Here is a 127315-nt window from a genome sequence, read left to right as displayed (position 1 = left end):
ATCATACCAATTCCAGGTGAACAACTACAAAGTAACACTGCATAAGCGTGCTGTGATTTGTGCAAGTAGTGAAAATGGAAATTGGTAGCAAACTGTAGAGAGAGCATTGTGGACAACCACATTGTAACACGTAAGCTGGTGGTGATCTGGGTTGGGTACGGGATGCTGGCGCTTGGGATCCCGGCGGTACAAAATCCTGACACTGGCATCCCGCCAGTGTTAGGATACCGACACATGCCGGTAGGCATCCTAACACTCCCCCTCTCCCAACCCTTCCCTTCCCATTTCCAGAGCCTAACCTCCCCCTTAGTGCCTAAACCTAATCATCACCCTAACCATGCTGCTTACCTTCAGGATGCCGGCATCAGTTTCTAAGTGCCAGCATCCCCTCTGCTGAGATCTTGATCGGATCCAGTTGATGTGTGGGGTAGGAGATGAGGTACATCTCCATTTGTGGTGTGTTTGAAAAATACTTTTCTTCTTCATTGTCCATAGGGCTCCACAAGCAGACTTTGGGGTGTAGGTGGGACCTAGAGGACCGTACACCAACAGCAAAGCTTTTCAATCCCAGTATGCTCCGGTCCTTCCCCCTATACCCCGCCCACAGCTGGCACTTCAGTTTCGTTGGTGTCCGGCAAGGAGCTGGACCACCATAGCTTTTATTTTAATTACATTTTTATTTCTACCAGAAGGGTGAGCAGCAACAGACTGTCCTCCGGACATCTGTGCTGCTACCCCATCACCCCTCTGCGGCACCGTGACTCCAAGCCTTTGCCTGGTTCCCCCGGCGGGGCTCCGAGGGGAACTAGCTAGCTCCCCAGACTGCAGCCCAGAATCCAGGGGACAGGTAAGGCGGAACCCATTCTTTGGATGTGGTCTGTGCTCTAAAGATCTATGTGGACTGTACTAGTTCCATCAGAAAATCGGACTCCCTCTATGTTCTATATGGATTCCACAAGAAGGGATGGCCAGCTAACAAACAGACTCTGGCCAGTTGGATTCGCATGACTATCTCACAGGCTTGCACGCAGACGGGCCTTCTCGTGCTGACTACAGTTTCTGCTCATTCTCCTTGCTCTGTGCATCCCTCGTGGGCAGCCCAGCGTGGTGCCTCAGCTGAACAGTTATGCAAGGCGACCACCTGGTCTTCTGTCCACACCTTTCTTAGGTTTTATGCCTTTGATTCATTTGACTCTAAGGATGCTTCCTTCGGGTGTAGGGTTTTCCTATCAGCGCAGGAGCGTTCCCGCCCTGGAACATCTGCTTTGGGACATCCCCAATGTCTCCCTGTGGAGCCCTATGGTCCCTGAACAAGAAAAGGAGAGTTATGGTAAAACTTACCTTTGTTAACTCTCTTTTTTCGAAGTCCATAGGGTACAAAGGGCACCTGCCCTGACGCACCTGGCTTCTATGGGTTTCTTCTGTTGGTCACTAGTCTCCTTCTCTGTGTGATATTGTGATTCTTCAGTGTACCAGTCTTCCTTCTCTCCTATACTGCTCCTGCCTTGGGCATGGTAACAAAACTGAGTTGCCCTCAGGCTGTGGGCGGGGTATAGGGGGAAGGACCGGAACATCCTCGGATTGAAAAGCTTTGCTGCTGGTGTCCGTTCCTCCAGGTCCCACCTACACCCCAATGTCTCCCTGTGGACCCTATGGACTTCGGAGAGAGTTAGCAAAGGTAAGTTTTACCATAACTCTCATTTTCTGGTACTGATGCTGAATTGGCTGAACACGTGTTTGTGAAGTGCACATACTCCGTAACTGGGTATGCAAGGATAGGCAATGCATCTAAACTTACTACCGGAGGGGAGTAAATGGGCTGTAATGGCGCTATCGCATTGCAAAATTCTGTGAATGTGCACCGACCCATCTGCTGGACATGCAGAGTTTGATATAATCTTAAGTATGTCTGTTTCCAGGCACATCTTTTGCACCTTGCATAGAGGGTAGGTGCACTTGTACGCTTACGATAACTTGGTATCAAAGAAAGTGCAGAGATAAGGGACGGAGAATGTGCATGCAATACGGGAACAGCTTTGGCAATTTCCGTCCAAATCTGTATCAAGTCCTTTTATCTGCAGGAGACCTGTGAATCTGTAGGATTTAGTTGTAATAAAGTCACTTTATTCTAGGAGAAGATGCTAAAGCGGAGGGAGACAAATCTATCCACGACAGAGATGTTGAGTGGCTTCAGCAGGCAGATGTTGTAGTAGCAGAAGTGACACAACCATCCTTGGGTGTGGGTTATGAAATCGGCAGGGCTATTGCAATGAACAAGAAGATCTTGTGCCTGTTCAGACCATCTTGTGGACGAGGTGAGCTATATTAGATGACATGAAATACGTGATACATACGTCTCTGCTCAGAGTATCCTTTCCATGAAGCCGCAGCTGGTATTGTGCACTTACCATGGCATGGCGGGGGTATGCATTGAAGTTGTATTCCCTGAATATATTTACCGTGTATAGCAGGAAACAAGTGTCTCCTCATAGACCTAGCCTCATTTGCACCATGTGGCGCAAGACGCCTGCCACTCTGTTTGTGAAGCTTAGTGATATCTGCCCCCAACTCCTTTAGAAAAAAAAAAAGTGTAAAAAAAAATAAGTTTGAGGTAGACTTTAGTCTTCCACAAGTTTACCCGCCAACACTGACGTCATAAACACAGTAGACCAGGTCTGACCAACTTGTGACTCTCAGGCTGTTGTGAAACTACAAGTCTCAGCGCATAGCCTCCCATCTATCATCCGGTAAAGCATGCTGGAACTTGTAGATTCACAACAGCTGGAGAGTCAAAGGTTCACCAGGCCTGCACTAGACTGTAGACTGAATATATCTTACCAGAGCGCCAGGATCACCAATATCCTACGTTACCACCACTGGACTGCGAACCACGCTGCTTTCTGTGCTTCAAACACCCACACATGCGTTTCATAAAAACCCAACACAGGTTTATTAATCAACAAAGCGGCTTAGAAGCTCAGGTACAGGGGTTCTCCGGAGCCAAATCACTCTCCTTAGTGTACTTTGTCAGGCCTCTGGCTTTCAGCATTTCATCAATCGGCATTCTTGCATGCTTCCACCTGATGACCTAACATAGCCGGTCTTCCATACGAGCGCTTGGGCCTAGTTTAGAGTCCTTTCAAACATGACGACCAGTATTCCACTTTACAGTTGAGCAAATCCGGATGTGAACACCTCAGATTTATTTAACCTTTTGGAGCAGTCCACCACTAACTCAGGCCTCACATCAGTCCAGCCTGAGGGACTGCACTGGCTTCTAATCTTCATTTTGGCCCGCCTTCCTTCTGGCCCTCCTGCTTAAAGCAGGCTGATGCCAGGCAACCCAGCGACTGAGCATCTGTAGTTTTTATTATTAATCATAGCCATTGACAGATAACATTCTAAGATGTGGGCCTCAAAATGGCATCTTTTGCTGGGCTGCTCTAATTTGAGCAGGCAAGTGGTAATTAATCCTGATCCCTAACCTACTTCCAAACGATGGTGAAAGCTTGCAGAAAGTTAACATGCATAAAATTAGAATCAGAGATTCATTAGATAGAATGGACCAGAAACTTAAGATGAAATGTATACTTGCATCATCACTAGCATCCTCGTCAAGCCCATTTGCTAATCATTCTAAATTAACATCACCAGCTACAGTTTTTTTTTGTTCATCAAGGCAGAGGTTCCCAGTTAGTTAAACCCCAACATTCATGTGACACCAAATAATCTCTCTCTAAATGTTAATGGCTAAAATTAGGCAAAATAAATACTTTGGTTCTGGAAACCTACAAGAGGAAAACTGCAGACATGATAGTCTACACCACAGGTTCTCAAACTCTGTCATAAAGACCCCAAACAGTGCATGTTTTCCAGGTCTCCTCACAGAATCACAAGTGAAATAAATAGCTCCATTTATGGATGTTTTAAAATGTCAGTGAGTAATGAATACACCTGTGTACCTGCTGGGTGACCTGGAAAATGTGACCTGTGTGAAGTCCTGAAGACAGAGTTTGTGAAACACTGGTCTACACCTTCAGAGCAAACTGTTTACACCAGAGGTTCCCAAAGTCCGCCATTACAGTCCACGTTTTAGGGATATCCATGCTTGAGCACAGGTGACTTAATTAGTACCTCAATCCATTTGATTTAACCATCTGGACTCAAGCTTGGATATCCCTAAAATATGGACTGTAATGGCGGACTTTGGGAACCTCTGGTTTACAGATATGTGTCTATAATCTGCAAGAAAAGAAGTGTTTTAGTAAAATCCATTTCGGACCCAGACCATTGATAATTCCTCTAAACAATCACCCTTTGTCCATTACCCCGGTTGTTGTCTAAGCCAGAGGTTCCCAAAGTCCGCCATTACAGTCCACATTTTAGGGCTATCCATGCTTGAGCACAGGTGACTTAATTAGTACCTCAATTCATTTGATTTAACAATCTGGACTCAATCTTGGATATCCCTAAAGCGTGGACTGTAATGGCGGACTTTGGGAACCTCTGGTCTAAGCAGCCAAACAAGAGCAGGCTTTTTTTTTTTTTTGCTATAGTATTCAAGCACGTGAGCAATTGCACCTCATTATTAAATTATAATCATTCAATTCCATCTGGTCATAAACCCTAAACTAGACAAGTCACATAAAGCCCAGCCCAAGGCAGAGGATGTATTTCTGAAAGACTTGCTTGTACTTGTCCATCTCAGATGAATTAAAATGATGATGCCTGGTGACAAAAAAAAACAAAACTCTACAGTTCGAGCGTATGGACACTTCAGTGCCTCGCCAGATATAATTGCCAGTGCATGTTAGTTTTCCAATCTATGGCATTGTATGCGCTCATGTTGACAAGAATATTTGCAGACAATGCACCACGCTGTTGACCCCGTTGAACTGAGTATTAAAGCATTTTAACACGGTTAGCAGTATAACTGTAAACATGCTGCTTTCACAGCTTGCTCGCAGTTATACGGACGACAGCAGTAAAATGCTTTAATTGCATCAAAATGTAGTTACTGCCAATGCAGATATCAGAACAAGAAATTTAATGGGGTCGATTCAATCAACTGCCATGCAAGCAATGACCCTTTTCAGAGTGGCGCCCTGTAGAAGTGTGTAGGAAAGCTGGGCATCGTAGTGATACTCGCCGGCACCTTACCCGTAGTCAAATTGGTCTCTTGAAACCATAGACTATCAGCACCAGATCCAAGGTGGTCTCAGGGCACATAATTGTGAAACATTTTCAGCATTACTCGAACCACATTTAACCAGATGAATTACATTTTGGGTTTCCATTTTCCCCAGCCTGGCAAATACTTCCTCTTCCCACTAGGGGCTGTATTAAATTAGAGGCGAAAAGCCGTAAATCTGCTAAAAAGTTTCACGTATTGCCGCTTCTCGCCCGCTCGGAACTTATCTCCAAATTAAATTCCAGCTGTTTTCGCGGAAGCTCAAAACAGTGTAATAGGCGAAAAAGAGTAGTCTATGAATAGCAGGTGAAAAGTTTAAAATGCTAATATGCGCTCTGCCCTTATGGAGGCTCCCCGCTGATCACAGGCTGATGCTGGGGGGCGCCCCACCTTCCTCTGTCCTTCCCCCTGCAGGCCGCAGTGTCTCGCAAGGGTGAAAAGTTGCGGATGAACACTCACATCCAGGTGAATAGATGCCATGGGCACAGCATATGTTCGCAGTGAGGGGGGGATCGTGGGGGCAGCCCAACATCTAGTGTGTGCTGGAAATGACCCCTAAAGTGATGGAAAGGGGGTGTGCCATGATGCTACGCTCCTCCCTAAGAGGCCTTGCCCCCTTTTGGCTTTACCTTCTTTCATGATCGGCATCCTGCCCTAATTAATAGCTGGAGTGAACACTAACCACTTATGGCTTAACGCAAGCTGTGCCTCACTGAGGACTGAACAATGTGCATACCAGATAAGTGAATTTAGTGCTTATCGTAATACACTCTTTAGATCCATGCATCCTATCTACTACTCGGGGAAGTTTATGCATTATATTGGTGTAATCTTCCCAAACATTATATATGGAACAGGAAAAAATTGTGAAATGCTATATAATGTAAAAACATTTGCACTATAATAAATTGCTTTTAAAACCACATGTGCATGGAAATATTAAGAGTTATGGTAGATTTACCTTTGTTAACTCTATTTCTTAGAAGTCCACAGGGATACCATGGGGTTGTGTGTGGTTGGAGTGATATGGGCACCAAACAGTCAAAGCTTTAGCTCCCAGTATGCACCGGTCTTCTTCCACATATACCCCGTTCCCAGCCAGACAATTTTGTAAACAAGCCCAAGGCAGGAGAGAGGAGAAGGAAGAATAATATACACAAGAGAAACACTCGCAAAAGATGAGGGAATTCGTGACCAAGAGGAAAATACCCATTGAAGCCAGATGGGCGCCCTATGGACCCTATGAACTTCGAAGAAAGAGTTAACAAAGGTAAGTCTACCATAACTCTTAATTTCTTCTTCAGGATCCATAGGGATACCATGGAAATGTCCTAAAGCAGTTTCCCCTAAGGGGGTGGGACACACACACACTCCTGAGCAGAAAGGAGAAACAGACGCCCAAAGGAAGCATCCTGAGAGGCAAATGTGTCAAAGGCGTAGAACCTAAGAAAGGTGAGGACGGAAGACCATGTGTTCGCCATGCACATTTGTTCAGCAGAAGTGCCACGTCGAATCGCCCACGTGGGTCCCACAGAACGAGTAGAATGTGCTGTAACCCTGTTTGGAACAGGAAGATCAGCTTGCATGTAGGCCTGAGAGATTATCATGCGGAGCCATCGAGCCAGAGTCTGTTTGTTAGCTGGCCAGCCTCACTTTTGAAAGCCATTAAACACAGAGAGAATCTGATTTCCTAAAGGAGTTGGTACGATTCACGTAGATCCGAAGAGCACGAACTACATCTAGATAGGCTTCACCTGCAGAGAGGTCTGAGAACTTGAACACCGGCACCACAATCTCTTCATTCAAATGGAACCGGAATACCACTTGAAGGTAACCAGCCCGGGTACGGAGGACAGGTCTGTCCGGCTAATAGATCAAGAAGGGGAAGCGACAGGAGAGCGCTGCCAAATCAGATACCCTGCGGGCAGAGGAGATAGCGAGGAGAAAGTGCGTCTTCACCATCAACCACTTGAGGACTACGGAGTCCAGAATTTCAAACGGAGAAGCCTGTAGAGCCTGGAGCACCAAGGACAAATCCCACGAGGCCACCGGGGGGACAAAGGGAGGTGGGCGGTGGAGAACACCCTGAAAGAATGTTCTAACAGACACGGGAGCGATCCTTCACTGGAACCAGACTCAGTGCAGAAATCTGAACTCAAGGTCAGGCAGAGGCAGAGGTCTAACCCAGTTTGGAGAAAGGCAAGCACCCGGGAGACCCTAAAAACTGTAGGGTCATAGCCTCTGACGGAGCACTATTGAAAGTAAGAGTGCCAAACACTGTAATAGATGCGGGCTGAGGAAGTCTTTTATGCGCCCTGAGCATCCTCCAGACCACAGAGTGAGAGAAACCCTTGGCTCTTAAGAGGGATGACTCAAGAGCCATGCCGTCAAAGACAGACGAGATAGCGCAGGGCCCTTGCCTGCACCCGGATCTAACAGATCCTTGTGTAGAGGAAGTGGAAAAGGAGTGTCTACAGAGAGATTCGGTAGGTTGGTGAACCAATGACGCCTAGGCCTGGCTGGGGCTATTAGTATCACCAGGCCGCCTTCTTGTGTGAACTTTCGTAGAAACCCTTGGAAGGAGGGAGATCAGAGGAAAGAGGTATGAGAGATTGAAGCCCCACCACCACGAAGGCAGCTGAGGGGTCTCTGGTACTGGACCCGTACCTGGGGACCTTGTGGTTGTGACGTGAGGCCATGATGTCTACTTCTGGTAGACCCCATTTGTCCACCAAGAGTTGAAAGACATCAGAGTGGAGAGCCCACTCTTTGGCGTGTATGTCCTGATGGCTTAAGAAGTCCGCTTCCCAGTTGAGGACTCCAGGGATGGATATTGCAGAGATCGCAAGAAGATGACGTTCTGCTCAAATCAGAATGTTTGTCACTTCCCTCATGGCTGCATGACTTTGCGTGCCTCCCTGATGATTGAGATAGGCTACCGCAGTCACGTCGGACTGGATTTGGAACGACCTGCCCTGGAGAAGGTCTTGCGCCCGAGTAAGTGCTTTGTACACTACTCGAAGCTCCAGAATGTTTATGGGCAGGCGACTTTCCTGGGTTATCTACCGTCCCTGAAAGGTATGATGACCGGTTACCGCGAAGGCTGGCATCTGTAGTGAGAAGCTCCCAATTTGGAATCCAGAATGAGCAACCTTTGTCCAGGTGGGACGTCTGCAGCCACCATGAGTGGGTTAGCCAAACCTCCGGAGAAAGAAGGATAGTCTGGGACTGGGTCAGATGAGTGTATCATATAGGGAGGAGGAAGAGGAGCAACTTAGAATCGGGAAACCTGTTGTGAGGGACCGTGCTCCGGGCTGGGGGAGGGTCATCTGGGTGGAGAGCCTATCCCCCCACTGCTGTATCAACCTCCGGGTGCTGCTGGCCTTCAATATGTTCCCCGACGCCAGACTTAACTACCCCGGTGGTCTAGTGGGGGGCGGATGAACCAGACGCCCCACTACAGCGTCCTCCAGTGGCTGGTTTCCACAACCGGAGTTAAGGACTGCACAGACACGCGATTCCCCGCGATACGGGAATCGTCTTACCAGTCTTCCGTTTGTCCGGCTGCAGGCCTGGGATCCAGTGAAGCTGCTAGCCCTGCTCTGCTGGCGCCCACCGTAATCACCGGATCGCTGACCGAGTGTTGCGGCATCGGCGGGGGTAGATGGGGCAGTAACGCAGGCGCCCATCAGGACGTCTAGCGCTGCTTGCTCTGACGTAAAGAAGAAAAAAAACAGACTTGGGCTGCCGAAGCAGTCTCCGGTCTAAAGATGCGACCGGTTCTGCCGGCACCAAACTTAAAACTGTGTGCATGTGGCATACAGTATGTGGAGGAACACCGATGCATCCTGGGAGCGAAAACTTTGACTGTTTGGTGCCCGGATAACTCCAATCAAACACGCCCCCATGGTATCCCTGTGAATCCCTATGGACCCTGAAGAAAAAACAAAAATTAAGCTGATCTGAAATAGATTGTGCCTACAGGATCCTATGCATTTCATTGTCACAGATTTCATCATGGGGTGTAAATTTTACGCTATAGGTAATGTTCTATGCATATCATCTGGTACACACCTTTCTAAATATGTGCACATAAAACTGTTTCTGTTGGAACTTATTACATGGTCAAGCGCCCTTTGCAGCTCCTACAGAGAAGGCTGTCGAGCAAGCTCTAATAAAGCTCTATGGACATTGTTGGAAAGATTAGGCCATTCACTGCCCTTAATTTGTAGGGTAAGACTTACAGTGCCATTGCATATTTTATTTAGGTTACTGTTCTGTACATTGTTAGATGTCCAGCCAGCACATAATGGGGCTGATGCAGGCTTAAACTTAAGTTGCGTAGTGCAAATACAAGAAATAGGGTTAGCTCGTCTACACTTATGACCGGCGAGATAAAGAGCATTCTCACATAGGTGGCCCACTTGGACCAGTGCATAAGTGTATATTCGCCTATTAGGGGACGTATCTGTTGCATCAAGTAAAGAGCATGTTTAAATACACGCTGCTGCTGCCGAGGACTTGTAGGAAACTAAGTACACATGCTGCTAATGCATACAGCTCGCCATGTGTGCCGAAATATTCTTTTGTATTTTTTCTGTGCAGGTTTCTTTTGCCCAATTTGCATCAGACCCATTATCCTTGAGAGAAACCCCAGCAGCTTGCATCAGTAACATTGTATGTGGTTAGAGGTCTGAGGATATACATATATAAGGATGGTGATAGTGCAGAAATGCAGTCTTCAAGGCTCCCCAACCATTCAAGTTTTAGAGATATCCATGGCTGAGCACAGGTGACTCAATTAGTACCTCAGTCAATTTGATTTAACCAGCTGAGTTCAACCATGGATATCTCTAAAACCTGAACTGTTGGGGAGCCTTGAGGACCACGTTTAGGAACCTCTGTTATAGTGGAACTGTGTGACGTTATCCCTTTACCTTTCAGTCCTCTCTGCGATGATTCGGGGAGCACATAATGGACGTTCCGTGCTGGTCAGAGATTACGAGCCTCAGGAAGTGAATGACATTCTGTCACAGTACTTCACAGTCACCTTCACCTTGTTGTGACACGGCACATACACATGTAATAAATGTTTTCTATGACTCTCCCGGGCCAACTTCTCTTGTATAATGTGTTTTTGTTTTTCTTTCGGGGTGGTACATACACAAAACTCCATTAAGGCATCAAGCGGTTTCTTAATGGATAGATTTCAGAAGTGGCATGGAGGCAGTGAATAAATTTTTCTGTTTACTGTACAGGATTTAATCACAAACAAGTCAGTAGCAAATTGATTACTGCGCTAGGTGGTAGATAGATTACATCAGCAGTTCTCAAACTGTGGGTCGTGACCCCAAAGTGGGTCGCGACTCACATGGGGTGAGGTTGATAACCCCTCTGAGAAGAGTGAAACCAGTTGAACTGTCTCTTATTTCAGACTCCTCGGATCACTGGCTGAGAGATCCAAGGAGCCATCAGACAGCCCCGTCCCAACCCAGTGCTCAACTTCTCTTGTCCTCCTGCCCAGCAGCAAAAACTGACACACAGGCAGCAAGCCTCAGCAGCAGAGAGACTCAGAGAAGCCAGCTGCCAGACTCTCTCTGCAATTGGTGCAGATGTTGTTAAGTAAGTGCGGCCTGGTAGACCACTGCTGCCAGGGTGGGAGGACACAGAATGTATGGTGATTGCTGTGTAGGGAGAAGAAACTTCAGCAGGAGGAATGAGGGGAGTGTTGAGCACAGACCCTATGGAGGAACACGCAGTGTGGGAACTGGAGGGGGGAGCAGAAAAATCAAATGTATTAAAAACCCATTGCCTCCCACGTCATCCACTGTCTCTCCCTTGAAATGCATTCCACCCTCTGCCTTTCTCATCTACTACCTCCCTCTGTCACCCACTGTGTCCTATGTCACCCTTAGCCTCCCACTACCTCCCCAGTCACTCACTGTCTTCCCTGCCACCCTTTGCTGCTAATTGCCACCCACTGCCGCCTCCTGTCACTCACTGCCATCCTCTGCTTCTCCCTGCCACCAACACCCTCTCTGCTTCTCCCTATTACTCACTGCCTCCTATGTCACCTATTGCCTCCCCAGTCACTCTCAGCCTTTCCATGCCATTATCTGCCTCCCCCCTATCACACTCTGTCTCTCCCTGTCATCCAGTCACCCCCTGCCTCTCCCTGTCACCCTCTCCTTTCCCATGTGAGCCACTCATTCTCCGTTACCCACTGCCTCCTATGTCACCCTTTGCCTCCCCAATCACCCACTGTCTTTCCTGACACCCTATGCTGCTCCTTGCCACCCACTGCTTCACTCTTTCACCCACTTCCTCCCCATCACCCACTGCTTCTTGCTGCCACCCACTGCCTCCCCCTCACCCACTGCCATCCTTTGCTTCTCCCTGCCACCCACTGCCTCTCCGTCACCTGACACCCTCCGCCTACCCCGTCACCCACTGCTTCTCCCTATTACCCACTGCCTCCTATGTCACCTATTGCCTCCCCAGTCACCCTCTGCCTTTTCATGGTATCCTCTGCTACCATCACCCACTGTTTCTCCCTGTTATCCACTGCCTCCTACGTCATCCTTTGCCTCCCCAGTCACCCACTGTCTCCCCAATCACTCTCTGCCTCACCTTGCAGGGACAGGGGCTTCGAAAGGAGCTCGTCCCTGCAATGTCGAAATGATCGCATTACGCAGTGGCGCAAGTTCATACCAGATGCCCGGAGGCAAGTTATTATTTTTGTGCCCCCCTAAAACAAAAGGGAAAATAAATGTGGTGCGTATCTATCTATCACTTATACACAAAAACACTACTATAGAATAGCCTTAAGTGGGATGACCATATTGTGGGCAATAGAGGCGCCTCCATTGTCTCCCATAGTTCTGCCCCTGCATTAGCAGATACCTCACTTCAGTTTCCATAGTCTACTGCGTCTCCATAGTGCTACTGTGCATGAGCGGTCTGCTGACCACGCATGTGTGGCAGTCATTCTGCAGTAACTTGCTGGGGTCCTGTAATAATTTTTATTGTTAGACGGGGTCCCAGAGCAAAAAAGTTTGAGAACCCCTGGATTACATTAATAAAATCTCTTGGTAATAAATCTGAATATGAGGCCTTAACACCATAATAGGTTTTATTTAGACTCACAATACTAGAAAGTATTAAGCATCATATATCCACATACACAAAAATACAAATACACAGTAAACAAAAATTAAAGAGAATCATATATAAGTAAATTGAGCTTAAATAGCACCGAGAATTAGAGCTGTGCTCTTTTAAGGGATCTAAGCCACAGTTGATATAAATGTAAGCTCGTTATCATGTCACTTATGTTTGTAGCCAAGTCCAAAAGTCTTTTGGATTCGTAACTATGTAGCAGTTCTTATTGTAAATAGACACTTTCCGTATGAGGTTGAAAAATAAGAATATTCGTGTGTACTGGCGTCCCAGTGCACACTGTGTGATGGAATTACCTCAGTCCCAACTGACAGCTGATTTATTACCAAGAGATTTTATTAATGTATTCTACCACCTAGCGCAGTAATCGATGTGCTGCTGACTTGTTTGTGAGAGGTTTTTCTTTTGCGGTCTGAACACGACCATTATTACTTGCAGCAGGTGTTTTGATATATTCAAACAGCGCCCAGGTGCAGGCATTGGTTGCTTGTTTTATATTTATTTGTACAGGACTTAATGACTTAATTCTTTTGTGGAAAATTGTTCACATCCAATTAGGTGTTGGTCAGTGTCAAAGGCAGTCTTGAAAAAACAAGAGATATGGTAAGAACTTACCTTTGTTATCTCTGTTTCTACGAAGTCCATAGGGTCCACAGGGTTGACCTTGGGGTATAGGTTGGGAACCAAATCCGGGCACCACGCAGTTAAAGCTTTTAGCTCCCAGGATGCACTTGGGTCCACTCTCCCTATAACCCCGCCCCCCAGCCAGAGGCACCTCAGATTGTAAGTAGCCAAAGGCCGGAGGAGGAGAGAAAAAGAGAGAGAAAACTGGAACACTCTAGAACCATACTCACAGAAAAGGAGACGGGAAACCGGTGACCAGTAACACAGCCCATATGAAGCCAGGTGCGTCAGGGCGGGCGCCCTGTGGACCCTATGGACTTCGTAGAAACAGAGATAACAAAGGTAAGTTCTTACCATATCTCTTGTTTTCTACTTCAGGGTCCATAGGGGGTCCACAGGGTTGACCTTGGGGATGTCCCAAAGCAGTTCAACCAAGGGTGGGGACGCTCCTGTGCTGAGAGGAGAATCCGTCGCCAAAAAGGAAGCATCCTGAGAGGCAAAGGAAACCAATGCCTAGAACCTTAAAAAGGTATGGACAGAAGACCACGTGGACACCTAGTAAGGCAAAACAGCCGAGGCGCCACGACGAGCCGCCCACGAGGGTTACACGGCCCGAGAAAAAAACAAGCCTCAACGACAGAAATGCCCACCCATGGGTAGGCCCCTGAGGAAGACATACGAGGCCATCCAGTCAACATTTCATTATAGGCCGGCCATCGTTTCCTGTTAAAACCAGAAACCGCAAACCACCAATAAGGAGTCCGATTACCATAAGGAACTTGAACGGATCACATAAAGCCAAAGAGGCCGGACCACAGTCCATGTGGCCACACCAGCCGAGAGGACTGGGAACTGAATGGCCATACCATAAGTTCCAGAATAATATGGAACCTAAAAACCACTTTAAGAAGAAACACAGGGCGAGAGCAACTCACACCCTGACATGATGCCCTCCAGAAGAGGGAGCCACATGAGAACGCTCCCAATTCAGACACTCTCCTGGTTGATTTAAACACCCTGAGAGAGAGAGAGAGAGAGAGAGAGAGAGAGCTTAAACAATAGACCATGTAATGGCTATCACAACCAGCGGTTCCATTGACTGTCCCCGGAGGGAACAAAGAACCACTACTAACTCCCCAGGAGTCCCTAGGGAGGACAAGTGGAGACATAATCCAGAAAACACTCCATAGGATGAACTGGATACCAGAGCGGAGCAATTCCATATCTTAACCATACCGACAGTGTAGAGATCCGCACTGTCAGGAAGGCCAGGCCAAGGGTGAAACCCAAGCCAGCTGGAAGGAATGCCAGAATATCTGGAAATCCTGGACACCGGAGGATCGTATCGACAGGTACGATACCATAAGAATTATGTATGCCACAGTCCGTGGCAGATCCCAGCAAAGTCTGGCCTATCTGCTCTAAACATCTCAATGAAGACAGAGCCAGGGAAGCCCGAGGACCACAGTAGGGGCGCAGTTAAAGACAAGCGATCCAGATCCAGGGAAAAACAAGGACCCTGAGACAACAGGTCCATGGAGCCCCCAGAAGGAAAGCCCCTCCGTCTCGAATTAAACTTCTGAAGACCTCGAGGAAGAAGGGAGACCGGAGGACACAGGTACACAAAGTGGAAGGACCACTTCACTGACAAAGAGTCACTGAAGGTAGCTTCAGTACTCCTAGAGCTGGACTGTAACACCGGTAATGTGTGATCGAGTCAGAAGGCCATGGGGATCAATCCCCTCAGGGAGGCCCCCTCTGCTCACCAGGAGTTGAAACCTCTCTTGGAGAAGAGACTAGTCCCCGGGATGCACGCCGTGACGGCTGAGGAAGCCCGCTTCCCAATGGAGAGCTCCGGGAATAAACACCGCAGAGTTGGCCAGGAGAAGACCCTTGGACTATGTCAGAATGGGTGACATTCCTAACATTGCCACCCAACTACCAGTGTTGCCTAGACGGAAGCCACTGTTGTGACACTGTCGGACTGAACCTATTCAGGTTTACCGTGACAAATGGGTTAGGCCAGAGTGAAAGTCCAAGACAGCTTAAAGTATCAACAAGTTAAGTGGCAGGGCAGAAGCGACAGACGTCCAACTGCCCGGAAACGAATGCGGACCAGACACTGTCTTTAGCAAAGAACACCCTGGACGAGATGGCCATAGCCACCCGGACAGAGACCAACTCGCCTCCGGAGAAAGTATCATCGTTCGAACAGCGATCCGATGGAAAAAACTCGATCCATCTGGAGGGGAGTCAATTATGGCAAGGCCTGGAATGGAACTGAGCACATTCCACCCTACCAAAAGGTAGACACTCTGGTAGACCGCGCATCACAAAGAGTAATGACATATGTCGACTGCGTAGATATCCGCACACTCGAAGTTGAAGAGTGGAGATCTTGTCTTACGCCAGAAAAATTCTCAGATTCTGAGAATCCAGCAGTGCTCCCAGATGAAGAAAACCCTGTGAGGGATGCAGGGAGGACTTTTTCTCCGTTGACTAATTATCTGTGCCGAGAAGAAGCCCCGGTTATCCTGACCTGGCGGTAAAGTACCTTGGTGATCCTGCTAAAAGCAGGAGACCGTCCAGAGAAAGGAGCATTCGGATACACTGAACAGGTGAACTGTCAGAAAATCCATAAAGCTGGTAAACCCCGGTGGAGTTGAGGACAGCCCCAAAAGGCAGAGCCCGAAACTTACAAGTGTTGCTGTGGCACAGCAAACCTGAACCCATGCTGATGAGAGGGCTCTGTATGTACCCGTAGGTACGTATCCTGAATACTCGGATATACCATAAAATCCCCAGGTTCCAAACATCGGATGATGGAGCATGGACGATTCCACCTGAGTCAAGGCACCGTTTGAATCTGATTCAGGGATTTGAGACAGAGTATAGGCAAAGGAGGACCAGTCGGTCACCACCCCAAAAAGAAAGTAGAACAACCAGTCCCTCACTGAGATAGTGAGGTTGGCCGAAATAGCTCTGCTTACCACAAAGACTGTATAGCTTTCTGGGATTGTAAGGCCCTGATCAGTTCTGAAGAAGGGCCCATGTAACAATGCCTGTGAGGAGGCTGCATGAGCAATGAGAGGCCGTTGAGAATCAGTACCTCACTCTGGAAATTCCCCAGATGTAGACCTGTCCCGTCAGGCTGAGGGTATATCCTCAGGTGTAGAAACAGGGTCGTCCGGAAGTCCAGGACTGCTCGGTACTGGATATGGTGGCCCCCATGGAGGCCGACAGCCTAGGAAAAAACAGGCCTTTAGGCTGACCCTGAGGACAAAAAGACTTAACAGAGTTAGTCCGAATGTAGTGGGAGTAGCTAAAGACGGTATCTCCCCATTAGTGATACTGCCAATGATGCAACGATCTTGTCAAGGTCAGGACCAAACAAGAACTTCCCCATGGAAGGAGTGTGCACCTCTGCTTTCCCATAACGCAGCCATAGGGTACTGCGGCGGATACAGACGCCGCCGAAACCCTGAAAGTTAGAAGACCGGCATCCCATGAGGTAATCCCACATATGACCACTGCATATTTGTGAGCGGCAAAAAGATATTTGAACCTCAGACGTGTTGGAGGGGAAAAACGTCACAAAAGCATCACCATGCGATGGCCATGGTAGGACGGGCAACAGGCCCTGAAAACGAGTACATTGATTTCAGGCAAAGTTACCACCTACGGATCCGTAAAATTCGTCCAGGCCGGGATGGGAGGCGTATTAATGCCTGTAACCCGATGATTAACATACAAATCCATCCCAGAAGGGGATTTCCATTACTTGTGAGGACCCTCAGGGAATGGGAAACAGGAGGCCTTTGTGACTCCTCGTATCTGGGGACAGCCAGACTCCCACTATGAGATCCACCCTTGGGCAGAAAACGGGAGATGTATGATACAGGTGCAGGATCAACATTCTCTATATCCAGAATGAGCCTGGCTACCAGCCCCAAAGCAGGGATAATAATACTTGAGATCGGCTCCCCCCATGTGAGAGGGAAAGAGCCGAATATACCATCCAGTTCACGGCAGAGCCACTGGTCAGTAACCACAGGGCGTATATCACGCCAATTAGTATTTCGTATAAAACGACATCCACCAGGGTGGCCGTTGTGGTAATCCCTGCAAGGGGAATGACAGACCGATGTGGTATCGGAGGTAATTCATGTACTGTGAAAAACCCCGTCGGGGAGCGACAGTCTGTTGCACAGGGGTAAATTGCAAGAAATTGCGAGATACCCCGAGTTCAAAAGGGCAGTATGGTGAAGTAACTCCAAGCGAGTGACGACAATGGGGCCCGCCCGGCGATCCTCAAAGGAGAGGATCCTGAGAAACAACGCCCTTTAAGGGGGACGTGCAAGGGGCCCCGCACCAGATGGTGCCGCATACATAAACCTTTCTGAGTTAAAATCCTCCGCACTAATTCCTGCAGGCTATGACTTGCAGGATAGCAATAATGGGTGCAGTATCGTGTGCAATCTCCTGGTCAGATATATCTGACTATCTTGACGGAAATATTAAGCAGCGCCATACCGGTCCTGACTGACGCTAAGATTAGCTGCAGGGACCCATTATCAGCGTATGCAACTCACAGTTCCATCTAAAATATGGCAACGTGCAGCACGCAACAGTATGTGACAAACCTCACAGATATTAACAAATATATATATGCGAGGTCTCAGAACCACCCCAGGTACACCTGTATTAGGGCAGATAAAGAAAAGGGATAGATATACACTGACAGGTGAGAGAAAAAGCAGACAGTCAGCACTAGCATAAGTCACATACAATGCAGAAAAATATATATACATACATAAGCATGACATATAATATACTGCACAATGTCGCTACATTCAACTGCCCAGATTCAGTGTCTGGGAAGGCTATAGCGCTGTGTACACTCACCCAAAATGGCCAGGTACGCAGGGGGACTGGGCTCACTGACATCCTAGGAGTTCTGCAGCACCAAAGAGAGATAATGGCCACTGGAGACCTCAGAAGAAGCGTGGCCCGCGGAGGAAGCAGCTCAGCGACGCCAGACTGTATTATTGAAAGGCGCGCTGAGGGGAGGAGCCGCTAGACAGGGAAAGCTTCCTCCCCTGGCTAGCAACTAACCCCCCGGGATGCCGGCTCCCGCTGCCGCTATAATCCCTGGTGGTCTGTGGACACGCGGGGTATGCCTCCATGGAGGGGGAGCCCGCCGCCACCGCTAGCGCCTCCGGTCTGTCCCCAGAGACCGGAGGCATAAGGCTGCATATTCACACGTGGATCACCGCAAGCGGTGACCACGCGACTTACCTGTCCCCGTCGATCCGGCAGCAGCCCAGGGATTCCTCCAGAGCCCGGCTAGTACAGACTCTGGGGTCCCGCTGCGATCCCCAGATCTGTACTGGCGTCGCAGCGCCGGCGGGGTGTAGGAGCGGCAGCTCAGACGTCCATTGGACAGTCTGATGCTGCCGCTCTGAAGAGTAGTAAAAAATAATAAAACAAAACTCTTTTAAGCTTAGGGGCTGCTAAGCAGCCCCCCTGCAGTAACGGTGACCCAACTCCGGCCGGGCACCAACTTAAACTGAGGTGCCTCTGGCTGGGGGGCGGGGTTATAGGGAGAGTGGACCCAAGTGCATCCTGGGAGCTAAAAGCTTTAACTGCGTGGTGCCCGGATTTGGTTCCCAACCTATACCCCAAGGTCAACCCTGTGGACCCCCTATGGACCCTGAAGTAGAAATCTCAGTGTTGAGGCTCCCACTTTAAACTGTCCTATAATTTGTTCCTGGCAACTAACTGCATCTCGTTAATCAATTTGCTCTGACCCTTGGACATCACCTGGTTCCACCCTCCCAACTGCAGCTACTCATCCTGCCTTAAAGATTGTAAGTTCCTAGGAGCAGGGTCCTCCTCCCCACCGTCTCACAGCCTTCTTCTCTAGCACTTCTATGACAGCCTTCACCTTCCCAGCTGTATTGTGTATGGAGAATTGTGTTGCTAATTGTTACTTGTGTTCTGTTTATATTTTGGTTACTGTATTGTAGTGTTCTGTGTACCCTGTACTGTATGTTCGGCACTGCGGACCACTTGTGGAGCCCTATAAATAAAATGTAATAATAATAAAAGAAAGCATTGGGGCATTTTCAATTAGGCGCAGTGTTTACTGCTCGGGGTAAAGCTCTGGGTTTCATGCCCCGGCGCTATTGAATTATTTAACCTTTTCCCCATGGTGTGAAACCTCTGGTAAGGCCGTGTAGCCCACTGATTCCACGTAAATTGCGGAATCTAATGGGTTTCCCTGCATGTTAATTTCCAGAGGTGCATTTTTACCCGACTTTTCTTTGCAGCTCCTGAGGCTGCGAGGAATAGTGCACCCTTTGGTAATTAACGTGCTGGGTATCGGCCGCTAATTGAATTGGTCAGTGCCAACAATTATGTGCGGGCTAAACCCTGTGGCTAATTGGATATGCCCCATTGTATTTATGTATTGGGCTGTATCATTTCTAGCTTAGAAAAAGTTGCTCAATTACCAGTTAGAACCCTTATCATACCAGTATGTACATTTCAAGGTTTCGGTTCTTCTAGCTTCCCTGACCTATTTGTAACAATGCCCATTAGTGTAGCCTTCAAAATAACTTGATCCAACAGCGCATTGGAAGAAAAGGTCAGCGTTACAATACTGCTTCAGTTTGCCAACATGCTCATAGTGAGCTCTAGGCCAGGCAGTACCATGAAGTGCAAGTAATATCAGAGATGTAATTGCTCAGATCAGCCTCCATCCTGACATGGAGCTCAGCTCCACTGGACGATTGTCCACCATGCTCATAGTGAGCTCTTGGCCAGGCAGTACCATGAAGTGCAAGTAATGTCCGAGATGTAACTGCTCAGATCTGCCTCCATCCTGACATGGAGCTCAGCTCCACTGGACGATTGTCCACCATGCTCATAGTGAGCTCTTGGCCAGGCAGTACCATGAAGTGCAAGTAATGTCCGAGATGTAACTGCTCAGATCTGCCTCCATCCTGACATGGAGCTCAGCTCCACTGGACGATTGTCCACCATCCTCAAGAATTAGAGGATACAGATCTGCAACGCTCTGGAAATGTATGAAAAAGTTAAATGCTGTGGAGGTGAAGACCGTCACCGAGTGGAGAACCTGTTAATGTACCCTTTATGGAACGTAGAAACTAGGTGGGAAGAAAACTAACCGTAATGCTGTAAGTCTCAGGGTTAAATCCTGCACTGCCCACTAACACAATTTTAAACAACAATTATTTTAGCCTTCTAAACCATCAGTTGCCCATTGTATGGGAATCTGTTCTGGTCTCCTACCTCTGAGTGAGAACCTGCTGCGGTCTCCACTGATGGATGGGCCTTTGAGGCTTAGGTTAATTCTGCTGTAGTTTTTGTATACAGATTAACCTTGAATTCTAACAAAAAAGGACACAAATCCGTTCATGTAACAGCTTAGCTGAACCTTTAATAAATGAGAGTGACAGATTTTCAGAGGAAGCGGCAGATTTTCCCGACTGCGCTGCCTATTTTTTTTTTACCACCTTTTACCCGCCAGAGGCGCTAACCCCAGACAATGTAATACGCTGAGGTTTCACAATGAGACTGAAATAAACAGGATTAATTCTAATAAAAATAACTCTTAATTATAAATATATATATAATTCCAGCTCAGTCATTGGGGTTAGGACTGTAATAGTCGATCAATGAATTATCAGTAATTAACTCCTGCTGTGCTGAGAGCCATGCACACCACTCCCAAGGTAGTTGCGGTGGAGGCACATTAGGGGAAAGGGAAGCCGGATGGAAAGAAAGAAGTGGGTTATAAAGAAGCACCCTGATGGACACGACCCATTTGAAATGAAGGCTTTGGACAAAACTTAGGAGAGCTATTTGTCAGGGAAGGGATCACTCGTAGGCCTCCCCATCGAAATCTTCAAAGATGAAGGAGTCTGGCTCCAGATTCTCAGATCCATCATCTTCATCATACGAGAATTCATCCTCATCCAGATCGTCGTCATACTCCTCATGCCACTCGGGGACGTAGTCATCGTCCTCCTCGTCTTCCTGCTCACCCGCTGTATCTCCGGAATCAGAGGCCCCATCCATAGTGCTGGGAAGAGGGAGTTGCAGGAAAAATAAGTTTTGCCCAACACAGGTGACAGGTGTCATATGGTGAGAATAAGCACTTCAACTATTATCCTGTGTTATATAGATTTCCAACATAGAGCCGTATTCAATTTGAGCAGACCCGTGATACTTTTTCGACTCCCCGGACTTTTTGCCTACTTCGCCTGTTTTGCAGGCGGAAAAGTATCGCGCGCGTATCGCCGTATTCAATTTGAAAGTAGGCAAAAACGGGACCCGGCGAAACTTAAACAAGTGGAAAGTACTGTCAGATTTGGGGAAATCAGCCTGACACCCCCCAAAAGATGCTCTGATATGGGGGTTAGCTATGGTACCCCCCCGATGTTTTTATAAACGGGCTCAATAGCTGCTAAATAGCGTTTTGCATAAGTGCTGAAGAATAGTATTCAGGAGGTTTTTTGCAGAAAATAACTTATCCCAGCAAATTTGGGGTACTTGAAAATGGGGGCCAGCATATTTTAAAGTTAACTTGAAAAAATCGTGAAAAATCCACCTGCTGCAAGCCCCTGCAATGAAAATAACACCTGGGGCATACTTGGGGACCCCCCAGAGTCAAGTTCGCTAGTTTTTAACTTTGTTTACCAACATTTTTTTTTTTTCTTCGCCCCCAAATACAAGTGATTTTTGGGGTGTTCTTAAGTCTTTTAAAAAAAAAATTGACACAGTTTACCTTTGGGGGATTGTCTGAAGGCTGCACAGGGGTTACCGCAACGTTACACCCCAAAACCCCAATTCTGCAATTTTTTCCACCTGCTATTCATAGGCGAAACTTTTCCGCCTAGTCTTCCAAATTGAATACGGAGTAAAATCAAAACAGGCGAAAATTACGTCATCGGTTTAAAGTTCCCGCCAAAAACGCTCGAAAACGGCTTTTCGCTTCAAATTGAATACGGGCCATAGTACGCAGCGTTTTACAGAGAATTGTACAGAGCTGCAATCTACAGTTGCTACCATAAACACACGGACTGGGAGAGGAATAATACAGATGTCTCCTATTACATCTTTGCTGCAGTCAAGCTAAAAAGCCCCTCTCGGCGTACCAGGTCCCGGGAAACACTGCTGGCACGATGTGTGGTGTATTGAGGCTAGATGTAGGAGGACACATCCGTACAGTGCATAGGCCACACAGAAAGTGCCCTGATCAGCGCTATAAGCTAGTAATAACTGCACCTGTATATACACGTGAGCTTGTGAGCGAATAATGCTATTCATTGTGCCACCATATGCAATGATATTGAGAACGTATTCCAGGACATCTTGCCCATATTGACATGTACATAAGGTTAGCAACTCTACCACAGCAAACTGCCTCAAATAAAAAAAAAATAACATAACTAACTTCTATAGACATGCAGGAGTTTGTCTCCTCTACGCAGGAACTAATGGTGGGTACACACTGAGCGATATTACTGAGCGACTGCACGATGACGACATCGTAATCGTGCAGTCGCTCAGTAATCGTGCACAAATCGTGCACTTTTATGTCGGAAACGACCAGCGATGCGCACTCCCGCTGGTCGTGTCCGACATTGTCCATCGCCTGAACATGCAGCACAACCTGACGACCTCGTCAGGTTGCTGCATGTTGGGGAATGGGGGAGAGAGCCCGGCGCTGAACGATATCGTTAATGATATCGTTCAGCGGCTGTGCTCAATGTCATGAACGACATTGAGCACAGCCTGCCGGAGACACACTACACAATATCGCTCAGGGAGCATATCGTGTAGTGTGTACCCACCATTAGGCTACTTCCTGCAGGGGGATGTCTATATCCTCAGGGATGGCAGCAAGGAGGAGGCGCTCTACTGGTGTTCTGTCACCCACGGCCAGATTGAGGTTTGTGGGGGCCCCTACCAATACAATTTTCATTTTGGGATGTAGCCAGCATCTGGATAGTCAGAATCCCGACGCTCAATACCGGTGCTGGGAAATGCAGACAACTTCACACAGTAAATATGAGGGCTAGGCTGTGGGGAGTTAAGGTTAAGGTTAGTTTGTGGGAGTGGAGGGTTAGATTGCGGAATTTGTGTGGTTAGTGTTTGGGGGGGGGGGGGGGGGGTTAGGATTAGGGTAAGAGTTAGCGTGAAAATACTTACTGAAATTCACCGGCACTTTCACAGTCGAAATCCCACTGTCGGGATTCTGTACCCAACCCCCCAAGTTCACAGTATGCCACACAGAAATCTCAGTTTAAATATGCCACGGTTACCCAGATTGGTGTTATTTATTTGTTCTTTGAGGGGGCCCGTGTGTGTCGGGTCCACTTGCCCTGTTATTAATCTGTCACTGAATGGGTTGAAGGAAAAGTCACTGATACAGCGACACTCCAAGAAACATCTTGAGTGGTTTTTGAGTGGGTTTCCTCCCACAATCAATAATATACTGGTAGGTTAATTGGCTCCTGACAAAAATGAAATATTCAGAATATGTGCTATATAGGTACCTGATAATAAATATTACGGACAACAAAATAAGTGATAACTGCTGCGGTCTCCTATGCTCTGTTAACCTAGTACTAGAGTTGCCCAGTCTGTCGTTATGGCTGCCAGACCATTCCATAAGAATAGCCCAAACTCTCAGATGCTGCTCAATGTAATTTATACTCTCCTGAACACACAACACTGCTGTGAATTCGCGGAAAAGCTTCTTCTGTTACTGGAGATCGAGAGGACCAACTAGGCCCAATATTCTGAGATGCTTACTCTGTGCCTCCAGGGCAAGCCGGTACTTCAGGAACATTGGACGCTTTCATTTGTCGGTCATCTGGCTGTGAGAGGAAACCCACACGGAAGTCCTGTGTGAAAGAGATTGGATTTCATGCCACAGTAATAAATATCATTTTCTTTCAGCTTTACACTACCGGCTATCGTGTTATGGAGTATAACTGGCATAGCAGTCTTAACTTCCACAATATACCGTGTCTCCATATGCCGTGGTGTGCTACACACTCATACTGGGGTGCAGGAGAAATCTCAGAACAGTATGTAGTAGGATACATACCTAAAACATGCAGAACACAGTGTAAAAGGGTCCCTGCCCATATGGGATGCGAGCAAAGTAAATATAAGCAAGTACTGTAACTTTGTACCTTGGCAAAGCCATATTGCACTGCAGCTGGGGCAAATGCAAATTGTGCAGGGAGATTAAGAATTGGGAGGGGCGTGTCTTGACTCAAATCTAAATTGGAGTGTAAAAATAAAGCTGACCAGCATCTGTGGGCTACATGCAAAAGCAGCCAATATTTACCCTGCATGCAAAAAAGAAATAAATGTATTTTCACCCCTTGCATTGCAACATTGTTTGTTCCAGGTGCAAAGCCCCATAGCGCATTACAATGTATTCACTTCACTATGTATTAATCTGTTATGCCACCTTGCTGTGATGGCAGTTTTGGGAATAGAGTGAGAAATAGCACGTAACTGTGAACCAGGACAAACCATGTTGCAAGGCAAGGGGTGCAATACATATATTTTATTTTGCATGTAGGGTAACTACTGGCTGCTTTTGCATGTAGCCCACAAATACTGCACAACATTATTTTTACACTGCAATTTATATGTCAGCTTGGACACACTCCTCCCAAATCTAAATCTCTCTGCACATTTTACATCTGCCCCACCTGCAGTGCAGCATGGTTTTACCAAGATGATCAGTTACTTGCTGTTTCTCACTCTATTCCCAAAGCTGAATCAGGAGATTCTGTGTTCCAAGTCATTTAAAAAAAATTGAGCACTATATGATATCTTTAGGTCCCCCTAGAATGGATTAGTAGAGATTCTCTCTTTGTGTCCCCATCGCAGGGTACAGTAACATACTTACACCTACGTGGCAAACTCTCACCTGGGTTGAGTGCTGTAGAATGCCATTCAGTCTCTCCTGCACTCTCCTGACCAGTTCCAAACCACTGTTGTACTTGACGGAACTAAGCAGACGCACGGAAGAGGCGAGGTCCTCGCTCTGGAGAAGGCTGTACTCTGTGGGAGGGAGAAGGAGAGGGATTGGTTTCTCAGGCCTCTCATATTACCTTACATTCAGGACTGTTTCTTACTTCATCAAAATTAATCATCCCAAAAAAATCACTCCATCATTCTAAATAAGTCTTATTTATCACAGTTCTAACACATTCCCGTCTTACCCTGTTACTATTATTTATAGAGAGAACAAGTTTAGAAAAAGAAGAGGAGCATTAGTTATCTAACACTGATAACCTTGGAAGCAGCTACAAAGATGACTACAGATACAGTAGTAATACCAACAATTCCTAGGGCATACAGCGTTCTCACCGAGCAGGATCTGCAGTGCATTGACGTGGAACTCTAGATTTTCTGTTTGAGACTCTAGAACATCGAGCCGCTCAGAGTCCTGATTGTAGTAACTATACACACAGGAGTAGCCTAGAACCTGTAAAAGACAGCAGCAATGTGTGTGTTGCTCTGGAATGTAATGATATTACAATATGTAACAGCGCTGATACATAGGGATCCTCCAGAACAGGATTATAGTAAAGCATATAGAGATAAGTACACAATCTGTAACACACAGCACTGATACAAAGTTAGATCAAGAACATATAACAAAGAATGTATAAAGGAAATTTCTCTTTCATCCAATGGGAGACACTGGTAATAAGGCAGAGAGTATCCTATGGCACATTAGAATTATTCTTCTTGCTCCTCCCTCCTCTACACCCCCAGTGGGATGTGTGCTTTTCGTTAGGCTGTACATCAGCCAGTATGATCACCTTTATAGCATCCGCTCTCTCACACTGGGCAAGGGCCTGCAGTTTATGAGGCTGCCCTTCATGGATGGTAACTGGTTCTTGCTAGTCCTTGGCATAAAGTGCAGTGACCTGGCACTTCCTCCTTGGTGAGCCTCAGTCCCAGACGAACAAGATAGCTGTCCCAGATGAACGCAGTATTCAACACTGCCCTGGCAGGACCAGCTTGAGCTAGATCACTGGTGCAGTCCATTGGGTAGATCATGCAGCTTGTTGTGCGTTCTCCAGGGTTGGACAATGATAGCCGTTCCCCCACCTCACTAGCTTAACCCGCAGCACCTTACCCTGTTCATCCGAGAGTGCTTAGACGAGAGTCATTAGGTACAGCAGTGATGCCCCCAGTCGAATCGGTGCAGGGTGTAGTGTGACTTTATTCATCAGAGAGAGAAACTTAGAGAAATCCACAGCAGCTATTATTTCTCAGACATGTAGACCGTGGTCCCATCCTAGCAAGAATCTCTTATGCGTTGAAGAGAGCACTGCCAGACCTCAGGTGGTGGATGATTTAACTGTGTAAAGTTAGTCTAGCACTTAACATTAACAAAAGTTTACCTTCTTCGCTGCTGTTAGAAACTCGGTTTTGCAAAGCCTGAACCAAAGAAACTGCCAACTGGTTACTTGTTTTTAAAAGGATGCACTGAAAAAATGGGAAATATGTCTAAATGGTTCAGTTCATCTTCAGATTGCTGGATAAGGGATATTGTAGATCTAGGATGCTTCATTGACATCAGATCTCCACCCATACCTTTTTTCACAACCAGTTTCCCTGTAGATCAAAACAATGTCCTAGGGACAACTTAATGTCCATACTTAATCTGGTTCTATTAGAACAGACTGGGAATGGCATTCTATCCCAATCTGTTTTTGGCCCCAAACCCCAGGCCTATTTAGAACTTCAAGTTCCTCAAAACCTATATTCGGGTGAACAAATTCAAGATAGAATCATTCAGATTTGTAATCAACAGCATAGAAAAGGTTCCCATCATCTATGAATGTCAAGGATACTTACCATCAAGTTCCAATTTAGGAGGATCACACAAGTATTCCCTGGTTTGCGGTTCATTGGTCCCATTAATTAAAATTTTTTCATGCGACTTCTTCCTGCAGGTGTTCGCAAAGTTTATGGCTTCTATCTTGAGGTTTAAGGATGTGATGGCTAGGTCTTATCACAGGTGAAATAATTAGCTCCATCTGTGGATCTTTTAAAATGTCAGTGAGTAATGAATACACCTGTGCACCTGCTAGGTGACCTGTGTGCGGTCCTGAGGAATGAGTTTGAGAACCACTGCCTTATTTGGACAATCTCTTGATCAAGGCAGAGTCTGCTTCAGAAACATTGAGTAGAAGCTGAGCCTCTGAAGACCCACAGGTTGATTATCAATGACCAGAAATTCAATCTGGTCCCATTCCAGAGGCTGGTGCTTCACTCAAAAGCAGCTACTGTTACTTCCAGGGAAGAAGATCGACTCTATGCAGAGATTAGTAAACGGTCCACTGGCTAACAGACAGACATCAGTTAATTTCTGCATAACGTTTTTGGGGAAGACTGTCAGCTTTCGAAGTCATGCAGTATTCAAACTTTAATTTAGGGGCATTCCATATCAAACTCATGAAGTGGAACAAGTTGCACCATCATTTGAACACACAGGTCATCAGTCTGTCTCCAAGAACATGTTGGTCACTTCTTTGGTGGCTGAGGGCCAACCTTTTGCCAAATGGAATTTGACAATGATGATGATTGAGCCCAGCTTTCCAGTCTTGGGGTCTGTCGCCCTTCATAGTTGTTTTCTCCAATGGAAATGTAAAGCTTCTTATAAAATGCCCTAGTTCTGAAAAAAAATGTATCTTGTGGCGAAAGCCCAACAAGATTCAATCTGACAACTATGTGCCAGAGGCGCACATCAACCATCAGGGAGGCACAACTAGCTCTCTTGAAATGAGACCAGCAGAGTCATTGCCCTGTCTTCCAATCAAGATGGATAAAGGAAGTAATTACAAGTCTACCACTGGTGGGACCTCATCTGTGACTTTTTACACTTAGAAAAATATAGATATAAAAACAAGAGATATGGTAAGAACTTACCTTTGCTATCTCTGTTTCTACGAAGTCCATAGGGTCCACAGGGTTGACCTTGGGGGGGGGGGGGTATAGGTTGGGAACCAAATCCGGGCACCACGCAGTTAAAGCTTTTAGCTCCCAGGATGCACTTGGGTCCACTCTCCCTATAACCCCACCCCCAGCCAGAGGCACCTCAGTTTGCAAGTAGCCAAAGGCCGGAGGAGGAGAGAAAAAGAGAGAAAACTGGAACACTCGATAACCATACTCACAGAAATGGGAGACGGAAAACCGGTGACCAGTCACACAGCCCATTTGAAGCCAGGTGCGTCGGGGCGGGCGCCCTGTGGACCCTATGGACTTCGTAGAAACAGAGATAACAAAAGTTCTTACCATATCTCTTGTTTTCTACTTCAGGGTCCATAGGGGGTCCACAGGGTTGACCTTGGGGATGTCCCAAAGCAGTTCAACCAAGGGAGGGGACGCTCCTGTGCTGAGAGGAGAATCCGCCGCCAAAAAGGAAGCATCCTGAGAGGCAAAGGAAAACAATGCCTAGAACCTTAAAAAGGTGTGGACAGAAGACCACGTGGCCACCTAGCAAGGCAAACCAGCCAAGGCGCCACAGCGAGCCACCCACGAGGGTTACATGGCCCGAGAAAAAACAAGCAGCAACAACAGAAAGGCCTACCCATGGGTAGGCCCCTGAAGAAGGCATACGAGGCCGTCCAGCCAACATATGGCCATAGGCCGGCCATCCTTTCCACCAATAAGGAGTCCGATTTCCGTCAGGAACTTGAATGGATCACATAAATCCACAGAGGCTGGACCACAGTCAATGAGGCCACACCAGCCGAGAGGACTGGGGACTGAATGGCCGCACCATAAGTTCCAGAATAATATGGAACCTGAAAATCACTAAGAAGAAACACAGGGTGAGAGCAACTCACACCCTGACAAGATGCCCTCCAGAAGAGGGAGCCACCTGAGAACGCTCCCAATTCCGACACTCACCTGGTTGATATAAACTCCCTGAGAGAAAGAGAGAAAGCCAAAGCAATAGACCATGTAATGGCTATCACAACCAGCGGTTCCATTAACTTTCCCCGGAGTTAACGAAGAACCACTACTAACTCCCAAGGAGTCTCTAGGGAGGACAAATGGAGGCATAATCCAGAAAACACTCCAAAGGATGAACTGGATATCAGAGCGGAGCAATTCCATATCCTAATCATACTGACAGTGTAGAGATCTGCCCTGTCAGGAAGGCCAGGCCGAGGGTGAAACCCAAGCCAGCCGGAAGGAATGCCAGAATATCTGGAAATCCTGGACACCAGAGGATCGTATCGATAGGTATAATACCATAAGAATTATGGCTGCCACAGTTTGTGGTAGGTCCCAGCAAAAGCTGATCCATGTGCTCTAATCATTCCAACGATGACAAAGCCAGGGAAACCGTAAGACCACTGGAGGTACGTAGTCAAAGACAAACGACCCAGGTCCAAGGCAAACCCCAGGACCCTGAGACAACAGGTCTGGGCAGTGAAGCATCAGGAATGGAGTATCGATGGAGAGACTCCGAAAAACCAAGTACCCCTGACATCTGGGGCAATCAGGAGCCACCAGCAGGAAAGCATCTCTGTCTCGATTGAAATACTTCCCTCGAGGAAGAATGGAGACTGGAGAACACAGGTACGCAAATTGGAAGAACCACTTCACCGACAAAGAGTCACTGAAGGTTGCTTCAGAATCCCCAGCGTTGGACTGTAACACCATAGTGTGATAGAGTCAGAAGGCCATGAGTGTCACCTCAGGAGGGCCGCCCCCCCCTGCTCACCAGGAGATGAAACCTCTCTTGGGGAAGAGACTAGTCCCCGGGATGCACGTCGTGACGGCTGAGGACTCCCGCTTCCCAATGGAGAGCACCTGAAATGAACACTGTCGAGATGGTCGGGAGGAGACCCTCAGACAATGTCCGAATGTATGACATACCTGACATTGCCACCCAACGAACAGTATTGCTAAAAAGGAAGCCACTGTTCTGACCCTGTCGGACTGAACTTTTTCAGGTTCACCGGGAAACAAGGGCTATGCCAGAGTGAAGGCCCAAGACAGGCTAAAGTTCCAACAAGTTAATTGACAGGGTGGAATCGACAGACATCCAATTGCACTGAAATGGATGCGAACCAGATACTGTCCTTAGCAAAGAATACCCTGGACGAGATGGTCATAGTCACCCGAAAAGGGACCGACTTGCCTCCGGGGAGAGCAGCATCGTTTGAACAGTGATCAGACAGAAAAAACTTGTTCCATCTGGAGATAAGCCAATTATGGAAAGGCCTGGAATGGAACTAAGCCCATTCCACCCTTCCAAAGGCAGACACTGAATAGTGAACCATGCATCCCAGAGTGCAAAGACATATGTCGACTGCGCAGACATCCATGTACTCCTAATGGAAGAGTGGAGATGCCGTCTTACGCCAGAAGAATTCTCAGCTTCTGAGAATCCAGCAGGGCTCCTAGGTGAAGAATACCCAGAGAGGGATGCAGGGAGGACTTTTTCCCCATTGATTAAACATCTGCACCCTGAAGAAGCCACAGTCAACCTGACCCGGCTGTAAAGCACCCCGGCGATCCTGCTAAGAGCAGGAGGCCATCCAGGTACAGGAGCATTGGGATATACTGAACAGAAGAACTGTCAGAAAATCCAAAATGCTGGTAAACCCCCGTGGGGCTGAGAACAGTCCCAACAGGCAGAGCCCGAAAAACCGTAAGTGCTGTGATACAGCAAACCTCAGTCCATGCTGAGGCAAGGTCTCTGTAAGTACCCGTAGGCACGCGTCCTGTATATCCAGTGATACCATAAAGTCCCCAGGGTCCAAACATAGTATGATGGAGCATAGGGATTGCCTCCTGAGCCCAGGTAGCTTTAGGAACTGGTTCAGGGAATAGAGACAGAGAATAGGTCAAAGAGGACCATTCAGCCACCGCACCAGAAAGAAAGCAGAACAACCAGTCCCTCGCTGAGAAAGTGGGGATGGCCCAATTAGCTCCGCTTACCCCAACAACTGTATAGCTTTCTGGATTCGTAAGGCCCTGTTCGGGTCCGAATAAGGGCCTGCGCACCATCACCTGGAAATAGGCCGCCTGAGCAAAGAGAGGGTGTACCCTCCTACCCACGTAGCCGCGGCAACTAGACACTAGTACCGGGCGAACTGAGAAAATCGCCATCCCCCAGTGGTAGGCCTGTCTCGTCATGCTGACGATATATCCGTAGGTTCAGAAGCAGGATCGGCTGGCAGTCCAGGCCTGCTCGGTTGAAGAAACAGACCTTTAGGCTGACCCAGAGGACAAAAAGACTTAATAGACTTAGTCTGAAGCCCTGTAGTGGACATAGCTGAAGGCGGGAAATTTGTACTGCCACTGTCAAGGTCAGGACCCAACCAGATCTACCCTATAGATGGTATCTGCACCTCTGCATTCCCAGAGCGCAGCCATAGGGTGTTACGGAGGATACAGTCGCAGCCGGAACTCTGAAAGTTAGGAGACTAGTATCCAATATAGGCATGTCCACCTATGACAACTGCATATATTACGTGAGCGACCAACTACATTTGAACCCCAGACTTGTTGGTGGGGAAAAAACATTACAAATGCATTAGCTCAGTATGCAATAGTATTAACCAACCATGCTATAGCCCTGGTAGGATGGGTAACAACCCCTGAAAGCGAGTATACTGATTTCAGGCAGAGTTACCACCTACGGATCAGAAGAATCAGACCACGCAGGAATGGGATGCGTAGTAACGTCTGTAATTCGACGAGTAACACGCCCATCCACCCCATGAGGGGCTCGTGATGACCCTCAGGGAATTTGGGACAGGAGGCCAAACACTGTTGTAATACCTCATAACTGACAACAGCCAGAGTCCCGCCATGCGATCCCCCCGCTAGTCAGCAACAAGGAACCAGAAGGCACGCAATACTGATGGTGTATGATACAGGTGCAGGTCAACATTCACTCTAACCAGAATGGACCTGCTACCAGCCCTAAAGCAGGGATAATAATACTTGAAATAGGCTTCCCCCCGTGTAAGAGGGAAAGAGCCCAAAACAGTATCCAGTTCACGCAGAGCCAACTGGGAAGTAACCACAGGGCGTCAACCACACCAATTTGCGTTTCGTAGAAAACGACACCACCCAGGGTGGCTGTGGTAATCCCTGCAAAGGGGAATGACAGACTATTGTGGCACCAGGGGGAATTCATATACTGCGAAAAACCCCTGCAGGGAGCGGTAGCCTGTGTCACAGGGGAAGAGTGCAAGAAACTGCGATACCCTGAGATGAAAAGGGCAGTATGGTGAAGTAACCCCCAGGTGAGGTACAACAATGGGGCCCGCCCGGCGATCCGCAATTAAGAGGATCCCGAGAAAACAAACCGCCCAAGGGGGTCGTGAAAGGGGCCGGCACCAGATGACGCCACACACAGAACCATTTATGAGTTAAATCCTCCGCACTAACACCTGCAGCACGACTTGCAGGATAGCAAAAATGGGTGCCGTATAACGCTCTATCTCCTGGTCAAACATATCTGACCAATCTTGGCGGAAATATCAAGCAGTGCTATACTGGTCCTGACTGATGCTAAAATTAGCCGCAGGGACCCATTTTCAGCGTATGCAACACACAGTTCCAACGAAAATGTGGCAACGTGCAGCACGCAACAGTATGTGACAAACCTCACAAATATCAACGAGTATATAAATGTGAGGTCTCAGAACCACCCTAAGTACAGCTGTATTAGGGCAGATAAGGAAAAGGGATAGATATACACTGACAGGTGAGAGAATTAAATACAGACAGTCAGCACTAGCATAAGTCACATACCATGCAGATATATACATATATACATAAACATGTCATATAATATACTGCACTATTACACTGCATTCAACTTACCCAGATTCAGTGTCTGGGAAGGCTACAGCGCTGTGTACACTGACCTGATGGTGAGGTATGCAGGGGGACTGGACTCACTGCCATCTTCGGAGCTCTGCCACTGCACCACAAGAAAATGGCCGCTGGAGACCTCAGAAGAAGCGTGGCCCGCGGAGGAAGCAGCTCAGCGACGCCAGACTATACATACTGAAAGACGCGCTGAGCTGAGGGGAGGAGCCGCTGTAACAGAGAAAGCTTCCTCCCCTGGCAGGCTATTAACCTCCCGGGACGCCGGCTCCCAGCGCCGATCAGTACGTCCCTGGTGGTCTAGTGGACACATGGGGTATGGGGGGCCCGCCGCCACTGCCGGCGCCTCCGGTCTGTCCCCAGAGACCGGAGGCACAGGACTGCATATTAAATGCGCGGATCACCGCAAGCGGTGATCCGCGACCTTACCTGCTCCCCGTAGATCCGGCAGCAGTCCTGGGCGCCCGCAGAGTCCGGCTAGTACAGACTCTGGGGTCCCGCTGAGATCCCCAGATCTGTACTGGCGTCTCAGCGCCGGCGGGGTGACGGAGCGGCAGCTTAGACGTCCTATGGACAGTCCGACGCTGCCGCTCTGAAAGTCCAAAGTAAAAATAAAAAACTCTGTACTTAGAAAAAAATATATAGCTTAGGGGCTGCTAATCAGCTCCCCACTGCACTAAACGGTGACCCGACTCCGGCCGGGCACAACTTAAACTGAGGTGCCTCTGGCTGGGGGTGGGGTTATAGGGAGAGTGGACCCAAGTGCATCCTGGGAGCTAAAAGCTTTAACTGCGTGGTGCCCGGATTTGGTTCCCAACCTATACCCCCCCAAGGTCAACCCTGTGGACCCCCTATGGACCCTGAAGTAGAAATGCCATGTTAAAGTTGCCAAGTGGACAGTCTGGCATGGACAGTTTGTGTGCAGCTTGCTAGCTGGGACAGCAATATGCCACACAAGCCAGCAGGAGTTGCAACTGATCTGGTAGAATAAGCCTTAGCTAAATCCTCACTGCAGTCTATTTCTCATGCAGCTCACTACGTGTTTCCCAGGTTAAAGGTGAATGGAGGTGACCCTCCAGCTCCCTTGCAGAGTCTTCAACGAATCGCCCTATGCATCTCAGTGCATTAAGGCAGGAGTTAGCAGATCCCTTCGCAAAGCCACAAGAGAAATCGGCTTAGGATGCAATGGTTGGCCACATCAGTACAAAAGTCAGTCAAAATGTAGTCCTCTATAGAGAAGATTCTAGAGAACTCCTCCCCAGCTAAGTCGTGGAAACATTTCTAATTTGCCCTGGTAAGCCTGATTCTGAGTGCGGCTCCCAAGAAGAAAGTGAGTAGCATAAGAAATCAGACACTGAGAAATCCTCATGCTTGATGAGGTTTCTGCAAGACAGCCGGAGTGGATGACTTAGTGCTGGCCGGTCACTTCTCATCAACTGGGAAAAATTACTGTTTTTACATTTTTTTCAATATTTAAACTTTAATCATTATAAACTTGAAAATTTATATCACAAATTGTTACTTAGATCCTCAATGGAAATTCAGCCCCCACCTGATCTTCCCTTATGGAGCCGGGCACACTGCAAGTTATATGGGTGGTAGACAGACAGTGACTAGAGAGACAGTCAATAGATACACACCAGAAGCTAGACAGTGAATAGGTTGACAGGTAAATGGTCACCAGGGCTAAAAGGTCGTCATGGTGAAAATGTTGACATATGGTTTTTACTGTTTTTCATGATTTTTAGGGTTATGGATGGTGTTGACACTGTGTAGGCTGCAGGACCAACCACTGTATACTCCGTTCATTCCAGACATTCCCAACCACAGCGAGAAGATTTTGCTGAAAATATTTACATACTAAACTTTAGAAATAGTGTTTCCCATGGACAGCCATAATAACTAGCACCCAGCTGTGTGTGCTTGTTCCCAGCAGGCTTCTGGGGTAGGTGAAGGAGCTTGACGTATTGGAGATACATATAAAATTGGGCAAGCTCTAGATAGCACACTCTATATTGCAGTATTCTAGCGTCCCTATGAATGAGAGAAATACTGCTGTGTTCCTACCCCTCTCTCTCCATCTCTTCCCCCATTCCCTCTCCCCCTTCTCCTCCTTTTTTTTTTTTTTTTAAAGCACCTTGGCTCTCTCCCCCACCCTCCCTCCACTCCCTTTTCCCCATTTTACACTCCCCTCCTCCCCACTCACCTTACTGTAAGTCTCCTCGCCTTCCCTCCTCTTACTCTTCCCCCCTCCCCTTTCCTCCTCTTACTCTTCCCCCCTCCCCTTTCCTCCCCTTACTCTTCCCCCCCTCCCCTTTCCTCCTCTTACTCTTCCTCCCCTTTCCTCCTCTTACTCTTCCTCCCCTTTCCTCCTCTTACTCTTCCCCCCTCCCCTTTCCTCCTCTTACTCTTCCCCCCTCCCCTTTCCTCCTCTTAAGCTGGGTACTTACTATGATACACAACGTATAGTGATTATGCCCAATCCGTCGTTCATCGCATCGTCCAATCTCTGTTCTGCACGGCAGATGGGACAATGCAATGAACGACGCAGTACTGTTATGTGCAGCATGTAATGATACATCGGGCCATCGTATGGCGGATTGCGCAGTGTGTATGGCGCGTGCAATGTATCGTTACATAGCATAGCTGTGTTGCACCCTCGTATGGTGTGTACCCAGCTTTACTCTCCCCCTCCCCTTTCCTGCTGTTGCTCTCACCCTCCCCTTTCCTGCTCTTACTCTCCCCCTCCCCTTTCCTGCTCTTACTCTCCCCCACCCTTTTTCTCTTCTTACTCTCCCCCTCCCTTTTTCTCTTCTTACTCTCCCCCTCCCTTTTTCTCTTCTTACTCTCCCCCTCCCTTTTTCTCTTCTTACTCTCCCCCTCCCTTTTTCTCTTCTTACTCACTCTACCTCCAATGAATCTCTCCCCTTTGCTCCACTTTTTCTCTCTGCCCTTTTCATACTCTCTCACTCTCCCCACTCCCCTACTCTCTCTCTACCCTCCTATTTCCCCCTCATACTCTCTCCTCCCCACCCCACTGTCTTTTAATGCACATTTCCTCTCCCCCCTTGCTCTGCCCCTCCAGTGAGAAAGTGATACTGTAAGTTGATAGAAGTAGTGTTGGATGAGCGTTGCTCTTACCTTACGGCTCATCTCTAGAACCCTGCAGGCGGTGATGACAAAGGTTAGAGCGCGAAGCGGAGGTTCTTCAATAAGAACGCACAATCGATTTCTCAGTGAGATTGCAAAATCCTACAAAGAAAGAAAAGGTTGCTTGACTGGGAGGACTTAAATTGGATATAGCTCAAGTCTAAGGGCAGTGGCGTAACTATAAGTTTTGCTCCCCCATGCCTAAACAGTTTCAGGTGCCCCCCCCCCCCCCGCCCAAAGACGATGTTTAAAGTGTGTGGTTACATGATACAGTAATGTGGCTTACACATTATGACACACTAAGTAATGTCACTTATAACACAGTGTGCCACTCCGGAATGCCCCTTACAACACATTATGCCACACCGGAATGCCCCTTACAACACATTATGCCACACAGCAATGCCCCTTACACATGCCACACAATAATGCCACATATAACACATAATGACATACAGTAATGCCCTTATAACAAATTTATGCCATGCTGTAATGCCCCTATTTCACATTATGCCACACAGTAATGCCACATACAACACATTATGCCACACAGTAATGCCCCTTACACATTATGTCACACAGTAATGCCCCTAATAGCACATTGTGCACACAGTAATGCCAAATACACATTATGCCAAACAGTAATGCCCATTACATCCCACCCTGACAGATCTACTTCACCAACCCTCCTCTCTGCTCCTGCCAGTCTTTCACCTCAGCTCAAGACAGGTTGCACAGTTTTTATGTCCGTGTAGAACCAGATTATTGGGAAAATAGTTTATAACCTGTAAACTGCGTGTATCAAGTTAGTGCCCCCTGTAGTTGTGCCCCAAAATGCAATGCCCCCTGTAATAGTGCCCCTTATGCAATGCCCCCTGTATAGTGCCCCTTATGCAATGCCCCCTGTAATAGTGCCCCTTATGCAATGCCCCCTGTAATAGTGCCCCTTATGCAATGCCCCCTGTAATAGTGCCCATTATGCAGGGCCCCCTGTAATAGTGCCCATTATGCAGGGCCCCCTGTAAATGTGCCCATTTAAGTAGTGCCCCCTGTAGTTGTGCCCATTCTAGTAGTGCCCCCTGTAGTTGTGCCCATTTTAGTAGTGCCCCCTGTAGTTGTGCCCCTTCTAGTAGTGCCCCCTGTAGTTGTGCCCCTTTTAGTAGTGCCCGCTGTAGTTGTGCCCCCTGTTGTTGTGGCCTCTCCCTCCCCCCTTGTACTTACCTGACTCTGCGCGCTGTCATCCGGGCTGTCTCTCCAGCTGCCATGCTGACTGGATCTAAATAGACCCAGCAGACGCGGCCGCGCAGGTCCCCCAGGTCGCGGGTGACGTCATGACAGGTTGGGAAGAGTACTATCATTTCCTAAGCTATGATAGAAAATGTCTCCTGCAGATGTCTCTAGCTCTGACCCCTAAACGTCAGACAATTCCTACCCAGATATGGTCCCATCCTGCACATACACTCAGAGGGAGGTCATACCTTTGCCTGATGCTGGAACGTGCACCTCTCATTGTAATCCTGGAACCTCTTCTCCTGACGCGCAGCTTTGCTGACCTGTCCCAAGGCAAAGACCAGATCATGTACAAAGCAGACAAATGAATCGTGGCCATAATAAGACACAAGGGTAAGGTGAAGTCTCACTGGGAAAGTCGGTTGCAAAACATATCAATACATTAAGTCAATAATAAACTGATGAGCCCTGTATGAAAATCAGCACTGCACAGTACAGACAGACAGATATAGTCATATATATCCCAGAAGAGAACTGAAGGTGTCAGAAGGATAATAATTGGAGACGGAGCCGTGGCTTCTTTGTGCCGAGTGATACAATTCACACAACCAAAGCCTCTTCATAATCCTCAGATTAAGAGCCGTATTCAATTTGAGAGGACCCGCGATACTTTTCCGCCTCCCGGACTTTTCGCCTACTTTGCCTGTTTTGCAGGCGGAAAAGTATCGCGCACCTGCCCGCGTATCCCCGTATTCGATTTGAAAGTATGTGAAAATGGGATTCCGGTGAAACTTAAACAAACAGAAAGTACTGTCAGATTTGGGGAAATCAGCCTGACACCCCCCAAAAGATGCTCTGACATGGGGGTTAGCTATGGTTACCCCCGATTTGGATTGCTGAAGGTATTTGGTGTTTTTACACGGGCTCAATAGTTGCTAAAGAGCGTTTTTGTATAAGTGGTGCAGAATAGTATTCAATAACTTATCTCAGCAAATTTGGGGTACTTGAAAATGGGGGACAGCATATTTTAAAGTTGCTAAAGTTAAGTTTAAAAAAAAACTTGAAAAATCCACCTGCCGCAAGCCCCTGCAATGAAAAAAACACCTGGGGCATACTTGGGGACCCCCCTGCAGTCTAGTTCGCTAGTTTTTAACTTTGTCCCCGAACTTGAAAGTGATTTTTTGGGGTGTTCTTAAGGGTTTTTTCGAATTTTTTTGACGCAGTCTACCTTTGAGGGACTGTCTGAAGGCTGCACGGGGGTTCCCGCAATGTTGCACCCCAAAACCCCAATTCTGCACTTTTTTCCGCCTATTACATTGCAATGACTTTCCGGCTAGGTGGAAAGTCTTTCAAATTGAATACGGTGATACTTTTCCGCCTGGCGAAATCATGTCCTCGGCGAAGCTTTTTCGCCAATTCCGGCTTTTCGCCTCAAGTTGAATACGGGCCATAGTTTCTAAAATGCTGCAGAAACAACACTGAGCAGATTTGCTGCTTTTCATTCCTTCAGCAGGCTCTCTGAACGACTACGGACGAGAAACCAAACTAAAAAGGAAGCAACCCCAAGGGGGGTATCCAATTAGCCGCGATCTGCGAAAAACAGGGTTTTTTTGCTGATTATCTCCATTTTTCGACAATGTTTTTTCCCCCTCTATCCTATTATTTTTGACGAAATAACAGGATATTTCACCCGAAAATACATAGGATCCATGATAAGCTTAGGGACCTATGTGTTTTCGCCATCGAGGCTGTAAAAAAAACTGCATACTGTACATTTTCTTTTTCGGGACACATCAGGTGCCAAAATAAAAGCACCAATAAGTGGAGGCGTCGGGCGGACTTTGGGGCTAATTGGATAGCCCAGGGGATCCATTAGAGTGTCGGGATCCGACACTGGCTCTTTTTGTGCGACTTTTTACCTTCAAATGCGTCTTATTGCGAATAGCTGGCACAAGCAGCTTCTGCTGATTAAAATGATATGATTACAGTGATTAAAATTAGTGTCAGCGGCTGTAACACTAACGTAGCGTTTCGCATGCAGATGCAAAGAGAACACAGACATGCATATTATTTTAAACAGCAGAAGCTGCTTGTGCCAGCTATTCACATCATTGTATGAATAAGACGCATTTGGAGGTAAAAAGTTGCACGAAAAGACGCTTGGCGCTACAGAGTCACGCCACGGCATTGCACGATTAGAAGGCATGTTTGTTATCTATATTTAGACCTAGGGCACTTTTCAAAGGCATCTTCAGATGCTGGATTTATATTTTTACAATATTAATAAATTATAATTTGTGACTAAATTTAACAGATGAAAATAAAGCAAACAGAGTATTAAATCCAAGCATGGGGTTGGGTATATTGTTTAGACAGACAAAATGTCGACATGGACTATAGGTCAACAATCAATATGTAGACAGTTAAAATATTGACAGGGACATAATGTAGACAAGGAGATAATATAGACAATTAATATGTAGACAGGTTGAAATATCGGCAGGGTCAAAATGCTGACAGTTAAAATGTAGACAAATCAAAGTCGACAACCAAAATGTAGACAGTTAAAAATCGACAACCATGTCGACAGAGCTAAAATTATAACCAATGGTGACCTTTCAACAGTGAGCCTGTCATGTCAGACTGATTGCAATTAGCAACTCAGATGATACTACCCTTCATATGCTATTTGCAATGAAATGCGTGGAATAATAGCATACAGTCTGATTGCAATTAGCATATGCAGTCTGTATGCTAGGATACCAACAGTTTCACTGCAAACATAATATACACAGTGTTATCATAAAGATATTATCCCAGTGAGAGCTGCTATGGAACCACACATGCCAGCATGCCCTGGCACAGATGTGCTGTTAGAGCCTACTGAAACTGTTGCCGGGCATGCTGGCCTGTCCGTTATGTGCCGCACTATACATCAATTGCCGCAGCCGCTAATCCCCTTCGTAAGATCGCTAAATAAATGACAAGCACGGTAGCGCTAATTCTCTGCTTAGTTGCACTACATAAATGACAAGCAAAGCATGTACACCGGACTATATTTTGACTGCAGGTTACACTAACGTGCAGTGACCTATATTGTCAATGTCAACATTTTGGCTGTCTATATTTATGGTGACAATGACTTCTATTATGTGACATATGGAGACATGTGACTGTATGGCTAATATGCCACGATAACTGTTTGCGCCTGCGCGGTGCTTTTCCCTCAGTAGGCAAACTGTAGCAGTCCAGTTGCTGTGGAACTACACAGGTCAGCATGCCCTGCAACAGTTTTAGCAGGCTTTAACAGCTTATCTGCGGTAAGGCATTTTGGTATGTGTGGTTCCACACAGTATCTCTCAATGGGACACTATCTATATGATACTACCCTTCATGTTCTATTTGCAATGAAACTTGGAATCTTCGCATACAGACTGTATACTATTATTTCACGAATTTCATTGCAATTACCATATGTAGGGTCACTGCAATAGGTCTCATATAACAGGCTCACTGTTTACCAGTCACCATTACTTATTATAATTATTTTTAGCCGGGTCAACATTTATTTTGTCATTGTTGAAATTTTTAGTTGTCAAACTTATGACCCTGTCGACATTTTGACATTTTGAAAAGTCATCATTTTGGGGTCGACCATTTTTAACTATGTTTACGCGTGTCTAAATTTTGAATACATCCCCCAAGCTTTAATGATGGATCCAGACTCTGTCACACTCACCATGGCAGAACAGTTGTAATAATCTTTATGGGTGGGCTTCCAGGGTTTGAGGCATCGCCAGCAAAATCCATGGTTACATTTGGCACAAGTCATACTGTAGTAGGGAAATAGACCAGCGATCAGATCAGAGAAAGGTTGAAACAGTACTGGGTTATATTCTGAAAGTTGTGGGAGTGCGGCTGCAGGTTTACGCTGAAGGTTAGGGATCAAATCCCCATCATTACGTCACTTACTGCAGACAGCCCTCATTTTTCTCAATCGGAGCCTGACAGCTGGGACAGTGCTTAGATATGAGCTTCGTCAAGTGCTTGCTCTGAGCTTCAATCGTCATACCCTCGTAGAATCCGCCGTCATCCATCCACTGGGACATGTGACTGCAGCTGGCTGGGTAATGAGCCTGATACAATTAGGATGGAAGAAAGTTAAGAAAAAAAAAAGACAATTATACTCTGATTCTGGCTTTACAACAGACTGTCAGAACTTGGAACCATCAGAGGAGAAGACTCACTTCAGGAAAACTGCAGTTGAAGCAAGACAGCCAGGAGCACTTGGCACAGGCTGCCCCACTACCCAATCCTTCTTTGCACAGGATGCGGTCGCAGCCTTGAGGGTTTGTGCACCAGGTCAGGTTAGAGCAACTCTCAACAAACCCACGCAGAAGAGATTTCTCATACTACAGGAGGCAAGAAACAAAAAGTCACACGAGATCTGCCTCAGGATGTATTACCCTACAGGCAGGAGAGCAAAGGAAATGTTTTACATACAGAGTAGAGAAGGACCTGGGTAATCAGAGAGAGAGAGGAGAAAAAGAAAAAAAAAAAAAAGACTACAGCAACACTGGACAAACTGTAAAAAGCTTCCATGACATCCAACGTCCATCTCTGCCGTACCTTCTCAATGACCTCTTTGGAGGATATGATCTTACGGATGAAGTCAGAGGTAGGCTGTGCCAGACAGTCTGTGGTGGGACAAGTGCAGGTCAGCACAAGGTTCTGCTCAATCCGGGTGGTTAGATATTCATTCCAGCAATTCTGCAGACATTAAGGACGCTATTAATGTATGTCAGAGTTCCTTGTACGCATACTGCACAGATGAGCCACCTAAGATAACAGGCCATACAGAAGAAACCATAGATGCACAAGGAATCCCCCCTCTCATTTGCCCACTGCAGTCACTCTTTTTAAACTGGTGGGATAGAACATAAAATGGAATGGAACATAACAGGTGTCTCACCTTACAGCAGCAGTGTTTACAGCACAGAGATGGGGGGTTGTCGGACGGACTCAGCGGACTCATGCACACAGGACATGCGGGCTGGGGGCTCTCAGGGTGGAGTGGAGCCTGAACCTCCAACCCGGATGCGATTAGTAGAACCTCTGGGTCATCTGTGTACTTCTGCAGCAGCAAGTCCATGTTCCACTTGCAGTGGATGAGAAGATGCTGGGCGGTATCCTGGGTAACACTTAGTGTATCTGATACTTGGCTAACCATATGACACATCATTGCCCACACTTCCTCTTGGCTCAGAGTGCGTCCCATGGGGAGTAGAACAGACTCCAAAACCACCTGCTCAACCATTCCTCCAGAGCTGAAACAGTGGACTAAGCATTACAATATATAATATAATAACGTCCTCCTGTCCTCTCTCCTTAAACTGGATGTCATGAAACTCCCGATGGGGGAGGGGACACATAAAGCACAAGGTAATGCCTGGTACACACTAGGACAACGGGATTGGTCAGTAGAACAATCTGACATCCGAGAGGCCGATTGGCAAGCTATACACACTTACTATACGGCCACTCCAAATCTCTGACCTGACATCACAATTGGACAGGCATTTAAATTTGCCCATCCAATTGGTATGCCAGTATATGGGCAGCCAGTGGGTCGCCTGTACAAAAAGAGCCAGATGCACTGATATATCTTCAAGCTATAATCGGCATCGGCTGTGCTGCAGGGACGACTTGGTATATCTATGAACAATGTCATTCAGACATATTGGGTATACGCACCCAACCAATGCACTCGCACAAGTGTGTACCCAGTTTTAGGAATTACAAATGCAATGCTAGAAGATTACAACACTAATCAATATGTTTCAACATGGCAGATACCTATGCTCTGGATTATTACAGTGCTGTGAAACAAACCCTCATATCAAACCCTCCCTCTACATTCTGACTTCCATTATTCTAACTACATCTGCGAATACTCAATACTAAAATTCAAGAAAAACCTTAAATGGTACCTGGAAGATTTGGTGACCATGTCCTGCTTCTTCTTGCTGGAACTCTGGAAGCTGATGTGGGCTTTGCCCTTGTGTGGTGTGGAGGGGTCCTTTGACAGGTATTCGAGAATATGGGGGCTATCCTCGCTGCGACGGGCATAGCCCTGACTGATGAGGTACATAATGCAGGACAGGACGTCTGTGTGGCTACAACTGAAGTTCAGAAACTTGAGGCTCTTTCCAAACTCTGATTTATGACAGGATTCAATAACCTGGAGAACAAAGCATATAGTGGTTTATAACGCTAGTACAGTGTGATAATAAATGGAGCCTCTGAAGTCCGTGTCAACAAATATGTCACCAAAATACAGATTCAAGCGCCAATATTTCCATTATCACTATAGCTATTCTATTGGCCTGTCAACATGAGACATGGTTATAAAGTCACAGCATGAAGAGAACACCAGGCTTACCCGGAACACCAGATTGTCCATATGTAGCTCGTTCTCCTCCTTCATGATCTGTGTTATTAGACAGAGGATAATGTTCCTTTTCTTTTCTAATGTCCACCCTTCATCTTCCTCAACGTTCAGGTATGTCTGTCTGGGAAGTAGCTGTAAAACCTTCCCAGGACCTTGTTCTATTAACTTCTCTTCATTCAAACACAGGAGCCCTTCAAAAAGGCAAGACATTCAATGGACAAAAGCAGACATTGAGAAGACAGGAGCAGACATGGAGAAGACAGGAGCAGACATGGAGAAGACAGTAAGGGAAGGGAACAAAGAGGAAGGAAAAGGTGTTATAGATTGATAGCACAGAAGTGACAGGGGGCAGACTGGACAGACATATAATACCTTTCTTCTTGTGTGCCAGGATACTCCCCTTGGCAGTTAGAGGTGCAAGTGCGTGGCTCACGAGGGTCTCTGCTAATCCAGTGGATTGAATAATTGCCTCTTCCAAAACTTCCTAGAAACAAGCAAAGTGCACCAGTCTTAAAGCTACCACATACAGGAGAAATGTAGTATTGCACCCATCCTCAACATGTCCTATTAAAAAATGGGTCTTCAACCTTTGGACCTCCAGCTGCTGTTGAACTACAGATCCCAGGATGCCCTGCCACAGTTTTAACATGCTGTTATATCAAAATGGTGGCAGGGCATGCTGGGATGTGTAGTTCCACAGTAGCTGGAGGGCCAAAGGTTGAAGACCCCTGTTTATATAATCCCATCAGACCCAGGGGAGCCAGATCATACCCTAGCAACCACAAATACTGTACTAGACTGTATCCTCCAATCCACCTAATTGTGCCAGACTGAACCCTCCCTTTCCCCAACACTGAATCAAACAATATCCTCCCATCCCCCACCGGTGTTCTGTGCTCAGAGCCAGCATTTCACAAAGCTCCCTTCCCCTACCACTGTACCAGTCCTTATCCTCCTGTCCACCATTGTGCCAGACCATATCATCCAGTCTACCACCACTGTACCAGTCCTTATCCTTCCGTTCACCATTGTGCCAGACCATATCATCCAGTCTACCACCACTGTACCAGTCCTTATCCTCCCATCCACCATTGTGCCAGACCATATCATCCAGTCTACCACCACTGTACCAGTCCTTATCCTCCCGTCCACCATTGTGCCAGACCATATCATCCGGTCTACCACCACTGTACCGGTCCTTATCCTCCCGTTCACCATTGTGCCAGGCCATATCATCCAGTCTACCACCACTGTACCAGTCCTTATCCTCCCGTTCACCATTGTGCCAGACCATATCATCCAGTCTACCACCACTGTACCAGTCCTTATCCTCCCGTCCACCATTATGCCAGACCATATCATCCAGTCTACCACTACTGTACCAGTCCTTATCCTCCTGTCCACCATTGTGCCAGACAATATCATCCAGTCTACCACCACTGTACCAGACTGTATCCTCCCAGCCAATCCACTGTACCAGAATGCATCTTCCTGTCCACCATTGTGCCAGTCCATATTGTCCTCTCTCTTCACCACTCTACCAGACTGTACACTCCTGCCCAACCTACTGTAGAAGTCATCCACCACTGTTGTACGACACTGTAACTTCCCGTCTACCACTGCTGTGCCAGACTGTATTCTCCTGCCCACCTTACTGTACCAGACTGTATCCTCCTCCTCGCACTCTATTTGCCATATCATACATTCCTGTCCTCACCACTGTACATGACCATATACTCCAGTCTTCCTTACTGTTGGACTATATGCGTCCATTTCCTGCCACTGTGCTAGTCCTCCTGTCCACCACCACTGAGTCCGCTCTCCTCCCATACTCCACACACAGTCTTTCATAAGAATAGCAATTTTTTAGCAGTGCTGCCAATTGTATCTCACCTCCTGGTGGTTAAATAACAGCAAAACAAACATCTGAAGGGTGGAGACACGAAGGGTCAGGTCTCCGTATTGTACCTCCGCATTTCCCAACCATGTCCACTGCAGCTGCCGAGACGGAGCGAGACTGGAGCCACGGACAGACTGACCTGAGGAGTCAACAGAACATGCTAAATGAAGACATTTCCTAATGGGTGTGCATAGAGACTTCAACATTACAAAATAGTAAAACTTAAATGGTCTGTCACAGAATAATAATACAAATCAGCCACAGCTATGGATGGAATAAAACAAGAGATATGGTAAGAACTTACCTTTGTTATCTCTGTTTCTACGAAGTCCATAGGGTCCACAGGGTGACCTTGGGGTATAGCTGGATCCTAGATCCTCGGGCACCACGGAGTTAAAGCTTTTAGCTGCTCCCAGGATGCACTTGGGTCCAACCTCCCCTATATCCCGCCCCCGAGCCACAGGCACCTCAGTTGGTAAGCAGCCCAGGCCGGAGGAGGAGACAAAACAGAGAGAAGGAAGACTGGAACACACAAGAACCATACTCACAGAAAAGGGAGACGGAAAACCGGTGACCAGTCACAGAGCCCATATGAAGCCAGGTGTGTCAGGTCGGGGGCCCTGTGGACCCTATGGACTTCGTAGAAACAGAGATAACAAAGGTAAGTTCTTACCATATCTCGTGTTTTCTACTTCAGGGTCCATAGTGGTCCACAGGGTGACCTTGGGGATGTCCCAAAGCAGTCCAACTAAGGGCGGGGACGCTCCTGTGCTGATAGGAGAACCCGGCGCCCAAAGGATGCATCCTGAGAGGCAAAGGTGTCAAACGCATAGAACCTCAAAAAAGTCTGAATGGAAGACCAGGTGGCCGCCTTACATAGCTGAACAGCAGAGGCGCCACGGCTAGCAGCCCAAGAAGGGCCCACAGACCGAGTGGAATGAGCCTTAACAGAGGCTGGAACAGGTAAACCCTCCTGCATATAAGCCTCAATAATAACAGAACGAAGCCAACGGGCTAGAGTCTGTTTGTTGGCAGGCCAACCCCTCTTGTGAAAACCAAAGAGGATAAACAAAGAATTCGACTTCCTCACAGAACTAGTCCGGTCCACATAAACCTGGAGAGCACGGACAACGTCTAAGGAAGTCTCCCCAGCCGAAAGATCAGGCGACTGAAAGGCTGGTACAACAATTTCCTGATCAATGTGGAACCTGGAAACCACCTTAGGCAGGAAATCAGGACGAGTGCGAAGCACCGCTCTGTCCTGATGGAAAATCAGAAAAGGGGGACGACAAGAAAGCGCCCCCAAATCTGAAACCCTCCTGGCAGAAGCAATTGCCAAGAGGAAAACAGTTTTAAAAGTTAGCCACTTGAGCTCCACTGACTCCAAGGGCTCAAAAGGCAGACCCTGTAAGGCCCGAAGAACCACCGCCAAATCCCACGGGGCCACAGGTGGCACAAAGGGAGGCTGGATTCTTAAAACTCCCTGGAAAAAGGTGTGTACGTCCGGCATAGCAGCGATCCTGCGCTGGAACCACACCGACAGAGCAGACACGTGCACCTTCAGTGAGGAAAGACGTAATCCTAAATCCTAACCCGACTGAAGGAAAGCCAGAATACGCGAAACCCGGAACACCCGGGGATCATATTTTCTGGCCTCGCACCACTGAAAGTAAGTGTGCCACACTCTGTGATAGATCCTCGCGGAAGCAGGCTTGCGCGCCCTCAGCATGGTGGTAATAACGGAGCTAGAAAAGCCCCGAGACCTCAGGACGGCTGTCTCAAGAGCCACGCCGTCAAAGATAGTCGACCCAGATCCGGGTGAAGACAGGGCCCCTGAGACAACAGGTCCCGCCGTTGAGGTAGGAGGTACGGAGCGTCGATGGACAAGCTCCGCAGATCGGAGTACCACAGCCTTCTGGGCCACGCTGGAGCCACCAGGATCAGTGTGCCTCCGTCCTGTTTGAACTTGCGCAGGACCCGAGGCAGCAGAGATATCGGAGGGAACAAGTAAGCCAGTTGAAACAGCCATCTCACCGACAGCGTGTCTATCAGACTTGCGCCTGCGTCCCTTGTCCTTGACCCGTACACGGGCAGATTGTGACGGGACGCCATCAGGTCCAGCTCTGGCAGCCCCCACTTGTCCACGAGTAGTTGGAATACCTCTGGATGAAGCGACCATTCCCCGGGATGCACGTCGTAACGGCTGTGGAAGCCTGCCTCCCAATTGAGGACTCCTGGGATGAAAACTGCAGAGAGAGCTGGAAGATAGCGCTCCGCCCAAGCCAGGACGCGGGACACCTCCGACATCGCAGCTCGACTGCGAGTCCCTCCCTGGTGACTGATGTACACCACCGTGGTGGCGTTGTCTGATTGCACCTGAACGGCCCTTCCGTGAAGAGCGGTGCCGGACGACTGCAGGGCTCTGTATACTGCCCTCAGTTCCAGGATGTTGATGGGAAGAATCGCTTCCTCCGCCGACCAACGACCCTGAAGTGACAAGGAGCCTGTCACCGACCCCCAACCCCGGAAACTGGCATCTGTCGTGAGCAGAACCCATTCCGGGATCCAAAAGGGGCGCCCCTCTAGGAGATGAGCTGTCTGCAGCCACCAGGCTAGGGACAGACGCACCTCCGAGGACAACACCAGCATCTGAGAGCGGATCCTGTGTGGCAATCCGTTCCATTCCGAAAGAATCAGCCCCTGCAGGGGCCTGGAATGGAACTGGGCAAACTCCACCATGTCGAATGCCGACACCATGGACCCCAAAACTCTCATCGCTGAGTGCACCGACACTCTGCCACTGCTCAGACAGCCATGAATCCGCAGCTGTAAGGAGGAGACCTTCTCTGGAGTCAGAAAAATCCGTTGCTGACGAGAGTCCAGCAGGGCCCCCAAATGAAACATCCGCTGTGATGGGATGAGGGAGGACTTCTTCCAGTTGATCAACCAGCCGTGCGCCTGTAGACAAGCGACCGTCAGGTGGAGATGCTGGATCAGTACCTCCGGGGAGCTCGCCAGCAAGAGGAGGTCGTCTAGATACGGTAGCAACCGTATCCCCTGGCTCCGAAGGTGAGCCGCCATGACCGCCATCACCTTGGTAAATACCCTTGGTGCCGTGGAGAGACCAAAGGGTAGAGCCCTGAATTGGTAGTGGTTGTGGAGAATAGCAAACCGCAGAAACCGTTGGTGCGATGTTGCTATAGGCACATGGAGGTAGGCGTCCTGGATATCCAGGGAGACCATATAATCCCCCGGTTCCATCGCCAGAATGATGGAACGCAAAGTTTCCATCCTGAATTTTGGAACCCTGGGAAACCTGTTCAGGGACTTCAAATTGAGGATGGGGCGATGAGAGCCATTGGGTTTCTGCACCAGAAAGAGCGTAGAGTAATACCCCATCCCACGTTGAGACTGTGGTACGGGTATAATGACCCCCGCCGTCAGCAAGGCCTCTATGGCTTCCTGAACCTGCAAGGCCTTGGTTTTGTCCTGAGAAGGACTTGTGCAAAAAAACTGGCGAGGCGGCCTGTGCCGAAAAGACAGGGCGTACCCCTGGGAGACCACTTCTCGCACCCAGGCATCCGTGGTGGTATTGTGCCAGCACTGGGCGAATTGAAGAAGTCGGCCTCCCACTCTGGGGTCCCCCAGAGGGAGGCCCGTCCCATCACGCAGAAGGCTTATCTTCTTACTTGGAAGAAGGGCGCCTAGCACTCCAAGCTTGCTTCTTTGGCTTTGAGGCGGTCTTGGGTGCGGACTGCCTCGGGAAGGACTGACCCTTTGCCTTGCCCTGAACCCGAAAGGAACGAAAGGCCGAGCTCCGGACCTTAGCAGGTGTAGTAGCTGAAGGGAGGAAGGCTGACTTGGATTTTGCCAGGGTATCTACTATTTTGTCCAGGTCCGGACCAAATAGTAATTCTCCATTAAAAGGTAAGGCCTCCAAGCCTTTCTTTGAATCCGCGTCTGCTCTCCAAGACCGCAACCACAAGGATCTACGAGCAGACACTGCTGCCGCCGAAACCCTAGAGGTCAACAGGCTAGCATCCAAAGATGCTTCTCCAATGTAGGAGGCGGTTCCTCTCTCATCTGTCCTAACAACGCCCTCTGGACGTCCGGAGCTTCATCCGTAAACGTGTCCTCCAAGGCGTTGGCCCACCCCTCAATGGCCTTGGCCACCCAGGAGATGGCCATGGACGGCCGGGCTACAGCCCCTGAGAGAGAATAAATAGACTTTAGACAAGTCTCCACCTTCCTGTCCGTAGGATCCTTCAACGAGGATATAGACGGCAATGGCAAAGTAGCACTCCTCATGAGGCGTGTTACATGTGAATCGACTGCAGGCGGAGTTTCCCATTTCTTACAATGCTCTTCCGGGAATGGATAATTGGACGCCAAGCGTTTCTGTGGCAGGAATCGCTTACTGGGCGTCTGCCAGGCCACCGCCATGTGATCAGTCAACTGATCAGACAAGGGGAACGCTGCAGAAGTAACCTTAGCTTTTTTAAAACTAGGATACCTCGACTTAGGAGCGGGTGCCTCATCCTCAATCAGAAGAATGTCCCCTAACCAGAGCCCGCACATTGATGGAAGACTTAGTGTTTACCTCCTGGACTGAGGCATCTGAGCCTGAGTCATCCTGCACCTCACCATCATCCGAGGACCCCTCAGAATCCGAAAGATGCGCAGCCTGCGCCATGACTGAGCGTTTAGACGCCCTGGAGGGCACGTCACTGCGCAACATCGACTGAAAAGCCGAAGATGCTGCCGCCAAATCTTGGACAGTGTGGGAAAGCGCATCCACCCAGGGTGGAGGAGCTGCCACAGGAGCCTGAAACGGCATCACAGCCTGCTGCGCCACAGGGGTGGACTGAATATACATTGGCAACCCCGCATAGGGACCAACAGGCTGAGACCCCGGGGGAGTCTGCAATAATTGTGGGACACCCAGGGAATGGGGGATGGCAGGCTGGGGCAACGCCCTAGTAGGGGCGGCAGTCGGGACCGACAGACGGTCCGCGATGGACACCAGCACCTGGGAAAACATCGCCCAAGGTGGCTCCTGCGACATGGGAGGTTTAGACATACCAGGGAGCGCCTGGCACCATCCGCACAGGCCGTCCCGTGACAAATCCTCCCTATCCACTCCTGCAGAACAGCGCCTGCAGGAGAACAATACCGGAGCCCCGGAGTGCTCAATCTCCTCCTCAGACATGACGTTGGAAGAAAACTTGCGCACTCACCCGTGTGCTGGACAACAGCCCACAATATGGCACCGTGTAGCACAGAACTGTATGTGACGGACCTCACAAATACGTGATCTATATAAGTGAGGTCAGTAGAAACGCCCTTCCCCCGCACACCTGTAGGGCTTGTAGGAGAAGGAAAGGGATAGGTATAGGCTGACAGTAAGTAGAAAAAAGAAACAGACAGGCAGCACTAGCAAAAGTCACATACCATGCAGGAAGATATACTCACTGCACCTTTGCACTACAATCAACCTCCCAGATTCAGTGTCTGGGAGGGCTATAGTGCTGTGTACACTGTCCTTGTCGGGGGAGAGGTACACAGGGGGACCGGTCAGCGTGCTCCCTGAAGATCTGCGCTGCCACTTGAAGAAAATGGCCGCTGGAGACCTCAGAGGAGGAGTGGCTGAGTAACTGCAGCTCAGCGACGCCAGACTCCGTGCTGAAAGGCGCGCTGAGCTGAGGGGAGGAGCCGCTAGACAGGGAAGGCTTCCTCCCCTGGCTAGCATATTTAACCCCCGGGTTGCCGGCATCAAGCTTGCCACGATATTAACCCTGGTGGTCTAGTGGTCTGGCGGGGTATGCCTCCGCTGGAGGGGGGGCCCGCTGCCACCGCTAGCGCCCCCAGTCTGTCCCCTAGAACCGGGGGCATGGGACTGCATTTTTAAAAAGGAACCCGCGCACCGCCGCTAATCAGCGGTGCGCGGCTTACCTTGATCTCCCCGGCGTCTCCGACAGAAGTCCCGGGGGAAGCCAGAGTCCGGCTAGTACAGACTCTGACTTCCCCCGCCGCGATCCCCAGTTCAGTGCTGGCGTCGCGGCGCCAGCAGGGAGAAGGAGCGGCAGCGTGGGCGTCTGTACAGACAGCCCATCGCTGCTGCTCTAGAGAAAAACTCATAGTAAAAAAAGGAAATTAAACTAAGTTAAATAAAAAGCTTTAGGGGGCTGCACCCCGCAGGGTGACCCGACTCTGGCCGGGCACCATCTTAAACTGAGGTGCCTGTGGCTCAGGGGCGGGGTATAGGGGAGGTTGGACCCAAGTGCAGCTAAAAGCTTTAACTCCGTGGTGCCCGAGGATCCAGGATCCAGCTATACCCCAAAGTCACCCTGTGGACCCTATGGACCCTGAAGTAGAAATGGGGACTTTGCAATGATTATTTTCTTTAACACAGTTCAGTAACTAAGGTGTCTGTTCCTTCAATATTCGGAGTCAGGACCAGGAGTCATGATAACCCATAGGAAAAAAGCTGGAACTGGACTAGTCCTAAATATAGAAACATCTGCTATAGAAAAAATTACCAAACACTAGGATGTGTCAATAACCTAGATGGAGCAAGCAATTGTCTGCAGCTTCAGAGAAGTGATTGGCAAGGTTTGACCCTGCCAATAGTTGGTATTGATCGTTGCTGCAATACATCAGGGACAACTATACTCTCCATGGGGAGATGATTAACCAAGTGGCCATAACAGAAGCAGACACCAATCCATAGTTTTCCAAGGTACGGTTTTATAATAATATGAACAGTTTTATTTATATAGTGCTTTTCTCCAATAGGACCCAAGGCACCTGAAACCATGAACATAATACAGAGGTTTAGATTTGCAGAAAATACAGAAACCATGAACATAATGCAGAGCTCAGACAGCCATTTTGTGTTCCAAGGATTATACATCCTGCCCACAAAGGTACCAGGTGAGGCGGCCATCTTGGGCACACTGCATAGGCTATAGGATAGGATACGCAATAATTACAAAATAAAATAAAGCGACTACCAAGATGGTAGTATATCCCCATCCTCACTTTAGGAAACAATTGTGGGCAGCTGTGGTTCTCAACCTCAGTGCTCAAGTTTTCCCAACAGGCCATGTTTTCAGGACACCAGTATTGGACCTTAGGGTTAATGGCAGCTTTATGCGCTTTATTAATATAGGCTGAGTATGCCTCAGGAACTCTTACTCTTTGTATAGAAGTCGGTGAAATGTTGCAGGGAGCTGTTGAGGGATTCTGGGAAATATTTGGAGGGATCAGCCATGTAGCAGAAAGAAGATATCGACCAACATCGGGGAGAAAGGACAGAAATCTGCACCTCTACATCCTCCTCCCTGCTCTCATCCTGGGAATGCAAGTTCTCCTCCATCACCTGGAGACACAGACAGGACGGTTGTCAGAAAAGTTTGCAGAAACCCATTAATAAGAAGACAAGACACAAAACATAAACCATACACTACACATCAGGCCATTCCTTAGACAGTCCTGGACCTAAAGATTAAGTTGCTGCTCATCCACGTCCACATAAAGTACAGTCTAACGCAGAGGTTCCCAAACGTGGTCTTCAAGGCTCCCCAACAGTTCAGGTTTTAGAGATATCCATGGTTGAGCACAGGTGGTTAAATCAAATTGACTGAGATATTAATTAGGTCACCTGTGGTCAAAGCGTGGATATGCTTAAAACCTGACTGTTAAGTGTGCCTTGAGGGCAGAGTTTGGGGACCTCTGGTCAAACTGGTAGATTATCCAAAATCCCAATGCTCTGCCAACTCCTGACTCCTGTGTGGTCACTAAGTCAGTCGCACTGCCCAACAATGACTCCTTGAATGACCTCCAGTCCACTTAATGTACAATCTAATAGGCAAGTGATCCAGAATCTCAATGTGCTGCACTGCCCGTGCTAGACTGTCACCCCCCTCTCTTCCTCCCATCCACCCACCCTCCCTTATCCTACTTTCTCTCATAATGCCCCCATATGACTCTGGTAGAGCTCAGCAACCAGTCTATTCTGCTCTCACCATTGCCTCCTCCTCCTCCTCTTGCTCCTCATCCGATAAGAGCCCTTCATCCAGCTCCTGGAGACGGAACAGATGCTCTTCTCTCTGCAGAACGTTTGCCTCCTCCAGATTTTTTAGCATCTCCTGAGGGAACCGGTTTGGGAAACAAATGCCAATGTGATCTACCACCGAGTTCTCCAGCCAGCATGGTCCCAAGGTGAGTAGCCGATCGGCTAGGTAATGCCTGAAACACAGCGTCGCGGCAAACTTGCTGGAAATAACAATGCAAAGTATACGGGATGGGGGGGGGGTGGGGGGTCGGCAGTGGCCATATTACATATATATATCTGTTTATATGTTTATTATACACATATACATACACACTTACACATCATACTGCTTCAGTACACAACCAGTGATAGCACTGCTTCTATACAGTGGAAGATGGAAGAGGAATCTCACTGTTACCAGATTGTGCCCCAAGTGGTTGGCTATAATGGGACTGGTATTATATTGTATTCTCTATGTGCATTAGCTCAGTTGAAGATTTGTGCTGAAAAAACCTATGCACCCTGATCTGGTGCGGGAGTTGCCACCGGTTAATCTCACATGCACGTGATCACATCCGTTTCTGATCACCTGTACCACTGCCAGTTCATCTGGACCAATGTAGGCAGAGTCATTGTCCGTATGTACCCTACACACATTACTAGCTTTTATACACCTACACTGTACAGCACAAAGACTACGATGCCTGTATATAACCAACATGTTTCATATGTCTGTATATAATGTACCCTACACACATGTACATCCTGTAAACACCAAACACACACACACACTACAATGCCTGTGTATAACCAACACACACACACCACACTGTCTATATACACCCTACACAAATTACACAGCCTGTATATACCAAACACACAAAGTACACTGTCTGTATACACCCAACACAAACAATGCCTCTATATATATACAAAAACACACCCTCTATATACACACACACACACACACACACACACACACACACACACACATAATGCCTCTATACACACCCACATACACAGACAATGCCTCTATATACTTTAGAATGTAAGCTCTTACGAGCAGGGCCTCTACCCTCTTGTGCTTCTCCTTACTTTACTTTCACCTACTTCTTACCCCCCACCAGGGCACCTAACACTTGGTTGCTTACGCTCTGTTGCATATCTAGGTGTTATGGTCACTAATGTAGCAATGTATATTATCCATGTCATGGTCCTATTTTGTACTGTAAGTCAGTTGTCAAATGATTTATGTACTTTGCAAGGCGCTGCGGAACACTTGTGGCGACATATATAAAGGATAATAATAATATACACACACAATGCCTGTGTATATATATATATATATACACACACACACACATATATATATATATATATATATATATATATACACACATATATATATATTTATATATATATATATATACATACATATATATATATATATATATATATATATATATATACACACATACACACACACACATACATACATACATACATACACACACACACACATACACAGCCTCTATACAGACACATGCTTACAATGGGAACTTACTGACCTGTAGAAATGCTCGAAGGAATTAGCGAGTTCCAACTCAGCCAGGAAAAGAACAAATTCCAAGAATTGCTGGAGATGCTCCAGTGACTGTAAATCCGAAGAATTGGCGCGAATGGCAATCATCTTCTGATCAATGTACCGAGCAAACTGCTCCGTTACCTGCAAAGTAGTGGCATAAAGTAATGCAACCTGCCACCAGACACGAGGGGCTTTGGATGGGATACATGATGGTGGTGGCTGGGAGGGGGCTGCACAAAGATGTGGTGAGAGTTGGGCTGCCACTTGTGTGGGAGGACAGAGTCACAGGCTGGAGTGATGAACCATTCCACACAATGGGGGTGGGAGAAACAGGGTCACACAATGAGGTGAGGAAAACAGCCAGGCCACACAATGAGGTGAGGAACACAGCCAGGCCACACAATGAGGTGAGGAAAACAGCCAGGCCACACAATGAGGTGAGGAAAACAGCCAGGCCACACAATGAGGTGGGGAAAACAGCCAGACCACACAATGAGGTGAGGAAAACAGCCAGGCCACACAATGAGGTGAGGAAAACAGCCAGGCCACACAATGAGGTGAGGAAAACAGCCAGGCCACACAATGAGGTGAGAGAAGCAGCCAGGACACACAACAAAGATCGGTGGTGGCTCACGTAGGACACACAGTGGAGAAGGGGGAGATAGCCAAGCCACACAAAGGGGAAGGGGGGGCCCAGAGGACTCAATGGGGATAGATGGGCCCAGGCCACAAAAGAGAGCGTGGGCTACAGACACATGCAGGAGGTGGGGATTTGGTTACATACAGACATACAATGTATATCTGCCAACAGTTGATCTTTCCAGGCATGAGGTTTCTAATACTGATATAATGTGTGTGCTGCTGTTCTAAATGGCTGTGGCTGGAAGCATATGGATGTAGATTGGGTGGACGAGTGGTGTGGCCTGATATTAGCAGCTTTGTAATGGGGTGCTAATAACACAGACTCACATGTAGGGCGGTCAGGAATGAAAGCTTTAACAGCCCCTCGCAAAACCCCTGGCGTAGAGAGAGCAAAAACCGTGTCTGCTGGCCAAACATCTCCTCCATTGCCCGTCTAAGCGTCAGGTACAGAGAGCAAAACCGGGGAACCACATCTACATCATTCCATGACGCCTCCAGAAAGCGCTGCACCTGGGGATAAAAAATAAAGATTACATTGTACTACAGAAACAGACCCAACTTGTTGGAGATGAATCAGGATTTTATAGGCAGAGCTCATTCACAATCACAATGACCTCTGCATTAGCCATGTCACTTACCTGCTTCTGAACCACTCCCTGCCAGCACTGAGCAATACCAGCCATACTGCTCAAGCCCAAACTGGAGACTTTCGCAGACACCCTGGAAGAATCCCGGCTTTTCCCATCTGTGAAGAGAAGTAGACATAGGCAGAGTACACCTTCTAATGTCTGATTGCAAGACTGACCTCCTACACACCTCCTCTCCAATGTCCCTTTACAGGCCTCCTCCCCAATGTCCCTTTACAGGCCTCCTCCCCAATGTCCCTTTACAGGCCTCCTTCCCAATGTCCCTTTACACATCTCCTCCCCAATGTCCCTTCACACACCTCCTCCCCAATGTCCCTTTACACATTTCCTCTCCAATGTCCCTTTACACACCCCCTCCCCAATGTCCCTTTACACATCTCCTATAAAACTCCCTAATTTCCCTTTACACACCACCTACATAGCACTTTCCAATGTCCCCTCATCCACCTCCTACACAGCTCCTCTCCCCAATGTCCCATCACCCACCTCCTACTCAAATTTCTCCTGATGTCCCATCACCCACCTCCTACTCAGCTCATTCAGAAATCCCTTTAACCACCTATCACATAGCCCCCCACGATGTCCTCTTACCCACCTACTACACAGTGCCCGCAGAGTCCCTTCACCCACCTCCTACTCCATTTCCTCCTGTTGTCCCATCATCCACCTCCTACACAGCCCTCCCAATGTCAAATCACCCACATCCTACACAGCTCCCCCAATGTCTCTTCACTTACCTCATACTCTACTTCCGTTTGATGTCTCATCACTCAATTACTAGTTTCACCACAATGTCCAATCACCCATCACCTACACAGCTTCCCCAACGTCCCATCACCTACACAGCTTCTTCTGATGTCCCATCACCCACCTCCTACACAGCTCCTCCTTATGTCCCTTCATCCACCTAATACACAGCTCTTCCCAATATCCCTTCACACATCTCCAACACAGTTCCTCCCCAATGTACCATCACTCATCTCCTACACAACTTCTACACAGCTCCTCCCGATGTCCCTTCTCCCACCTACTATAAAGTCTCCCCAATGTCTCGTTACCCACCTCCTACACAGCCCCCACCCCCAATGTCCCATCACCTACTTCCTACACAGTTCCTCCCAATGTTCCATCACCCACATCCTATACAAGTCATTTTATCCACCTCCTACACAGCCCACCCAATGTGCCATCACACACCTCCTCGTCCAATTTTCTGCCTCTTAACTAGCCACTCCATGTCTTTGGTCACTAAACACAGCAACACTACGAAACTCTGTAGCAACTAAACACAAAAGTTAATGAATCAGCTCCCACCAAGCACTTAGGGAGTCCCAATAATAAGGCAGCTAAGCTGTGACGCAGCATCTGCTGCCCATTGAGTTATTATTCCACCGTTGATCATTAGTATACACCCGACAACAGATTTCCTTGAACAATAGTCATAGCGCTGACTGGAGAAGACAACTGCACCCAGTGAGCATAAGCTTCTCAGAACTCAGACCATATTTTTTGAAAACTGAACACCTTTCTGTCTACAGGCGCCCAGCACAAAAAGGGTTTACTTTGTAATAAACTCACTTGTTTTGCCCAGGGGTTTGAGTTCGGCAGTGTCCGGGGGGCTGTTGTCCACATGAACCAGTAGATGAGTCAGTCTGCGCACGCGGGAGTTGAAGACAGAAGTTCGTGACTTTGGGTGTCTACAGACCTGAATGTTCTCCAGGTACCGCGTGAGAAGCCAGCTCAGGGGGCTTACTCCTTCAGGGTCTGGAACAAAAAAAAAAAAAAAGGAATGTTGCGGGTTCAGCCGCCCCATCGTTCATCCTGGAGTAATGTTATTCCAAGATGGAATATTCTGTACCTGAGGTAGTGATGCTCTGTACTAGGGGGGTAATAAGCGCCTCCCAGCACATCCGGCCTAGGGCCTGCGCAGCCTCGTCATCTGGTAGAAAGCGCTCTGCAAACACCTGCTCGTGTGACAATGCACGGTTCAATCTGAAACAACACATTACATCAAGACCACCCTCTTCATATAAGACACTTCTCCACTCTATACATGCCATTCTGTTACATTTTTATCACACTCTATATTGCATAACATAGCCAATTTCCACACCCATTGCAATGAGATTATAAACGGTTTTGTAATGTATAATCTATTTTCCCTGTATTTCAGTTTCTCTTAAAATTTTTATGTTATCCCACAACAAAACCATTATTGCCCCCATTTCTCTCTAATGCACTAATCCTACAATACTAACTTTGCACCAAACACAGTGACACAAGCTGTCCTATGGTCTTAAATCTAAAAAAAACCTGGATTTTTGCATTTGCATTAAATCCTGTCTCACAGTCGATTGATGGGCACTGAATTACCAAGGGTAGTGATTAAGGTGACAGTGTTTGGTCAATTAAAATTTAATAGCAAAGTTCCTCCCCCTCTATACCCCAGTGGCTGCTTGGGAACATTTGTCTGACAAGGCCCCAAAAGGCTGTGAAATTTATGTATCTAGTTTGGGATAGAACAGGACCTCCCCAGAAAACAGTAGGGACTCTCTTGTCCTCAAGGACTCCAGTAACCGTATCCAAGATTGCAGGGTGTGCAGAGACTGCTGAGCTGAAATTCTAGCCCCAATAAACCCTTTATAAATGCTTGGCTCTAAAGAGCCTGGGGCGAGCTGTGAGAGCTTCGCCATATCAGGGTGCACACTCACAGACAAGAGCGGTTGGTGGTATGCTCCCCTCAAGTTGCATGCAGGGCATACACAATGGACTTGGCATGAGTCAATTTAGAGTGACATCTGGAGGAAGCAAACATTTTTACCACCGTCTCTCCTCCAGGCTGAACCCCAGGCATACTCCTCCTTCCTAGGCAGGGAATGAGGGAAGGAAAGGACAGGACAGCTGCACAAACCAGAAGAATGTAGAGCTGCAAATGACACAGGCCAGAGACAGGGAAGAGCCCACAGAAAATATGAGATATGGTAAGAACTTACCCTTGTTATCTCTATTTCTACGAAGTCCATAGGGTTCCACAGGATACCTTGGGGTATAGGTGATGACGTCAGTCTTCAGGCACCACAGAGTTAAAGTTTTCAGCCTCCCAGGATGCATCTGGGTCCCTCTCCTATACCCCGCCCCCGGGCCAAGGCATCTCAGTTACGTCACAAGCCATAGGCCGGAGGAGGAGAAGAAAGAGAGAGAAGAAAAAAAAAAAAAATCTGGACACTCACAGGAATCACATTCTCACCATAGGGAGACGGAAAAACCGGTGACCAGAATAAAGCCCATCTGCAGTACAGGTGCGACAGGGCGGGAGTCCTGTGGAACCCTATGGACTTCGTAGAAATAGAGATAACAAGGGTAAGTTCTTACCATATCTCATATTTTCCACTTCAGGGTCCATAGGGTATCCACAGGATACCTTGGGGATGTCCCAAAGCAGTATCCTTTAAGGGTGGGGACGCTCCTGTGCTGAGAGGAGAATCCGCCGCCCGAAGGAAGCATCCTGAGAGGCAAAGATGTCAAAAGCGTAATACCTCACAAAGGTATTGACAGAAGACTACGTAGCAGCCTTGCAGATCTGAACTGCAGAGGCACCACGTCTAGCTGCAAATGAAGGACCCACAGACCTAGTGGAATGAGCCCTCACCAAGGAGGGAACTGGAAGACCTTCATGATGATAAGCTTCTGAAATTGCCATACGAATACAGCCTGCCAAAGTCTACTTTGAAGCAGGCCAACCCTTTTTACGGAAGCCATAGAGGACAAACAAGGCGTCTGACTTCCTAAAAGAAGAAGTGCGGTCAACATAAATTCTCAATGCCCGCACAACATCCCAAGTGGCGTCACCCACTGAAAGTCCAGGTGAATTGAAAGCCGGCACAACAATTTCTTCATTGATGTGAAAACTGGATACCACTTCGGGAAGGAATCCCGGACGAGTGCGAAGCACCGCCCTATTCCTATGAAAAATCAGAAAAGGGGGTCTACAAGAGAGAACCCCTGAATCCGAAATCCGTCTGGCCGAGGCAATGGCCAGAAGGAATATGGTTTCAGCTGTAAGCCATTTAAAGTCCACTGAGTCCAGTGGTTCAAACGGCGGCCCCTAGAGAACTCTCAGGACCACAGCCCAATTCCAAGGCGCCACCGGTGGAACAAAAGGTGGCTGAATGCGAAGAACACCTCGCATAAAGGTGTGCACATCAGAGAGCGCAGCAATCCTACGATGAAACCAGACTGACAGGGCAGACACCTGCACTTTCAGAGAAGCCAGGCGAAGCCCATGATCCAGTCCAGCCTGTAGGAAAGCCAACACCCTAGACAGGCGGAACTCCCTAAGGGAATACCCTCTAGGTCTACACCACCGGAAGAAAGTATGCCACACACGATGGTAGATTCTTGCCGAGGAAGGTTTACGAGCTCTTAGTATGGTTTGCACCACGGAGCTAGAAAAACCCTCTGGACCTTAGCATGACCGTTTCAACAGCCACACCGAGTCAGGTCCGGGTGAAGACAAGGACCCTATGACAGCAGATTCGGTCGTAATGGTAACCTCAGAGGAACGTCTACTGACAGACTCTGGAGGTCGGAGAACCAGTGCCGTCTGGGCCACTCGGAAGCTATCAACAGTAGCGTACCTCCTTCTTGATTTGAATTTCCGTAATACCCGCGGAAGAAGGGAAAACGGAGGGAAAAGGTAGGCAAACTGGAACGTCTACTAGACGGACAGGGCATACACCAGAGACGCCTTTTCGTCTCATGTTCGAGACCCGTACACCGGCAACTTGTTGTTGTGCCGGGACGCCATGAGGTCTATCTCTGGAAGACCCCACTTGTCCACCAGACTCCGAAAGACGTCCTGGTATAAAGACCACTCTCCCGGTTCCTCCTTGCTGGTTTAAATAGGCCACCGTGGTGGCGTTGTCCGACGGGACCTGCACAGGGTGACCCTGAAGAACCGGCTGTGCCCGCTGGAGAGCTCTTGACACCGCATGGAGCTCCAAAATGTTTATTGGAAGCTCCGCTACCGCCCGAGTCCACCTGCCCTGAAACAAGTGTGGACCCGTGACAGCTCCCCAGCACCGGAGACTGGCGTCCGTTGTTAACAAGACCCAGTTCGCCACCCAGAACGGGCGACCCTTGTTGAGGTGGGTCGTCTACAAACACCAGGTTAGAGACAGGCGAACATCCAGAGTGAGCCCCATCGTCTGGGACTTGAGACACTGAGGCAATCCATTCCATCTGGACCGGATCAATAGCAGCAGAGGTTTGGAGTGACATTGGGCGTACTCCACCATGTCGAATACCGACACCATTGAGCCCAATAACCTCTTTGCCAAGTGTATCGACACTCGACGACACTGCAGACAACTGCGCACCCTCAACTACAAAGCAAGGATCTTTTCCTCCATCACAAAGATCCACTGCTGCCTGGAGTCCAATAAGGCCCCGAGGTGCAGGATCCTCTGAGACGGGGTGAGAGTGGACCTCTGCCAGTTTGTCAACCAGCCGTGACGTTGCAGTACCGCAATCGTCAGATCCAGATGGTGTAAAAGAAGCTCTGGAGACCCCGCTATCAACAGGAGGTCGTCCAGATAAGGCAACAGTCGGACTCCCTGCGTCCGCAGGAGAGCCGCCATGACCTTGGTGAATACCCGTGGAGCAGTCACCAGGCCAAAAGGCAGTGCCCGGAACTGGAAATGTTCGTTGCAGATTGCCAATTTGAGGAACTGCTGATGGCGCAAAAGAATAGGGACATGCAGGTAAGCGTCCTGGATGTCCAATGACACCATGTAGTCCCCAGGTTCCAGTGCCAGAATAATGGACCGCAGGGTCTCCATCCGAAACAGAGGCACCCTGAAGGACTTGCTGAGGGCCTTTAGGTTTAGTATTGAACGGTAAGACCCATTGGGTTTCTGCACCAAAAATAGAATGGAATAGAAACCCAGACCCCTCTGGGAAATTGGAACATGCACTGCGACCAGCACCGGGCGAACTGAAGCAGGCGCACCCCACTTTGGGGTCCCCCAAAAGGAGGCCTGGACCGTCAGGCCGCAGGTTTGTTATCTGACCTATTTCTTGGGCTTGGACAATTTCTTGGCCCCAGCCTGCCGTGGAAAGGACTGTACTTTAGGCCTACCTTGGGCCCTGTGAGGCCAAAAGGACGACCCACCAGCACTAGAAGGAATCGTAGCAGTCAGAAGACATGCAGATTTTGCTGCTGCCAACGTAACTACAATTTTGTCCAGATCTGGACCAAATAGTACCTGTCCAGACCTTCTAATCCCTTTTTGGAATCCGCGTCCGCTTTCCAAGAACGCAACCATAAGGTGCGACGAGCAGCCACAGCTGCAGAGGAGATCCTAGAGGTGAGCATACAAATATCTAAAGCCGCTTCATTAATGTAAGTGGCCGAGTCTCGGAGATTGCCCACCAACTCGGTCTGTTCAGCCGAACAGTCAGAGTCCAAAGACGCCTCCAAATTATCCGCCCAGCGCTCCATAGCTCTGGCTACCCAACACACGGCCAGAGCCGGTCTGGATGCTTCCCTGCAAGGGAATAAACGGATTTGAGGCAGATCTCCACCTTGCGGTCAGTGACATCCTTCAAGGATGACATCGAAGGCATAGGCAACGTGGCACTTTTGACTAGGCGTGTGACATGTGAATCCACTTGCGTAGGGGATTCCCGCTTAGAAAAATAATTGACCGCAAACGGATAAGCCACGGCTAAGCGTCTCTGGGGCTGAAACCGTTTACCTGGATTTTTCCACGCCTCCTCTAAATGATCCACTAATTGATCAGAAAGAGGGAAAACCGTAGCCTCACCCTTAATATCCTTAAAAAGGCATATATGAATGTGGCCACCAAAGGATCAATATCCTCAATAACTAAAGCCGAGCGGACCGCTCGAATAAGACCAGGGATATACACCTTGGACTTAGCGTCCGGCTCTTTGGTACGGAGAGGTTCTTGGTCAGATAGATCCAGAATCTCCGCATGATCTGACGTCTCATTGTCATCCCCATAAGGAGCAGATAAAGACGCCACCGGCCGTTATGAGGCCGCAACACAGACTCCCCCTGTAAAACATCGGACAATTGCTGAACCGATGTAGTTAAGAGTATTAACCCACGCAGGCTCCGGAGAAACCTGGGAAGGGACAGGGAGACTGTGGGGTACCATCAATTGTCTCGGGAACTCCCGCATGGGTGACGACACCACTGACTGCTGGGACAAACCCGTCTGGGTAAACGCAGGTGGCGGAGCTAGCTGGCCCACAAGGGTTGTAAGCGCCTTAGCGAAACAAGCCCAGGGAGGTTCCTGTACCGGGACCGTGACCATAATCGGCCGTGACAGTGCCAGGCACTGGGGGCATAACCCCTCCGCGTTACCCTCCCCCTCCGCTATTGGTACCTTACATTTAGTACACATGAGCTGGAGAGGAAAATCAGTCTCAGACATGATGGTAAGTATGTGACACTCACACCTATACGTATTGGTATAGTGTGAATAACACCCTGCACACCGCGCACCGCAAGGGCTTTGAGCAGAGCAAGATCAGGGACAGTAATAAAGCTGACAGTAGAAAGTGAAAGTACAGACAGCAGGCTAGCAGTTCAGTCACATACAATGCAGAAGAAACAAATCCCTGCACTATTAGCGCTGATTCTCAACTACTCAGACCCTCAGGCTGGTAGGACTCAGCGCTGCATACACTGACCTGTGACAAACAGAGGAGAGGTATGCTGGGGGACCCAGACAGCAATGCCACCGCTCACAGGCTTCCAGCAGTGTTCACCATGCTTTAAAGATGGCCACCGAGGAGCAGAAGATGAAGGAGGCCGGCCTGGGGAGGACAGCTGACACACTGTGGCCAATCAGGCAGAGCAGAGAGGCTGTGTGCAGCAGGGGAGGCGCCGGCTGTGAGACAGGGAAAACGCGCTCCCCTGGCATGCATTTAACCCCTGGGACGCCGCAGCGCATGCCGCTCAGCAGCGGCCCGCTGTCCCAGGGGGTAGTGGAAGCGCAGGTTGGTTGCCTGGCTCCACGCTGCAGCCAGTCCCCAGGGAGCCCCCTGCCTGGGGACTCAGGACCATGTGACCAGCGGGGACCCACCGCGGGACCCCGCTGCTTACCTGCATCCCCTTGGATCCGGCCATGGTCCAAAACATCTGGGGACACCGCTAGCCGTGACCCCAGATGTCTACCAGCATCCCCGGATCAGTACCGGCGTTCTGGTACCGGCGGGGTGTAGGGGAGACGGCATGGACGTCAGTACTGACTGTCCATGCTGTACTCCCAGATGTGCAGCCAGCGCTGCCTTTAAAAGAAACTTCAGGGGCTCTTCATAGCCCCCCTCTGCACAGTGCCTCCGACTCCGGCCAGGCACCGACGAAACTGGGATGCCTTGGCTCGGGGGCGGGGTATAGGAGAGGGACCCAGATGCATCCTGGGAGGCTGAAAACTTTAACTCTGTGGTGCCTGAAGACTGACGTCATCACCTATACCCCAAGGTATCCTGTGGATACCCTATGGACCCTGAAGTAGAAATACCTAGCGTCTCAAAACAACCTCAACACTACAGACCATGCCAACTCCACCACATCAACAACAAACTGTCATCTAGTCATTAGTTATACTAGTAGTTTGCGTGGCACCAACATTTCACATAACTCACAGTATAAGGTGAACCCAGCCTCCAAACAGAGCTTGTAGATACTTGAGTGCACCACAATGTGGTCCAACCAATACAATTCAGGTGTGGTCATTGCTACCATGACAATGTTGTCGATGTTACTAAAGCACCGGTGATCTCCTGTCCATCTAAGACCTCTTACTGTGACCCAGGTGACTTTACTCACCTGCTAAACAGCTGCAGTAAGTGTTCCTTCTTCTCACAGATCTCCTGTCCCCAGCTGTGAGCTCTGCTGGTGTAGAACAAGAACGTTCTTCTGCAGAGCTGTTCCTTAAACACTGGCCAGAAAGTCGGCTTTGGTCCCAAGACTTCCACGCCTCGCACACGCGTGTCAATACCACCCTGCAGAGATTCAATCCAAAAAACACACACACAGTTTATGATACAGAGGCCAATACATTAGGGTATGTTTCCTAAGCGACAAACATAACCACAAGTCAGTGACTTCACCTGCTGGCAGCGCTTTATCTTGATCTGAATGATCGGCCAGAAGCGGGTGACGTTCTCGAGGAGCACGACGCGGCCGGCGGTGCTGGAGATGTTCACCTGATTATTGGCAAAAAGCAAAAAATACCATGAGGACAACACAGATCTACAACTAGGCCTGGTCAATGGTAGGGGGTCCTCGTAGCCCCCTTTACGGCAAAACTAATACAGACATCAATTTCTGACATTAAATGTTTTATTTTTTTAGTAGAAGAGAAACTTTAAAAAGAATATAAAATATCAGCCAAATGGGGCGGGATGGAGCAGCAGACAGGGTCTGGGGGCACTTACCGCATTCAGCTCCGTGTTGATACTGGAGACGTTCTCTCCTCCCATCACCACTACCCGAGCCGGCATGTAACTGGAATCTTCGCTGGCCACAATCAGAACCAGCTGCCTGCAAGGGGGTGCAAACAAATACATTTACATAAGATACCTGCTGATATCTGTGCAATTTACTCCGACATATACTCATCTGCCCGCTACCAGGGCGGGTATTTACCATCATGGGGAATTTGGCACCTGCCTAGTGCACCACAGCTGAGGGGGCAATAGAGAAATAGTTGTATGTTCATATTAGGTACATTTTCCATCAAATCTAGCCCCTGTGAGACAGTAAAGAGATTTTAGACAAGTTTCCATCCTTCTATCCGTAGTCTCGTTCAAGGAGGTTGCAGTATGGATAGGTATGGTAGCATTCTTTACTAGACGTGTCACGTGGGAATCCACTGCAGGGGGAACTTCCCATTTAGTGCAATCAGTAGCTGGAAGAGGGTAAAAGGAAATCAAGCGTTTAGGCAGCTGAAACCTTTTACTTGGCATATTCCATGCTTCACTCATATGATCAGATAGCTGGTCAGAGTGAGGAAACTGTCAAGACTACCTTCTGTCGTTTAAACAGTGTCTCTTTTGCCCTAGAAGTGGGTTCTACCTTTTCAATTTGAAGGATAGATTTTACAACTCTTACAAATGCAGGAAATTTTTGCATTTAGCTTACGGAGGGGGGGGGGGGTTCTCCTCACCCGAGGGGGAGTCAGAGTGAGAAAGATCTGCATCTTCTGCCTCCCCAGATGATAAATCAGAATCTGATAGCTGGGTGGACGGGGAAGATAGCACAGAATGCTTGGTATGTTTACTAGATAAGGGTCTCCTCCTTTTGCAGCTTTTGGTGAAAAGATGTAGAGGTATCCCCCAGACTCTGCACTAGGTAGAAAATGCATCTACCCAGGGGGGAGGCAAAGGATTTGCAGGGAGTACCTGCTGTGGCCATCCCATAGGGGGAACTATGGGGGGAGCTACCACAGGGACCGCTAGGTGGTCCGCAATTTTTGCCAACACCTGTGAAAAAGCACCCCAGGGTGGGTCCTGTGGAGAGGACACAAGGGCTGATAGGCCAGGGGCAGTATAACAAGATGCAGAAAGACCATCCTGAATGAGGCCCTCTGAGCAGGACTTCCAAGACACCAGAGTGGGAGCAGCCGGTTGCTTGTTATTCTTGCCCTTGCCAGACGCAGCTGTAAGAATAAAGTAAAACATGATCTGGCACAGTGCAGTGAGTAACCCAGATGTATGTGCTATGTGGCACAGTGTAGTGCGCAACACCGCTATATAGTATGTGATAGCCCTCACAAATATAGGGAGATGTGAGGTACAATGAACCCCCTTATATCTTATTATGCCAGGGTTATAGTGGAATAAAGGGAAAGGTATAAGCTGACAGTTATAGTAAAAAGGAAACATAGAGCAGCACTAGCACATACAATGCAGAATATGTAATAGAACTGCGGTGGGCACTAAAATCAACTACAATAACAGCAGTGGCTGGTAGGATATAGCGCTGTATAACCTGGCCTTAGGGAGAGGTATACAGGGAGACTGGACCCAGCGTTCCCGAAGACTTGAATGCAGAAAATGGCTGCCGTGAGTCCCAGAGGGGATGGAGGGTGAGGGAAGAGCAGCAAGAGTGCAGTGGAATGGCGCTCTGAGCTTGGGGAGGGGCCGCAGGGAGAGCGCTATCTCCCCTATGCTGATATTAACCACCGGGTCCCTGGCCTTAAATTGTGCCCTGCGCCAGTGCTTGTAATGCCTTGGTGGTCTAGTGGAGTCCCGGACGAACCGGTGTCCACTTCAGCGCATCCGGTCTGTCTCCTGAGACGGGAGGCAAGACTGCTAGCATTGACGCGGGTCCCCGACTTACCTGTCCCCTTGACTCCAGTCTGGGAGCCTTGCTAGCTTGGTCCCCCTCAGAGCCCCGCCGGGAGTACCTCGCCGAGGGCTTGTGTCACGGCGCCGCAGAGGGATGATGGAGCAGCAGTGCAGACATCCAAGGGACTGTCTTGTGCTGCTGCTCTGTAGTAAAATAAAAAGTAAATCATAAAAATAAGCTAGGACTGCTTAATAGCAGCCCCACCATTATAACGGTGACTCAGGTCCTGCCGGACACCAACGTAACTGAGTTGCCTTCAGGCTGTGGGCGGGGTATAGGGGGAAGGACTGGAGCATCCTGGGATTGAAAACGCTTTGCTGTTGGTGTCTGGTCCTCCAAGTCCCACCTACACCCTATTATCTCCCTGTGGAGCCCTATGGACCCTGAAGAAGAAAAAAATAAATTGAACCAATTGGAGATTGCTGGCCCTTGAGCGATCTCCAATCTACATCACTTTTTTCTTCACTCAATGTGCCATTATATTGATGTCTGGGTTATCCCATCTGCTAAAAGATGTCCAGAATGAATGGCTGTACTCTTGGGTGGTAGTGTCTAAAGAGACAAACATTCGCACCAGTTTTCCAAGACCTATTAAACATTGCCAATATTGCCAGCACATACTGTTCTACCCAGTACATGAGCCGGCTTGGTTTCCTTCACAGCAAGGAAGCCCGTTGTGCTTTCCTGATGATTGATGTACGCCGATTGAATTCTGACTTTCCCACAAGATATGTTGGCTCTTATTAAAAGGTATTTAGGGCCGCCCTAAACTCCAGGACATTGATCGGAAGTGTTGTTTTCACTGGGGACCATAGACCCTAAAACCAATGGTGGAGGACAACAAACTTGTGGTCCTAAAGACTGTTGTCTACTTGATTTCAGGACCAAGAACAGGTTTAAATAGAATGAGTCCAACTCTGATCTGCAGGTACTGTGATGATTATCCCTGCATTGAGTAGAGTCTGAAAGCCCTCTGTCACAGCCTGGTGTTTTAGCTGGTCCATTGGAAAACTGTAGTGAAAAATCAGCTGGATAAAGGTTCTGAAAATTTTTATGATATATACACCAGCTCCATGATGCCATTCATACAAGAATTGGTAGTGAATTGAACCAGCTGTCGCTGAATGGGTGTGTCGCCCATTATTCAGACAGGCTGTCTGAGGGCTGGACACTGGCTTCTTGACTACTATGCCAGCTTACCTCTATGATGTCCACTGGTGGTAGAGAACTGCTCTCTTGAGAACTGCAATTTTCCTTTTCTAACATGATGTAAAGACCAAAAATTATTAAGTCCATTGCATAAGGAAAGTTTATTGGTAGGAATGAACTCTTACCACCTGTCAACTGACTGATCAACTCACTCAGGCCCAAATAAGACTTCACCTGAAAATGGCAAAGTCCGTAGCATCTGTCACAGAAGCCTCAGTGACAAAAGTAGAGGGAAGGACCTACATGCTTGCTGCCTGAGGATGTGCAGCTATAGACTGTGCCAAAGATCTGGCCCAGGCTGGCTCTGCCAGATCAGTGCCACACACTGTAGGCAAGGGTGAATGGCAATCGGTAGCCTTGCACGCAGTTCATAAAAGATCTGTGTAAAACTGTCCAAATTAGCTTGGCATTTCCTACAGGTGAAGGAAGTTACTGAGGAAACACCATTAGAATTTATCTCTGAAAATACTCCCTTTATCAGACATGATAGGCAAAAAAACAGGATTTTGGTACTTACCGATAAATCCCTTTCTCCGATTCCACAGGGGACACTGGAGTTCAAGACAGTGGGGTATAGACGGTGGTAGAGTAGAGCCTGGCACTTTAAAAAAAATCTAGAAGTGTGACTGGCTCCTCCCCCTCTATGCCCCATCAGCCCCAGTTTAAGAACTGAGCCCGAGAGGAGACGGAGGACAACAGGAAAACAAGGAGAAGGAGAAGCCCACAGAACGAAACAAGACCGACTGAAGGAGAACAGAGGAAACCACTGCAGGGAATTATGCAGTCACACAACCATAGAAGGAACCAAACAACTGGCAGGTACGCAGCGCTGGGCGGGCGTCCAGTGTCCCCTGTGGAATCGGAGAAAGGGATTTATCGGTAAGTACCAAAATCCTGTTTTCTCCTTCATCCACTAGGGGACACTGGAGTTCAAGACAGTGGGGACGTCCCAAAGCCAACCTCCTGGGTGGGAAGCGCGGAGAACATGCCGACCCTTTGGCCAACAGAAACAGGGACCGCCAAGAACCAGAGGTTCAATGGAAGGCAAGAGCGGAGGATCAAGTGTAGTGAGCCAGGAGACAATCAGAACTCCAAGCGGAACAGACACAGAACTTCCACAACTTACAGCGTAAATAGAATGGAATAAGTGGCTAGCGAGAAAACACCCTCAGGTGAGAAGCATCAGAACCCTGTAAACTCAGCTGAAAACAGACCAAACCAGACTATTGGGAGCAGAGAGCTCCAACCAGAATCCATATGAGAAGGGCAGTAACCCGAGAACAAAATTCGAGAAAACCGTACCAGATTCGGAAACAGGAAACTGCAGCTGTCGTAGATAGCAGAATACCAGCACTGTTGGACATAATCATATAGATACAAGTATAACGATACCAATCTACAGAAACAGTGCTGATCCTGTCCACAGACTCCTAACAAAGAGATTTGCAGGGAGGTAAAAGTCAAGGCCGAACAGTCACCATCAACCATTCTGGAGGTCCAACTACTACAAAGTTGTAAACCAGTAGAAGGAAAAGACCATGAGTGGAGATCACACTGGGGACGAAGCAGAGGCAGCATCTAGAGGATTGAGATTACAATACCTTCAGAGGGTCAGACAGCAGAACCCCACTCCGAAAACAGAGTAGAAAACAGCGACTGAACACCTGCAGCTGAAAAGAAAATCACAGCCATAAACTCCAAAACAACAGACAATTCCCAACATGATAGAAGTGCGTAGACAGTACCAACTGCTGGCCTGAACATATTCTGAAAGACACAGGATACCCTAGCAGTTAAAGAGCACGTATGCAACAGCCACCCAGGGAGAGCTACCAATATAAGGAAGCATTCCATACAGCAAGGCTAGAGCACTAGGACAACCCTGAAAGTACCAGTCAGGTACCAGTCAACAGATTCTAGTAGAATAGTGTCACTAATCTCAATGTTAAAACTATGCACCAGGGAAGCTCTAAAATGTAGAGCCAACTGATTAACAGAGCGGATGGCTGCTAGGGCCACCACTAGGGTGCATAAGGGAGAATAACGGCTATGCCATGTCAGGTTGGGCATTAGTGGGGTAAGCCCGCTTACCTATGAGCGTCCAAAAGCCCTCTGGACGCTATGTAGAATGTCACTGACCTTTTCCATCTCACAGCAACCTGCCCCATCAGTATAGGGAGTAGCTTCAGTGGGCTAAGACCCTATGCTCTACAGCACGGACTTCAGCCTGGAGATGTTGAGGTAGAAAACACTGTATAAACTAGCAAAATGTTAGTGGAGACAAGGAGGTTGTACAACAGTACTCTGCACCTGAGCTGGTTATATTAGGGATGTGTATCCATATAGAAACTTTTCATAAAACAGAAAACGGTCTGCTCGTGTAAGTATCAGTACATTAACACTTATAAAGGTGAAGTGTGTATTACGCCCACAAATCTAATACAATCCAGGCCTGACCCTGCCTATATCAGCGGGTGGCCCTAGGCCTTCATTTAATTTAACAAATGAAGCCCTGAGGATGGAATAGAACCTGGATGCTCTATGTACAGATAGAGTGTACCTAGGGGCCCTTTAGACACTCATGTATTAAAATATGTGACAAGACAATAATATGGAGTACCGGAATCTATACGGAGAAGGGTACCTGTACATAGACAGAGTGCGTTCGTTATCCCCAGAAAAGAAGGGATATATCTGTAGTGATAACCCCCATAGGGTTAAAAACCAGGTTTTTCCAATTATTAGAAAATATTCATACAAGGAATGGGAATATATCAGTATATATACACACATACACACAGACAACATAGTTGCATGAGAAGGCAATCTCTTTGAAAGGAAGAGTAGTGCCTACACAGCAAGTTTACTTGTCAGACTCCTGCACGGGGAGATCAGCATGCCATATCTATACATGTCCTGCCTCAGGAGATCAGCATGCTACATATATATATATATATACACACATATATATATATATATATATATATATATACATATATATACATATATACGCACACACATACATATATTATACACACATATACATACATAACACAAATATCCCGCCTTCTTAGTGTCTTATAAGTTTGCTACCAAGTGCAAAGTTGAAAATAATCATAGATCACCCTAAAGGGGGGCGTCATAGATAGGGACTGACAAGAACAGAACTATAACCCCAGGAGGATTAAAGTACATATGATTAAATAATCACCAGTTATTTATATGGTGACAAGTTGGCCACTCACATTTGGAGTAAACCAGAGTGCCACAGGGAGAGTATACAAACTCCACACTGATGTGGGAAAGGTGGGAACCGAACCCACAACCTCCGCGCTGGGAGGCGGGAACGCCAACCACCACCCCATCTGAGCTACTATATATATATATATATATATACACATGTACATACAAGAAGGCCCCAGTTATGTATAGGGTTCATAACAGAAGCAATGCCGTAGGGAATTGCGACTATCATTATGTAAGCTGCAGAACTTGACTCTAGTCTATAGAGCCACCATTAATATATATATATGGATAAAGCTGACAGCTATTGGTAATCCCAGGCGGCTTCCCATCCGTGGAATATAGGTATATACCCACATACAAAACCCTAGGGACAGATGGTGTAAAGCGGAGTTATTGTATTAACTACCGCATCAGGAGAGACCAGCCTCCAATCGCAAACCTCTCTTATAAAATATGCTATGTACCAGACATAAAACTGATAACAGATCCTACCTCTACCTTTATGGTAAGGATAAGAAGCGATAGATATTTATCTCCAAACATGCATACCTACATACAAGATTAGTAGGTGACGATAATAATTTGAAAATAGAACATGAGCAATAGTAGAGCTATGGAAGGAATTGAGCCACAAGACAAAATTCACTCCAGACATGTATATATTTTAAAGCAGGGCTTAGTATAAAATACAAATACATACATGTGGCTTACCTCCACGCAGGGGAACTGCTCATGTGCCGCCTGTGGTCGTCATTCTGCTACGGCATAGGAAGCAGGATATTTTAGCAGCGTGCTATCCCAGACTATCCTGGGACCCTTCTGTTACTGGTTACTTACTTTAAAAGCGGGAATCAAAAAGACAACCTCCATGCTGTGAGGCAGCAATGCCAACCCCCACACCGGCAGTAACTAACTTCCTCTTGTATGTGCTGCTGAATGGAGCACCTAAAATATAATCTATATAGATGCACATATGCATACCTTCTAAGGTAAACACAGAAGGCTGGTGAGAACTAGAAGTTTTTAAAAACCAGCCTATAAGTTAGTATATGTGCTGCCACATATATGTATGGGAAGAGTACTGCCCCTCTATAAGGTGAGCCATAACCTGGGTATGGGACGCAATAATCTGCTAAACCTGGGTTAAGGGTATGCTATAACCATAAATTCTGGCAGCAGCACCAGAACAGTGACTAAGGTGAGCCAATGTAAAACAATGTTCATTTAGGCAGGGTAGCTAGTGCACCCTGAGGTAGCCTTCACAAGCAATTAGATTAAGCTATGCAACCTTTGTATAGAACCAAGGGGAAGCCTGACAGGGGGTAATACCAGTCATTTACTTTCATAACCGCATAATGCGGTGTTAAGCAAAAAGGGTATTGGGCTAGTTCCCATACTGCTAGCAACCAGCTATCTACTATAGCTAGCACTACTCCTGTCAAACAGTGACAGGCATCCCCTACCTTTTGCTATAGAGCTAATCTATCTGCTGAAGCGAGCACTGGTAGAACCGCGCTGCTCTCAGATGAGGGAGAGCACGGGCCAGACTATAGATGGCGCCGCTAACATGCATGACGCGCCCTTTCCATAATACCGGCTTTTATATATATGCGCGCCAAGGACCGCGCTGCTTGTCAGCGCTGCACTGCCTCCTGTAGAGGGACTCGTCTGGCTTCCGAAGCCGGCACCTTACACTGCTTGTGCAGATGGCGGGACCTCGCCTGTCAGCGCTGTACTGTTCAATGAGCAGCAGTGCGGCGTCTATCATTACTGTGTGATCTACTCACCCAGCATTACAACTCCTATATAGAGGAGGGAGGAGCAGGTGTCCTCAGTGACCGCCGCGGCATCACCGCGCTTTTGATGTTGCAGGGGCCGCGCTCCATCCCCTCCTTCAATTAAGAGGGTGATGGCTAGGAATAAGCCAGAGACCCTGACGCTGACTGTTGAGTGCAGCGGCGGGTCTCGTCAGCAGCTCCGACACCACCACGTGGCAGGTTGGAAGGAGCTGTGTATGACAAGCGCGCAGCACGCGCTGTCCCTAAGCCCAGCGTTTTGGCCCACCGCTCCAGCTAGTCAGGAGTGGTGGGATATACTTACAAACTGCTGCGGCCGGGTTGCTGGGCTGGGGGGGCAAATGAGGAAACCCGGACACAAACCGGTTTCAGTTGTGTCGGGTCCTCATGGAGTCTGATGACTCTGTTTAAAGTCCCCCCTCAGGGTCACCGGACACAGGCTGCAGTAGCCGTGTGGTGCCCTCCCGGCGGCTCCCACGTAGCAGGCAGACTGCCACAGTAAACAGTCTGCCTGTCCTCAATGCTTTAAATAAAAAGCTCTAAAAAAATAAAATAAAATAAATTATACTTAAAAAAGGCTGGAGACAGCCTGATGTGCTTCCGGCTCTCTCGGGCACATTCTAAAAACTGGGGCTGATGGGGCATAGAGGGGGAGGAGCCAGTCACACTTCTAGATTTTTTTTAAAGTGCCAGGCTCTACTCTACCACCGTCTATACCCCACTGTCTTGAACTCCAGTGTCCCCTAGTGGATGAAGGAGAAAGGGAGAATAAAACATATAAATAATACACAAGATAAAGCAAACAATGTACACACAGGCACTGCCAGAATCAGACTGGTGGTAAACAATACACATGCCCCTCAACTCCCCCTGAACCTCTCCAGTCACTTCCCTGCAACTGGGAGCTACAGAGAAGTGAACGGAGGGAGCTGCTGTTTGTCCAGTGCCAGCTTTAGCTGATCTACCTTTAGGTGGAGGCTCCTGAATAAGGAGCAAAGAAGTGTTTAATGTGCCTCCTGCCTTTCCAGGACACACTACATAAGTGGGTCCATGCGCCATCAGACACAATTGCTCTACAGTGCCAGAGTAAAGCATTTTCTCATAGGCTGCCTGTTCAGTCAGAGCTGAATACGGGCTGAACCTTCAAAACGATAGTGCAGTATCCAAACAGGTAGGGGAATCGGTATGATTTACCGCCGGTTAGAATCCCGACAGCGGCTGCCCGACTTGGGTGAAAATCCTGATCGTCCCTAGGTAAGTATTTACTAACCTAACCTCCCCCCCCCCCTAACCCTCCTTAGTGGTGCCTAACCCTAACATTCCCCCCAGTGCCTAAACCTAACCCCCCCTTCCCCGCCGCCTAAGCCTAAGTCCCCCTCGGGGGTGCCTAACCCTAACCCTCTCTCCCACTAGCCTAACCCTAACCTCCAGGGGAGGTGCCTAACCCTAAGTGCCCCCCGGGAGCCCTAAACATAACCCTCCCCCCCGCGGCTGTCCGCAGCGGCACCCGGCATCACTTCGATCGGGATGCCGGGCGCTGGTCTCCCGGCGTCGGTAAAATGACAGGCGTCTAGATTTAGATGCCTGTCATTTAACCCTCGCCGGCATAAAGCAGTCGGGAAGCCGGCCGTCGGGATTACGTCCGCCGGCTTCCCGACTGTATACCGTATGAATTAAGAACAATTTGAAAAACACCTATAATGCCGTAGCAGCACTGAAAAAAAGCACCCTTGTGCTGTGTCCCTGGGGAAAAGGGGATATAGGGAAATACACACACCACCCAATACCCTGATCGAAGAAACAGTAAACTACTTCATGTGATAAAGAGATTAAGGTATTTGTACCATCATGCTACAGTACTACAATATGTATCGAGTAAAGAAATAGAAGTGGCACATAACATGGCTATCAATGGTGCAGGGTTCAGGCACCTACAAAAGATATGAATACACCAAGTATCAATTGTGAAATAACGCACATCTGGGCTTAAAGTATAAAAACCATTTCAGCGCCTTGCCCAATTAGAAATCTACTTCATTGTCCCCTGCACACTGTTTGACATCAACAAGCAACTAAGCTTTATATTTCTCTGGTGAAACTTTCCACCAATCACCTGTGGACATTTATGTGAAACATTTGAATGGTTGCACCAGCCCACCCCCCTGCTAGTTATTAAATAATCTTACCGGATCACCACTCCTCGGTGCATGTAGATGTTGATAGAATGAGATCCAGTACTTCCACTCGATTCCCAGTAAGACTTTGTGTTTCCATCGGTTAGCTTGTTGGCACGATGTGGATTGGAGGAGACTTCAATCTTCTCCCAACATTTGTCTTCTTTAACTTCCACACTGGAGCCTGCACAGAAAGGATCTGATTACTGCTACAACAAAAACTGGAGGTATCATCTCTACACTAAATAAAGTAATAGCATTGGTTAAGCAAGAACAGATGTATTTAACGAAAAGAAAAATAGTCTAGTCAAGTAATAGGAAAACTAAAAGTTGATATAAGAGGGGCATCGAGAAGAATAGTTTATGAGGAGAAGGTGGGGGCACATCAAGATGAGTAGTTTGAGAAGATAGAGGAAAATAGAGAAGAATGGTTTAAGAAGGTGAAGGTATATTGAGAAGGATAACTTTAGAAAGTAGAGGCACAGCAACAAAAGAATAGTTTGAAAAAAGTGGAGGCACATCAAGAAGCATAGCATGAGAAAGTGGAGGATCATCGTGATGGACGGTTTCAAAATGTGGAGGAACTTCGAGAAGGGTAGTTTGAGAAGTGGATGCACACAGTGAATGGTATGTTGAAAAGGTGGGAGTCCCATGGAGAAGGGTAGCTTGAGAAAGTGGAGACCCATGGAGAAGGGTAACTTGAGAAATCAGAGGCGCTTCAAGAAGGGTAGCTTGAGAAGGTGGAGACACATCCAGAAGCATGGTTTGAGAAGGTGGAGGCACATCCAGAAGGATGGTTTAAGAAGGTGAAGGCACATCGAGAAGGTTAGCTTGAGAAAGTGGATGCACATGTAAAAAAGTGATGGTACGTAAAGAAGCATGGTTTGAAAAGATGGAGGCACATCCATAAGGATGGTTTAAATAGGTGGAGGCACAACCTGAAAGATGGTTTGTGAAAATAGATGCACATTAAGAAGGGTAGCTTGAGAAAGCAGAGGCACATCCAGAAGGATGGTTTGAGAAGGTGGAGGCACATCTAGAAGGATAGTTTGAGAAGGTTGTTGCACATCCAGAAGGAAAGTTTGAGATGGTGGACACACATCCAAAAGGATGGTTTGAGAAGGTGGACACACATCCAAAAGGCTGGTTTGAGAAGGTGGTGGCATATAAAGAAGTAAACATTGTAACGAAAATGAAGCGCTGGACTCATTTATTGAGTATTTTATTCTATTAACAATACATGTTAAGAATGGCTATATAAAGCAGGGCATTTCGGGAAACAGGTAAAAGGAAAAAAGGTATTGTTGCAAAAAAAAGCTCACTTTTATATCCTGCAGCAGAAAACGAGGTTGAATTGCAACCTGATTGGTTGCTAAAGGCGACAAGGAAGATGGTGGCAATAATTGTTGATGAGGGGGCTAAGGTCACTAATGAAATACTAAATAATGGGTAGGATCACGTTATATTTTTAGAACCTTGCAGTTGAGGGGTTATGTAGGCTACAATAAGATGGAGACACTTTGTGATCTGCTCTGCACTTAGGAGACTGAAGACATGACACTCACCTTGACATAGATTCCTCAGAAATACATCAAAGAAAGGAATGTTAATCTGCTGCTGACATCGCCTGTGTTCTTCTATCTGCCCCAGAACCATCTGATGGAGAAAAATACAAAGAGGTTACAGGACATACAATGCAGCTGAACCCAACACATTACTCAAATACTATGACTTCAAATAGCTGTTTACAAAATGGATGTTTAAGTTAACCAAAAAGCCCATTGGGGAATTTCAGTCTATGGGGTATATTTACTAAAGTGAGAGTTTTTAGAAGTGGAGATGTTGCCCATAGCAACCAATCGAATTCTACTTAACATTTATCTAGCACCTTCTAGAAGAGAATAGCTAGAATCTGATTGGTTGCTATGGGCAACATTCCCCTTCTAAAAACTCTCACTTTAGTAACTATACCCCTATATCCATTGTTGTGTTGGCCTCTCAGATTAACCACAAGTGATGCCAACTTGTACCGCTAAGAACGTATCACCAACGATTACACACTCACTTGGATGCAGCCAGCCAAGATGCTAGTGGCCATCTTCTGGTACAGATTGGCGTATTTTTCACAGTCCGTCAGCAGGTCTTTCAGCTCCGATGCCTGCAGGAGACTGGAGCTCTGCTTCTCCAACACTTTGCTTAGCATTTCCTTTGCACCAAGCCGGCACATGACAACGGCGCAATCTTTGTTTGTCGAAGCCAGGCGGTGCAGAAAACTCACCACTTCCTGCAGAACCTAGAATCAACATAACCCATGTATGACACATATAACAAGCTTCATTCATATTTTTATATGCCTAAAAGCCCACCTCCCCCTCAGCTCACATCACCCCCATCTCACTTCTTGGTCACTGCTGGTGCTTCCGAGAGAAGTCAGACACGGTTCAATACTTTTGTGCCAGGGTAGAGCGTCTTCTTGGTAGAAATCAAGACACTTATTCAGTATTCTGGTAATAAATAGATACATTTTGTTTAGAGCAGAAACGATAGTTTGGTCCACTTCTAGAACAAACTATTAGTTCAGACACTGCTCCTGAGCCAAATAGCATTCTCCCAACCTATAGAGGCCATGGACTCGCCCAGTATGAAGTTCTTGGATACAGCGACAACTGTACAAGTTAACTTTCACATAACATTTCATAAACTGAGTAGGTATACTGGAACTCTTTATGGCAAATGATGCAATTATTCTGTAATCAAAGCTGAAGCAGTAACTGCCACCTGTTTCTTTATTGAGAGACTTTAACACACAAAAGGAAACAAATATTGAGTGTGTGTGGGGGTGCAGGCATCGGAGCAATTACGGTAAGTCTATTTTTAAAGTGGCTATAATTTAAAAGGCAAAACATGGTCTATACCTGCATATACCAGGCTATTACATTTACCCCTCTATATTACAAAATATGTATATACTAAAGGAGTGAAATCACAAATTACATTTTTTTTTCCCATCAGATTAAAATTAAAAGTACCCATTCAACTCATTAGGTATTAGTGGTGTTCACATTCACCAAGAGGACATGCAAAACATCACTCCACAGGCAAATATTTATAGACTGTAATATCAAATCAAGCTAACAAGTCCACCTAATATTAGTCTCGTTGACAGGAGTCGCACCACAGGCACTGGAAACGCCTCTAACTCCACCACTGCCCCCTCTACCTTGCAGTCATAGGAAACCAGGGAAGTCCATTGTTATTATAAGAGGCACTGGCAGGTTATTTGCTGAACTACTGCATGAGGCACAACTGGGTGGAAGCCCTTTGCTTGGTGTAACTTATTTATCCAGGTGTTTCCATGTACTTGTCCACTAACCATATACACACATATTGTTGAATAACAGCTTACATGAACACTATTACAACTAGACTAAAAGATGTTGCAATGGTTTAAAAAAAAAAAAAAAAAACTTTTCTGTTTATTTCTATGGTTTTGTTGAATAAGATTGTATTCCAAGCCAAAATAGCTGTGTTTGTGGGCATATTATAGACTATAATAATATGGAACGTTGGTCACATTGGCCGACGTACAATCTGATATTTATTACAAGCTCCCTCTTTACAAACTCTTTATAAACCAAATGTTCCTCCAAGTTTTTTTTTTTGCGGAAAAACTAACAAAATAGCCCGATTCTATTATAGGTCTTTCCAAGGTCACCCCCCCACCAGAAGACCTGTTTGGACCTGTTCTATACTATACATGTCAGAGTGTTGTTCTAATTAAGCACTGTTATGACTTACAGAAACTGTGCATAATAAAATAATATTCTTCTTCTTTGATGGACAATAATAAAATGTCATTTGGTTCCCTGGGCTAGGAGTTTCTGATCTTTCCCTGTCCGCCATGTACAACGTGCAAAATACTTGCAGGCCGCTGCCCAGCATACGCACCTGTACACTGAGAGCTGGAGGGCTTTTTCACTTCTGAGCTGTTCCAGAATGGAGAGAAGCAGCAGGAAGAAGTCAGGATCTGTGAGAAGCTGAGAGACATCGCAACGCAGAGAGGAGACATCATCACAAACACATCGTTCTAGAGAGGGCAGCAGCTCCCGACACATCTGCCCGTCCTTCAGACCGCTCAACAAAGCCGGCAAGTCCATTTCCTCGAGGGTCAGCACTGGAGTATTCTCTGAAAGAGACAACAAGCACTCAATACTAAAACGTATAGAGCAGGCACTAAAAGAAAGAAAACTAAACACAGAATGCGCTGACATCGTACTTAATACTCTTTGGAGAAGCAGAGAGATACAGAAGTGTCAAGTACCTCCTGAATTGGATAGACCAAACAAGTACTCGGTGCACAAGTGTCATCTCCAATCTGGTTTCTGCCCCCTCGACTCTACCTTCCTTCTCACCACCAATGCCAACGATCACTTATCAATTCCATTCTCGTCTTCTTAGATCTGATACTGTTATCACCAATACCACCTCTCTTCCACTGACCTCTCTACCACCATCCTCTCAAGCATCTCACCCTTTATGTCCTGAAGCTTTCTAGAATTAAACAGTTACAAAACTGAACTCCTTGTTTTGCCCCCATCCAAAGCTACCTCTTCCCTCATCTGCTATTTCTGTTAATAACATCTACACCGCTGCGTCCTCTAATTCCACTGCGTGGATGTCATCCTTAACTCCTCACATTTAAATTATCTTTCACTCTATTTTCCACCTCAATAACATTTCTAGGATCCAGCCCTTTCATACCCCTGGTGCCACCAAAACTCTTATTCATGTACTTATCTCCTGCCTCAACTACAGTAACTTCCTCCTTTCTGGACTTCCCTAAACTCACCTTTCCCCACTTCAATTTATCCTGAACCCAGCTACTCATTCCTCTCCAAACAGCTTTACTATCTCCCTGTCCCCCTTAAAATACAATTCAAACTCTCACCCTGATATGCAAATCAATCAATCAATCAATCAATCAATCCTCCCCTCCTACATATCCAACCTCATTCCTCTCAACACTCCTTCCTGCTCTTCCACTGACCTCAGCCCCACCCTGGTTACCTCCACTCTCCCGTTAGGCCTATTGAGGCCACTTGTGCTCCTGGTGTTTTGTCACCAAGTCCTCATAAGTGACTGTACACTGTATGCTCACCTTAAGTTACAGGGCTCATTGAGTGCCAGACTCCCTGCCACTCATAGCCCTCCAAGATAGTACATTGCCCTACCTAGTTTGTTGTTTTATTGCTGTGTATTGTTCTTATGATATGTCAACTTACATTGTATTGTACCTCCGATATATCAAGTACACTGTTACTTTGTATTTTCCTAGTACGGTGCGGTAGACACTTTGTGACACCTTACAAAATAAAAAAATAATCTGAAGAACGCAGTAAGAAGCCTAGAATGAACAGGAGCAAAGTATTCCCTATAGGTGTCAGGCAATGAGTGGGGAACAGAGTTGACAATTACTGTTATAGCTGTGGAACATATGTGCCTGTCCTGAAGATCTGAACTAAAGATCTAGGAGGAGGTTAACGCTGTATGCAATGTAGCAGGAAGCGTTTTGGCGTCTAAAGAAAGCAAGCAACATTTGTTATTTGTGATCCCCTATACCATTTGGAGCCAAAAGGAGAGGTTGTGCCTATTTAGGTCTTTTGACTTTGTTCTTTGGGAACAACACTGTACGTAGATCTGCATTCTATCTACCCATTGATGGATTAATGCATGAGCCATGCCATGCTAAAAAGGTGAAATATTCTTTTATGGACAAATTCCAATAGCTACCTATAAGACTAATAGCTGTGGGATGGTCATGCCTCTAAGAGCTGCAGGAATTACTTTAGCACTTATATATCATTCCATTTACTAAGTATTACACAAACGGAGACAAGGAGAAAGGGAGAGTGGATAGTAAATCACACAGGGCAAGCACAGAATTTCATAGGCTGTAATGACGCTACATAGCTCAGCTAGAACTCCCGAGTAATAAAAAGCTTAAAAAGGTCAATTGTTATCTACAGAATGGCACCTGTGGTCCATGGTACAGGGTATTTTAATTTGTAAACAGATATGGAGCTTGGAAACACTGTGATGTGCATAAAGCCTCAGAGGCATTACCCATCCTCAACCCTCTTACTCTGCTTAACCACGCAACAGCGCCACTTCCAGTTTCCTATTCTGTGCCACAGTAGATATTGGATTTAAGTCTCCCTGAGTGGACACTGCTGCACCGGAACTATTCTGTACTGCTAAATTGATGCTTTCAAGCCTGACTTGGACCTAACCTTCACTATGAGTGATTGCTGAATAGCTATTACTTTCTTGGGTCAGCATGTTCACCAGGTTAGTAATCAGCGTCCAGCTGTCTCAGTAATTTTGGACATCTCAGAACAAATGGAGAAGGCAATGGTGGCACAAGATCACGTAATCTAATATGTGCAGAGTCTGCCCCCATACACTACTCTATGTTACTAGATCTGCACCTCCACATTTCTACAATTCTTTCTGATCCGCTGACCGATCTACTCATATTTGGCTTGTTTTGTACATTAGCCTACAGTCAGTCTGGGGGATTTTGTAACTCGCTCATTAACCACTTGCCTGGTACTAACACATGAGATGCAACTGCAGCCAGGAGTGCATCACCTGACCAAGTCGCATCTCATGAGTCAGTGCCGTCCTGCTGAGTCTCCCATGTGCAGAATGGATTTCTTCCTCCTGTTCAGGCCCAAAGAGTGATGCTGCAGTCTGTAACCGCCAACATCACTCTCAAAATCACATCCGAGAATGCCGTGCAAACAGCACTCTGGGGCGCAAGCACCTAAGCCAAAAAGGCGCAAGGAGGGAAACTTAGTTGCCCACCAAGCACAAATATGCCGATCTCCCAGTGTGCAGAGATCAGCTGCAGCAGGGGAGACTGATGATCAGTCCACCCTGCCCCACGCTCCACTCTCCAACAAGATGAGGCCATGCCACGATGGAGGGAGATGGTGGAATAAAAGGGGAGGGTAATCTTCTGGCACTGGGAGGCGAAAGGGGAGGGTCATGCTGTTCCACAAAATATTTTTTTGGCTGGGGGGGGAATATGTTAAAAATACATATATAGTGACACATGGGAAGGTGAGGGAACTAAACTGGGGGCCCACTGACACTGGGATCCATTACCACTAGGGCGGTGGGGTTTGATAATGCTGGAGATTCTTTTGCAACTGGGGGGGGGCTATTTGTGTTGGGCTGGTGGGAAGTGATCACAATGGGGGCATATGGACATGGAGGGGTTTGCAATAATTTTTTTTTTTTTAAATATCTATACATAGTAAAAAAATAAAATAAAGTCCCTGGTAGGTGTCTGTCTGTTTGTTCGGGCTAATCTCGAGTACCACTGGAAAGATTTTGATGCAATTTTCACTATTCTATAGAGCATTTGGCAATGAAGGTTTAGGCATATGACACAATAATGTATGACAAAAGGGAGCCAAGCAGTGATGATTTTAGTGAAGCAAGTCAATTAAAAAATGGACGTCTGAGCATTTTCTTGACTTACGCTGCCTGAACCGTTAAAGATCTATCACAACGATGGACTTTATTTTATACCATGTATAGATGGATACGTATTATCCAATTTCTCCAGAAAAATTAATGTAAACCCTGTTTACCGATACAAATTTCAGTTTTTTCCCATTCCCATCTAATTTATGTGAAATACAATTCTTTAATTTCAAATTCCAATTCCCGATAAGAGTCTACTTTGGCATGGCAATAAATAAAGTACAGGGACAGACAGTTAACGTGGCTGGAGTTGACCTAAGTGGAGTTTTTCTCATGGACAACTTTATGTGGCCTTTTGAGTGTCACATTAATAATAAATCTTTTCGTGTTGACATGAGGAGGAAAAACGACTGTCTACGAAACAATTTTATAATACCTCAGTTAAAAAAAAAAAAAAAAAACTATCGCCGTAAAATCAAAATTGCTCCCATGCGAAACCGTAGGCGATTCGCTAGTTGAAATATTTAAAAAAAAAATTAGGATATGGTTATGTGGTCTGCGCTAAGTATGGAAAGCAGCTCCTATAAATTATGGTAATTGTAGGTATATTAGAGAGCGCTCCTAATGTGCAAATAGTGTAATGGGGCACATCCACTAGATGATCTACTCCCTGTCCAATCTCTAAACGATTTTCCCTTAATTTTTTCCCTTGAAATTTTATCTTTCAGACTGAACGATTTGCAAACTATCTTTAATAGATCAAGTGAAATTGACCTGCATGTTCAGTCGACTGACGAGACGATCAAACGACCTGCGGGAGCGCGCATCATTGATCGTTAACGACCAAACACTGCACGATTTCTAAACGATTTTTAAAAGACGTCGTTATCGTTCGATCGCCTGCTAAAATCGTGTAGTGGATGCCCCCCTTTAAGAGTAAAATGGCAGTAAGATTGTACCCTCAGAATTAGAAATAATATAAAAATAATAAAGATAACATTAGAAATAAAAAAATGGAAAATAAACTAAGTAAAAAAAATATAAAGATAAAAAGAAGAATAAAATAAAAGAACATCATCAAGGTGATAACAGGTATAAAATAATATAAATATTATAAATATTAGGGCAATGCTGAAAAAGAAAATTAAAAGTCAAAGTTGTGGTAATACCACTTATGTTTATAGCTCTTTAGCGTGTATTTGTGGAGCCGGGCAGCGGGGCATGTAGATGGAACGTGCTTTGAGGAAGATGTCACTTGCTCGATGTATGGAGACACTGGGAGCTTCTAACAAACTGGCCCTGGCAGTAGTCACTTCTTTCTCCTCTCAGATGTACAGCGTTGTCCCGCGTCCCCGTCTTACGTCCACCGAAAGTGGTCATGTTTTCACTTCCGGTTCGATGTACACCGGCTTGCCCACCAACTAACGCGTTTCATGCAATGATGCACTTTGTCAAGGATGGTTTACCTTGTGGGTGGTTCCCACAATAATATGATAAAAAAATATGAAAAAAGAAATATGTAAAATAAAAATATCTATATTTAATATTTTAGTTTTTATGAGTTCAAAGGGGTGTAAAATATGAGCTAATGAAAGTGATGATAAAAATGATATAAAAAGTATAAAAATATAAAATAGGACAAATATGTTATGTAACTGAATAATGAGTCTGGGAAATCTGAACCTTATAAAAAGTGTGAATTACAGGAAGGCATTGAGCTCAATATCTATATTTAGACCTCTAGGTCTCAAGGTGTTGAGTTCGTATATCCATTTGGTTTCGAGCTACGTTATTTCTGTGACTAGGTTGCACCCTCTCCAATGTGGGGTCACTTTCTGAATTGCAACAAATTTCAGTCAATTTGTGTTCTTATCATGTACATCGGAGAAATGTTTGGACACACTGTGTGTGGGGAGTCCTTTTTTTATATGTTATAGATGTGCTCAGCTAAGCGTATTTTCATTTTTCTTTTTGTTTGTCCTACATATTGAAGGCTGTAGGAACACTCCAAGAGATATATTACTCCTTCGGTTTCGCAGGTGATTTCTTGGCGGATTTCATATTGTTTATTAGTTTGGTTGCATTTGAATTTGGAAGTGTTATTTGTTGTCTTGTTTGTTGTTTTACATCCCTTGCACCTGAGGCAATTGTGGAATCCTTTAGATTAATTTCTTGTTGTTCTTTCAGCATTGTCTATAGGGATGAAGCTAGATGTGAGTTCTTGTCTTAAATTTTTGGCCTGTTTGTATATTTTTGGTTTTGGTGGAATGATGGACTTTAAATCTTAGTCTAACATTAAGATATGCCAATGTGTTCTTAAAAATTCCTCAATATGATCATGATTGGAGCTAAATTTTGTAATGAAAGCTGTGCATTGTTTTCCTTTGTTCGCCTGTTTCGGTTTATATTTTATCATGTCAGTCCTGTTCAGGTTGCCGATTTTCTCAATTGTTTTCTAGCAGTTGTTGTTGTAGCCCTTTTTTTATGATTTTTTCTTTATTTCTTGACTTTGTACCTTCAATGTTTCTTCACGTGTGCAGTTCCCTTTTATTCTTCATAGCTGTACACCTGGTATATTGTTCAGCCATTTTCTATGATGATTACTGCTGTATGGTAAGATGTTGTTTCCGTCAACTTCCTTTGTGTAAGTCTTTGTGGTTATTTCATTGTTTGTTGTTATGTTGAGCTCTAAATCGAGGAAGATTACTCTTTCTTTGCTTTTTATTGTTGTAAATTTGAGGGCTGTGTCGTTTTCATTCATTTATTTTGAGAAGTCATGCAGGTCTTCTTGTGATCCTTCCCATATGAAAAAGAGATCATCAACAGATCTGTGCCAGATTAGGTTCTCTCTGTATTTTTTTTTAGCCATATCTTATCACCCATTTGGATACAAAGAGGTTCGCATAACATGGTGCAAAGGCTGTTCCCATTGCTGTGCCTTTAATTTGGAGAAAGTAGTCACCACTGTACCAGAAGTAGTAGTTGTGTAATATATATTCTATTTGTTCCATAATTAAATTTATTTGTTTGTTTGGTAAATCCGTTTGTGTTGTAAGATAGTGTCTTGTACGTTCGCATCCCAGAGTATGGCTGATGCACGCATATAGTGATTTGACGTCACTGGTACAAAGTGTGTATGTATTTTTCCATTGTACAGTATGTTTTCTAGAATCTGTAGAATGTGTAATGTATCCTTTAAATAGCTTGTTTATGGACTATGGGTTGCAGGAAATGATCAATGTAGCGGGATAGGTTTGAAGTTATTGATCTAACTCCAAAGACAATAGGTCTGCCTGGTGGCTCTTTGATGTCCTTATGGATTTTGGGGAGGTGGTGGAAGGTGGGTATTTTGAGATTTTTTTATCAAGACGCATTCGTATTCTTTTTTGTGGATTATACCCATTTTTAAACCTTCATCTAGTTGTGCAGCAAGTTGTTCTTGAAATTTCTTGGTTAGGTCTTGTTGTAATTTTTTGTAGGTATCTGTATCTGATAGGAGTTTTTCATCTTCTCGTTCGTATTCAGATTTATCTAGGATTACTAATCCTCCTCCTCAATCTACATGCCCCGTTCCACAAATACACACTAAAGAGCTATAAACAAACTGACTTTTAATCTTCTTTTTCAGCATTGCCCTAATATTTATATTATTTTATACCTGTTATCACCTTGATTTTATTTTATCATTTTTTTATTATTTCTATTTTTCTAATTTATTTATATTTTTTTCCTTTATTTTCCATTTTTTTATTTCTAATTTAATCCTTATTTTTAATTCTGAGGGTACACTCTTACTGCCATTTAACACTTTACACTACAGTATTTGCACATTTACAAGCGCTCTCTAATAATACCTACAACATTTTTTTAAATACTTTTTATTCGTTATTAAAATAAAAAAAACGATAATTTCGGAGTAGTTTTCGCAAAAAATAAAATCAATCAATCAGTTAACAAGTGACAGCTAGACAACAATGTGGAAACCGTAAACAGCTAGGGACCACTGGAAACAATGCTTTACATCCAGAAAGTGCATTTTCATTTCATTGCTCTGGGCAAAGCAACTTCGTGATTTTCGCTCTATTTCAAATGTTTATTTGCATTAATCTCAGAAATCCTGATTAAATCCTACACTGTATCATTGCAACTAGATCAAATTTGACATCACTTTGTCCATATTGCCCGCTGACTACTCTCTTCTACACTAATGAACACTCAGAGACTTATTTTCTATTCTCATTACTAAATTGTAATATCCTCAACCTGTCACAAATAGAATTTGAGAGACTGTGTGTGTGTGTGTTAAAGTTGTTTATTAAACATTTTAAAATATTATACTTTCAAATAATAAAGTGAAATAAATACATATAATCAATACTCCGCTATATAAATACTCTTTATTTGCCAGAGATGGTGCGCCTGTTGCAGACGGCGTTAAGGACAGCATTTTCTGTGCACCCGTAAAAGTTCACTATACGATCACGTGTTCCCTGCTACTGAGAACAATATGCACAGTGCTCACTACATAGCAAAATGGATCCGTTAAGAGCATGTAGATGAAAAATAAAACAGCAAGAAGCTGAATAGTATGCCCCCTCCTAACTTACACTTCAGTTTCTGCGTGTCTGATGGGTGAGGCGATAATTAATGAAGAGGCAACCCCAATATGTACACTATCCAGATAAAGACATTAGGAATACAGAGGTGAGAAATAAAGCATTACATAATTACACTATCTTAAAAAAAAAAACGACAAGGTGAAAATAGATATTTAATAAATTAGATAAAAGATTTAGAATTGATATGTCCACTTTTTTTTTTTTACATTTAAGAAACACTCCTCTACTCTCTACAGTTTCTTTTCCAATTGGCATAGATACAAGGGTATATGGATGCAGGTTGTGTATATGCAGAAAGTGATTTGTTTTAGGTGTTCTCTTATAAATTACCCTTTGATCTCTTGCAGAGGAGGATCATCTTTAACTAGAACAGACCAATGGGCCTGGTTCAGATTTTGACGCAATGCCGATATTTTCTCAATTGCGCATGTGCTGTGACAAGGATGCAGGATGAATAAAAGGTAGTGTTTGTGGGAGGTAACGAGGGGTGGCACGTCAAACGCAGACATGACGCAACCATTTCAGGGGCATGTCGCAGCTAGCGACTGCATCCTTGTACTTTGTGTGAGCACAGTGCTACCGATTTTAACATAAATAAATTTGTACAGCTTGGGGCAAACTTACTCCCATTGCGGTGCCATGCAATGGATATAAAAGTGATCTTTATTCCAAAAATAATTATGGTTAACACTAAATATCATACTGTATATGAGAAAGTTAACTTGTATGGCATAATAATATATTTTCTTAGCATGTGTTTTACATAGGAGCATCCCAGTTACATGCTCAATAAAAATAGAACGATCTGACATCAACTGTCACTGAAATAAAGTTAGATTGCCAATCTCTTTCTCATCATGTTTGTAAGACATTGGGTAGTGTCCTTAAGATAGCTCTTTTGTTTGGACACTATTAGTTGCAAAACTCAATAACTGTACTCGTACAGATTAGAGGTAATGGAATGTAAGCTTTGATAAATCCTGTTCAATGCAGATGAAATGCGTCAAAAAGAATTTTTGGGATCGGATAACTTGTAATTTCACAGATTGGATATTCTGGAGGAGTACAGCATGAAGCTACAAGTATTGTTCGTGTTCTCTAATACTGTCACATAAGTGCACTTATCCAGTCTTTTCCTACATCTGCCCTGGGATGTGTGCATATATTATTTTAATTATTTTACGAGATATATATATTTCGTAACTATGTCTTTTCCATGTTATTTAAACATATTGAAGATGGAATTGTTTATAAGCCAATTAGTTGTACTATTACTAAGCTCTGTCATTTCTATTTTTTGAGAATGAATCCATTTTCAATAATTTCAAACTTTCACTGATTTGTACTCATGAATATTTAAAGTCACAATCTGTGTGTTTCTTAGTTACTGGTTAAGAGATAAATAGAAATATTCATCCAAAGAGCAGCAGAGTTTGTGTTTTCTAAATTATTCCCCTAATTCGGTGGATAGACCAGCAAGTGCCTGGTTTTAGATGAATTGTGTACCTGTAAATATTAGGTTACTGGAAAATTTGTGAAGCAGCAATGAAATTTGAGTAGTTAATAAACTGGAATTCCAGGATGTTTCTCAACAGCAATCTAAAACTCATATCCATTTAAATATTTTATTGAGCAAAGTTGCACAGTAATATTCTTCGTAAGTGGCTAAATTACTCTTTATTGTAGTATTATCTAAATCTTTTTACACTTGTGTAACTTATTGTATAGTGTTTTAGATTTTTAATGAATGACAAACTATCTATTTTGTGTGTATACGTACATATGTATTAGATAGATAGATAGATAGATAGATAGATAGATAGATAGATAGATGCATATGCACAACAGTAAAATATTGAGATAATAGTTGTCGAAGCCGGATCATTGGCTGAAACCAGATCTCAAGTTAATATCGGGTAACGCCATTTTATGTTGCCCCTGACAACGCCATCTTGCGTCGTCAGCATGAAACCATTGTGTGCGATGCGTATATGCTATTATTAGCATTGTGCGACTGCATTGCTACCACATTTTGTTAAAAGTCCTACTATACCCCATATGCACATTGAATCATACATATAATATACAAGACGCACAGCGCTCAGTTGCGCTGTTTATCAAAGCACTCTACACAAACGCACCACGCATATTAGCGACTATACGCAATATCCCCACACTGACACATTGCATACTTACACAAAAGGTTCCCTAGCATTAAGGTTAATATTAAAGGTTTTATAAGTTATCAAGTCTATTGTGAAATACATATATTTGGTATGTAAGGTTTAGTACACGATAAGCAGACCATGTTTGGTGCCATTCTAAACCACTATTTGCAGATTTCCGGTTCCATCAGCAAGGAAATCGCAACATGCGTTTGCAAGTTATGGATCATAGAGAGATAGGCACTGAAATGTATTCTGTAATGTAATGTTTATTAGCCAGTTTAGACTTGTTCTTCGGCGGAAAAGGCACACAAAGAGCCGTTGGAGGGCTGAACTATTACAATACAAACTGACCTATGAACTGTATTGTAACAGAAGAACCAGGAGGAAGAACCAATGGGATTATGCCAATTCGTTCTATTGTATTGCCTATCTCTGTAAGGGTATATATGCAAGTGCTCTATATCTGGTAGTCATCTTTCTTTCTTTCTGTTGGCGGAGGTTTCAAAGTTGATGCCGGGAAATCTGGATCCAGAGCGCATGCGTATGTATCGACTGTACCTTGTATTTTGTATAACCTTTGCGCTAATTGTATTTAGATCACAGCGTGTAACTAAATGCTTTTATATGAATAAGAACTTTTTGTGCTTTGGAACCACAATCAAAGTCTGGAAAGCAATTATTTCTTGTGCGTACGCAACGCTATTAGCGACCTTAGGGTATAAAGATTAATAGGAATTCATATAGTCCAGCACAATGTTCATACCCAATGCACAGCGCCCCTCTTTGGCCCTTCCTCATGAGGAGCTCAATGGTGAAGGACATAGGATTGCAACACAAAGATTAAAAAACTTACATAGAAACAAATAATAATAAATTGGCACAGCTGATAGATAAGCAAGGCATAACAAGCGCTGTGGAACCACTCTCCGGACGACTATGAATGTGGATACGCTTTGTGTACCTCTCAAACGCGTTTCGTCATAAGGACTTAGTACAAAGTTTGAATCCTTTGTACTTTATTATTGTACTCCATGTTTTCTTTTCTCTATTGCTTTCTACGAGTCCACCTAAGGGACACTGCAGATTGTGGGTTTAGAGGGCAGGCCGAGGAGTAGGCACTAAATAGTTAAGCTATTGGAGCTGAAACTCCCCCCCCCCCCTCTAATCCCTCCAGCTATATATCTAACAAAGCCGAAAGGAGAACACTACTTGCAACAGGCACAACCAACGCAACAAACAACCAGCGAGGGAATGCAGTTTCCCCTAGATAGTGAGTTTTATGGCGAGTACAAAAAATTATTTCCTCTTTCGTCATATCTGGGGGACACTGCAGACTTTGGGACTTCCCAAAATAAGCCTCAAGAGGGAGTGTCAACCACAGGTCGAGCCGTGCGCAATTCTTTATGACCAAAACTCGCATATTTGGCTACAAGCGTGTGGAAGCGATACATTTAGTGAAGGTGTGCACTGAGGACAAAGTAGACACCCTTCACAGCTGTTCAACTGTGGCACCCTGCTGCGCCTCCCAAAAAGCACTCAAGTCCCAAGTAGAATGCGCCCAGATACGGTCAGACATCAACTTACCCAAAGCAACATAAACCTGCTTAATAGTAGAAGTCATCCAGCGAGCAATGGATTACTTGGAAACAGTCCAGTCCTGACTGTGAGCATCATAGAGGGCCAAGAGTTTGTCCTGGAATTTCGCAGTTCACATAAACTTGCAACCCTCGGACAACATCCAAGAAGCAGGCAGGGCTATCAGAATCAGTAGAAAAGCTGGTAAAGCAATCTCCTGATTCAGATGAAAACGGGAAACCAGTTTAGGTTGGAAAGACAGAGCAAGGTACGATTAGAGTGGAAAATCAGGAGAGGAGAACTAGCCGACAACAGTGCCATGCAGAGACCCGCTGAGCAGAGGTAATGGCCAACAGAAAAACCACATCCAAGTAAGCCCCTGCAGAATCAGAGCAACTGACTCAAAAGGAGCCTGAAGTGCCTCCAAAACCAAAAGGAGGTCCCAAGGCAAAACAGGCGGAACGTACGTCGGCAGTACATGCAACACATTTCTCGAAGACCCCAGCACTCCATAATCAGGGTGAACATGTACTGGTATAATGCTCACTCTCCTGGGTGGGCCTTGTACCGGCTGAAAAAGTCGGCTTCCCAATTGACCACCCCACAATGAAGATGTCAGAATTGGCTAGAACAAACTTCTCCGCCCACCGCTTGATCCAAGCGGTCTCCGACATTGCCTGTTGACACCTGGTCACGCACTGCCATTTGATATATGCCACAGCTGTGGAATTGTCCGGCTGGACATGGAGAGTCTTGTACCACTAAACCTGCGACAGGGCATCCAGAACATCTGAAATTCTAGTCCTTGGACCAAACTCCCTGAAACTGAAACCCCAGGGTCACCACACCCCAGCCCAAGATACTGGCATCCATTGTGACCACAGCTCAATCCCAGATTTATAATGGACAACCCATGGACAAGTTCGGAGAAGCCACGTGCCTCGTTGGCCAGATCCGCGATGACTGGGCCATAACCTTCACCCAGGCAGGCAACACCTCCTCAGACAGAGAATCCTCACAAGAAAGTCTCACAAGGTGCACAAAGAGAATCCTGCTACCTCGAAGCAGCTTGGAAGAGCATATTGAGCAAGCATAATGCACAATCTGTGCGGGTTTGGGATGTCTCTCTCCCTTTTCAGACAGACCGATTTATTTTTATTTATTTATTTTTTTACCAGAAGACATAGAAAAAAACACTAACGCTAATCACTTTACCAGAAATACATACGATCTCTAGGAGCTGCTGTCCCAAGTACAGGATGTATCAACTGTAAAAGGGGGACTAATGCCCATAAAAAATAAAGACATGAGCCTTAGCTTTATCAAATTTGTTAATGAGATTAGGCAGTACTCTATAGTTAAATAAAACAGGAGGGACAGGCTAATCCCAGGCTACAGTAAACTAGCACTCCGGTGTCTGTCTATTCCCAAGCCATAGTGACGTCTGTCTTCACAGGCTGGGAACATAGGTAGTGACAGCCTCATGCTCTGGGAAGCGCTGACATTGTAAAAACGGTGCCCAAAGGCAAAAGGGGAATCAGGTGCCAGCATTAAAATGCGCACTCCATAATCATTCCCAGGTGGAACCTAAGTCTAAGAGACAGGCTCAGATACACTAACTGTTGGCAGTCAGAGCGGCGCTGCCAAGTGCTATCCATGTTAGGTGTGATGGCCGTACTTAAAGACCGCAAATCCCGAGTGCAGAGAAACTATTAGATGGTCAGAGTGTGTTTTAGTCTGGATGAAAAGCAGGGTCCCAGAGCATCCGCTGGTGCCTGGTGACCCTCTGCCGGGGTCGAGAGCAGTCTGCGGCCATGGGGTCAGCCACAGGCTGTTGGCGCATTCATAATGTCATCTCCTCAAAAATCCTGATCCCAAAACGGGGATTCAGGCACCTACTGTAAAACACTAACTAAAATCTGGTGTCTTTGATAAATGTCCCAAGCAGTCTGACAGTAAACATACAACATGAACGGCAAGAATGGTTTGCAATGGAGTATTTCAAGGAAATTAAATTAGTGGTAATATTTCTATCATTTCCTTTTCAACCCCATGGCAGCCATAAGTATACTACTACATACCCAAGCAGTATATAAAAAGAGGGTGGGATAAGTATAACAATCAGTAAAAGTGATAGAAATTGCAACAAAAGACACTTTATTGAATAACCGCATAAGGGACTTTTCTTTCAAACCGAGCATCAGCAAATGAGGCTACATCCTTAAAATGTCTGGTAAAGGTATGAAGTGATGATCATCCTGCTATTGCATGTACTGTATGTATGCTGAAGCCTGGACCCTGTGTGACTTAGCGGTTGCACACATTGCTTTTGGCACTCATGTTCGTTCCCTTGTAAGGCTGCTCATTGATATCCAGGATCCTATCTGGAGTTTGTTTGGATGGATTATATAGTTTGAAAACTTAAATACTTTGATATTTCTTCCTAAAATCTTTTGTTCTGGAGAGATGAATCGAAATTGGCCTTATAAGATCCAGGGTATGCAACCTCTCTTCTTTATCTTTAAGCTAGGATGTAGTTATGAGACCGGCGGACGCGATATCGCTGGTCTCAATCTCAACAGGGGAAGCCCGACATGGGGAATACCGACGCCTATATTAATCCCGAGGGGGGGGGGGGGGGGAAGGGTTAGGTTTAGGTAGCGTAGCGGGGTTAAGAAGGGGGAGGGTAAGTACACTACCCGTGTCGGGATACCAACCTTCGGGATGCCGCTGTCTGTATTTTGACAGGAGGCACCCCGACAGCCAGCATTACATACCTATTCCCGTTAAGCTGGGTACACACCATGCAATAGCGTGGACCCGGCGACAGAGCGATGCGATGTAACGATACATTGTGAGTGCCATACACATTGTTCCGTCATACACCGGATTGTGCAATGTGTCATTTGCATGCTGCACGTAACAGCACCACGGCATTCATTGCATCATCTCATCTGATGTGCAGAACAGCAGATGGGACAATGTGATGAACGACGGATCAGACGTACACACTATACAATGTATACAATATATCATTCCAATCCACAGCAGAACGATGCAGTATATCAGACCTTACATTGTGTAGTGTGTACACAGCTTTAGAGAGAAAGAGAAGAAAGTATAATTTTCTGATTGATATGGAAAGTAGTAACTACCCTAGGTTGGGAAGTATAGAAGACAGTGTCTTTCTACGTCAGTGGAACAGGAGAAATTATTTCTTCCTCCAACAAAGTCTGTAAACTGTTCTGTAATGCTTCCAGTTGCACAGGGGTAGACAAGACTTACAAAAACAGGATTTTGGCAAATACCGGTAAATCCATTCCACAGGGAACAATGGAGCTCAAGACTCTGGGGTATAGACGGTGGTTGAGTAGAGTGGCACTCTAAAAGTTCCGCCCTGTCGTCATGAAAAACAAGATAGGGAGAGCGACAAGATAGAGCCCCCAGCTCAGACACGCACCTAGCCGAAGCAAAGGCCAACAAAAGAACCAGTTTCCAGGTGAGAAACTTCAAATCCACCTCGTCCAAGGGTTCGAAAACCATGGACCAAAGAAAAGAAAGGACGAGGTTGAATTCCCAGGGTGAAGTAGGCAGCACAAAGAGTCTGGACTAGAAGCACCCCCTGAAGATTAGACCTGCACCTTCAGCGAGCCCAAACGAAGTCCAGCATCTAGACCCCATTGAAAGAAAAGAAGAAGACAAGGCAAGTGGAAGGAGGAGTTGGAGAAACCACGCCCTTCACACCAGGACACATAGGACTTCCATGGTAATGAGCAGACGTAACAGTCTTCCAAGCTCTGAACAGCCACGCCCTCAAACGAAGCCGATGTAAGCCGGGGTACACGAACGGACCCTGCTGAAGAAAATCCAATCCAATGATCATCTGCTAGAAGGAACAGGAGATCAGGGTATCAAGCACAACGAGGCCAGTCCGGTGCCACTAGGATTACTGTTATGGATTTGCGCTTGATGCTCTTGAGAACCCGTGGACATAGTGGAAATGGCGGGAACAGGTACACTAGGCCATACGACCAAGGAATTGACAGTGCATCTGCTCTGACAGTCTCGGGATCCCTTGTTCTGGAGCAGTAAAGAGGCAGTTGTCAATTGTTTCTGGAGGCCATGAGATCTATCTGCGGTCTGCCCCAACAGCGGACCAACTGTAGGGAGACTTCAGGACGCAGAGCCCATTCCCCGGGATGAAGATCCTGACGACTGAGGTAATTCGCTACCCAGTTGTGCACCCCTAAGATGAAGATAGCGGAGTTAGCCTCGACGTGTCTTTCCGCCCACTGTAGTATGCAGCTGGCCTCACGCTTAGCCATGCAACTGTGCGTCACCCCTTGCCAGTTGATGTCGGATTGCACTTGAACTGGCAATCCCAGCAGAAGGGCAGCTGCTGCTAGCAGCTCATTGTAAATCGCTCAGAGTTCAAGAACGTTGATCGGCAAGAGGGACTCCTGACGAGACCAACTCCCCTGGAATTGGTTGTCCAGGATCACTGCTCCCCATATGTGAAGACTGGCGCCTTAGTTAGCAGGATCCAATTCCAGATGCCAAAACAACGACCCGTCACAAAGTGATCCATCTGGAGCAACCATATCAGAGAAATGCGGGCCTCACCATTGGGACCGAAGATCCAACTGAAACAGCCTGGTATGAAATCTGCTGAACTGGAGGGCTTCGAAGGATGCTACCATCTTCCCTAGAAGCCGATGTAAAAATGTACCAAGACCCGTTTCGGCTTGAGACCCAAGAGAACCAATTCCTAAATGGCTAGCGCTTGTCCAAAGGAAGGAATACTCGTAGTGTGTCCAGAATCATCCCGGGGAACTGAAGCCTCTGAGACGGTACCAGCTGTGACTTCTGGAAGTTGACAATCCAGCCGTGCTGTATGAGGATCTGATGAGTCAGCGCCACCTGGTCCAGCAGACCCTCTGCCGACGAGACCTTGATGAGCAGGTCATCCAGATAAGGGACAATGTTCACTCCCTGAGAGCAAAGAGGAGCAATCATTACGGCCATCACCTTGGTGAAGACCCTGGAGGCCGACGAGAAGCCAAACGGCAAGGCCTGAAACTAGTAATGAGACTCCTTGATAGCAAACCGTAGGAATGCTTGGTGTGGTTTCCAGATGGGGATGTGTAAATATGCATCCTTGATGTCCAGGGATATCATGTACCAACCCCGCAAAGACCGGATGAAGGAATTTCATCTTAATCTGTGAAAGGATAGGTAGAGATTCAAGGATGTGAGATTCAAGATGGGCCTGACCCATCAGGCTTTGGAACCACAAACAGATTGAAGGAGAATCCCCGAGTCCTTTGGGGAACAGGATCAGAAATGCGGAGTCCAGAAGCCCATTGATTGCCTGTCGCAGAACTAGCTGCTTCAGGGGATTGACTAGAAGGCCAATGGTAAAAGAACGAAAGGCAAATTCAGTTGTGTAACCCTGGGACACAAAATTCCGAACCCAAGAGTCGGAACAAATGTGGAACAAAATTTTCGTGAACCTCAGAAGGCAGACCACCCACCTTGAGATCCCCCAAGTGGGACGGGAGCCCATACTGCCACTGGCTTGAGTCTTGGGGTCTGGACGACCGGAGTTAGAAGCCTGGCGTCCTCTAACTGGTGAGGAAGCACCTCTTGGTCTGCCTTGAAACCTAGCGCGGGCCCGAAAGGAACAACCTTTAAAAAGAATGACGCGGAGTCGCTGCTGTGGAAGGCAAAAGGTACTCTTGCCACCCATGGCCAGAGAAATCCATTTGTCCAACTCCGGACCAAACAGTATATCACCTGTAAACGTAAGACCTTCGACAGCGTGCTTAGACTCGGCGTCCGCCTGCCAAGTACGGAGCCACAGAGCGTGGCAAGCTGCAAAGATTCTGGAGCCTACATGACCAATATCCCTAGAGGCCGCACCCAGATACAAAAAAAGCGGATTACTGGATATGTTCGGGAAGAGAGACCTCAGTCCCTCCGCAAATTGTTCAGACCATGTTTCTACTACCTTGTTAACCCAGGAGCCAACCAAAGCCGGTCTGAGTAGGGCACCAGCAGCAGTATAGATGGACTTGAGAGTAGTTTCCAATTTCTGCTCAGAACCTTCCTTCCTGCCGTAGCTCCTGGCACTGGAAGCATTGTCTTCTTTGAGAGACTGAGGAATCCACAGGCGGAGGATTTTCCCATTTCCTTCTGTTATATATGAGAAAGAATAAAATGAAATCTAAATATTACAAAAGAGCTGGAGACAGCCCCAATGTGCACCGGCTCTCTCGGGCACATTTCTAATACTGGGGCTGAGGGGGAGGAGACAGTCACACTTTTAGATTAAAGTGCCAAGCTCTACTCAACCACCGTCTATACTCAGTGTCTTGAGCTCCAGTATCCCCTGGTGGATGAAGGAGAAAAGAGAAGTGTTCAATCTGGGGATAGAGTGGAATTCAGTCAGTGGAATTCAATGGAAGTTGCAAACACATTGACCTTGAGTGGTGAGCATCGATGTCTACGCATAGTTTTAGTTTCTGCCACAAACAGGACTTCAGGGAGGCTGGTCTAAAGAAAAAAAAAAGAGTAAATGCGGAGCCTTGGGCCCTAGCTTATCTTCCTTAGCCGAGAAAAAAAGGAAAAGCTACTTAAAAGAGGCGCCACCTAGCTGCAAACAATACTTCTTCCCTGTCCGGTAGCGTAACGTCTCTCTGCAGTGCTGGCGAGAAGAAAACCACCTATTCTCCTACCCTGCGGAAAATGACGGGATTGACATTCAATGGCTTCCTGAATAATTCAGTCCACTTATTCACCAAGCATAAAATTATTAACAAATACAATTGTGGTTAACTGAGTCTTTGATTGGGGTCTGCTATACACAGATTAGTCTTCTCTACTGCTTGGGCCATACTACTGGGTGATCCAAAGAGATGTGAAGAATGCAATTAGTGAGTATTGGCAATAGATGTTCTAAGCATCAGAAGTCATGATATACAAGAAAAAGGTCAGTCCAGACAGTATATAGTAGCAGAGTCACAAACAGAGGGTCAGTACAAGGTGTGATCTCAATAGCGGGGATGGAGTCACAATTAAGTCAGGATAAGAGGCGCAACAGCAGACACGATCAGCACAGGAACATTAGCAAGAAACCACTATAACTGGCAAGGATCTCCCACTGAAGGCAGCTACTTAAAGTACCTAGCGCAAATCAGCACACAGTATGAGACCAGCCTCCAGATGGGTAGAGAGTATTACTAATCAGCTAAACTATATAAGAGTTTCCAAGAATGCACCCCTATGAAGGTGCTCTTTGGATTTTGCAGAGGGCTCAAGTTGCATGCTGTAAAAATCCTCATTGATACTGAAGCTCCCAAGCCCTGTGTACCAGCCTCCTCGCCAGCCGGCACAGATTGCAACCTGGCAATGCAGCCATATGGACACCACTAGTACAGAAGAGTAGAGAACAAACATGTTTTATTAAAAAACTTCTTGAAGGATTTCAATTCCAAGCTCAGAATCAGCAGATGTCGTCATTTAATAAACGGTGATAACCAACCTGCTGCCCAAGTGGTTGCCACCGACCTTGTAGGATGAGCTCTTATGTCAGGTACACACTAGACGATATGTTATCCGATCCACCGGATCGGACATCATATCGGGGCACATCGGCCAGTATCGGGGCACATTGGCCTGTGTGTACACGTTATGTCGCTGATGCGCGCTCCCACGCGTTGTCAGCAACATTGCCAGTCGGACCTGCATGGCTATATCGTAAGCGGGGGACGTTCTTCTGAATGCAACATGGCCCTCAATGTCATTCCGTCACTGCTGGCATCAGCAAGTGTGTATGCACTTGCCGATGCCGGAACCCCGCCGCAAACGATATCGCGCTGGGTATACATTGTTTAGTTTAGCGCTTAGCGGTCATGCCCCCAAAATATTTCCATTTCACACCAGACAAGGTATTATGTACAGAGGGTTATTTTCCGTATTTCTGCCTGACTTCAGTACTGTGATTAAAGCTCAAAGTAAAAAGGTACAAAATATTGTACATAGTATAAAATATGTAATATGTATGCTCAGTGATGGCAACAATAACGAATCGTAATAAACAACTGTGGTCATTGTAAATTGCCCTGTGTCGATTTTCATGACCTAGCTTGAAGCAGTTTTAAGAGTTCGTAGAATTTATCCTCATTTCACACTTTTGCCAGTTTTTTAGCCCATTTTTACCTGGTCCCTTGAAAAACGTAAACAGGGATTTCACTATTTATACCCAGTTATTTATTGAATATTTATTATTTCAACACTATACCAGCTGCAGAATGCCTGCACCCCACATATGTGCTATCTCTACACAAATCCAGCAGAATATGTACTGATTTCCCAGCCATAAGTCAAACAGCAAACGCCTCAGATGAGACTCACTGTGCCGAAACACAGAATGGAGCCTCTTCCTTCATCTCATGACCCCCGGAGAAGAAAAAGATTCTCACCTTTGGCGTCTGAGCTGCCTTTCTCCTGGTTGCTCTTTAAAAGATCGCACAGCTGTTTCTGCATGAAGATATCAAGCCTCCCGTACATGGAATTGCTGGAGTCCTCGGGAATGCTTTGGAGGACTGAGGGCAACTCACAACTGGACAGCTGCTCAGACAAACCCTTGTGGTTTTCAGTCAACATGCGGACAACCAGGAGTCCATTGTGTACGGAGGTGAAACACCTGCGATGCAAAAAGGTGAAAGGTGAGCACATTGTGTACAGAGGTGAAATACCTGCGATGCAGACAAGACCCCTCCCCAGAGTCCTAAATGCAAGGTTCATTTAAAGAGCTGCAGAGGACACTGGTGAGAGCTACAGCCAATCTGGACTCGGTACTAGCCCTATTACTGGAGGTATGAGAGCCTTCAATATGCCAGAGTAGGCAAAAATCATAGATTACAGTTGGGTGAGATACAACAGTATTTCAAGAAATGGACATAGCCTTGGCTGCCACGTCATAATTTAAAATCAGTGTCATTGCAATACTCCAGAAAAGTGAAAATGGGCACTGAAGTATACCAGGAAATGAAAAGGGTGGATACACTGAGTTTCTGGATAAAAGAAAGAAGCAGGTGGTGTATACAACAGTATAGCAGATAGATAAAAGCAATGTAATGAGAACTTCCACGGCCACACAAGCTGGAAGGGAGGGCTCAGAATCCTATCTATTGTATCTTATTATTGACCCCTTACCCTGGTGTACACAACATCTTGCCGATGGCACATGGGATCGCCCGGAGGAGACTGGTGGAGCTACCGCTGGCAGCAGATCCGATGCTGGAGAAGATTTCTTTAATGACCTGAGCGTCCGCGGGATTCAAGGTGTAGCGCCGGGTACTTCCTCCTCGCAGATCACAGCTCCCCACACCTGTGAGTACCTTCAGGACCTGCAAGGGAATGAAGACATCATAAAACTAGATGGAAGAGGCATCAAAGAGGGGTCACCTATCACAGGGCAATCAGGGAAATCTATAAACCAAGATGAGTAATGATGACCTCACTCACCGCCAGGCCTATATGCTGGACGGCAGCCGAGGACTGATGCTCTTGCATGCAGCCCAGCACTGCTCGAACGCCTCCCTCTGTAGCAAACAGAACCCGCCAGTCGTACTTGGACATCACAACATAGGTCAGCTGCAAACACGTGACGACGAGAAGCATCTCCTTCATTTGATTTGTCAAGATTTCAACCAACATCTTAACGATCTTCTCTCTGGTTGTGAAGAAATTTCAGACAAAAAAAAGAAACAATATAAGCCCCTGAAGGGAAAGGAACAGATAAGGCAATTTGTGCTGTTACTTATCAGTGTGCGTTTCAGAGTACACCAAACGGTATTCAGAGAGGAACTTCCGCCATAAGACGCCTGTTAATGTTCAACTGCTCTCACTGTTCCTTCAAAATTTTGCCCAAGTTCTGACACACGTTTAATGAGCAAGATGAACAAGAGACATAAAGCCCCTTAATTGTTTTAGGTTCGTGTAAAGTCAGTAACATATACTGCTGGGCCCAACAGACGGCCAATGTTCTCTTGTAGGTACCTGTTAGATGAGCGCCCTTCAACTTTCATACTGTGTCCCTCTTCTCCAGACTGCTGCTGCAGGATCTGTACAATAAAGCCCAGCGCTTCAGGCCCGCAGACGCTCTTCTTTACGTTATCCAACATCTCCAGTAACGTCTCCAGAGAAATGCCCGTCGATGTACCCCAGGAGCCTCCAATACCTAAAGGGTTGTCACAAATATTAAATCAGCCAATACAGCAAAGCATTCACTTCACCTATTTTCACTCTTGACCACTTAGTGCTTTTCAACATTACTGCAATAAAATACTACTTTAGACATTTAATTCTTGTCCCTTACTCACCCACACATTATTGCCCTTTTTAAATTGGCCCGTGAGTTCTGACTTGTCAACAGTGCAAATTACAGAGTACACTACGTCTATATTAGCATTACTCAGTGCGTGGTGTCGAAGCTGGATAATTGGCTGAGACAAGATCAGCTTAAAATTAGATCGTAATGACGCCATCTTGGAAATGAGATCGCAAGACGCCATTTTGCGAATGACCGCTCAGCGCCATTTTAGCTAAACTCACACTTAGGTACATATGGCGATGTTACTATTAGTATCATGCGATTGCATCTTTCACTATACCCCATTCACACATAAATACGCACAATTGCGCTAACTAGTCGCACATTAGCGAATGCATAAGATCCTGTATGGAAAACGCTGTTTATTAGCTTCATGCGCACTGCCCCAAGTTAACTAGCGTCTTTATATCAAACCCTGCATACTTCTACATTACATATTTACATAAAAGGTTCCATAAGCTTTAAAAGTATAAGATGCAAGTTTGTTCATTTATTATAATTGCTGTGAAATAAAGGTTATTTGGTAGCTAAGGTTTTATACGTGATAAGTAAGCCATGTTTGGTATTATACTGATCCGCACTCTTTCAACAGCATTCCGGTATCATTGGTGTGAAGATCGCAACATGCATTCTCAACTTATGGACCGCAGAGACTTAAAGCACCGAAATGTACATTGTATGACCAACTGTTTGGATTTGCATGAGGCGGGAAACGTATGCATCCAGCTGTCGGAGGCTGGACTGTGTCTATTTGAATCAACCTGTTAAATGCTCTGTAACAGATGCATCCCCCTTGGGAACCAATGGCATCAGCAACAAGCTTCTCTTTTGTGTTGTCTGTTTCTGTGAGGGTATAAATGTGTGTGTAGTGACCTCAGTCTGGAGTCTTCTTGCTGAATGCTGATTGACGGAGGTTTCTTGCGGATGCCGGTATCTGGTCCAGAAGCGCATGCGTATGTATAACTGTACTTGGGTCTGTATAATTTCTTTGCGCTAAATTGTACTTAGATCATAGCGCGTAACTGACTGTACTTTTACTTGAATAATACTTTGTGCTTTGGAACCACAGGTTCAAGGTCTGGAGTCTTTATTTACTGTATGATTGCGTACGCAAAATAGCGTCATCCTTAGAGGTTTATAGGAAGGATATTAGAAGGTATAGGCAGGAGTGTATAGAGGTTCAAATTCAATATCGTTAGTGGCCTAATATTCACCTCAGTCTTGTTATATTTCTCCTTCACCAACAGATTCTGGGACAGATTTATCAATGACCACATTTTAGTCCAGAACCACAGTTTTTCATTGTGTCAATATATTAAAAAAAAATTAAAAAAAAAGTTTTGCAGGGACAAGGTTGGAGCCAGTCCTTACAGAACTACTGCGCATGTGCAAGCAGCCATTACCGGAGCGAGATCTGAAGGCTCCCTCTACGGGAAAAAAAATATATATATGAGTCTATAGGTTACAATTGATAATACCACCAACAGATGGCGTTACCTATCGGAACCCAAGCTCCGAAAAGCTAAGCTGTGGGACTGCTGTGGCATAGAAAAATAGAGGGAATGCAGCAGACAGTAAAGATAAACTGCTGTGGTTCCCTATCAATACATTTGTGGAATACTTAAAAAATGTGGAGAATAACTTTAATACAGATGTTTCTCCTTCATCCACTAGGGGACACTGGAGTTCAAGACAGTGGGGTATAGACGGTGGTAGAGCAGAGCCTGGCACTTTAAATAATTCTGAAGTGTGACTGGCTCCTCCCCCTCTATGCCCCATCAGCCCCAGTTTTTAGAATGTGCCCGAGAGAGCCGGTCACATAGGGCTGAGCTCCAGCCCACACTTAGTATTTTTTCTTTTATTTCAACTTTATTTTAATTCTAGCTTTCACAAAGCATTGAGGACAGGCTGACAGAGTACTGCGTCTGTCAGCCTGCTACATGGAGGCATCAGGAGACCCGCCTCCACTAAAAAGAGTGTGTGTCGGAGTCCCAGGCACCCTGGCAGTAGCTCAGGGAGGACACGCCACAGCTTAATATAGAGGCTGTGTCCGTGCTTCCGAATGCCTAGCCGCAGCCCTGATGCCAGCAGTGGTAAGTATAGCTCTGTTCCCCTTATGGGGAACGGAGTTTAATCTGCGGCCCCTCTGCCCCCTCCCAGGCTCAGGTGGTATATACTGTAGTATAACCCCTCCTGGAATCCTGTTATAACGCCGCTAGCGTTGTTACAAGGGGCGGAGGTACCGCGCATAGAGCGCGGATACATGTACAGGGAGACTGTTCAGACAGTCTGTAATGTTGCTGCCTAGCAGCATGCCTGATCCCTGCACGATGAGCGCTGTCTTACTTTATAGAGCCTGACAGCGCTCTGTTTGCTGCTCTCACGAGAGCCGAATCCTCCCTCTGCTATATCCCCACGGGGAGGGAGCCTGCCGCGACCCGCTACTCCCATAAGGGAGTCTACATTGCGCAGCAGCGCGGCTGTTCCCTGCCGCGCTGGTGCTTGAAGAAGCACTGGGCTTCTGCAGGGGGAGGAGCACAGCCGCCGGAGAGCGATGCTGTTATTCACAGCGCCCTCGGCTGCTGGTTGCGGCGCCGGAGATTGCACCGGCGCTGGCTACAATTGGCCGCATGGCGGGGCTTAGGGAGCTGCTCAGCGCGGCTGTTCCCTGCCGCGCTGGTGCTTGTAGAAGCGCTGGCTTCTGCACACAGCCGCCGGAGAGCAAGGCTGTTATTCACAGCGCTCTCGGCTGCTGGTTGCGGCGCCGGTGCTTGTATGAAGATGCACCGGCGCTGGCTATTACGTTCCCGCTCCCCCACTCGCATTATGCCTGCTATACCAGCCATTGTTTGCACCCCGCCAGCTTATTGATAAGGGGCGGAGTCTAGTCCATGCTGGCGTGCACAGATGCCGCCATTACCTCCAGCGAGTATTCTTAAACAGCATATGCACCTGCCTTAAAAGGAGCCGGGGCTTATTGCCAGCATCTCCTGCATCCTCACTCTGGAGTTCTGTGGGGGGTGCAACCCTTAACAGGGTTGTGTGTTTTATTCCCAGTACGTCCCTAACTGTTTGGAGTTTGTATGTTCTCCCTGTGCTTGCATATGGCCTCTTCCGTTTTTTTCTTTACTTAAACCTACAGCACCTGGTCTTATTAGGTTTAACGGCACAACTGTGGAGTTTGTAATTTAACCTGCAGTCTTTATATAGATTCTGGCTCTGCCTCATCTCTGTTATATTGCACGTCGGTAGTTCCCCTACGGAACTGGGTAGTGTACTGGTTTAATATTATATTTAAAAAAAAAAACAGGGAGGAACATGTCACAGGCTAATATAGAGGTTGTGTCCACGCCACTTTGCCCACCACATATCTATCAGCGCCTACGGCCACACGCCCGATCTCGTCTGATCTTGGACGCTAAGCAGCGCCAGGCCTGGGTAGTACTTGGATGGGAGACCGCCTGGGTATACCAGGTGCGGCAGGCTTATTACATTGAACATCTGGGGCAAATATGCTTGATGTGTAACAGAATAATGCAGTGTGTTTCTTCCATCTATAGCTGCCAGAGATCACTCTGCCTAAATGTGTATAGTATGCATAGTCGGGCCACTGTTCTGGCTGCTGCCAGAAATTACGGTTATTGCATATCTTTAACTCAAGGTTACAAAAAGGGTGCGTCCCATCCTCAGGCTTATGCCTCACATTGGCTCGCCTTAACAATGAGCCGTACTCTTCTCATGCATAAGAAGGGCACATATGTGGCTGCACATATGTTAAATCTCAACAGCCTTCGGTGCTTACCTTAGAAGGTATGCATCTGTGCATCTATATGGATTTATATCTTATTTATTCCCTTCGGCAGCACACACAACACGAAGTAGTAACATATGGCCGTTGTGGTGGTTGGCATTGCTGTCTCGCATCACTGAGGTCATCTTTTGATTTCCATCATCTGGAGCCAGAAGGGCACACCTGATAAGGCGAGTACACCGGTAACGGAAGGGTCCCAGGATGGCAATCAGTCTGGGATAGTACGTTGCTAACATTTCCTGCCCCAACGCCGTAGCAGAATGACAGCCACGCACGGCACATGAGCAGTCTCCCTGCGTGGAGGTAAGCCACATGTATGTATATACTTGTATTTTAAACTAAACCCGGCGTTAAGACCTGGGGCTCAGTTCCTTCCATGGCTCTAACTATTGCCCATGTTATATTTTTCAAATTATATCGTCACCTACTAATCTTGTATGTAGGTACGCGTAGGCATGTGGGGATTTGTGTGTGTAATATATATATATATGTGTGTATGTGTGTATATATATATATATATATATATATATATATATATATGTTTTGCTTCTTATCCTTACCATTAAAGCAGGGGTAGGATATGTTCTTCTCAGTTTTATGTCTGATACCTAGCATATTTAAAGAGGATGCTGCGACGAGAGGCTGGACTCTCCTGATCCGGTAGTTTGTTCTATAACTCCGCTTAACACCATCTCTCCCTAGGGATTGGGTGGTGTGTGTGTATATGTATATAATTATGGATATGTGTAGGTATGCCTATACTTCCACAATCATTAAGGTACATATTATTCCACGTCTGGAAAGCTGCCAGGGTTTACCAGAAGCTGTCTGTTATACATACTATATGGTGGCTCTATAGACTAGAGTCATGTTCTGCAGCTTACATAGGATAGTCACAGGCTCCTACGGCATCGCTTCTAGTATGGACTCTATACATGTCCTGGGGCCTTCCTGTATGTCCACACATGTATATGTACTTACACCCGCCTCGGGTTATAGTCCTGTTTCCATCAGTCTATATCTACGGCGTCCACTTCGGGGGACCTATTAATTACAACTACACTCTAGGGCGCACTTAGTAACCAACTTGTAAGACACTAGGAATGCAGTGTGTGTATATATAGATATAGCATGCTGATCTCCTATTGCGGGATATATATATGTGTGTATATGTATGTAGCGTGCTGATCTCCTGGTGCAGGAGTTTGACAACTGACTTACTATGTCGGTACTAACTCTTCCTTTCAAAGAGTTTGCCTTTTCATGCAGCTATGTTTATGTGTGTGTATGTGTATATATACTGATATATTCCCGTTCCTTGTATGAATTTTCCTAATAATTGGAGAAATCTGTTTTTGGCCCTGTCTGGCGTTATCACTACATATATATATCTCTTCTTACTTGGGATAATTAACGCATTCTATGTCTATGTACAGGTACCTTTCCCAGTATCGATTCTGGTACTTTATATTATTGTCTTGTCGCATATCTCAATAAAATGGGTATCTGATGGTCCCTTGGGTACATTTCCTATCAGTACATAGAGAATCCAGGATCTATTCCATCCTCATGGCTTATTAGTTAATTTACATGAGGCCTAGGGCCACCCGCCGATATAGGCAGGGTCTGGCCTGAGTTGTATCAGATTGTGGGCGTAATACACACTTCACCATTATAAGTGTTAATGTAAGGATACACTAGCAGACCGTTTTTGGGGTATGTGTAATCTCTATATGGATACATATCCCTAATGGAACAGGCTCAGGTATAGCGTCCTGTTGTACGGCCTTCTTGTCTCCACTAACAATTTGCTAGTTTCTACAGTATTTTCTTCTGCAGCATCTCCAGACTGAAGTCCGTGCTGTAGAGCATTGATCTTTGCCCACTGAGGCTACTCTCTGTACCTGTCGTGGTGGGTTGCTGTGAGATGAATAAGGTCAGTGACATTCTACATAGCGTCCAGAGGGTTTCTGGTCGCTCACAGGTAAGCGGGCTTACCCCACTAATGCCTCGGAAGATGCTTCCTTTTCATGCATCCTGACATAGCTGTTATTCTATCTTACGCACCCTAGCTGCTGTCCTAGCAGCCTTCAGTTCTTTTAAATCAGTTGGCTGTACACTTTAGAGCTTTCCTGGTATGTAGGTGCATAGTTGTAACATTGAGATTTGTGACCCTATTCTACTGGAATCTGTTGGGTTTATGGACTGAAGCGCATCTATGGGCTAATGCACATTTTTACTATAAAGTGTGACAGTCTCTATGTTCCATACAGGGGGCCTGGTTTGTTTCCTGTTCAGTATCTGTTGATAAATTCAGCACACTGACAGGTACCTGAATGGTACCTTCATAGTTGTCCTAGTGCTTTAGCCTTGCGGATGGGATACTTCCCTATATTGGTAACTCTCCCTGGGTGGAGGTGGCATCCGTGCTCTTTTTCTGCTAAGGGTATCCTGGGTGTTTTCATACTATGTTCAGGCCAGTAGTTGGTACTGATTACACTCTACCATCATGTAGGAAGTTGTCTGCTATTTGACAGGAGGGGTGGTACTGCCGTCTGACCCACTGGAAGGAAGTGTAGTCTCAATCCTCTCGTATCCGCCTCATGCCCAGTGGGATCGCCACTCGTTGACAACTTCTATGGTCTAAACCTTACACTGGTTACCAACCCTTTAGTAGTTGGACCTCGAGAATGGTTCAGGGCGACTGTTAGGTCGTGACTCTTGCCTCCTTGTTTGCTTGGTTAGGAGTCTGTGGACGGGTTCAGCTCCGTCTCTGTATATTGGTATCATTATACTTTTATCTATATGATTGATGTCCCGCAGTGCTGGGATTCTGCTGTCTGAGACTGTTGCAGCTTCCTGTAGTTGTCGCTGGTACGGTTTTCTCGAGTTTTGTTCTCATGTTACGGCCATTCTATGGATTTTAGTTGGGGTTTTTCTGCTCCCAGCGGTCTTGCTTGGTCTGTTTTTGGCTGAGCTTACGGTGTTCTGATGTTTCTCATCTGCGGCTACTCTCTAGCCGTATTCCATTGAATTTACGCTGTAAGTTGTGGAATGTCTGTGACTGTTCAGCAAGGAGCTCTGTTTGTCTCCTGGCTCTACGACATGCCTCCAGTCTTGGGCTGTCTCTGTTTCGGTTGGCCGAAAGGTCGGCAAGTTCTCCGCGCTTCCCACCCGGCAGGTTGGCTTTGGGACGTCCCCAGTCTTGAACTCCAGTGTCCCCTAGTGGATGAAGGAGAAAACAGGATTTTGGTACTTACCGATAAATCCCTTTCTCCGATTCCACAGGGGACACTGGACGCCCGCCCAGCGCTGCGTTCCTGCCGTTTTGTTGGGTCCTTATCTAGTTGTGTGACTGCATGTGTTCCCTGCAGTGGGTTCCTCTGTTCTCCTTCAGTCGGTATTGTTCCGTTCTGTGGTCTTCTCCTTACCGTCTCCTCTCGGGCTCAGTTCTTAAAACTGGGGCTGATGGGCATAGAGGGGGAGGAGCCAGTCACACTTCAGAATTATTTAAAGTGCCAGGCTCTGCTCTACCACCGTCTATACCCCACTGTCTTGAACTCCAGTGTCCCCTGTGGAATCGGAGAAAGGGATTTATCGCTAAGTACCAAAATCCTGTTTTCCTTACTGATCTTTGCTGAAGTTGAGCCAAAAAGCCCCTTTCGGTGGCTCACTCACGCCAGGCAAGTCGTGCTGTGTGGAGTTTGGAGGCTAGATGTATGAGGACACATCTGTACATGGGCCCCTCTGAGTCTATAATGGTCATCTTACCTGCTGGATTGGAGACCTGAGGCACGTCCCTCAGAAACACGGTCTCCACTGGCCCACCTCAAATCTAAACAATGATACCACTACTTATTTCACTATTGGCCCTGGTCATCCCTTCCCTTTTATGCATCTCTTCCTTATGAAAACCTCACCTTTGCTTTTATCATCTCCTGGAGCAGGGATCTGAAGCCCTTCCTGAGACAGTAAGCTGATTAGCAGCTGGAGGTCTGAAGGTTCTGCACTAGCATGGGTCCCACTCTTCACAGTCTTCTGATACTCCTCACTCTTTGTCTTTTTGGAAAGAAGGCCTTGTGAAGGGTTATCCTGTGAAGAGCAGCCTAGTCTTGAAGTCTGCTTCTCAGCCACCCCGGGACGGAGAACATATTTACTATAGACGCGAGAGCTCTGTAGGTCACCGAGGACACAGCCACGACAATGTTCAGTCAGAAAGCGAAGAATCTTCTGTGCCACGTCCACAGATATGGATGTCTGCATGAAGGTATCCTCATCCAGGTCACACAGCTGAATAAAGAGCAGACATAAACATGGAGTACAGTTATCACAGTTATCCCCCACAAAAAAAAAAAGTCTTAACCCATTTTGACCCTTAGATTATTTCTCATATCATGGTTTTTAGGCAACACCCACCCAACTAAAATGACATTTGCCATAAATCCACCTTCTGAAATTTTTAATGTTAATTTCCTCTTCAGCAAGTTCCCCATCATAGTGCCCACGAGGTCAATTTAGGTAATAGTTCAGCGAATGCCTCACCTGATCTTCCAGGTTCTGCATTATAATCCCATGTGCCTCTTGCTGCTCCTGAGGTTCCAGTTTCCGAACAAAGAACAGAATTTCCCACCACTCGTCCTGCCTCAGATTCCCTCTCTCCTCACAGGTCCCACTTCCGAGGTAGGGGAGGGTGTATATACCCCCTGAGGGTTTACAATGCAAAGTTTGGGACACTGCAGAGGAAACACAATCTAGTGACTAGTGAATGAACGGGGCGATAACACGCTGGAAAGCTTTTAAACGTTGAAAATCTATTTTGAAAAGTAGGAGATGTCAGATGGGAGACACTGGATACGCTGGGTTAAAGAGTGCAGTGATAGGAGCCTGGGCACTTACTAAATGACATTCAAAAACTAGAGCTCCTCCCTTTCCCACCGGCAAGCCCAGAATTTCTCTAAAAGCCGCAAGGACAGAATCAGTGGTACACAAGAAGAGGTAGGGGAGAGGATAACTTACGGCTCCAAAAACCAGGAACAAGAAAGACAGTGGAACAAAATAATTACAGTCTGAAGGGAGGGCGTCCAATATCCTCTACTGGACTTCAAGAAAATGTAAATAAAAAATTTATTTTTTATTTCTTCCACAGGCACACTAAATACACTGTGGACATACAAAAGCTTTGGGAGGATACTCTCAGACATAACTGTACAACCAACACTGGCATATTTGGACAGAAAATTGTTCTAGAGAATTTTATGGACATGTAGACTGAGGACCAGGGACCAAATGTAAAAGGTTGCGATTGGTGGGAGCCAGTGTGATTCAGCCGAAACAGTCACTAGATTTAAAAAGTAAATTTTCAAATAGTGTAAAGGCAAAACCAACCTGGTTTTACCTTTAAAACTAAATTGTCGCTATTAGTTGTTCTGCTACATGCTGTTGATGACCATCTTCAAGACCTCCATCTCGACTCCCACCATGCTGTTTCTTCACTGTGAAAGGGATAACTAGACGAATTCCATGTTGGACCTGAAACTTTCGATCAGGCCTCTCCCACGCCTGGATAACCAGATTCGGAGAAGAGCAAAAGCATCTCCGCCCTGCCGACCAGAGACCTCATACTCAAATTGCGAGGAAATCAGTCACTACTGGGATGAATGGTCAAATTCTGACTTCTCCCAAGTCTGTGGTAATGGCTGACACTAATATGTAGTAGCTCAGACATTCACAAAATTTTGCAAGGAGGCATAAATTAACCCTTGGTCAGAAGAGGCAAAATCTCTAACCTAAGACAGTGCCTCCTGAGCAGTAACCCTGTAACTGAAAGGTTTCTGGCCATCCATACATAGCCCACTAGATACTGAACTGGAACCCTCCCCTTTGAGATAGTCACTAGTTGAACAAATTGGGCGATGGAGTCAGCCATGGACCTTGCCCAGCCCTGTTCCTGCAACTCAGATGCAGTACCCACTGGGGTAGATTATTTTCTGATAGGACAGAGCAGAAAAACAACAACCAACCATAGCGGAACAATCTGTAAAACAAGTGAACCTGCAAGACAGCCCACAGCATACAGTAAATCTAAGAGAATTAACGACTTGAAAGAGCCGTCCGCAGACCTGTTACCTCATTACATACAGGGTAGAGAAAGGGAGTGTTAAAGCTCCTAAAATGGCTGCCAGGGTGGAGGTGCAGGTGGAGGGAAGAAACAGATACCTCTAGGGGTATATTTACTAAAGTGAGAGTTTTTAGAAGTGGAGCAACCAATCAGATTCTAGCTATTATGTTCTAGAAGGTGCTAGTTAAATGTTAAGTAGAATCTGATTGGTTGCTATGGGCAACATCTCCACTTCTAAAAACGCTCACTTCAGTAAATTTACTCCCTAGTGTCCATATCAAAGAGAGGCAATCCCTGGAGGATAGCCGCTTCAGCCATCCTAGCCCTTAGTGATGTCTTATTGTCAGCAGTAAGTCATACCAGCCCCTGCCCCTAGACTACCCTCTTTTTTTTTTTTTTTTTTTAATCTTTATTTTAAATGGTCAGACAAAATTGAGGCAAATACAGAGAAAAAAAAGGGCAAAAAGAGCCCAATAAAGACCAAATTTTAAAAACTATAATAAAACAGAGAAAAATCAAGTAATTGATGGAAGGGAGAGGGGTAAACAGGGGGTAGGGTGATGAGAAGGAAGTGGGGAGAACACAACACATTTCCATAAGGATTGACACACAATAAGCATCTAAAAATAGAGCAGCGTAGGGGGTAAAACAAAAAGTTGAAGAGAAAACATCAGTTGCCGTCCAGGGGTCCATGCATGAGGTTAGTGGAAAGAGGAGGATTACCTTCAGCAATCAACCAGGGAGCCCAAACTTGGGTAAAAACATGTCCTTGGTCATGAAGGTAATAAGTTGTACCCTCCATGGCCGCAATATGCCAGATCTGACTCTTAAGTACAGAGAGAAGTGGCGGAGAGGTCTTTTTCAAGTTTAGAGCAATAAGGGATTTCTCTGCCACTAAGATGTGTGCAGCCAATTTCCTGGAATATTTGCCAATGTACGGGGGTGGACAGCACAGTAAAAATATCCAGGAGGCCATGGACATAGGGCCTGATTCATTACCGATCGCAACTGCGATTGCGCACGCAATCGGCCGATTGTTGCGTTATGCGCTGCATCGCAGTGCACGAACAAGCCACTGCGATCGCAGTGACTACGCAGACCCATCGAAGAGTGATTGACAGGAAGTGCCGTTTGTGGGAGGTGCTCGGCATTTGAACGCCGTTGCAGGGGCGTGCATAAATTATCCGATTACCTTAAGGTAATTATTACCTTAATAAGGTAAGCTTTTAACGTGCCCAAACTCCTGTAGCCACCACTAAACCCAACATCTCCAGTGTCCCACATTTGTAAGAAAAAGAAAAGATGAACCAAAAGTATTAATAACTATCAACAGACAAGTAACAGAACACTAACTGAATTAATAAAGAAATTGAACGGACAAGTTAAATACACATAAAAATTAGAACAAAAAACTCAGCTGGAAAATCTCATGTGAAATATTTGGCACAGAATCCTTAAGTGTTCAAACTTCTCCACAAATCCATCCTATTTCTTGAGACAACCAAAACCAAGGGGCTTATGTAATAGGGTGCGAGCTTGTGCCACTTCGGGAATACAGATGTGTTCCTGCATTTTTAAAGCGACAATCATTTTAAAAAATAAAACCAGCTTGGATTTGCCTTTAATATGATTGCCGCTTTAAAAATACAGGAAAACTCATGTAGTCCCGCAGCAGCACAAGCTCACACCCTTTTACAAAAGCCCCCAAAACTGAAGACTGATGTATTAGACCAATAGGAGATCATAATTCACATCACAACCACTCACCTGGAGACATCTTTGTATTTTCAGCCAAGGTGGATGCCTTCTCCTGATTGTCCTCATCTGTCTGCTCTCCATGGCCGATAATCTCCACCATATGCCAGTGTACCCAGTAGGTGCGGCCCGTCGACCTCCAGAGCACCTGTGTGTAATTATTTGTGTTATAGTTGAATACTTAGACTTAGTAGCAGGTCAGGGATCAAAATCACAATCTATGTTCATGCTTTGAAATTTAATAAATGATCTACAGAAAAAAGTACAGATAAGGCCACATTCAGTGTGACATCTTTGTCCAGGTGTGCTGGAGCATAAGTATTGCGAAGAATGGAACAAATACATGTTCCTCTATCCTACCAGCTCCCATACCGGAAAGAAGGTGGACATGATGAGCCTATATAAAATGTTACCTTGACTTGTATAGATGAAATTCGCTTTCCTTTTGCAATGTGGCGGAGGTACTGTTGCCACATAGTAAGCACTATTAAGGCTCCTGATATGAACGCACATCAGCGAAAGGGGTGGGATTTCTCTCCAAGGCTACTCTTCAGGTGGTGTAAAGAGGGAGGTGACTTCTTTGCAGTGAGGTGCAGGGACAATACAGTTCCTAGGAATCCAGCGACAGAGGGGAGGACTAAGGGGACACCCGTACCGGGTCCAGAGGGGCCCCGAGGACCGGACGGGCACAAAACTATGCCACGGACGGCGGACACTGTTCCAGCCGGCGAGCCCCATAGAGGCCGTCCAGCCCCAAGTCCCCTGAAGCCTTGGGTGGTGGCGAGAAGGTGTGGCCCCCAGAGACATCACTGTACCGGGCCCCAAGATTTCTGTTGTCGGCTCTGCTAGGAACACAGACAGGCACTGGAGAGTGGTTAGATGGTTTACAGGTATATTCCTGAGAAACACGCTTGCCCTGTTGTGTCTAAAGAACTGGCCCTGTTTGATCATGTACTAAAGTAGGGGTGGGGAACCTTTTTTCTACCGAGGGCCATTTTGATATATATAACATTATTCATGGGCCCGGTGCAGGCCATATTCCCTCCATGTAACGTCATACGGGGCAGGGCCACAATCGACGGTGATTACAGCAATGCCGGGGCATCCTGAGGATGCTCCAGGGAGCTGTAAGGGCAGCGGTGTGACCGTCTGAAGAGTCCTAAGGACGCCCCGGTGGCACTGCTGCAAAGATTCTGGCTGCAGGGTGTCATTCTAGGCACCCTGCTAGCCAGATAAGGCTAGCAGATAAAAGCTCCGAGGGCCAGGCCAAATGACTCAGCGGACCTTATACGGCCCCCGGGCCTGAGGTTCCCCATCTTTGCTCTAAAGAATTGAGCACATGTTATGCGATTTCATCTAAAACAGGGGTTCTCAACTGTAGTCCTCGTGTATCACTAACAGGTCATGTTTTATGGATGTCTTTAATCATACACAGGTGAGTTAACCAATTTAACCAAGAGTAATTATCCCACCTGCTTCCACAGACAGAAATCCTCCAAACTTTACCTGCTGGGGAAAACTTGAGGGTTGAGGCTGAGAAACACTGATCTATAATAAGTACTTGGGGAGCTCTTTGGCTACCAGCAAATGGGGAGTGGTTCTTTCTAGCGTTCAGCCCCTAACTCATAGTGTGACTTCAGCTGCCATCCAAACCTTCATGTCATTCTGCCGAGTACATATGTAAATCTCTTCATACCTCTATGCACTCTCCGCTCCCAAGATGCCTGACAGCACATTAAGATCGGAAGCCCTCAGCATGTCCTCAAATGACGAAACACTTTCTCCAACATCCTCTTAGAGTAAAGCTGCTCCATCTAGGAGTCTGCAATTCCTCCCCATTCAATATTCCCCAACTACATTTTTAAGTGATTACAAGAGTGTGGTACGTTTTAGAGCTGCCTTTGGCAGCTTTCCTGTTTATCTTTTGCAAGTTTGAAGATTTAATATAGACTAAATACAGCCTGCAGGGCTGGCGGATCCCAGGAATGGGTTCAGAAGGTATTGTTGCGTTGCCTCCCACTACTGACGAGGGACTGCTTCTGGGGGAATCTCGTCGTCATTGCTGCTGCAGGGAGTGACTGGTGGAACGCTGCAATGCTGTGTGCCATCAGGGACTAGAAATGCTGATTTAAGGTGGGTACGCTGACGATATTTCGGCCAATCTAACGGATTGGCCCAATATATTGTCAATTTCGTCTATTGTATATGCTCTGTGTCGGGCCATGCACGCTCCCTTCCCTTTTGATCGTTAGTCGCATTGTCAGGTCGGCCCTACATGCAGCTCAATCGGACAATGCGACCGGCTACCCCTTGCAGCAGGATGTGGCAGAGGCCGACATATCAGGTGGTCGGGCACCGGATCATCTAATGTGAACTGGCTGCCCGATATGTCGGCCCGTCGTCCATCAGATCGCTGGGTACACATCGTTTAAGGTTTACCCAGCTTTAGGTAAATGAACTATACTCTCCAAACTGTGACAGCGGAGCCCATGGTGCTGGTCAGCACAAGGCGGCAAGATTGAAAAGTAAGACCACCAGTGTTTGAGAGGCAGATCAGGTGGGAGCTGTTGAGTAAGCAGGGTCGTTTCTTGCTAGGTGCAATCTGGCCAGTAGTGGAATGTAATGTTGTTTTGTACCTCTATGTAGTGTTCATTCTAGCACCTGTCACAACCCGTGCAGTTCCTCTTTCCTGCCTGGGGTGTTGCTCTCTGAAACAACTGTTGAGATACAGACCAGAGAGTGCTAGAAGCACCAGAGCAGAGCGTCACCCCAGGCAGGAAAGAGGAACTGCAAGGGTTGTGACAGGTGCAGAGTGCTAGAATGAACATTACCTATGTATAGAAATATTCCTTTATCATGATATACAGAAGGGTGCTAACACAAACAACTGGGTATACACACAATCAGCAAGGAGAAAAAAGGAGAAAAAAAGTGTGGTGCAATATTATAATAAAATAGTTTGAGAAACAGAGATGTGTGAAGAAATAAAATGTTAAAAAAGACTAATAAAAACGATGTACTTTTGTGTGATTTACTATAAATGTAACGGATACTTGAATGTCAGTGAGATGTGACCGGTCGCTGATTTGTAACAATATCTTTGCATCACACTGATGTAAATGTGGAATTCTTGTAGCTAGTCATTGCATACATTAGTTATTTCAATAAAGTGTCTATTTTGCTTTGAGATTTGCTACAGAGACAGGTTAGTTCTGCACCCAGGGATTATCCGTAGTTATTGGGAGAATTGGTTTCTGTGATTCACATCAGATATATTTCATTACAGATACAACATTTACAAAGTATAAGGTATCGGATATATAATTAGAACGTGATTCAGTCACCCGTTATCGTTCATGTGTATGTCACATTGAAATAATCTGCAGTTGGACTGCAGACCCGATTCACGACGGACAGATACTGCGATCGCAGCTGTGACTCCGCACGCAGTTCTGCTGCGAAAATATGCTAATGTTTGCAACTGCTCAGCCAGCATAGAGACACCCACTACATCTTTCGCAGTCCTGCGTATACATCAGTAACATCGTACCCTCACGCAGAATTACAGCAGGTCTGACCTGTCTCTCAAATTGCAACTCTCCTTGCACGCAGTGAGTACACAAGCTGCGTATGCCAATGCAGTGGCTAATTTATGCACGCCCAGGAACGGCGTTCAAATGGACAGGCACGCCTGCGTTTCTCCCACCACTCCATCACCGCCCCCAAACGCTGACTTCCCGTCAGTCTGCGATGGCTTTGTATATGCATATGTGAGGCACAATGATGGCCTGCGCACTGCGTTGCATACGTATGCACCATTGGCGATCTACGTACATTGTTGCAATTGTGCTCAGTTATGAATCAGGCCCAGTGTCCCTTATTTGCCTGATCAAGACACGTTCAGATGAGCATTCGTATTTCCTAAATGGATAGTTGGTGTTACAGTGTAAATGTACTGAATTAAACATCCTAGTATTCACTTAGTCACAGAATGGTAGTAAATCTGAATAATTCCGGCTTTTGTTAGTTAGGCCTGTTAAACTTTATATATTTGATCCTGCTTTGCTTGATAGGTGACAATCTGGCAGTTGGTGTCTGTCCCCTATTGTGTGCTGGGTCCTGGGACGAGTAACCTTCTTCATACAGACGACAGAGAAGCTCCGGGAGCCCTCTCCTCTTGTACATATCTGCTAAAGGGAAGTTCTCTGTGAGTGGAGGATCTCCCTAGTGCAGTGGTTCCCAAACTGTGCGCCGGACACTTGCAGGGGTGCCTCAGGTTGGTGGTCCAGCCTCAAATCAAATTATTTATGGTCAATGTAAAGTAAATATGTGGACAAACAGAAGCGCAAACCTGTCACTACATACCAGAACCGAAGGATGACAGGTAAGTACAATTTACTTCACCACATATTTTTCTGAGTTTCTCAATAACAAACTTTTGGCTTAGGGGTGCCGTGAAAACAATGCAGATACTCTAGGGCGCAGAGATTCAAAAAAGTTTGGGAACCACTGCCCTAGTGGGTTACGTCCTCCATATTCTCCTGGTCCAGCAGTCAGTTATTGCAAGCATCCCTTTCTCTCTCGGATTGGGAGATTGAGTTATAAGGGAGTAATTCCAGAACTAAGGTTTTAGGATGGTATCTGAGATTTTTTTTTGTATTTGTTTTTTTTTTTTTTACAAACTTGTTCAATGTGCACCTCTAAATAATGGAGCGTACACACGGTCAGATTTGTCAGACTTGTCAGATTTGTCAGATGAACGACTGAACGATTAAACGATTTGAACGATTAAACGATTTGAACGATTTGAACGATTTGACCAAAGTTTTGAACGATTTGAACGATTTGAACGATTGAACGATTTTTGACTGCATTAAAATGAATGGAATCGTCCAAGTCTGACTGCAAACACATCAGATGTCAGAAATCGTTATCTGACCATCGGGAACGCGCATCGTTGATCGTCCATCGTTCAGGCATGTCAGATATGAACGATTTTCCTTCAGATATGAACGACTGGACGATTTTTAAATCGTTATCGTTCATATCTGAAGGAAAAATCTGACCGTGTGTATGCACCATAACCTAATACAAAGTCAGGTGGAGGTACAGGTGCTATCAGTTATCTGGTTGACAGTTAGAAATCAAGGGGGATGCAACAGGATCATCCCTTCTGCCTCCTCATTTGAAGCCTCATGGAATGATGAACTTAATCTGGTGTTGTTGGGTCAGTCGTTCGTAGGTTCTGTGAAGGCTCCTGCAGAGTCTGACCAGGTCCATCCAGAGCTCCATAAAGGTTTTCTCACCCTTATAAAGGATGCTGGATTCTGCCTCTGCATCTAGGGCTCTAAGGCTGGGTACATGCGAGAATGATGGATCTGTCAGCGGACCGATCTGCCGTCCCAGCGGCCGATTGTTAAGCTACATACACTTACCAATAGGCCGATCAATGTATCTTGGCTGACATCACAACTGGGAGGAACACTCCAGTTGTTATGTCAGTGGTCCTTGCAGCCAGTGTACAAGGGGGCGACGGGTCACCCATACACAAATGCAGATGCTGGCATTGACTGTGCTGCAGGATTAACCTGATATGTCTGTGAACAACATCGTTCACACACTTATCAGGTGTATACACCCACCGATGCACTCGACTTAGATCGCCCTTCAAAAGAACGAGCGATATATATCGCCAAATGAGTTTCCAGGCAACCTGAACCCCGCTTTCCCCCCCTCCCCCTGAATTTGCCTATGGGAGGATTGACCTACATAGCAAGGTGAGGATAATTTTGTGGGGGCTGTGCAGCAACAATAAATATTCAAGAAAGGATGGAAAGACTCGGCAGTGCCATACACTAAGCTGTTTAAAAGGAAAGAGAAGCAATCGATTTCCATTCTTTCTTCCCATCAGCTATTAATTACTTTGTAAAGCATAGGCAAAGCCTGCACAAATCTCAGGTATCGCAGACTTGTTATCCTCTCCTCAAGGGAGATAGAGATAAATGTAAAGGTCCAGCACTATTATTCCAATTTCAAATAAGTCAGTCCTTAGGGATGGAACCGACCTGAAAACGCAAGGGAATGCGGCCGGTGGTTCGATTCCCGGAAGCATCTGGCCGACAAAAGCAGAGTTCCCGACAGCGCTGGAAATCCAGATAGTCGCTAAGGTAAGTATACACTAATCTAACCTAATCCTCCATAGAGGTGCCTAACCCTAACCCCCACTTCCTCGCTGACTAAACCTAAGTACCCCGGGGGGGTGCCTAACCCTATGTCCCCCCCGGGGGTGCCTAACCCTAACCCTCCCTCCCCCTAGCCTTACTTTAACCCTCCCAGGGGGGTGCCTAACCCTAAGCCCCCCCCGGGTGCCCTAAACCTAACCCTCACCCCCGCGGCTGTCCGATAGGGATGCCGGGAGCCTGTCTCCCGGCGTCGGGGAAATGACAGGCGTCTAGATATAGACGCCCGGCATTTCACCCTCGCCGGGATATGACAATCGGGAAGCCGGCTGTCGGTATTAAGGCAGCCGGTTTCCCGATTGTATACCAACGCAAGACCATGCTTATTATATAGGTGTCTGCGCTGGCCGCTCTCTGACACATTTTAGTCCAGAGATACACTTCCAGGGCCACGTTGGGCGGCCTACTAACCTTCAAAAGGGCCACACATTACCCTTTATCTCAGTAGCAAGTTAAACTTATACATTTATTCAATGAAAGACATCTGTAATAACATAAAAGCAAGCATTTTAAACAGGCACTACAAGTTATAACAAATAGAACAAAACAAGAAGGAGCTGGAACTGCAAATGAAAGGTTGGAGGGTCGCATGCGGGCCCAGGACGGCCTGCTGCCTTTTATTGTTTTAGCCAGTGGTCAAGTATTTTGCAATCAGACAGACCTAGGTCTGAAACAATAGAAATTCAATAAAGAGGTGATGGGATTTCAAAGACACCATATACGTCACCTCATTTCATAAAGTTAAGCAAAACAAAAATGTGGAAAACTCAAAAAGATTCCTGTGAGTCGGTACGCATTGGAAGAGGAAGTGTGAGCTGCCACCCTTTCCATCGGGACCTGTACACCAAAGGAGAAGGAGCATTCCTGACATAACGGTGGTCCGGACCTTTAAACCTAATAACAGGTTACATGCCCTTATTCCATCCCCCTCTAGTACGCATTGTGTGCATTGGCTCTGGCAGAGTTGTTTATGTAGATTTTTGCTGTGCTTTGTGGTCCCACTTTGGAACTGATGTGTTATTATATTACTGTATTACACTATTTCCAGCATTTTTTACTTTTAACATACCGTATATACTCGAGTATAAGCCGAGTTTTTCAGCACATTTTTTGTGCTGAAAAAGCACCCCCTCGGCTTATACTCGAGTCATGCCCGCATGGTACGCTGCTGAGTAGCGTACCATGCGGGCCGCGGTGCAGACTGTGTCACTGTGACACAGCCTGCACCGCGTGTGTAGCGCTGACCGGACGGAGTCATGACGACGTCTCTCCCATTATGCAAAGCGGCGGAGGAGCCTGTAGCAGCGTCGGGACCAGGAGCGGGGTTACAGGTAAGTGGTTTTTTTTTTGACATTTCTTTCTACTGGGGGGGGCTACTACCGGGGGGTACTACCAGGGGGGGATATCGCTACTGGGGGCACTACCAGAGGGGGGGGATTAATAATGGGGGAACTACCAGGGGGGATGTTGCTACTTGGGGCACTACCAGGGGGGGTTAATACTGGGAGCACTACCAGGGGGGGATATTGCTACTGGGGGCACTACCAGGGGGGGGGGATTAATACTGGGAGCACTACCAGGGGGGATGTTGCTACTGGGGGCACTACCAGGGGGGGATATTGCTACTGGGGGCACTACTGGGGGGGGGGGGGGGATTAATACCGGGAGCACTACCAGGGGGGGATGTTGCTACTGGGGGCACTACCAGGGGGGGTTAATACTGGGGGCACTACCAGGGGGGGATATTGCTACTGGGGGCACTACCAGGGGGGGGATTAATACTGGGGGCACTACCAGGGGGGGATATTGCTACTGGGGCACTACCAGGGGGGGTATTACTACTGGGGGCACCACCAGGGGGGGATGTTGCTACTGGGGGCACTACCGGGGGGGGGGTTAATACTGGGGGCACTACCAGGGGGGGATTACTACTGGGGACAGTACCAGGGGGGGATTACTACCAGTAGCTGCTACATTTCCCACCCTAGGCTTATACTCGAGTCAATAAGTTTTCCCAGTTTTTCGTGGTAAAATTAGGTACCTCGGCTTATATTCGGGTCGACTTATACTCGAGTATATACGGTATATTCCTTTGGAGAGCCAGTAATGCAAAGGAGATGCACTGTGCACTGCAACTTCTGACCACAAAGGTAGCTTCAGGAAATCCCCAGCATCAGTGTCCCCACAACAGGGTGTAACAAAAAAAATCCTGTATTCTGAATGCATTCAGAAACACTGCGCGCCCACCCCTTACTCTCTGGTTCTCCTCTAAATGTTTTGGGAATTTTTTTTTTTTTTTGTCTCTTCATACTCTCCTGCAAGGATGTATAATGGGAAAGAGTTGTAGACTTTAAACATATTTCCTAATGTGCCAAACTCTAAAGCTGCATACACACACAACGATTTTGTAACTGAACGATTTTAGTAAACGATTTTCGTTCATTTTTTCAAGGGAAAAAATGAACGAAAATAGTTTACTAAAATCGTTCATTTACTAAATGTAATGAACGATTTTTTTGAACTACAAACGATTTTTGCATATTCCCTTAATGAAAATCGTTGAGTTGGTCAGTCTGACTGAACTACAAACGTGAACGATAATCGTTCATCGTTTTAACTTAGAAAGTGAACGATTTTTTCAACGATTCAGCGATAAAAGTTTCCTCCAATGGTTTAAGAGAAAAGGATTTAAATTAAGTAAACAGTTTTCTCTATTTGCTGTCAATATTGCTTACCTGAACTGGAGGCATTCCATTGTTGTTTTGACGGAAAACCCCCTCATCCCCGGCGCTGATCTCATCGTAGTCTTCCAGCATTCGGACAGACATACCAGGTTTTAGGGCTTCTTGGATATAATCCACATAGGCATTCCGGGAAACGAAGTCTGACGGAGACATGAATTCCTTCACAGATTTCTTCTTAGAAGAAGCTGTGACACGTAAAGGAGGTGTGACTGCCATCTGGAAAGCGGATGGTACTTTAGGCTGGAAGATTGACCGAAGCACCCGGGGCTGCTCATAATCTCCGGAAACATCTACCTCGGAAGCTTGTTCGCTCACCCAGCCCATAACCCGCACAAGCTCGCAGATTAGGCTGCCCATTGCCATACTGAAATCAAATTGGCGCTTGAGACGGATTTTATTATTACGGTCTGGCCGGTCACTGCTCAGTTGGTCGAGGAGTGACGTGACGCACAGGTAACGTTTCACCAGTGAGAACAGCTGCTTCCCCGGAATCTACCAGAAAACAAGTGAAGTCAGAGAGGTCTGATCACTATATAGTATGCATTGTTGCTATAACGCTTTAAATTCACATATCAGCATAGTGCAATAATATAAGTAACACTGGCCCACCAACTACCTGGGGATAACAACACAGGGCCCTGCCCTCTGGGCTTTTAACTACACGGAGAGGACAAATTGACCTGAACTGGGAAAACATAGCAAAATATAAATGATCAGATGACCAATAAAACCCAGCATATTCCCTTACCTGAGGTAGGTGTATGCCATCAAAAGAGATGCAATGTTCTTCTGAGCTGGTGGTCTCAGCAAATAGCTGTAACAATGTATAACGAGACTCAAAATCCATGTGCTGTTCAATGCCATCCTGCTGACTGAGAGACAGTAAGACATGGGCCCGACTTCCTGCAAAAGAAAGAACCCAATGATTACCCATCACACACTGAAAAGGACAGACTAGAATTCTCTCACAACCAAATAACTAACCAACATGATTTGCAAAAGCAATAAAAAACTTTAAACTTTTGACCCAATCACTCTAAATATTGAGCCTAAACAGACCCCAATATGAGATATATGCGAGATATATAAGCAGACCCTTCACAAGCCTTCGTTAATCAGTTCTATGTAACAAGATTTCAATTCCGATAAGACTCCAACCTGCATCGTGTGAGGCCAGTGCACGCAGCATCTTCCCAGCATTCTTGCAAATGGGTTTTTCTGGGTTACAGAGCATCTTCATGAGCAGGTCCAGCGCTCCGGTCTCCTTGAAGACTCCGGCCAAGGAGCCAATGCTGGCGTAGGCACTCAGCACGTGAATAGTATTCAGGATGGAGGAGTCAGGACCAGAACTCTGCGACATCTGTCTAGCAGCTCTCTGCACCAACATCCGAACATCTTCGGTCATCTCCTGCAGAGCACCCTCATCTGGAGCCCCAGTCGCCTTCTCTTCCGGAATTCCTGGTCCCTCAGGTTTGCGCTTCCCTAGTAAAGTGGGGCAATTTGTGTATACTTCCTCTGCGGACATCCACATCAAGATGTTGGAGGACTTGCTCTCAGCCTGTAAGGTCATTCCACTATTCCCTGCTCCTTCCTCCGTATTTTGTACAGCCCAACGAATCAGGTACTCGATATGCCCGTCTGTGCTCCATCGCTGTCGCAGCAGCTCCTCTGGCTGGGCCTGCAGCGTTGGCCCCAGCTGTACCATGAGATTGCCATTCCTCCGCTCCCCCACTAACATGGTTGACACTACGGGGAGAAAACAAAATGTAATTTTAACAGTTTTCTTCCAGTCCCTGAAAATGTAGGATGAGAAAAGAAATTAGATCTCAATAACTGCACCACAATAGACAAGATTTCCTTCCCTCAATCTATCAAGTTCTCCTTCCCAACTCATGTTACTTTGTCCCACCAAATCCTCCTGTCACTCTCTGTTGTTGTACCCACATCACTGTCCCCCTACCTCCTCCTGTCAACCCGTTGTTCTGCCCCACATCAATGTACCCTTACCTCGTTCCTGTCACCCCACATCAGCCCCCCCTACCTTCTCCTGTCACCCTGCCCAATATCACTGCCCCCTTCCTCCTCCTGTCGCCCTATTGTTGTACATATCACTGCCCCCATTCCTCCTCCTGTCGCCCTATTGTTGTACATATCACTGTACCCCTGCCTCCCCCTTTCACTCTGTAGTTTTTACCTCAAATCACCGTCTCCCTACCACCTATTGTCAACCCATTGTTGTACATGACATCATTGTCCCCAACTCCTCCTGTCACCTCATCGTTCTGCCCCACATCACTGTACCATTAACTCCTACCGTCACCCTGTCCCGCTACCTCCTCCTGTCACCCGTTGTTGTACCCCACATCATTGTCCCCTACCTCCTCCTGTCATTGTACCCCACCTCTGTAACCTACCTACTCCTCTCACCCCATTGTTGTACCCTACATCACTGTCTCCTACCTCCTCCTGTCACCCTGTTGTTGTACACATTGCTGTACCCCTGCCTCTTCCTTTCACCCTGTTATACTGCACATCACTCTTTCTACCACCTACTGTTACCCTGTTGTTGTACATTACATCATTGTCCCCCACCTCCTCCTGTCAAGCCCATCATTCTGCCCCACAATCTCCTCCTGTCACCCCATTGTTGTACCCCACATCACTGTCCCTTTCCCTGTCACCCCGTTGTTGTACCTCACATTAATCCTCCTACCTCCTTCGGTCACTATCATCCCTTATCAGTCTGCTCCACGTCACTGTTCCCTGTCATCTCAGCGTTCTCCCTGACATCACTGTCCCCTACCTCCTCCTGTCATCCCGACGTACTGTCCCACTACCTCCTCCTGTCATCCCAGCGTTCTGCCCCCCTACCGCCTCCTGTCATTGTACCCCACCTCTGTCATCCCATTGTTGTACCCTACATCACTGTCTCCTACCTCCTCCTGTCACCCTGTTGTTGTACACATCACTTCCTGTCTCTTCCTTTCACCCTGTTATACCGCACATCACTCTTTCTACCACCTATTACACTGTTGTTGTACATTACATCATTGTCCCCCACCTCCTCCTGTCAGCCCATCATTCTGCCCCACAATCTCCTCCTGTCACCCCATTGTTGTACTCAACATCACTGTCCCCTACCTCCTCATCATCATCCCCTCATTGTACCCCACATCACTGTCCCTTTCCCTGTCACCCCGTTGTTGAACCCCACATTAATCCTCCTACCTCCTCCGGTCACTATCATCCCTTATCATTCTGCTCCACATCACTGTCCCGTCATTCTGTCCTACCTTCTCCTGTCATCCCAGCGTTCTGTCCAACTACCTCCTCCTGTCATCCCAGCGTTCTGTCCAACTACCTCCTCCTGTCATCCCGGCGTTCTGTCCAACTACCTCCTCCTGTCAGCCCGGCGTTCTTCCCCCCCTACCTCCTCCTGTCATCCCGCCGTTCTGCCCCCCCAGCTCCTCCTGTCATCCCAGCGTTCTGCCCCCCCTACCTCCTCCTGTCATCTCAGCGTTCTCCCTGACATCACTGTCCCCCTACCTCCTCCTGTCATCTCAGCGTTCTGCCCCCCTACCTCCTCCTGTCATCCCAGCATTCTGCCCCCCTAGCTTCTCCTGTCATCCCAGCGTTCTGCCCCCAAACCTCCTCCTGTCATCCCAGCATTCTGCCCCCCCTACCTTCTCCTGTCATCCCAGCGTTCTGCCCCCCTACCTCCTCCTGTCATCCCAGCATTCTGCCCCCCTACCTCCTCCTGTCATCCCGTTTTTCTGCCCCACATCACTGTCCCTCACGTCTTCTGGTCACTTTCAGTCCCTACAGGTTACTCTGTCCCCTGTCAATATGCCTCATCTCCTCCAGTCACTACCATCCCATGTCAGCCCCACATCCCACCTCCACATGTCACTGTACCCCTGTCATTCTGCCCCACAACCTCCTCCTGTAACCCCACATCACTCACCTATCACCTCACACTGTGC

At 46.6% G+C, this 127315-nt stretch overlaps 2 protein-coding genes across 3 annotated transcripts in view; one reads left to right on the top strand and one right to left on the bottom strand.

Moving 5' to 3' along the window:
• DNPH1 (2'-deoxynucleoside 5'-phosphate N-hydrolase 1) overlaps positions 1-10257 on the top strand; it is a 12821-nt gene extending 2564 nt beyond the window's left edge. The window contains exons 2-3 of the mRNA XM_088442973.1: positions 2133-2315; positions 10136-10257. Coding sequence (XP_088299099.1) covers positions 2133-2315; positions 10136-10257 — 305 coding nt within the window. The remainder of the gene's footprint in view (positions 1-2132; positions 2316-10135) is intronic.
• Positions 10258-20439: 10182 nt separating this feature from the next.
• CUL9 (cullin 9) lies at positions 20440-125079 on the bottom strand. 2 transcript variants are annotated; one of them, XM_088442986.1, is made up of 40 exons: positions 124491-125079; positions 124081-124235; positions 123324-123824; positions 114362-114497; positions 111019-111209; positions 110397-110766; positions 102332-102512; positions 101798-102005; positions 101486-101679; positions 100750-100973; positions 80359-80596; positions 78809-78914; positions 78476-78703; positions 77976-78066; positions 76423-76594; positions 66071-66176; positions 65744-65839; positions 65460-65635; positions 58455-58588; positions 58175-58360; positions 56588-56694; positions 56277-56459; positions 55291-55448; positions 53694-53916; positions 52864-53047; positions 45660-45805; positions 44139-44250; positions 43758-43957; positions 43306-43556; positions 42288-42642; positions 41945-42085; positions 41563-41727; positions 41288-41451; positions 41055-41148; positions 37564-37638; positions 36077-36187; positions 25424-25541; positions 24981-25114; positions 23843-23934; positions 20440-21104 (listed from the first exon to the last, which is right to left on the bottom strand). In XM_088442986.1, the coding sequence occupies exons 1-40, from the start codon at positions 125068-125070 to the stop codon at positions 20900-20902; spliced, it is 7491 nt and encodes a 2496-aa protein (XP_088299112.1). In that variant the 5' UTR covers positions 125071-125079; the 3' UTR covers positions 20440-20899. The 2 variants fall into 2 exon arrangements, with proteins under 2 accessions (XP_088299112.1, XP_088299111.1); XM_088442985.1 differs by having other exon boundaries at positions 111019-111179; positions 124491-125074.
• Between the last annotated feature and the right edge of the window lie 2236 nt (positions 125080-127315).

Source organism: Taudactylus pleione, unplaced genomic scaffold, assembly GCF_031769625.1.
Source record: "Taudactylus pleione unplaced genomic scaffold, aTauple2 ptg000320l, whole genome shotgun sequence".
In the NCBI taxonomy this organism is placed as follows: domain Eukaryota; kingdom Metazoa; phylum Chordata; class Amphibia; order Anura; family Myobatrachidae; genus Taudactylus; species Taudactylus pleione.
This window is presented reverse-complemented; position numbering and strand designations above follow the sequence as displayed.

Bases quoted from the DNA above. Each gene is read 5' to 3' on its own strand.
- CUL9 (XM_088442986.1), bottom strand. From the start codon at position 125,070: ATGTTAGTGGGGGAGCGGAGGAATGGCAATCTCATGGTACAGCTGGGG. The intron at 80,597-100,749 runs GTGAGAATCTTT...TGTCTCTTTCAG, and splicing joins AGGCAGCTCAGACGCCAAAG to AGAATACTCCAGTGCTGACC. The intron at 42,643-43,305 runs GTACCATTTAAG...CCACTGTTTCAG, and splicing joins ATGGTCACCAAATCTTCCAG to CTCTGGAGGAATGGTTGAGC.